The following is a 144,179-nucleotide window of genomic DNA, read 5'->3' on the forward strand; positions in this document are numbered from 1 at the left end:
AACAAAAAAAAACTCTTGAAGAAGTTGAATAAGTAATAAATAGCAGCAGTTAAGAGGCTAAAATCTCATCCTGTCTTTTTAAATCAGATTTGTGACAATGAACTCTGGAGAAATTTGAACAGACAGAAATGCTGTTAAGAGACTGGACAACAGTATGGAAAAAATCAAAGGAACACTGCAATAGATCGGATGATCTGATGTGATTACAGAATTTGACCTCTCTCTTCTTAGTTCTGAGACATTCTCATTTGGAATTCAAGATCCCTTTTGGTAAACACTTTTAGTTTTATGAAAAAGGCCTAATCATTAAAATTAGAAAAGAACTCACTAATGAGATGGAGAAGTTTAAGGGTAAAAATCAGAGGGATAAAATGTCTGAACTCAGATTGGCAGAAAAGTCAGGAAAAAGAAAATTCTATACTGTACAGTCTTTGCCCTCAGCTCCAATGGTGTTCTTAGTGTCAAGCCGGCCATTTTAGAAATTTGCTCTTGAAATGAAGCAGTATTCATTATGAAATTGTTGAAAACCAGACTTTAAAAGACAAATGGGCATTCCCCTTTGAATCAGTCCACTTCATCTGTGCTCTTAGAGATCATTAAGGAGGCAAATAGATAATCTTGATTGATTTAGACTTTAAGTTTTCTTTTAAAGAAAAGTTCCAACAATTAAGCATGTAGAATCTATCTCCAATGGTAGTTGGAGAAATATTTGTTTCCTGATAGTCCTTTAAAGATTCAAATGGCTTTCATTTTATGATTGACTGTAACTGAATAAAGAAAGACTCATGATAATTTTAATGAAATAAAATGGGATTTCTTTCTCAATTATTTTAAAGCAATGCTTTAACTTTCTTTTAAAAGTAAATTCTGTGTATTTAAATTTAGTTGAGTCTTCATAATTCCCAAAGACATCACCTTTATTAAGTCACCATTATTTGTTTTCTTCTTTACATACGAAGAAAAAAGCTTGTTGCCACTTGGGAAGTCAGGCAAAGTTACCCATATTTGGAATTGCAAATCTCCACCTTTTCCTATGAGGCACAATATGAATGCAGGGTCTTGGGAGAAGTGGCCCAAAAAAGACTGTCCTGAATAGTATAGGACATCAAACAGGACTTTCGGCACTGAACATTCTGTTGTCATCAGCAGTGCACCGGGAGCAAAAATCTTGCAGATATTAAAGAAAGAGAAGTCTCTTTCTTATAGTCTCAGAAAGGAAGTCATACACAAGAACTTACCTACGAAAGAATATGAGGGGAAAAAAAAGCCTTGGGTTATAGCACCCCATTCTACTTTCCATGCCCCACCTTCACCCAATACACTTTACTGACACTTTATTGAGAGGTACAGATCAATATCAAGGTTAAAGAGTATGGTGTAAGAGTTTCATACTTCTATTCCCGCCTCCCCCCACAACAAACCACAAATATTGTCCAGATGTGTGCTCCAAGAAAAGGTAGGATGGAAAAGCATTCTCATTTTGTTTCTTTCTTAATCATTTGACCATTTGGAAATGTAAAAAGGGAGAGGATTTTGTGAGTCGGCAAACAGGCTTTATCCATTTGGACTTATTCCATAAACTTGTACAGCTCTAGCACGGTAATTTGCCATTTGAATTGGAACTCCATTTGGGAAGGAGAGAGGTGCTGGAGCACTGGGTGTCAGAGAAACTGAAGCAGCAGAACAAGACAAAGAAGGTTCCCTGCTTATGACAGCCATGGGGAAACCACATTCATCCAACTCAAGCCTGATCACTACCAAACCTCTCCCCCAGGGAGTTTATGCTTACAGATAACGGGGAGTTCAAGCAGCTGCTTTGTTGAAATTACAGACACAAACAAAAAAGCATTTACTTATTGCATGAGCAGTTGGATGAAAATGGTTTTGAAACTCTGCTCAGGGAACTTGGCTTTAAAAATGAAAAGCAGAAAAACATATCTAAAATAAGACAGATATAGGCTTCTGCAAACAGAGAAGCCAGAAACTTATTTTCCAGGTGCGCTACTTTCTAAGTGCCCCTAGCTCTGGAATGCAGGAGATCATTACTGGGGGCAGAACAAGGAGACTGTGGGCCTTGTATCCTCTTTGTCAGGAAATTTTCTAACATTAAAGCCCTGCCATGCAGAAAAATGGTGGATTTACTAGTCTGTTTGATTCCTCATGTGTGAAGTTTTTGCTGTGCCCACAGTACAAGTTTTTTTTTTGCTTAGGAAGTCTCTATAAGAATCATCTAAAGTCTCTTCTGTGAGCTGAATAAACAGTTCCACTGCTTTCCCATCTGACAGGTTTCCCTCACTTCCAATTTTTGGTGAAGTGGCCTTTCGACTCATAAGCCTCCCCCTATCCTTTGTTCTGATCTCCCCATTACCCGGTATCTATTAACTTCCCACCCTCTTCAGGTCCTGGAGTGTTTCTAATTCTCTCATTCCTTAATCCTCCACTAGAGAGATTTCCCTGCTTTGCAGAAATCCAAATTATGTCATTCGTATTGACTCTCTCCCTGGAGAGGATAAGAGAGATTAACAGAAAACATGGAGCGTGGTATGGAGGGAACTTCTCCCCTGCTCTCCTCTGTAACACTGTCCTCGTTAGCTTCTCTGATTGTGCCCTCCCACTGCCCAGGGTGTCTATGGCTTCAAACAGGACTCCCTGCGCTGAACATTCTGCTGTCATCAGCAACGCACAAGGGAGCAAAAACTAAGATGATTTGCTATTCAAACAGAGTAAGATTCTAGAGAGAATTTGGCAGATAGTGAAGAGAGGCCTTTTTCTCACAGTCACAGAAAGGAAGTCCTACAGATGAACATACCCATGAAAGGATAGGATGGAAAAAAATCCTTTGGTTATAGCACCCCATTCTAACTTCCTGTACCCCATTTTCACCCCGGATACTTTGCCGGAAGACTACTCCATAAAACAAATGCCACGCATTCTTAATTCAGCAAAGAATGAGTGCTTGCTAAGTGCTGGGGATTGAATGATGTATCTTGTGTTAGGTAAAAATGCAAAAACACAGAGGTTCCCGTGAAGGGGTGCTTGCTGTCTCATGGCAACCTCTGCTTCCTGGTTACCAATAATCTATCAGATAGACCATTCAGAGCTGGCTCTTATGCCCTATGTTCTAACCATACATGTATTTTTTTCTTCTTCCTTTAAAATTACCCTATCAGTCTCTCTCTCTCTTTTTCTGTATTTCTCTCAGGGATCTGATGAACTAATCTGACCCAAGGTGTTAATAAATTATACTGCCAATGTTTGCCTCCACGTATTAATTTTTATATATTTTTGTAAAATAAGGTAGCCTAAAGAAGTAAGTAATGTGATTAGATGACAGTAGAGAAAGCATATTTAACTCCTGCTCTTTTGTCATAAAACTATTTGGAAGCACCATTTATACAAAATTAGAAATGGAACAGCACCACTCACCATGAGGACCTGGTTTCTCAAAACAGGTATTCATGCCTGAAAGAATTTTCTAAGACTTTCCAAACCTAAACTTGTTAAGTGCTAATAATGGAATTTTAGAACTGTCTGAAAGTGTTCACACCTTTTACAAAAGGGAAAAAAGTCAAAGCGAAATTGATTAATTATTCATGGATTACTCAACTATATAAATTGGGATTAAAGGGTTTTGGATAAATTTAAATCTAATATAGTCCAGATCCACACACACAAACACACACACACACACACACACACACACACACACACACAGGAAAACAAAACAAAATATCAGACTGGCTTTCAAAGAAAGGGCTCAAGGATGGAGTAGTTCATTTTAATGAAAGTCCTACATATGGTAAAAGCTACAAACAGATCAGTTAAATAGAACTAAGTCTGTAGAAAATAATATGATTTCATATATTAAAAAGCTTTAACTTTTCTTGGAGGGTACCTAAAGAATTACATAGCATGAAAATTTGGTACTAGGAAATATAACTTGAAATACGTGATTCTGACAGGGTGCCAACATTTCATGGTGGCTAAAAGCAACCATTTTATTCAGAAGCTCAGCTTGGTGGTGAGCAACCTAGGACTTTGAAGACTAAATAGGGAGGCTCATCCTAAGTAGACTTCTTTTCTTTTCTCCAGGATCCCAATGGGCTACTTGAAATATCTACAAGTCGTTCATCCAAACAGCAGTGCATCATTACAAGAACTAATTGCTCATTATTTTTGCAGCCCAGCTTAAAAGGAAGACATGAAAGATTTCTCAGAGGGCTTGCGTTTCAATTTTGAAGCCTGGAGTGAAAGGACTTCAACTGTGATCCATTGTGAGAGCTGACTGGCAACTAGAGCCTGTTGCAAACACCCACTGTGCCCCGTGTTCTAAAAGAATGCAAGCTTACTGTGTCAGCAGTTGTACCACGCACACATGAATGAACTTTCAGAATGACCGTTTTATTATGTGTATCTAAAAATGAGACAAACCCATATGCCTGGGGTTTGGGTCTTCAGAAATGAGGATGCATCAAGGCCGGTGGTTTGATTGAGCATGTTCCCTTATTTTAGAAGGGATGGTGCCTGTGAGATCAAACTAAGACAGGTCCCTGCTTGTTCTCTATGAATCTGACATGCCTTCATACAGAGGGGATACTAATAGGCTGCTGAGCTATTAATGAAATCCAATTTCAAACCATGTCTCATGGCCATCCATGCTGGTAGGATACAAGAACAACAATCACAGCACTTTTAACAGCCCTTTCAGGTTGACTTAAATAAGGGTGATAGAAAAATCCCATGTATAACAAAAAAGCATTGAATAATGGCATCGGGATCAGGTAGCAAGGTAGTTCATTGTCAACATCTTACAACCTTAGAATATAAGGCTCTATCATGTGTGGGCATTATGTGATTCATGAAATGATGAAAAAAATGGATTGAAATGCAGTGCATTCTTAGGATTATCTGATAAAAACGAAGAAACTGACTATTTTTGATACCATAAAATGTCTCAGTGGAATTTCACTAACGACTGATCTAAAATTTTACATCTCTGATTAACTTACTTTCTAGTAATAATCACAAACTTTTTTCTCATTTAAATTAAATGTGATAAACCTTAAGTATATGTACCATTACATTACATATCATATTTAGATCCCTTCATTTAAATTATAACACAGCAATCCCCCTTTATTTCTCTCTTTGGCACGGTTTAATACCTGCTTTCATTCCTTTCACTACTACAAATGTACATATTGTTTAGACAAATATTCTTATATTTATCCAATTAATATTTCCAAATATTTATCCACTTTTGGTTTCTTTGGGCCTATATATTTATATACTTTTTGTATATTATAAATAAAAACACCCTTTACCTCCAATCATGATTGATTAGTGGATGCATTAAAGTCTTTTTCTTAATGTGGGGACTAGTCCTTTTCAATCCCAGCTTATCTTTAACATTCACATACGTTTTGTTGTTTGAAGCTTTCTTTTCTACCTCTGTTGTTTTTGTTAGAACTCAAGCAATAGAATCCTAGAAGTGTTATGTCAAGGGGTCCTTGCAAATTATTTATCCCAAGCCACCATTCCACATAGCAGAGAAGTGGGTTCAGAGATATTCAAGGACAGGCAGTAGGGGTCAAGAGCATATTCCTAATAGAAAGTGCTGGGAAGCAAAGTTCTAACCCATTGCTATTTCTGTAATCTATAGAATAGATAGAGTTCTATAATCTACATCAAATACTGACAATGAGCAAATAATATTTTAAGATACATTAAATTGCTTGTTCTTTGTTCCGTGATCTGGTTTCAAACTGCTCACTGCTTCTCAGGTGAACACCCCTTAAAAACAGGTGTCATGGACTTCAGATACAAAAGGAGTCAGAATCAGTACATACATATCCAAGAGATCTCTCGTGATTCTGTCTCCTTTCTTAACCCAGACTGATTGATTAGTTGAATGACCTAACCCAGTAGTGAGCATTCCTGATGCCTATCTGAATCATTTCTTGTTTCGGATTACTAATTGGCCTGCTTACTATCTCTAATTGCACTTTGTGGGGACTACTTGGTGATCTGCTTTGTGAGCTCATTAATAGCTCTGTTCATCCTCAAGGAGGTGAAGACAGTCACTCAAGGTCATACACCTGTTTAATAGGGAGTCTGGTTTCAAACCCACATGTGACTGAAATCAGTTCCCCTTTGAGCTCAAAAAGCACATTGCTGCTGAAAAAAACTGAATTAACTCTCTGAGGGTCAGGACAAAAGCCTAGAATTTAGAAAAGCAGCAATGATTGAATAAGTAGATATTTTATGCTTATTTTTGCACAGGCAGATCCAGGTTAGAGAAAGAAAACATGAGATTTGGAGTCAACTAGGCAGGAGTTTCAGTCCTACCCTTGCTGACTTGTAATCATTTGGGAGTATCTGAACTCTCATAGCTTCTGTATTTTCCCCAGTTTGATATATACAAGGGTTCTTTGTACATACTGCGTTCTCTATGAAAGTTATATAAATGGCTTATTAAATTAACGAGGAATGTATTCAGTTATCTCCATAGCTTAGCAAATTCAGTACATTTAACAGTATAATAATCAACATACACAAACTAAACCTTCCTTCAGGATTTTTACTCTATTCTAGTTTAGAAACACATATTATACTTCTTCTACTTATCAAGGCTTGAAACTTAAGAATCAACTTGAATTCTTAGTTTTTCTCATTATAACATTTAGTCAGGAAACAGATTTTGATAATCATACCCTCACAGTGTCTCTCACATCCACCTGCTTCTTGCTTTCCATTCTCATGACTCTTTCCTTAGTAAGATGCAGGCTACAACTCAAAATTCTTTATCTCAGTGAGGTGAAACCAGATACCAGCCACTTCCTGAATCACATTTTTAAGCCACCTTCCTTTCAGTTGAAGCACCTGGGTTACAGTCTAACCAGACCATATCCAGTATCTGAAGATTTTTATGAATTCTGCTTCATCTTCAAATTTTATTAGTTATTTTTGTTTCTGACAAGGGTGAACAGGAGAAAGCCAAGAACAAACCTGCAGAACTTAAGTAAAACTTTTCAGTCCACCTTTAGAGTACAGATTCTGTTCTAGAGGGCCTTAAGAGAAACTTCCCTCTGTTGCGATCTTAACTGATATAGATCTATGGCGTCATAGGTTTCATAATGTAGAATTGATCAGATGCATACTTAAAAGAAGTGAGGTTTGCTTGGTACAATCTTTCTTGGTAAAACTGTATTAGTTATTGATCCTTTTAAAAAATTCAACCAAATCATAGCTTCTAAATGATTCTAGAATTTTATAAGTGACTTACGCCAATGCACTTGGTCTCAAATTCTCATATCAACAGTTAACACTACATCAGAAGAATATTCTCTACCTGCACTTTTCTAACTTTTCTTGAGTGCTTAAATTTTGGTGGCTACTGTTCTTTGAGGGAAGGGTGCATTTTTGCCATTGGTTGTTATTGGGTTTTTGTTGTTTTTAGATTCTGCCTTTAGATAATATTTGCCAGAAATTAGAAACAGTTTCATTTGGATAAGTCTTCATTGAGAGAGAACTTCTACGTTTTTAGATATTTGTTTTCCAGTTTTTATAGTTTAAGGATTATTCTATTCAAAATAGGTATTTTGAATATAGTTAAAATCATTGATTTTCCCTTAAAATTTTTGTAAAACTCGAGTCATATTTGGCCTAATCTTTATATACATTTTGTTTAGGTCATGTACATTTCTTTGCTAAATCTTCCTGTTTAAAAACATCCTCCTTTTCCTCACTAGCCTTCTAATCTGATTTATCACAGTCTTTGGGCTACAGCCATTCTTTTTACATATTTCCTTTGTCCATCTTTGATTCATTCATGATTAAGATGTCATGCATTAGCCATCAAAAGGAATGAAATCTTGCCGTTTGCAATGATGTGGATGGAACTGGAGAGTGTTATGCTGAGCGAAATAAGTCAATCAGAGAAAGACATGTATCATATGACCTCACTGATATGAGGAATTCTTAATCTCAGGAAACAAACTGAGGGTTGCTGGAGTGGTGGGGGGGTGGGAGGGATGGGGTGGCTGGGTGATAGACATTGGGGAGGGTATGTGCTATGGTGAGCACTGTGAATTGTGTAAGACTGAAGAATCACAGACCTGTACCTCTGAAACAAATAATACATTATATGTTAAAAAAAAAAAAAAAAGAAGAAGAAGAAGACAGCAGGAAGGGAAAAATGAAGAGGGGGATTTTGGAGGGGGAGACGAACCATGAAAGACTATGGACTCTGAGAAACAAATTGAGGGTTCTAGAAGGGATGGGGGTGGGGGATGGGTTAGCCTGGTGATGGGTATTAAAGAGGGCACGTACTGCATGGAGCACTGTGTGTTATACACAATGAATCATGTATCACTACATCAAAAACTAATGATGTAAGGTATGGTGATTAACATAACATAATAAAAAAAAAGATGTCATGCATTTTCTCAGCAATTTCTTAGCATACCTGAGCTAATTTTTTTTCCTTTTAAAGTCTCAGAGAACCCTAAAGATACTGTTTTCCTGTTGAATTTCTACTGCCACCTAGAAAAATAATACCCTGCTTCTTTTGTTTTTAAGATAGGTATTTATCAAAATTATTAGTAAATATGATTTTAACAAATACACATTTACACTTACTCCTTTTCTTACCTTTTCCCTATCCCATCTCAAAAATGGGCAGTTCAATCTGATTGGTCAGATTCTAGGACAAAAATAATGCCATTTTCATTATCTGGTTCCTATAAAATAATTTAATCCATGATATCTTATCTCTTTTGTACACAGGCTTCAGAATGGAAAATGGATTCATGTTCTTTTAAGGGAGAGGCAAACACCTCCCTCTTCTCTCCTGCAGTCCAGGACCCTTTCTTCTAATTTTTCTATTTATTTTGGGTGTGAGCTGTGGAGAAGAAAAAGCTAGGGAAGATTCGAGCCTAAGCCAAGTTTTCTGATTTGCTACTGTTTCCTGCACGGAGATGTAGATACAAGCATAAATTATCAAGTGTTACCTTACTTTCATTTCTGATTATTATTATTTATTTTCTTTTAGTTTTCCAAGACGATCTCTGGAGAAATTGGAGCTGTGGCCTATAATTCTTGTTATTCTTGGGTTTTTTTTTTTTCTTCCCATAATGCTATTAATTACCCTAAGTAATAAGTGTTTTTATTTTTACCAGTGCAATGGCCAGTATGATTCTAAATATTTCATTCCAAAACTATGACTTAATAGCTGTTGGACCTTAAGCAATTAATTTGGGTTTTTTTTTTTCATTCTTTGTAGAATAGGTTGATTCTATGATGATCTACCTGATAACAGAATCTGTTCAATAGATATCTGTAACCCTCAGAAATACATATCTTGGATTGTAATTTCTGAAAATACGTTGACGAACATTTAATGCTTACGTCATGGCACTACCTTTATAGATGCTCATATAGCTTTTACAGTTTCCTTTATTTTATAACATAAATTCAGTCTTCCAAATGAATCCAGGTTAACTTAGATATTTATAATTCCAGAACTAGAATTTACAACACATGCATCAGTCCCAATAGCTTCTAGTTTCTCCTGTGCATCCTCTTAGTGCAAAAAATACCAGTTCCTAAATATAAACCTTAGTGTTCCACTTCAGCCAAGTCCCGTTAGCCGAAAAAAATATTAGCTTTCACATAAGTTTTTTTTTTAAGTCTTGTTCTTCCTCACAGTGTGACAGTTTGCCTTGTCAGTGAATAGATCTTCTTCATTTAGGAATACACCACACTATGTTTTCATCCTTCAGCAGTGCTTTAAATTTAGATACAATTTATAATAACACTAAAGATGAGTCTATCCTTTAAAAGAAGAGTGGAATGCAAAACCTACATATGAAGCGAGCATCTGGGTCCCAGTTGCATTCTTTTCAAGTGTTCTTATCTGCGTTCATGGGAAAATCTAGAGCTGTATGCCTTGTTCTGCTTCACAGAGCAAAGAGAATAGCAACTTCAAAAAAATAATTCCTAATTTTACCCACAGTGTTCATTATTCACAATGATCAGAAAGGGAGTGTTCTCCACAATTACAAAACATCACACAAATATACACATGAATGCAGCACCTATTTTAGTGTTATGTTTTGTTTTACTGAGAGAGAGCACTTTCTTATGAGGTACAGAAAATATTTTCTTAGCTATAACCTTGCCCTCACACTTTCAGCATAAACAAAAGTGAGTTTTCATGTCTGCCTTCTTGGTTTTTTTTTTTGGTTTTTTTTTTGTTTTTTTTTTTAAAGATTTTATTTATTTATTTGAGAGAGAGAGAATGAGAGACAGAGAGCATGAGAGGGAGGAGGGTCAGAGGGAGAAGCAGACTCCCTGCCGAGCAGGGAGCCCGATGTGGGACTCGATCCCGGGACTCCAGGATCATGACCTGAGCCGAAGGCAGTCGCTCAACCAACTGAGCCACCCAGGCGCCCCTGCCTTCTTGGTTTTTATTTGAAAGTAGGCGAGGCTTTGGGGAAATTTAGTTCTGCTTCACCTGTTTTCCTTCTAGGACCCAGGCTGAAGAAAATGCGCTTGCAATGTGTTTTTCTCATGGTGGAGAGTGAACGTATAAAAAGGTTGGTTGAAGCTTTCCATGATTCTGAAAGCATTAGCCTGCAACACTTACTCTGCCTCTTTCTCTTCTCCATCTTATATTCCATTGGTCAAAGAAGGCCAAACCCCACGTGAAGGGATTGGGATAAATACTCAGCTAATGCTTATGGAAACCAAAGCAACATCACATGACAAAGACATTAGATGTTTACTCAATTTTCAGAAAGGGAGTAAAAGAAGAAAACAATAACACAATCTACAGTAGACGATAGATAAGGTAGAAAGGGTTGCTATGAATTTCTAACATAAAAGAAATAAAGGTCACATAAGTAGCACTCATTGCTATTTAAGGATGCTCTCATTTTTCTTGTTGGATTCTCCCTTAGCAGTGAAGCATTCTTGTACAATAATTGAGAAGTTGAAGAGGTGAAGTTATTAAATGAAAGCTATCATCGCTACCCCTTCATTAGAACATTTCTGGATCCTGAATATCTCAATACAGGTCAAAACAGCCCATCTTCACATCACACTAGGCACCCTTAAGCAAAACATGCATAGGACAGAGAATGACAAGATGCCTTCTCAGCTTCATGGTACCTTGACTAAAGGAGTCCTTGCAGAGGGCGCCTGGGGGACTCAGTTGGTTGGTTAAGCGTCTGCCTTCCGCTCAGATTATGATCCCAGGGTGCTGGGATGAAGCCCCGCATCGGGCTCCCTGCTCAGCTGGAAGCCTGCTTCCCCCTCTGCCTCCGCCTGCCACTCCCCCTGCTTGTGCTCTCTCTCTGTCAAATAAATAAATAAAATCTTTTTTAAAAAAAGGAGTCTTTGCAGAAACAAATATGTTTAATTTTTCCCTCCATGTTATGTTCCAGCATACTTTTTAACTAGTGGCAATTCATAGAAAAATTCTAGATGGGTTAAAATTAGGATTTTCTTTGTTTACATGCAAAGGGCAACTATAAAGGGGCAATGCACACATTTTCAGACATCTATACTAAGAAAGAACACGAATGAAATTGAAAATATTGAAACTAATTCTCCTAAAATCATTCAAGTCTATGTAGTCTTTGGGAAGTTTTTGAACATTTTTAAGGATTATGTGTATTCCAGTTTGAAAACCAATTAAATATGGTATAATGAGAAGTTTGAAGTTGAAAAACTATGATCCCCACAAGTAGATGCTTAACAATAGTTAGCAAATGCCAACATTCATTTGTTACTTTTAGAAAATGTAGGAAACTAGAAATAAAATGTTCTCAACTTAATGAACAACCTATATTAAAAATAACCAGTAAACCTGTCATTGAGGAATAGTGAAATCAGAAGAATATAGCCCTTTCCACCATGTCTGTTTAGCCTTGTAGTAGAGGCCCTGGCCAATGTAATAAAATCAGAAACAATAGGTCATGACTCATAAGAATAAAAACTTCTTTGCTTTTAATTGGCTAATTGACTACATAGAAAATCTAGAAACTCATATATACAAACCATTTGAATTAATAGGATAATTATGCAAGTTGGGTAGCTAAAAATTATCATACAAAAATGATTATCATTCCTTGGAGACAAAGATCCTATTCATAACTGACAACAAAATCAAAATATAGCTAGGAATATAGCTAGCAAAAGACACACAACATTTCTTAAGAAATAGTTATAGAAATAACAGAAAGACATAAAGACAGCTTGACTGTTCATGGACTAAAAGACTCAATGAAGTAATACATTCAGTCCTTCCCTAAATTGATCTACAGAGGTCACAGGACTTATTCTAGCAGAGATATTCTATCAATTTCAAAAATTAAGAGAGTGTAGTATTGGTGAGGAGTAGGGGTAATCAATACAACAGAAAAAATATTTAAATTAGACCAATCATATATAAAAATTTGATATAAGGCAACAGTTGTATTATAAATCATTGAAGGGTTAATCAATTAGAATACATTAAAATGCTTTTAAAAAAACACAATTAGCAATGTCATAAGGAGATTTTAAGAAAAAACACACTAGGAGAGAATATTAAAACACATAAAACAAATATTAATATCCAAAACTTTTACAAATCAAACTCATTTAAGCCACTCAATTTCACATATAAGAAAAAAATAATTAGCTTGAATTAGTATTGTTAAAAAGGTGACAAATTATACTTGAAAATTACAGGCTGATAACCAATGTCAGCCAAGCAGTTCCCAAATAAGAGTCAAGATAGTAAGAAACTAATGACGTACTATATGTTGGCTAATTGAACATAATAATAATTTAAAAAGTCAAAATAGTGATCAAACTTCTCTGGTACATCATTAAACAAAATAAAACAAAACAGAACATTAAAAGCTATACTTGCATTAGAAAAAGGAAATAAACATGGACCTATTTTATATTTTGTTCTGTCTCGAGTGGCATTATAAGATGGCCATTTATTGACATAAATATCTTACTGTACTTTGTATTAGAACAACTTTTGCCAAAGTGTCCACCTACTAATGAATAAAGATGTGGTACGTACACACACACACACACATACACACACACAAACATACACACACACACACACAATGCAGTATTTCTCAGCCATAAAAAAGAATGAAATCTTGCCATTTGCAATGACATGGATGGAGCTAGAGAGTACTACGCTAAGCGAAATTAGTCACAGAAAGACAAATACCATATGATTTCACTCATATGTGGAATTTAAAAAACAAAACAAATGAGCAAAGGGAAACAAAGAGAGGCAAACCAAGGAACAGACTTAAGAGAACAAACTGATGGTTACCAGAGGGGAGGTGGGGGGGGTGAAATAGGTGATGGGGATTAAGGAGGGCACTTGTGATGAGCACTGGGTGCTAAATCACTATATTGTACACCTGAAACTAATCTTACACTGTATGTTAACTAACTGGAATTTAAAACAAAAACATAGAACGTTTCATTACCAAATAAAGACACATTGTGAAATTTAAAAAGCAGTGTTTTACTAATAAAATTCTAAATTTATAAAATAGAAATAAAAAGTTCATAATTAAAAGACTTTCTTATTGGTTAATATTTAATAGCTGTTACACAAACATACTCTCCACAAGAAAACCATTATGGATTTATACAATTTAATGTATATCTAATGTTGCTACTTCTCTCTCCTAAACAGATAGAGGAGTTAAAAACACAGCACCTGCAAACTCTAAAAAAGATGATGCTATAGAATTCTCAACGTCATCCTGTGTTCCACAAGCACCATCCCCTAGAATGTTTAAATTGCCACTGGTGTCCCCCCAGTTCTGCCTGCCTCATTTCTGGCCTGCCCTGAAGCAGCTGTCTGAAAACCATTAGTTTGTGGGTTCACTTTTGTCCAGGCCTGGACCACTAAGCACGAAGCAATTCTACATATTTGGATTTGTCTCTTTCCTGGTAAGGCTTGACGATATTCTGCAGCGCCCAACCTGTAATCTGCTGCTGTCCCATTGTATAATATGCTGTAGTATCCTAAGTCCCTTCTTTCTTTTGTTCCCAACCTTATTGGACTTCTGCTTGCATATAAACCTAATTTCCCATTGTTGTCATAACCCACCTTGAGTCACTTTGTGAATTTCTACATCCATCATGGAAAGTGAACTTTGTACTCAAATGCTTGCCTCTAACATGAGCTCTGATTTAACCTCGGTTAAATTCTTGCAAAGCCACTGTTAGAAGGCAGAGGAGGATCAATAAAATATCTTCCACCCTGAGAAGCCATTTTAATACTGAATTACAAAGCAAGCCACTCCATACCACTTACAGAGTTTTATTCAGGGTAACTTACTGACAGGGAGGGGCAGCCAGACGACCCAAATCACTACGCAGCTATTCTCCACCAAGCCAAGACCTCAACCCCGAGCTTTTACAGAGCGAGGGGCATGGTGGTGAGGTCATAGGGCAGTTATCTAAAGTGGAGACTTCTGCGCACCAGTCATCCTGACTAGTTATCTAAAGTGGTGCTATCTGTGCACTAGAGGGGAGAGTAAGATAGAAGGCCAGGGATGAAGTCAGTGTTGTCAGCACTCCTACAACCAGTTTGAAAAGGATGCCTTCTGAGACTACTTACTACTCTGCTTTTTTTTTTTTATTGATGTATAGTTGACACCCAGTGTTACTTTAGTTTCCAATGTATAATAGAGTGATTAGACAAGTTCATGCTTTATGCCATGCTCACCACAAGTGTAGCTCCCATCTGTCACCATACAACACTAGAACAATACCATTGACTATATTCCCTATGGCATACTTTTTATCCTCATGACTTATTCATGCCACAACTGGAAGCCTGTATCCCACTCTGCCCTTCACTCATTTTGTCCATCCTCCCACCTCCCTCCTCTCCTGCAACTAATAGTTCTCCGTATTTATGAGTCTGTTTCTGCTTTTTGCTTATTAAGATTCCACAAAAAGTGAAATCATATGGCATTTGTCTTTCTCTGACTTATTTCACTTAGCATAATGCCCTCTAGGCCAATCCATGTTGTCACAAATGGCAAGATCTCATTCTTTTTTATGGCTGAGTAGTATTCCATTATATATGGAATATATATATTCATTATATTCAATGGATATATAATAATGGATATATATTCATAATCAATAATACTGGATATATATTCATAATGGATAATACTGGATAATTAATTGGAATATATATCCATAATTAATTGGAATATATATCCATAAAGACTATATATATATATATATAACATCCTCTTTATTAATTCATCTATTGATGGACATGTGAGTTGCTTCCATATCTTGACTATTGTAGATAATGCTGCAAAAAAACATAGTGGTGCTTATATCTTTTTGAATTAGTGTTTTCATTTTCTTTCCATAAACACTCGGAATTGTTAGATCATATGTGATTTTATGCTTTTGAAGAACTTCCACACTGTTCCATAATGGCTGTACCAAATTACATTCCCACTAACAGTGCATGAGGATTCCTTTTTCTCCACATCCTCACCAACACCTGCTGTTTCTTGTCTTTCTATTTTAGTCCTTTTGAAAGGTGTAAGGTGATATCTCACTGTGGCTTTGATTTGCATTTGCGTCAGTGATGTTGAGCATCTTTCTCAAGTGTCTGCTGGTCAGCTGTATGTCTTATTTGGAAAAATGTCTATTCAGGTTCTCTGCCCATTATTTAATCAGATTGTTCAGGGATTTTGGTGTTGAATTGGATAAGTTCTTTATATATTTTGGATATTAGCCCCTTATTTATTGGACATACCCTGTGTGAATATCTTCTCCCATTCAGTAGGTTGCCTTTTGTTTCACTGGTGGTTTCCTTTGCTGTGCAAAAACTTTTTATTTTGGTGTAATCCCAATAGTTTATTTTGCTTTTGTTTCCCTTGCCTAAGGAGATATATCTAGGTAAATGTTGCTAAGGCCAATGTCCAAGACATTACTATGTTTATTCTAGTTTTATGGTTTCAGGTCTCACGTTTAAGTCTTTAATTCATTTTGAGTTTATTTTTGTGTGTATTGTGTAAGAAAGTACTAAGACTACTGCTCTTATACTGTGAGTGGTCCCCAAACTCTTTGAGGTTAGTCCAACTTTTGGTAACCACATTTTGGAGCTAGACCTTCCTCTATAAAGTACTGTATCTCTTCCCCTCCCCATTTGGCTTATTTTCCTTTATTAGAAAACTCATCATGAAGGTTTCATCATTATTTGACAAAAAAGGTCCTTGTGAAAGCACTGAATTCATACTTTCTTGGAGCCAATAAATTAGGAAACTGTGGTCAACAGATCAAAAATGCTTTTGAAAATTAATTATTATTATCTTACTAAGCAAATTGCTTTGGAGATTATGAGAGCTTTGTTCACAAATGCAGTGGAATGAGCATCAGATTAAAACCTAGCTGCTCATGAGTTGATGATATTGTGAAAGTGACAGATTCTGAGACCCATATCCTTTTCTGTAAAATAGAAGCAATTAGGACAACAGCCTTCTTACATTGTTGCAGAGACTGATAAGAATGTTTAAAGTGTTTTGTTAAGTTCTCTGCAAATGTTATAAAAAGAAATAAGTGCCCTACTGAATTAAATATAATATTCAGTCCAAACACTTTTCCATTAAAAAATAAGTAAATCAAAATTCTAGTCAAACTTTAAACTGTACTTTGTAATAAAATTTTAAAATGAAATTATATATTTCCAAATTCTATTTAATAGTTAGAGGAACTTAGTCTACTCAGTGCATGCAACACCTTGATGCCAGTGTGCGACCAAAATGAACCAAAAGACCTGAGCTGACCAAGTTAAGAGTAAGCCAGAGCTCTAGATTTTGACTACATTTCTGATCAGTGCCAGTTAGCTTGGGAATACGAATCCTAGGAGATTCTCTTGCCTCTAGTGTATGTTGTCAGACTTTAAGCCAAAGTGGAGCAAAAGACAAAGTATTGCATTTTTTTTCATTTTAAAAATATTTATTAAGCAGCTACCACATGCCAAGCTCTGTTCTACGCAGTGGGGATAGAATAGGAACCAAACCAAATAATGGTGCTGCCTTCTAGGGGTATAGGATGTAGCTCAGGAGATAGAATAGAAACATATGGACAAATAAATATCATGGTAAATTCTTGTTTAAGGATTATCAATCCCATTTCCTTGTCCTGACTACACAGCATACAGAGATTTACATTTTCCAGCCTCCTCTTCAGTGATGGTGGGGACATATGACTGGGTGCTGGCTAATGGGAAGAACTTGATATGCCACTCTTAAACCTAGGCAGGATAAGCCCTGCATTTTTCCTTCACTCTCTCTACACTAATTCACTGACTTAATGCTGATGACCTTAGAAAAAGGCGCAGGTCCATAAAGGAAGAATCCATGACCCAAAGTGTCCAAGCTTGGAGCAGAACCTCTTGACAAGAGTCAAAAGTGTAATGTGAATAAGAAATCAATTTGTACTGAACTAAACCAGTATGTTTTTGTTGATCATTTGTTATAGAAGCTATAGAGTTTTACACTCACAAATACAAATGTATAGCTTATTGGCAGGTAATCATATATACTGTATAAAAGCATAAATATAAGAGGATATAGAGGAAGAAAGTGCTATTATTATACACAATATAATCAGAAAAGACCTTTTGGTTTTCTAAATGTTGAACAGAGAGGTGAATAAAATGAGGGACAAAATCATGTGTATATTTGGGGATGGACATTCTCTAGGTACATAACACCTACAAATACAAAGCAAAACTGTAACTGGCTTTTTTGAGGAACTGAAAAAGGGAATATAGTTGGAAATGCTGGAAAGAGAGTTAGGGGTCAGATCATTGCAGGCCACATTAGGATTTGATTTGAAACTAAGAGTAGAATTCATCACAAAGTTTCTATTAAGTTCATAATGATGGACAACAATGCTGCAGTCCAACTAAAAAGAATACTTTGCAAGTGCTAAGTCAAAGTACATATTTGATCTATAGGAACTCTGTTTTTTCACAGCATTTTCTGGTAGTATCATCTTTAACATTAACTAATTCATTGGTATTGGTTCATAATGCTGCAATATTGTATAGATCTTCGTCACTTATGTCATATCGTCCTTCTCCATAGCAGTAATGTTGCCATAGAATCTTGGTGTGTGCAAATTCTTAAAGCCCTCATGCCTGCATCATATAATACTTGTAGATCATTTTGACCAACAATCATTCGCTACTTTTCTGTTTTCTGGGGGACTGTTGTGTACCTTTATACTGGATATTCCTATACAATATAATATCAATAGCAACTAAGCAGACAATACATATAGAACTCCAAGTCCACAATATTCTTCTTTTTTAAGCAAAAATATAAGCAACAAATTATATTATTTGATTGCTTTAGAAAACCTACTAAACATTAAAAATAAAAGGAATTTTCAAGGTCCAATATATTATAAGTGACTGCATTGGTTGCAGATCCAATTTCTTCCTAGCTCCAAAGTATTCAGTTGTTTGAGGATAATTCAAATGAAGGAAATTTTAATATGTGGAAAAAATTTTCCAAGTAATGTAATTGGTCATTTTAAATTCACTATCATCTACTGATTTCTCATATATTTTCTTTTAAGCACTGAAAGATAACCAGTCCGATTTTTGCAAATAACTATATTTGTATTACTTAAAATTTGCAGTTGAGAAACAAAAGTAAATTATGTCTGTGAAAGTAGTGCTGGTCATAAATGACTAAATGACTATCTTCATTTACTGCTGTACAAGATAAAAATCATCACTATCAGAATGTTTTCATAAACAAAAGACTTTCTTAATTAAGAAATTTAAAAAGATAAAAGATACAAAGGAATATTCTAATATAACAGTTCAATTATGGGTTAGCTTTCCATAAATTGAATGTTTGATCTACAGTTAAAAGGATCATTCCTATAGGAAAGTGATTTAGTTTCTCTGCTCCACTTTTATACTAATAAAAGAAAATATGAAAAAGTATCACCTAGATAATAATATTAACAATAAAATGGTCTTAATGAGATAATGTTAGGGATCTCATTGAGACCTTCTCATAACAAACACATTACAGTACATCATATATTTTCTCTAAAATTGCAATATTTAAGTGGAAATTGATACACCAGTTTACTCTGTAAACAATTATACTGAATTGAAAAATTAAGGGAAAGGGGAAAAGTTTGAGTCTAAATTTTATAATAACTATTCACTGTTATTAGGAAATATTCTATCTGGACTCTGTCATTAATATTATAAACCTAGGGGCACCAGGGTAGCTCAGTCTGGTAAGCATCTGACTCTTGATATCTGCTCAGGCCATGATCTCAGGGTTGTGAGATGGAGCCCCATGTCAGGCTCTGCGCTGGGTGTGGAGCCTGCTTGGGATTCTCTCATTCTCTCTCTGCCGCTGCCCCTCTCCCCCCTTAAAAAAAAAAAAAAAAAAAAAAAATATATATATATATATATATATATTTTATATGTATATAGATTAATATTTTATATATATAAGCTCAGAAAAATAACTACTTCCCATAACCATTGTTAGAAATTAAGATTGCCTAGAATGCTTTTGAAATGCTTTATGAAATATTTATTAATTATTACTTTTCACTTATATTTTTGAAAAACATGATAGAAGTCTATTTACAATATTCTGGCATTTTCAATCGTGTATCAGTATGATAAAAATAATTCAATTTGTTCTGGTTGTCATCCTCCATTGTTACCATAAAATACACAAATGAATAAGTATGACTCAACAGTAAAGAGTTCAATTTGAAAACTACAGAATTTCTTACTGACTTTTTCAATATCAACGATCTTCAGTAGTTTTTGTTTATTCAACAAACCCAGAAATGTAACTGGGTTCTACTGCACTCAAACTCATCATCTGAAAGAATCACCATTAAGAAAATAGTTTCCAATCTTGTGGGTTTTATCTTATTTTCTGGTGCTATAAATAACCTAAATCAATGCCTCGCAGTGAGTAGGAAGTCGACAGCATTTTCTGAATGAACGCATATATTAACAAATGAAGCCATACTTTTGTAAGAGAGAAAATAACTTCGGCTGTGCTTTGAACAAATAAAGTTTTTGAACATGACACAACCTAACAAAGAAAGTGTTTCTTTGAGAATAAAATGCTTTTTACCTGTGAAATATATGTAATTAGCCATAACAGGATCTCATTTAATCTTAGGCTTAAAAAAGAGATATGTTTCACAAACACACAGCTAGACATTTCTAGATAAAGAATACTGACAATAGGATTTTTCTTCTGACATGAGTTAGGTATCCCTTTAAAGTAATCACTTGCTTTCATAAAGCAGCAATCCATAAAAACTGCAGCACGTTTCTTTTATATTTTCTTGACAAAGGACAGATGGGTCAACTCACACTATTACGAATTCTTAATGAAAGGCTAATAGAAACTTATCAACCAAATCAAGAAAATATGCTGTAATATTTCGCATGCTATGTTTTTAACATTGGGAATTTTTACTTGGTGATTCCATTAGCATCCAAATCTCATAGTCATGACTGAGCTGAGCAGCATATCCGAGGACCATGCCCAGTGCAACTGAGGTGGTTGCTTTAAGTACATTCCCTGCCTGCCTCCCAGTTACCAGTATTTCTCTCAAAATTGTGTCCTTAGCATAAGAGGATCAACTTCACAGGTAAAAACTGTTTTACTAAGAAAGTACCAGTGGCTGGATTCTTCGAGTATACAAACAGCATTCCAAATATGAAATCTTCTTGAAAGAAACACTTCATTAGAAAAAAAAATAACATTCCACTCAAATAACAAGTTAAATATGGAGGGAATATTTTGAAATAACAAATATATCTTGTTCAAAATAACTGATCAAGATACACTGAGATCTATTTTTCTGTCATGAGCAAAAATACTTTTCAAATTTTAGTTCTTATAGTAGCACTGTCCTATAGAATGATAATGCATGCCAAAATTGTGAGCCAAGCATGTAATTTGAAACTTTCTTATAGACACATTAAAATATCTAAAAGAAACAGATTAAAATGATTTGGATAATGTCTTATTTAACCCCATATGTCTAATATGTTATCATTTTAACATGGAGCCAACACATAATTGTTAATAAAGTATTTTACATTCTTGTTTTTATGCTGTCTTTGAAGTCAGTTTTATATTTCAAGTACATACATCTCAGTTCAGACTAGCCACATTTCAATGTCTCAATAGCCATATCTTGCCATTCTATAAATGAGAAAATTGCATCCCAGAGTTGAAGTGATAGACCAACAATTTTACAACTTGCAATGTTAGAACTATGACTGCATTAGATTTCATTTGACTTAAAATCAATTCAGTATTTCTATGCTAACGCACAAAATGATACAGTATACCTGTGATCGTTGGTAAAAATGATGTCCATATTTTTCTAAGCAGTTTTCATTTGCTATGTCTTATCTGTTAGGTTTTTTGTTTGTTTCACTTGTTTATCATGCTTAAAGTAATCAAGAGGAAGAAGGAAGGGAGACAAAAAATGCCCTGGAGAAGAAAGTGTGATGTGAAGGCAAGTTAAGGGTACTCGATCAAATAAAGAGAACTTTTTTTGCTGTTTCTACAAAGAATAAAAGAATAATAATATAAGAGATTATTATGGGGAGAACAAAGCTACTCTCCAGTAGGGCTAAAAAAATTCATAATATTAACATGATTATGATAAAAGTTTAGATTCTCCCTATTGTACACTTGAAACTAATATAACACTGTATGCTAACTATACTGGAATTAAAATTTTTTTGAAAGTTCAGATTTCTCTATTAGGCAGCCTAGCATGTCCTTTAATCAGTTCTGAGTAAATCTTGCTAATGAACACACATTGCACTTTCATTACGTGTTGTATTAGGGAAGGTGAATGATTGATTCTATCTGTATCAGATTTTTAGAATTATGGACCTGTTATATTAATCTTTGCATGCATTTTGTAGGGGGTAACTTTTTCACTAGCCACCCTTATTGTTACCAACTGCATTTGAAAGTATCAAAAGCATTAATGGAAACTCAAATCAAGTAGTATCTGACCCTGAGGTTAATGGGCACGCAGAGTTACAAATAAGCTTTGAGCTCATTCTTTGCCTTGTATTTAAAACAGTTGTTGTTCGGTAGCAGAGTTAACCGCGATTCTTTTATCTATATAGAATGAGAATTTAGGGCCCTCGGGCTGCCTTTTCTTCCAGGCCAAAGATGTTAATAATGTATCTGCCTACCAAGGTGACAAAGAAGATGTGTCTGCTGGGTTCTTTTCTTTGAAGTGAGGTGAAAACTGAACACTTTTACTTTGTCATTTGAAAATCCTTTCCATGTAAGTCTTCCATCTCATACCCCCTGTGGAGTACTACAGTCTAGGTTAACTTTGGGCATAAGAAATTCATGGACTTGCCCCTGGTTAATAGATAAAAATACACACACACACACACACACACACACACGAGACACACTCCTCTTGTGTTTATGTGGTTGAAGTAATACATGGTTGAACACTTCATAAAAATTGTATAATACATGCATTTTTTAAAATGTGAAAACCAAAGCTGAGCTAAGTAAAAAACAGTGCCAAATAAATATGAAAAACTGTTACCATTTTAGGAGAGCTTGCTTTTGGTAAAGCTGGAGGCAAACTCTAACAATTATTATGAATAGTAAATAACATTGAGCCATTTGCTTATCCACTTCCCATCTGAAAATATTCTGACATAAACTAGAATTGAACAGTTACTCAAGTTTGTACATGTATTTACTATTCATTTTGGTATAAAAACATTCAATAACACATTAAAACACTTCCATTCCTTTCCAGAACAGGATAATAGAATCCAGCGGCCATCATCTAGGTGAAAACATGAGCAGTCACACAAAAATTTGTCCTTTTGGAAGGATGAAAATAAAGTGTGTAATTGAAGCAATCTTTCATACTGCAGCAGGGACAATTTAAAAATGAAAATAATAGCCTCATTAATCGTCAATCTCCAATGCCATGAAATTTGTGTTAAAGATCTCTGTTCCTCCTACTAGTTAGCAAGGACCCAAGCCATCAGTGGTAACCATTCTGCCTAATTTACACTCTTTGTGTCAAAAGGAGAAATGAAAAATAGGGGATGACAGAGGTGAATGAAGCTGTCCTTCCCTTAATTTTATTTAACTCACCATAACCAGCTCTCTCAAAATGTGCTCTGGGAATAATTTGTTTTTTATATTATCCATCAGCACCACCAAGTGGTGAAATTTTTACTTTCTCTCTAAAGTGATCACTTGAAGACAAAATAAAAACAGTACTGGGATAATATTAGTACTAATTAAGCAGCTGAAATGTATCTCATAAAAAGTGCATCTCAGAATCCCCAGGCCGAAAAATATTTCAGCCACTGAAAATATTGTATTTCAGAAATAAATGAGATAATTTAATGAATAGATTGCTTTGGTTATGCTTATTTTTTGTGTTTTGGGTTACCTATATTTTGTTCCCCACAGAGATCTTTTTACTATTGCAATTTATTTTCATTCTAACAGCATAAGATATACAATCTTTTGGTTGCACATTATTTGATTTGGTGGCAGAATTTTGAAGAATAAAAAGTGAACTGTGAGTTTAAACATTTGTTATTTCAGTGGAATAATATATGAATGGCTACAGAATTTTTTAGCTGGTATAAGAAAATCATTCAGCTTCATGATAATATAAAAACAAAGCATAAAGAATTTTTTTACCTACTGTGAATACACAATCTTTAAAGGTATTTGTTAAAAATGACACAGTTTTAAGTGCTATCATTTTGGAGTTTTCTTTTAGCTACTTCATTTCCTAAAATGTAATACGTCATTTGTAAAAATAAGCAATAGAGAAAGCTGGATAGCAAAGAAACAGTTGTCAAATTTGCCAGGTAAAAATTGCCAGGGTCCTAGCAACAGGTTGCATTACAATTACCTAGGCAGGGGGAGCACTGAGTATTAGAGTCTGGTCTGTGTAATTTTAAGGATGGTCTTGCAAGGTAGAGATATAGTTCAATTGGCATTAGTTTATGATGTAGAGCTTTGATTGGTGGGCACAGGGAGGCAACTGTACTGATGTGCATACTGATGATTAAACTGTGAGCCTTAATAAGTAAGTTATTTTAGTTGTTTCAGTCTTATCTTTCAGCAGCAAGTATTTTGCAGAACAAAGAGCTAAACAAATTTTGCCTAACCCTAGTATTGTTTAGTGCAAACACAGATAAGTGATCTTTATCAAAAAATCATTCAGACGGGTAGGAAAGTATGTTTGGCTAAATATGGTGGGTTTAGTTGTCTATTCATTTCTGAAAACAAGAAAAACAACATCAACAAACTCATGTCAATTGCAGCTGTTGGGAGACAACTCACTATGGGTCCCTTGCATCACTACAAGTCTTGCAGTCTTTGTGCTGGACTATCTTTTCAAGGATGTTTGTATAATGAGAAGTCCGGGAAACAAAGCTTGTACCTTCACTGTCTGAATCAGGGATTCCCAAGTTTGTAATAGATGATGTTAGCAATGAGATCCATACTACCTAATATATAGCATTTGACCAAAACATAGAAAAGTTCATTTGGTTGAGTCATATCTTGTTGCCATAAAGTTCAAACAAAAAGTAAATGCCAAGCCTAGTTTAATGGCATGGAACACCTCCTTCCCTCTGTGTTCCCTCAGTATCTTCCCCTCTATTCAGAACTCGGAGACTTTATAGTAAAAGTAAATAAGGTGGGACTAAGGACAACTTGTCATCAAGGGAAATCAATGTCCATATGCTCCCGTCTGAGTATGCTGGGGAATTCTGAGGCAAGGGAATCAATCAATTACAGCTCTGTTGAATACAGAAACTAAAGCTGTTATTCTACCCACAACTGTGGAAGGAAAAGGGGCCCTTATTCAGCTACTGGTGTCTGGGCAGAATTCATAAGAGAAGGAAAGCTGACGCGACTCTGTTGACAGGGTCCTTTGAGTCACTTAGTTGTCTTATTGTTGCTCCTACATATGAATGCTTAGCAGGAATTAATGTGCTGTATGCACGTGCCTCCTTTTTTACAGTGCCAAAGACATTCTTCTAATCAGGAACATCCACCCATATAGAAATGCCAACTTGCCTCCCTACAACCTCCTGGGTGGTCCAACATAATCAATATAGAATGCCAAGAGGAGAAATGGAAAATCATGGCTTTGATCAAAGACTTAAAGGCAGCAGGAGTAGTAGGAGATGCAGTATCTCAATATAGTGGCCCTGTATGTTCGATGGTAAAGGAAGCTTACAATGGATTGTTGTTACGTGAACTCAGTTGTTGCTTCTGCAGCTCTGGCTGTTGCAGACTTTACGACTATATCCAAATCCATTACACAAACGGACAGTACTTGGTATGCAATCTTGGACATACCAGGATCAAGAAGAGTTCACATTATGACATAAAGTCTCCAATATATGTTCCTAGTACTCCCCCAGGAGCATCTAAACTACCCTGTGATTTGCCAGTCTTGGGTGGATGAGGATTTAGTGTGAATGGCTCTAACTTTTAATGTTCAAAGCTTTTACTATGTAGATGATATACTGTTGTATGACAAATAAGAATGCTAGGACCCAATGACCATGACTTCGGTGTTATCATACCTCCTCCAGAAGGTGTCAATGATGAATTCTGACGAAGGTTAGAGGCCTTTTTGGCAAGTAATGTTTCTCGGAACTATGTGAGTGGATTCACAAGGATTATCTGACAGTCGAGGAACAAAATCTCTCCTTTACTCTTTTCTACCTAAAAACAAGGCCTAGTACCTCAAGAGTACCTAGCACTCTTGAGGTATTGAAGAATGGCTGTGCCTCACTTGGGTATTCTACTTGGTCCTTTATGTATATAGGCTACACCATGCATCAGACTTTTTTGAGTGTTACCCAAACCAATAGATCCAAACCTTTAGAATCCGTCCAGTAAACTGAACAGGTTCCATATTTGGGGCACCACAACCCTAGTAATCTCTTAAAGCCACATGTCTTGGTGAATGATGATTCTGCTGACTGGAGCTTCTAGCAGAGAGAAGCAGCCTCTACTTGAAGACATCTTTTGGGTTTTGGACTCACTTATAATTACACCAATTTTTATAAAAGAAGTTATTATCTTGCTACTTGACTCCCATTGAAACTTAACTCCTGACTCATGGAGGCCTTGTTACTCATCATATTGCCATTTGGAAGTAAGTCAACTCAAATCCAAAGGTCAGCAAGTTAAAAAGTATCCAACAAGCCTTACCTATGAAATAGATATGCAATATTAAAGAATACAGACAACAGGGTCCCAGCATTATTTCACCTTTACCTGCAAAATTGGCAGCTCTCACTTTAGGGAAAATTTATCCCTAACTATGCTACTTGAAGCAAAGCTATTGAATCACCTGGACTCTCAATTCACAGATACTGCCCCAAATTCCAGGCCTACTTCAATGACGATTTAGATAAGCCAAAACCTGACAGTGTACCTTAGGCTGCTATCGTTGCTTAACCTCAGCACCAGCTAAGCAGGATCAGACATGGATATGGTTGCTTCCCTTGTTGAGCAGATATCAAAGGCATTTTCATAGCTCTGCCCAAGACTTTGCCAAATGAAATTTGTTATATTTTTACTGGCTCTTGGGCCATTGCTAATGGACTGGCTGTTTATCTGACATTTGGAAAACTACTGGCTGGCAGATTTAAAACTGACTTCGGGCTCACTGATTACAGAAAATTTCAGCCACTGAATGATACTGTCTGCGTTATTCATGTAGATAACAATTGTAAGAAAACATTCTCTGATGGGACAGACTGAAATTGAGGTACCTACCAAGCAACACCAAGATTCCCACCATTTCTGTCTGAATTCATCATCACAGCAGGCATGGAAACCCATCACCAACATAAACTGAGCTCTAAATAAACAATACTATTTCTAATGCAAAGGCTACAACTGCTTGCCAGATTTCTGACACCTGCAAAATGTTGGCGCAGTTATCTCATGTTGATAGAAGCGTTGTCCCCACCTGCTGCTGGCATATTGACTACATTGGATTTTGAGCCCCCTCTCAGGGCTGTCAGTGATGCCGCATGGTTAATGATATGTTTTCAGGTTACGATGATGCTGTTTCAGTCAATCATCTGACTTGGCTGCATCACACTGGCCCCTGAAACTACTATTTATTATCTTTTCAGTTTTTCAGATTATTTCCCATCCAACGATGGTGCAGCCATTATCCCAGAAGTCTCTGAACACTAGGTTCATATCAAATTATTTAATGGATCCTCCACATTCCCCATCATCCACTGATATCTGGTATTGCTGAGTACTAGAATAGACTCCTCAAAAAATCCACTCAAAGGTTTCTGACTCTATCTCCCTCACTTCTTTGACCTTAATAAATTAAGCAGTTCTGTCACTGAAAGTGCTATTTCCAGAAAGGGATCATTTTCTCTCAGTCTAGATAATGAAGACAAAAAGTACAGAGGATATATAGCATTTCTCAAAAATTTGTAATTCCATCCTGACTATTCCTGGGTATGATGCTTTATTCTTCCCCTGTGGCAATCCAGGCTAGTCTGGTTGACAGAATTTCCAGGTATCAGCAAGTCAAAAGAAGGCCTCAGGGATTCAACACTCATTCTGTTCCAGACACCTACATTTTTCATTTTGGATTGACACAGTCTTACACCATAAGGATAATTAGCACTTGTTGTGTATACTCCTTGCAGAGTTCCCTTTGCACCAGTAGGTCAAAGAAGACAGTGGATATCTATAAGACAATAAAAATTACCTTGTCCCTCTTGCATCTCACCTTCAAGAAGAAAGATCTTCATGAAAGGAGAGGATGATTGGGAAAAGGTAAATTTATACATTCTGGAATGTACACAAGGATTTTGTGGTGGTGGAAGGAAGGCAACAACTTAGCTCCTGGGGAGGGGCCACCTCAGAACTATAGGACACGTGGGATAGAGAAACATTAATGCCACCTCTCTCTTAGAACCATTTCTGGATCCTTCCTCATGAAGGAAAACACCCTGGTATAAGTATTACAAACTACTACAAGGATCGTGAATTTAACTCACTCTTGGGTCTGACATTTCCTGTTAGATTGCTCTGACCTATCAGAAACAACAAATGTTCTCAACTCCTGTACCTCCCACACAAACCACCTGCCAATTACTCCAGATGTCTTCTCCACTTTCTTTCCTAAAACTATCACTTGTCATGTCATGGAGTGGTTGAGTGTCACCTGACTGATGGTGTAGACATAAGGACAGGTTGGTGCAATGGCCCTCAGGAAGTCCTTGAAAAACAAAAATTCAACTTAATTATTCAAACTCAACTGTGAAACTTATGACCTACTCCTTGGCTGGCAACTTACTTTGTATGTTGGATGTACTATTACCTGTACCTAGTCATTGATGTATATCCCGTATGTGTGTGGGGGTTGATTGGGGGGGGGCAGGTCTTAACAATCTAAAAAAAATAATTTTCTTTCTGGGGGAATCAGCCTACTAAACTTTATTTCTTGCATTGAAGTCAGTCATTAAAACACCTCCCTCCTGAAAACATGGTCACATACATGTGACCTAGTTTGTAAGAGATCTTTAATCTTGAGGAACCACTCATGATAAATCATGTAACCCTCATCAATAAACATGTCTCCAAAATGAAGTATGCTTGGTTTTTTGGCAGAGCTTCCTGGAGGGATAACTGACTTAATGTTTACCAGATTTATTAGGCGAGACCAGAGCAGTGCTCCTCCAGGGATCATTACTTCTCACTACTCACACAGTACGACCACTGTGTGCTCACCCCAGTGCCCTGTGATTCTTGAAGTTTTCCACACAGGATGATAGGAGGAGACACTGAGTCCAGGTCACTGGCATTTCACCACTAATTCTTTAGATCTTTCCCTGGTCTTATTCTCACACATATGTGCTCACCAACATTCAGGTGAATACTTGGGAGGAACCCTGTGTGGAGTTCTTGATGTCTATCTCCACTTCACTACTCTGATCTATGAACTACCGTTGCCACATCAGTCTTTGTAAACCCTCAGCTCACTCTCCTCAAATCAAGAAGTCTGTTGGGCTCTGTCTGCCTTCCTCCCCTTGGACCATGGCCTGGAAACTCTATCAAGGAATTGAGGGTAGGTAATCATAGGGGTAAACTTGTTTGCTTCTCATTGCTCATAGTCACTGCCCCTTGTTGTACACTGTCTGGTGTCTTGAAATCTGTTATTTAAAATGCTTTGGCTCTTTTGTCTTTGTTTCAAACAGAAAAATAAATCAAGTCCTTGTTGGTCCACCTTGGGTGGCAACAGAAGCCCATTTTAATTTTTATTATGGATTTTAGTATTACCGAGACAACTTTTACCAACCAACCAACCAACCAACCAACCAAACTATTTGATTTTTGACTGGAGTTTCATTGAATTTGCCAATTAATCCATGGAGAATTGACATCTTTATGAAGTGACTTTGCCATTTCACTGTGATTTTATGTCTCAATTTATTAATGCCAATTTATCTATTTTAATACGACTTATCATTTTATTCCGAAAAGGTTTGCACAATATTTGTAAAATTTATTTCCATGTAGCTTACAATTTCTGTCATTTTGGAGAATAGAATTTTTGCTTTTTATTTAATTTCCAGATTGGTTATTTCTGATGTAGATCAGAATTGTTTTTAATAACTACTGATCTAATGGCTTGCATCCTTGATTAACTATATTATTAATTTAATGACTATGCTCTTCCTAAGATTTCTATTTTCTTTCAGTTTTCTTTCATTTCTGTATGATTTTGTCCTTTAGTTCTTGTTAATTATGGATATCACCTCATCATTTTATTTTGAGAGTATTTCAAAAAATTCCCATTTAAAGTATTTTATTTTATGATATTAATTCTTAAAAACATTTACTAATTATGTAGTTTATTTTGATGGCTGTCTTTCTAGTGTTAGATGTTTTTTTTCTTACATATCTAATTTAGAATTTGTGTTTACAGATCTTAGAGTGGAATGGTTTGTCTTTGGTTAATGTTCCTGGATTTCCATCTATATACATTAAAAAACACAAGAAATCCTTTGGACTGCTCACTTCCTTATAGGTCACTTCCTGTACTTTACCTTTAGGAGCCTGCTAGGACTTGAGTCCAGTTATAGGTCTAGAAGCACAGAAGCATGGTGGGGTTGAGTCTGAGGAGAATCAGCACTGCCTTGAATGGCAACTGCCTCAGGGGAGCCTATTACCTCAGCAATGCAGATTGGGATGGGGAGGCTACTACTGCTAGGGCTGGTAGGTGCCTTCCACTAGCAAAGATTCGTCAGAATTTGCAGGGTCGATGTCTCCCGTTTCATCAGGCATATCACTCATCCCCATTCCAACTTAAATTATCTCATTCTTTCCCAATCAGCGCCCTCACTTTAACCTGAAAGATTGGGAGTTGTACTTGCATTATAATTTAGCCAATCACAGAATGAGGTTCTGCATGTGCTTTTCAGCAAACTCTGCCTGTGGCTACAGAAGATAAAAATATCCTTCAGTGCACACATAGAAGCAATAAGGCCATTTCTGGGGTGATTGAGCTGGGAATTTGAATCCCTGAGCTCATCCTTTTCTTTTACCACTTTGTTGACAGACAGGAGCAACCAGCTCACCTCATAATATTCATTAGTTTTCGAAAAATGTTTTAAAATATCATACACAGTCACCAAATCCCTTGCTTCTTATAAATGCTCAATTAGGAGTATCCAAGGGGAGATATTTTGCATATCTCTAATGCCAGATCATGTATCATGCACTCTTTACTACTGGAAATAGTCACTAGCATCTTTAAATCTAAGCAAATTAGAGAGCCAATTCCAGGAACTCCAGAAGCAACTCAGAAAACTCATCCTTAAAATTCTGTTTCTCTAGAACCAGTCCTACTGGCAAAAAATCTGTATTAGTTGGTGTTTGCCAGAGAAACAGAATTGACTTATATAATTATGGAGGCTGAGAAATCCTAAGATCTGCAGTTGGCAAGCTAGAGACTCAGGACAGCTCCTGTTCAAGTCCAGAGGCCTGAAAACTAGGAGAGCAAATGGTGTAAATTCTAATCTGAGTCAAGTCCAAACACAGAAGACCGATGTCTCATCTCAAAGACAGGCAGAGAGAGATAATTCTTTCTTACTCAGCTTTTATTCTATTTAGGTCTTCAATGGACTGGATGAGGCTCACCTCCATCAGAGTGGGAAATCTGCTTTATAGGATCTACTGATTCAAATGTTAATCTCATCTAGAAACACCCTCACAGACATCCTCAAATATCGGGGCACCTTGTGGCCCAGTCAAATTGATATATAAAATCAACTATCATAGTTGTCTTTTAATATTTCAAGAAATTTCTCTTTCTGAGGTTAAGAGTAAAATGAATAATTGGGTACTTGATTCTCCCTTACAGCACATTCATTGATTACTATAGTCTTTTTCTTCATATTCTTAAGCTATTGCAAGACAACTGTTTTTAGAATATAAATTTTGTTTATAGTGTCTACAGGTATCTTTAACAAATCGATTCCTCCTCTGATGTTTGATAACTTTAGTGGGAGAATTTAATTGTTTTATCTGGGTTATCAGTTTATGCTATTATTCTACTTTTGTTCTAAGGCTCTTTCAAAACGTTCAGCAAAGATTTGGAGACTTGACAACAGGATAATTTCTTATTAGTTTCTGTTTGCAAACTAAATCTTATATTTCTTTATTTAGTCTATTTTTTAAAAAGTCAAGAGATAGTTAGGATCACATTTTCTTAAGGAACTATTTCAAAGCTATACAAAGACATTAAAAGAGTAAATTTATCCTTGAACTTCCCAGTGGATTCATCCTTTCATTACTTTAAAAAACTGCATGGGAGTCCCATATGTTTACACAGGAAAGAATTGGGGATGGTTTCCAAAGATCTTGTGTCTGAAATTCATGGACTCTAAAGTCATCATCAGGGTTTTTCCATTTTGACTTTTCTGTTCAAGGGTTTTGGGGGGTTTTTGTTTGTTTGTTTGTTTAATCTGAGGGTCCAATTTACATATTAAAGAATTGGTAGTTATTATAGAGCCTCAGATTATTTAACTATTCTAAATAATCTCTAAATGTCTCCTTATCTTGTCTAACCACTAAAAAGCTTTGACAATATTTCTCTACTCTGAAAAAGACAAGTGCCTAACATGAACTATAATGCATTCGCACTGATCTCTAACTGGCCATTAGAGAAGGCCATTCCGTAGATAAGATGGGAAGAAGCACAGGGTAAGATAGGATCATATCAGTCAGTCTAAGGGTGAATACACTGAGACTGAGTTAAAGTCGGTCTAAGCCACGAGAGTTTGGCCACAGTTGGTCACATATAACACTTGTGCATCTTGTGATTTGGGGGTCCCAAACTAGTGATAGATCATTTCCTGGAGTGGCATCAATAAATCTGTTATTCTTAGAAAAGGAAAATTTGGAGCAGAGATTTTCCTAGTGCCATACTTTTAACAGATATTATAAGACAGGTTCAAGAAAATTTTTATAAGGTATTGATAGGTGACCCAAGGCAAAGTTCATAGTATAAAGTGTCTAATCCCTGAGACCTTTTGATCTTATCATACTATGTGTGCTCTCTTCCCTGTGAATATTTGCTTAAAGACACTCTAACAAAATGGATGGGAACAGGAGAGAGACAAAGAATAGTGTTATTAATAACAACATTAAGAATGTAAGTTTCCAACTAAGATCAGTTAATTGAAGAAACACTAAAAAGGTTTTTTTTTTAATTCTTAGCAATCAACATAAGCTCAAATTTTGGGAGCAGAACAAAGAGAAATTATAGCACAAATCACTGTGAGGTTTATCTCATTGTTGCAATTGAAAGGACCGCTAAGAAGGAGGCTAAAGTGTCTCAGAGGAATGTGCTGCTTTTAAGCTAAGGTTTTGAGCCTCAACAAAGAGGGGCTTTCAATTGGATATACTTGAGGCCTCTGGGCTTCCTGACAGCAAACTTCTCCAAATGATACCCACTGATCAAATAGATCTGTTTATGAAGCATACTTCAGGTAGAGAGAACACTATCTTGACAGATTTAACAATGTCTCAGAAAGAGAAGTCAGGGTTGATAATCACAGGCTTGGAAGAGGAGCTATGCTCAAAAGATTTATGTTGGATCTTCCAATATGGATATCTGGTTGGGCTTAGGCAAGTTCTGTGATACAATGTTTAGTGCTGGTGGTCACAGAAAAGTGAATCTTGGTGATAAAAAGTTGTTGATAGTAAACTGGATGCCTGGGTAAGGAATTTATTGTCCTAAGAAAGTAGTATTTACCTGGATGTGCAACCTATTTAATTCAATAAATTAGATTTTTAAAATTTCCCAAATTGTCATAAAGGATACTTACTTAAAAACTTATCTTCCTGGAACAAAGAAAAATTCATGCTTACAGAAGTGGCCTCAATTCTCAATGGGTTAAATGAAAGAGATTCAGGATAGATTTAAAGTTTTATCACTGAAATATATTGTGGTTTCTTTCCTGCTAATATTTAAAAATTCTCAAACTTGTAAAATATTGCATGTAGCTCCCTGAAGAATTAGAATGTACGCAATGGTTTGGGTACCAGTGAATTTCATGGTAAGGTAATTTCTGGTAAAACTGCTTAAACCATTAAACTAATCTGTTGTTTCCTTCCTTTTTTAAAAAATGTCTGTTTAATATATTTTGGTGTTTTTTACCTAGAATAAAATGGCATTATTCAATAATAACCAAGAGAATTTAATATGAACAATTGGGAAAATGAATTTTGTACAATCCCATTGATACATTATATAATTTATATATTTCTGTCATTTTAACCTTTTACAAAACAAGTTTCCATTTGCATCAATAGCTAGTCCTTGGAGTACACAGATGGCTCTATCAACCATATGGTTACTAATCCCCTTTATTGAATGCAGTTGACATGGAAACAACTAGTCAACAACAATAACCAGATTATTATGTGTAAATAGCAGCCCCTCTGTGATTATAGCAAACACTTTAATTTATATTTGAAGAAAATGTCTAACAGTAACTCAACAACAATTTACAATGTCTCTTTAGGATATTTATATGTGATTTTGTATACACCAAAATACCTTAAAGGTCTTTAAATGCTTATAGGTTTTATATGTGCTTATAGGTTTTATATGTATATATATATACAGAGCGAGCGACAGAGAGAGAGAGGTTATAAATATATATATATAAGCATATATATATAGAGAGAGAGGTTTTCTATAGAGAGAGAAAGAGAGAGAGGTTTTATATATATATAGAGAGAGAGAGAGAGGAGAGAGGGAAATTTATGAAAATTTCAATGAAATGTTCTTGAAATACTAAAGCAATAATCAACCTCTGGGATCAATTAGCATTTCATGAAATTAGGCTTCAAGGTTTCAACATCATCCCCCATCTGTTTTATAGCTATGACACCTTTGACTTATTTTAGATAATTATATTTTAAAAAGTAAGGTTTGTAAATATCACAGTGCTGAAGAAGTTAAAAATAGAAGTTGAAAGTGGCATATTTAATTTCCTTTCCCTTTATTGTTGTATAATACATGCAGGTTTTGTGTCAGCTACAGCTCTTTGATGACATTATCAAAGTTAGTTTTCATTTATATCTTGAATAATTGTGAGGAGCAAAAAAGTGCATTTGCACCTATCTTATTAGAGAAAAATATAAGCAGTTTGATATTTCTTCCTAAATACCTAAATCTAAATTTTGACATGAAAGGTGGATGCTAAACACAACATGTACCACATATCATGGGGTCACAAAGAGCTGTAGCCACAATTACCAGATTTTGATGTTCAGTTCTATAAGCTAGCCTCTTGCATTAATAAATATGTATTGAGAACATATTAGTCATTGATGATGGGCCAGTGAACAAAACACACAAATTTACAGTCTTCATGAATATTTCATTCTAATGAATAGACAGTGACTGTAAAAACTTTTTATTTCAAAATTATATTCAAAATATATTTTATATTGTAGTTATTAAAGTTATATTTATTAAACAAATATTTAAGCATATTTAATTTTAAAATACATATATATATATATAAATATATAAAATTACATAATTTAAAATTAAATATATTTAAATATATATTTTGAAAATTATATTATATATTACTTTCTAACTTTCTATATATATCATATAACTTTCTATATCTATATATATAACTTTCTATATCTATGATATAGAAAGTTAGAAAGTAATATGAGCTTTAGAGGAAAAAAACTGAGGAAAAATATATGTAATGTCAATGAGCAGTAAAGTTGGGCTTGCAATTTTAATCAAGGTGGTAATCGGAGATTACAGCAGAACACTGACACATGACTCAGTATCAGGACGAAGTGTGGGAGCAAGCCATGCAAATATCTTAGAGAAGTACCTTCCTGCAAAGGGAACAGCAAGTGCAAAGACTCTGAGTTTGAGAGTATAATTAATGTTTCAAGGTACCTTGAAGAGGCCAGAGTAGGTCAAGAGAGCTTTAGTTGAAGACTGAATATTGGGATACTTGTATACTGGTGGGTGAAAAATTCACTAGATAACTAAGGAAACACAGTGATTTGGAGGAGAGAGCAGAGAGCAGTATCACTAAGGAGGTGAGAGGGCATGGGATCTGCTCTACAAGTGAAGTGTTGGTCTTTGCTAAACAGCATGAGAATCCGTCTAAAGTGCCAGGAAAGAACACAGAGCATAGAAGCAAAGAAGTAGGTAAGTTGTTCAGTGGGGTGGGAAAAGCTGCTAGCAGTTGTTATTGTTGTTTTTCCTGTTTTCTGAGAAATCTTTGAATTTTGCTGAAACCATGATTAAATAATTCATTTCATATCATAAGAGGATTTATATTGAAGAAGTATCTGCTTACTGAAAAGCTATTAATGAGAAGCTATCACAGGGATCAATTTCTACTAGGAACTGCAGACAACTCCAACAGAAATTCTCTACTGGGAGTAACAGGTATGTCAGGAGGAGGAGAAGGAAAGTTGAAACTCATTTTTATTGGACTGCATTGCTATGCTATGCTGTTTTATATAATTTATATTATTTAATATGCATATAGTGTATATTCATAAAGTATCTTATTAGAGGAGATTGAAGTCCCTGCAAAGTAATTTTCTCAAAGCTATAAAGCTAAGAGAAGGTGAAGCTTAGTTTCTAACACAAATTAGCCTGATAATAGCATGTTATTATCATGTTAGTGCTTAATATGTTCCTCTGACTCTTGAATTTCATTTAAGTTAATGGTTATAATTAGAGATTTGAACAGATTCAAACTTAGTTTTTTTGGAAGAATATTTTATACATTGTTTATGTACTTTCTAAAGCAACACATCAAGAGGCATATCCTGTATGATTGTTTCTTCCTTTATACTCTTTACTTCCTTGGTTTCTGATGTGTTAAGATATTCCGAATTTGTCTTCTGCATTTTCTGCACCTATGTTTGCCCATTAACCAAAAAATCCTGCTTCTTTTCAGTTGGAAATGCATCTACTGGGCCCACATTTGATGCTAGAAGTTTTCATTGTTTTTTGGTTGTTTTGGTAGATAGTTTCCAAAGGTGGAGGCTACAATTCCTTCTACTGTGTATGCCCTTCTGTGTGATGTCCAAACAGACCTGCAGAGGCCTTCCAGCTTCCATTGTTTGCTTCTGCGATGCCAGAAGTCTGGGCTATCTGCCTGGCAAGAAACACACCTGGAGGATAAGACTGCACGTGGTGACAGACACCATGTGGAACAGCCAAAGATCCCCACATATAAAATGGCCATGCGAACAAAGAGACCTGGCCATCTCAGACAACCCACCAGACATGTGAGCTGATCTCTGGCCTCTACCAGGTTGCTCAGCTAACACTATGGGGAACACAGATGAGGCATTTCTGCTGACACTTTTCTGAATTTCTGACTCTCACAATTGTGAGCAATTTAATGTTCATTGTTTTTGTTTTTTTTTAATTTACTTGAGAGAGGGAGAGAGATAGAGATAGGAAGAGAGAGAGCAGGAGCCGGGAGGAGAGGGAGCAGACTCCCCTCTCAGCAGGGACCCTGATACCGGGCTCCATCCCAGGACCCCAGGATCATGACCTGAGCCAAAGGCAGATGCTTAACCGACTGAGCCACCCAGGAGCCCCTAATGTTCATTGTTTAAAACCACTAATTATTTAATACATCAACAGACAACTAAAAGAGATGTCAGATGACTGAATTTGGTCATTTTAATAAACATTTTCTGGGGGCGCCTGGGTGGCTCAGTCATTAAGCGTCTGCCTTCGGCTCAGGTCATGATCCCAGAGTCCTGGGATCGAGCCCCGCATTGGGCTCCCTGCTCCGCGGGAAGCCTGCTTCTCCCTCTCCCACTCCCCCGCTTGTGTTCCCTCTCTCGCTGTGTCTCTCTCTGTCAAATAAATAAATAAAATCTTTAAAAAAAATAAAAATAAAAAAAATAAACATTTTCTGTTGACCAAAGTAGGAAATACTAGTTTTAAGAGAAAATATGTTAGGACTTCATAGGAGTTCCATTCAAATTAAAAATTGTAAGGTTTTTGCAGTTAACTTCTTTGATATTATATTTTTAATCTCTTTTACTGAAAGTCTTTATTGATACTGATGGTTATATAGACTACATTTTAATGTTTATCCCTTCTAGCTCTGTGTGTGTGTACATATGTTTGCATGTTTCTATTAGCTTCCGAATAAAAAATCTAATGTATAAGTTTTCTTTTTTTTTTTTTTTAAAGATTTTATTTATTTATTTGAGAGAGAGAATGAGAGAGAGAGAGCATGAGAGGGGGGAGGGTCAGAGGGAGAAGCAGACTCCCCGCCGAGCAGGGAGCCCGATGCGGGACTCGATCCCGGGACTCCAGGATCATGACCTGAGCTGAAGGCAGTCGCTTAACCAACTGGGCCACCCAGGCGCCCTAATGTATAAGTTTTCTGACACCGCCTTATAAACTAGTTATCCTTCTCATGGGAGTATAGGAAACTAATAGAACGATCGCACTATTCTTTTGCCAAGCACTACCAAAGTTGTTGTGTGCTGATCAAAAGATAGGTAGCAATCTCCAAAAAGGGAGACTAAATAGCAAATGTAAATCCCCATTTTATTTATTTTTCTTTAGAACTCGTGTTTTTCGACTATTAGTCACCCTTTCTACTTCTTAACTTTCCTCTTTCCTTCCACTTTCTCCTTCAATCATCTTTTACCTTACTCTTAAATAAACAAAGACAGTACTATACATGTATAGGTAGCTATGCTAATATATCTCATGAGTTTATATCCAGAGAAGGTGAAAGAAAACTTAGTTCTATTCCAGAATGGAATTGCTTTCAATCCCTTCAAGAAATAGTCACCCTGTGTCCACACAAAAATTAACTGTGAGATGTTTCCAACATTCCTTTCTCTTCTGATCTAGCCAAGTGTGTTAAAAGCCCATTTGCCAGAAACCATTTTGCTAGAAATCAATACACCAAAGGATCATTTTAGCAAATGGCCAATACAATTGATTTAGCACACATACTAATTTTAAAATTTAACAGAAATGTTTAATGCTTTGTAAATAATGTGCAGTATCGGTTACTGCTCATGACACATGGGAAAATATGTTACCTTCAAGAAAACAAATTTATACTTTCAAGAGAATCTTACAGTTTTTATAGTTTTAATAAATATACAGAATTTTTGTCTAATTATGGTATCCAGTACATTATTAAATTTAGATTTTAAAATGGTCTGACTAAATACTAATTTGTTTCCTACATTTCAACTTAATATTTTATTCTAAATTAATTATGATTAATTAATTTAATGCGAGTTTCTATTTTGTCAATATCTACTTATTTATCAGTTTACCAAATATCATAGCAAATTTTTTTACTTTTAATAATTTTTATTTAAATTTTATAATTTTGTGTAGCTGTATCTTAATTTCTTAATTTCCAAACTAACCTTGTATTCCACTATAATAATGTGTTCCATCATGCTCACTTCTAATTGACTGCTTCAAACACATTTATCCTATCCTAGTTATAATTGCTATAAAATCTCTGTTCTCCAATGGTTTCTTGGTAAAAAACAAAATGCCAATATTTTGTTATAATAGTATTATTTTAACTATTCTAGGTATTTTATGTTCTTTTAATATTTTTATTCTCCTTTCAAACTTCAATTTTTTTATTCTGCCAATTCCTAGTATAAAATATCAAATTTAATTTATATTTCTGATAACTCTGTCATAATTTTGATCCAATGATATTTTAAATATAAATTTATTTCAAAAACATTCAGTAATAGTAATAATGAACAGAAGTGGCAAAGAAGTCTTCAGATTATAATCAGGATGCATACTGGATAAAATACTCCAAAGATAAGAAAAATATCAAAGAGATGCAAGTACAGATTTGCTTTACTTTGAAGGTCTTTTGGGATGACATTTTTTTTTTCTCAAGTCTACGGCAAGCACAAGATGTTTATTGGTAAGAGAATGGCATAATTGGTTCACATAAGATTTCTCACATTTCAGAGCCTCTACCTACATACTTTACTTATATAAATAAATCAATAAATAAACCCTGAAAAATAGCTAAGTTTAATTAATTGCAAGTGACTTTTTTAAATGATTTACGTACAAGATTTTTTTTCCTTTTTCCTTGACTTTACTAAAAGCAATGTATTTTGGAACTTTGAAATGCTACTCTGTATATGAAGGAAGTGCATGTGCAAGGGTGTGTGTGTGTGTGTGTGTGTCTGTGTGTCTGTGTGTCTGTGTGTGTAGGCACCTGGGAAAGAAAGTAGCGAAGTAATGGGGCATTTACCAGCCTGGGAAGCATCAAAGAGTTAAATACTTAACTCAGAAGTCAGCTAAGTTAGTTGTTATGTAAAGGTACAGGCAGATAGGTGTGAATTTCCATGGTATAGCTTTAAACAAAACAAAACAAGACAAGACAGACAAACAACCAAAACAGTTGAAGAGGCCTCCTAAGGCAAGGAGAGATTCTGCTCAGTCAATGTGGGCTGGCAGTCTAGCAAAGCAATATTGAGAAAGAAGAGCAAAGCTGGAGGTATCACACTTCCTGATTTACAACTACATTAAGAAACTATAGTAATCAAAAGAGTATAGTATTGGCATAAAAACAGACACAGCTCAATAGAACAGAATAGAGAACCCAGAAATCCACCCACACATATATGGTCAATTAATTTATAACAAAGGAGCCAAGAATATACAATGGGGAAAGAACAGTCTCTTCAATAAACGGTATTGGGAAAACTGGACAGCCACATGCAAAAGAATGAAATTGGACTAACATCTTACACAATACACAAAAGTTAACTCAAAATGCATTAAAGGGGCACCTGGGTGGCTCAATCGGTTAAACATCTGCCTTCACCTCAGGTCATGATCCCAGGGTCCTGGGATCAATCCCCACATCAGGCTCCCTGCTCAGCGGGAAGCCTGCTTCTCCCTCTCCCACTCCCCCTGCTTGTGTTCCCTCTCTAGCTGTCTCTCTGTCAAATAAATAAAATCTTTAAAAAAATGCATTAAAGACTTGAATGTAAGACCTGAAACTATGAAACTCCTAGAAGAAGACATAGGCAGTAGGTTCTTTGTCACTGAGCTTGGTGATGATTTTTTTGGAACTGACTCCAAAAGCAAAAGCAATAAAAGCAAAAACAAACCAGTAGGACTACAACAAACTAAAAAGCTCTTCACAGCAGAGGAAAACATCAATAAAAGAAAGAACCAATCAACTAATGGGAGAAAATATTTGCAAATCATGTATCTGATAAGGGGTTAATATCTAAAATAGATAAAGAACTTATACAACTCAATAGCAAAAAATCAAATGATCTGATTAAAAAATGGGCAGAGGATCTGGATAGACACAGTTGACCAAGAGGCACATGAGAAGATGCTCAACATCACTTATCATCAGGGAAATACAAATCAAAACCATAATGAGATATCATCTCACACCTGTTAGAATGGCATTATTAAAAATATAAGAAACAACAAGTGTTGGTGAGGCTGTGGGGAAAAGGAAACCCTTGTGCACTGTTGACGGGAATGTAAATCAGTATAGCCACCATGGAAAACAGTAATGGAGGTTCAACGATGTGGATGGAACTGGAGGGTATTATGCTGAGCGAAATAAGTCAAACAGAGAAAGACATGTATCATATGACCTCACTGATACGAGAAATTCTTAATCTCAGGAAACAAACTGAGGGTTGCTGGAGTGGGGGGTGGGGTGGGAAGGATGGGGTGACTGGGTGATAGATACTGGGGAGGGTATGTGCTCTGGTAAGTGCTGTGAATTGTGCAAGACTGTTGAATCTCAGATCTGTACCTCTGAAACAAATAATGCAATATATGTTAAGAAAAAAAAAAAGAAGAAGAAGATAGCAGGAGGGGAAGAATGAAGGGGGGGGCAATCGGAGGGGGAGATGAACCATGGGAGACTATGGACTCTGAAAAACAAACTGAGGGTTCTAGAGAGGAGGGGGGTGGGAGGATGGGTTAGCCTGGTGATGGGCATTAAAGAGGGCACGTTCTGCATGGAGCACTGGGTGTTATGCACAAACAATGAATCATGGAACACTACATCTAAAACTAATGATGTAATGTATGGTGATTAACATAATAATAAAAAAATTTAAAAAAAATTAAAAGTAGAACTACCATATAATCCAGTAACTCTACTTTTGGGTATTTGTCCAAAGAAAATGAAAACACTAATTCAAAAAGATAAATGCACCTCCATATTCATTGTAGCATTATTTACAATAGCCAAGATATGTAAAGAACTTAAGTATCCATTAATGGATGAATTGACAAAGGTGTGATATATATATACACATATAGATAGATAGATACATAGATAGATAGATACACAATGGAATACTATTTAGCCATAAAAAGTAATGAAATCTTGCCATTTGGGACAACTTGGATTGACACTGAGGGCATTTATTTTAAGTAAAATGAGTCAAATAGAGAAAGACAAATACCATACAATCTTACTTATATGTGAAATCTAAAAAACAAAACAAAGAAAAGAAAAGAAAAAAACAAGCTCATAGTTACAGAAAACAGATTGGTGGTTGCCAGAAAGGGGGAGAGGAGTTGGGGAGTCTGTTAAATTGGTAAATGGGGTCAAAAGGTACAAACTACCAGTTATAAAATAGTCATGGGATGTAATGTCTAGTATGGTAACTATAATTAACAATTATGTATTGCAAGGGCGCCTGGGTGGCTCAGTCGTTAAGCGTCTGCCTTCAGCTCAGGTCATGATCCCAGGGTCCTGGGATCGAGCCCCACATCGGGCTCCCTGCTCGGCGGGAAGTCTGCTTCTCCCTCTCCCACTCCCCTTGGTTGTGTTCCCTCTCTCGCTGTCTCTCTCTGTCAAATAAATAAATAAAAGCTTTAAAAAAAAAAAAATGATGTATTGCATATTTGAAAGTTGCTAAGAGAGTAAATCTTAAACATCCTCATCATAAGAAAAAAAACATTGTAACTATGTATGGTGATGGATGATAACTAGATTTATTGTGGTGATCATTTCACAATGTATACAAATATTGAATCATTATGTTGTACACCTGAACCTAATATAATGTTATATGTCAATTACACATCAATAAAAATTACATTAAATTTTAAAAACTAGTAGAAATTCATCAGCAAAGTGTCGTGTAAGAACCTCTGAAAATCCTCTCCTTCATAAAAGCAAAGAGAACACTGGCAAAAGTGAAAATAAACTTTTCAGAAGTCTAGAAATTAATCAGACTTGCAAACTCAGAGTTGAGTTTTCCTCAAGAAAAACATCTGAATCTCAGTAAGAACATTTAGCTTTGTGGTATTTCAACTTGGCCTATCCCCATCTCCCCTACCTCAGCTTTACAGTAGTCTTGAAAAGCAACCACCTTCAAAAACAACAAAAAAGAATAGTCTAGAGGTCTCTAAAGTAAACTACTGTAAAAGAAATGAAAAGAGAATTAAAATTTATACTTGAAAATAACACAAAAGAAGGTAATAAGAGGGGATTGGAGGAATAGCAAAACATAAGACATATGGAAATTAAAGCAAAATAAAATCTTCCTTTATCAGTAATTAAAGATAATGGATTAAACACTTCAATCAAAAGGCAGGGGTGGCAGATTGGATAAAAAATGTGAACCAACCATATTGTGTTTATAGGAGACACGATTTATATTGAAAGACACAAAAAGTTGAAAATAAAAGGATGGAAAAAAATACACCATTCAAACAGTAATGGAAAGAAAATTGGAGGGGTCCATTAATATCAGACAAAATATACATTAAGACAAAGTTGCTACTAGAAACATAAAAGGTTGTCTTATAATGGCAAAAGGGGCAATACATCACAATTATAAAAGTATACTCACCTAACAAGAAAGTCCAGAAATACATGAAACAAAAAATGACAGAATTGAAGGGAGAAAAAAAATAATTCAGCAAAGTAGTTAGAGACTGTAAATACTCACCATATTAGAACAACTAGAAAGAAGATCAACAAAAAAATAAAACATCTAAAAAATACTACACATCAGTTAGAACCAAGAGAAATCTATAGATGATTCCAACAATAGTAGAATACATATTCTGCTTAACTTCAGATTATCAGCAAAGACCATATGCTAGGCCATAAAACAATTCTCAATACACTGGAACGGAAATAAATAATATAAATTTATCTGAATGCAATGGAATAAAATGACAAATTAATAATGGAAAGAAATTTGAGAAATTTAAAAATACATGAAAATTAAATAACATATTCCTAAATAAATAACTCAAAGCCTTACTACCATAGAAGTCACAAGGGAAATCAGAATATATTTTGTAATTAATAAAAACATAAAACCAATATACCAAATCCTATAGGATGAAGGTAATGCACTGTCTATATTTAAATTTATAGTTGTAAATGGCTATATTAGAAAAAGAAGAAAAACTACTTAAGCTTCCACCCTAGAAATTAGGGGAAAAAATCAAACTAAACCCAAAACAAGCAGAGGAAAGGAGGTAATAAGATTAGACCAGAAATGAGTAAAAGGTGAAACAGAAAAACAATAAAGAAATTTTTTAAAAAGTTGATTCTCTGAACAGATCAACAAACTTAACAGACTTTGCTAGAATGACTAAGCAAATAAGAGAGAAGCCTCAAATGACAAAAATCAGGTTTTTTTTTTTTTTTTAAGAGGAGACACTAATATCAACCTTAGAGAAATAAAAATAGTCTTATAAGGAATATTATGAACAACTCTATGACAATGCATTAGATAACCTAGATGAAATGGCCAAGTTCCTAGGAATGCACAAACTACGAAAACTGAATCAAGAAAAATAAAAAATATGCATGCACTTATTACAAGTAAATATAATGAATAGGTAATCAAAAACTTTCCAATAAAGAAAAGGCCAGGGACAGATGACTCCACTGGTTATTTCTTCAAACATTTAAAGACAATTAACATGAATCATCTCTAGTTCCTCCAAAATTTAAAGAGGTGGGAACAGTTTCCAATTCATTTCATAAGGCCAGTATTGCTCTTATACTAAAACCAGAGAGAGACATCATAAGAAAAAAAATTACAGATCAATATCCCACATAAATACAGATGCAAGAATTGTCAACAAGATACTTTCAAACCAAATTCAGGAAAATACAAAAATGATGTTACACCCTTCCAAAGTGTGATTTATCCCAGGTATACAAGAACAACTCAATGTAAGAAAACAAATCTGTGTAATATGTTATAGAATAAAGGGGGAAATACATACATGGTCATCTCAGCTGACACACACACATGAAACTGCATTTAACAAAAATACTATTCTTTCATGATAAATTGCTCAACAAAGTAGGAATAGAAGGGAACTTTTTCAACCTGAAAAAGGACACCTACCAAAAAACCCACAGCTAGTATCATATTGAATTTGAAAGAATGAAAGCTTTTCTCTTAAGATCAAGAACAATGCACACCATTTCTAGTCAACATTATGCTGGTAGTTCTAAACAGGGAAATTAGGCAAGAAAAGAAAAAAGACATTCAGACTAGAAAAGGAGAAAAATCTCTATTTGTAGATTCATGGTCTTGCATAAAGAAAGTCCTAAGAAATCCATACAAATAACAACAAAAACAATCACAAATTAGTAATGCTAGTAAATGAGTTCAGCAAGTTTATAGATACAAGATTCATATGCAAAAATCAGTTATATTTCTATATTCTAGCAATGAAGGATCCAAAAATAAAATTAATAAAACAATTGCATTTGCAATAGCATCAAAAAGAATAACATATTTAGAACAGTTTTAACAAAAGAAGTGCAAGGCATGTATATTCAAAACTTTAGATCATCACTGAAAAAAATTAAAAGGATCTACATAAATGGAAACATATCCCATGCTTATAAGTTTGAAGACAGTATCATTCAGATGGCAATACTTCCTAAATTGCTCTACATATTCAACAGAATCTCTATCAAGATCCACACTGGCTCTTCTTCAAGAAAGAATTTAATGAGTCTATAAAGTTCACATGAAAAGGTGAGGGATGTGGATAGCCAAAAAAATATACTAAAAAAAAAAAAAAGACTAACACTTCCTGACTTCGAAACTTAATACAAAGCTATAATAAACAAGACAGATTCACAATGGCATAGGATCAATGTATACATCAACGGGATAGAAACAAAAAAAGCAAACAAAAAAATAGAATAGAGAATCCAGAAGTAAATCCAAAAACTCATCACCAGTTGATTTTAAACAAAGGTATCAAAGATAAATTCAAGGGGAGAAATAATAGTCTTTTCAAGAATTTTGCAGGCACAATTGGATATAAACACAAAAAGGAATGAATTTGGAACCCTGTTTCATATCATATACAAAAAGTAACTTAAAATGAATGAAGACCTAAATGTAAAAACTAAAACTGAAATTCTTAAAGGAAAACACAGGTTTTTAAATTTTCATGATCTTAGAGTAGGCAATGGTTTCTGGAATATGACACCAAAAGCAAAAGCAATGAAAGAAAAAAACAAACAAACTGGCTTCATCAAAATAAAAAAAGAAAAAGTGCTTCAAATAACTGTCAGAAAGTGCGAAGATGAGCCATGGGCTTCCAGTTTCTGTTGCATTATGTAAACAGTATGGAAGTCATTACCAGTCTTAAAATAAGCAAAAAGCTGCACAAACTAAAAATCAACTCCTCTTAATTCTATCCAAGAATTAAAGTCACAGGACAAACCACCACTCTGAAAAACTGAAAAGACAAGTGAATACCAAGAATCATAGCTTACTGAAAAAGTAGCCTAGGAACTGAAACTGCTGGATTTGGTATCAAGGTAGGAAGATTTAAACTCTGGTGGATTGCTACAGGCTCAGTGTGGACAAGTCTGTAAGATAAAAATTCCACATACAGCTCAGGCTTAAGGAGCCCTCACACTTTCTTGAGTTTTACCTCCAGGAATTCTACCAGGCTCACACAGTGAAGATCAGAAAAAAAAAAAATTCCCTCCATCCTGGCAAGGAAAGGGGTAGGAGGTGAAAAGCTTTCATTCTGAAATATGTCCAAAGTATTCTGTGCTCTTTAACTAGATCTGCCTCAAGGAAACTACTCTACTAGAGCCAGACCAACCTGGGAGAAGGGTAAACCCAAATCCAGCTCCCTCTAGCCCTCCTGTGTCACCTAACAGAGAAGCTTTTGTGAAGGGTCATAGCCTAGGGGCATGGGTTCTGTGAAGGTCAAAGCCCAGGGGCATCAGGCAATGACAGACCTAATCAGTGGAACACTGAAGGGCTCCTGTCCCCTCACCCCTTACTGCCATTTCCATAGGACTGGTCTATGGTAACAGACTATTACAGCTAAGAGCAGCAAGGCTCAGATCCTATCTGAGGAGTCCCTAGAGGAGCCCAAAGCCAAAAAGGTAGACAAAACCAAGGAAACTGGTGGAAATGTTCACCTCTGACACCTACAGTCATAGCAAACAATACATACAGCATAACACCTAACCAGATAAACGTAAAAACCTCCCATTAAGGGCCCATTTACCTCAGTTCCTTTTACCCTATGTATCATGTCAGGCTTTCAACAGAAAAGTGAAAGATACACTAAGAAGCTAAACAGTTTTAAGAGACAAAGGAAGCAATAGAACTAAAGTCAGATAGGGCAAAGAGTTTGAGATTATCAGATGAGGATTTAAATTAACTATGATTAATATTTTAAGGGAGCTTATGGAAACAGTGGAAGACAACCTGGAAGAAAACATGAGTTATGTAAGCAGAGAGTCGGGAACTCAAAGAAAGAAACAAACAGAAATGCTAGAAATCAAATACATTATAATAGAAATAAAGAATGCCTTTAACAGGCTCATCAACAGCCAAAAAAAGAATCAGTGCACTTAAGATTTGCCAGTAGAAACTTCCCAAACTGAAAGGCAAAGAGAAAAAAGACTAAAATTCCTCAAATGTTATGCATGGAGTTACCATATGGTGAAGCAATTCCACTATTACATATATATCCAAGAGAAATGAAAACATATCCACCCAAAAGTTGTATGCAAACGTTCATAGCAGCATTTTTCATGATATTCGAAATCTAGGACAACCAAAATTTCCATCAACTGATGAAGGGATAAACAAAACATAGTATAGTCATACAATGGAATATTATCCAGCCATACAAAAAGAATGAAGTAGTAATAACACTATAATATAAACTTTGATGACATTAAGTGAAAGAAGCCAGATGCAAAAGTTCACCTATTATATGATCCTCTTTTTATAAATGCAAAATATAAAGCATCAGGGCCATTTAAATTTGTGCTGTCACAGATATTCATCCCTTTTATTTTCATTTTCACTTAAAAAAAAGCTCCTGTATGGGAGGGTGAATGCACTGGGGTTGTTATACACTGACATTTCCTTACCTGTTCTACTATATGAATTCTAGGATATTTTTCTCTACCACTGGAAATGGACACAAGTGGTATCTAAAGCTGATATAAATAGTTCAAAAGTTTACACACAACTGTAATTGTTTAAGTTCCTCTCTAAAGACACTCATATATTTCCTAAAAATAAACCTACTAGCCAAATTAGATTAATCTGAGAAATTAAGTAAAGACGATCAGTGTATTAAAGAAAGCATCCAAGAGGGTGGTCTTTTTTGCAATACCTGTTTTTAATAGCACTCCCTACATCGCAGCTTGATGGATAGAAAACAGGATAATTGACCTGAATGTGATGAATAAAATTTGGAGCATATGAATTGTTTCTTGACCTGGCCTTTCATCCTTTTTTTTGCAAGATTTGCAAGATGAGAAATAGTAACCTGAAGGACTGTCCATGACAGATTATCTAGATTTGAAATAAGGCTGTTTTTCCCCACCTCACCAATATTGTCTGATTCTAGAAACTGATGTTATAATTATATCACATTCCAAAAGAAGAGACAGATTAAGATATCTTTTAAAATAAGAATTTGAACGCTGTCAGAAGAAAAAAAGAAAGAAGGCTTTTCTATAAGATTATAAACATTTTAAAACATCATCAGTAATTGCTCTTTTTTTTTAAATTTTAAAGTATCTTAGAATTAAGATTTATTCCCCAATAGAATTGTTGTTCTCTGTTAACATGCAGAGGAATATTTACCTTAAAACAGAGAAAAAGTACTTTATATCTTCTCAGGAGATATACAGAATACAAATCATGGAATTCTTATAATGTTAAAAAGACTTTTATGCTGTATTAGACAATAAAACTAAAACAAAAAATACAGATGAATATAGGGCATTTGTGATTTTGCCTAGAGTCTTATTTAGATCATGTTTTGAAAGGCACAAATGTTAAATTGTTATGCTCTCTGGTGCTAAAATATAATTTTAGAAGATTTTGGCTAAATGAATTTATTTAATATTAAAATATCCTTTGGAGAAGAACCAACAGGATTGTTACTAAGCGACCCAGTAAGATCAGGTTGCCCAGCAACAGGTTGCCAGGGATCAGAAATTTTCCCTTCTCTGGTCTTAAATTACAATTTCCAAGAGATCTATGGGGTCCTGTCCTCACGGTCTCTGGGCTATTTCACATCAGGATGTCAGGTACCTTCCTAGAAAAATCTCTGTACAGTTGACCTTAATAATGCAGATTTTTTTTTAGCTTTACCCTGCCTTGTTCATCCAACACATATTTGGCAGTGTGCCCTATCCTATGTAGAGTTTTGTGTGATTATAATTAATTAGAATTATGTAAGTCAGCACAAACACTTTTTGTCACCTATGGATATAATAATAAGCATTTGGTCCTTAGTAATATAAATGATGTGTGTTGATGAATAAATTAATCCAAACAATCCCACATTCTTGGAATAACTTTATTGCCATGTTATAATTCATTTACTATGTCCTGGGGTATATTTGTTAATTCTTCAAAAATTTGCTTTCATATGCAAAGGTAGATTACTCTGTGATTGTCCTTAGTAGTTTTAAGAGGGTCTGAATTTGAGAGCTGAACCTCTGATTGACTAGCAAGAAAATATATCTTTTCTCCTGTTTATACTTAAAAAGATGCTGCTAAGAAATGGAGTACTTTCTCCAATCCCAGTAAATGGGTAAGTGTCGTCCATCTTTTTATCTACAAACAAGAACAAGGAAGTCCTAATTTTCCTGACTGCTGGTCTGTCACTGAAGAGGAATCCCAGGATTCCAAGACTTGCCAAGGAAGCTTATATCTGTGACTGAAAAAAGAATTCAACTAATGTAAATGTTAGCCTTGAAAGAGAGGAAATTGCATTGAACAATCCAAATAAATGCATCCTATTGAGATAGGACTAATAGTGAAAAGAAGAATTTACTAAGAAGAAATAAAGTAACTCACAGAAACCCAAAAATAACACAAGTTTCTAGAAATTGAGATACTTAAAACATATACACAATATTCATGTTGAAATATAATAGACAATTAAATATGCTGCCCATAAGAAATAGACTTTGTATATTAATACATAACTAGATCAAAACTAAAAGTATGGAAAAAGCTATGGGAGGCTAACAAAGGGGGGGGAGGAGCAATTGGAGTGTCAGACATTAGAGTCAGACAAAGCAGATTTCAGAGCAACGCATATATCAGAGATAAGCAAAGTTATTGAGAAAAAGAAATAACATTCAAACCATTGCTATTTTTATTGACTTATTTTTTATTATGGTAAGAACAATTAATATGAGATCTACCCTCTTAAATTTTTATTTTTATTTTTTTAAGATTTTATTTATTTATTTGCTAGAGAGAGAGAGGGGGAGAAAAACAGTGAGTGAGGGGAGGGGCAGAGGGAGAAGCAGACTCCCCGCTGAGCAGGGAGCCCGACGACTTGGGCTCAATCCCAGGACGCCAGGATCATGACCTGAACTAAAGGCAGATGCTTAATTGACTGCCACCCAGGTGCCCATACCCTCTTAAATTTTTAAGGGTATAATACACTGTTGTTAACTCTTGGCACAATGATGTACAGCAGATCTCTAGAGCTTATTCATCTTGCATAAGTGAAACGTCATACCCATTGCTCCCTGCACCAGGTAAGATATGGAAACAACCTAGATGTCCACTGATGCATAAATAAAGAGAGTATGGCATAAATGTACAATGGAATATTATTCAGCCTTTAAAAGGAAGTAAATCCCGCCACATGTGACAATGTGGATTAACCTAGAAGACACTATGCTAAAGAAATAAGCCAGTCACAGGACATATACTACATGCTGTAACTTTTTTATAGTTGAAGTAAGAAAATAATTTTTAGTCCTTATCATCTACCTGATTTTGTTTACATAGTTGGCCTTCCAAATATAAAATTAATATAAATATAAAATAAAACTAATATAAAACTAATGTGAGATTTTAAAAAGGAAAAGTCTTAATGAAAACTAATAAAATGGGAAATAATCATGTTATTAAAAGAGTAAGAAAAAAGGTAATTTTTGACATTTTCATTTATTCCTAAGCCCAACTTTTTTATATAGTGATATTAATTTTTCATGTAGTCTTACTAGCTATGCAGCAGTTATGAGATAACATTTCTTAATTTTATGTCTTATGACTTACTAATGAAAATCAGTGTTTCCATAAATTGAAATTTGGCAGTGCTGGCAAGTAAAACAAGGAACACTATAGGGTCATATAAATTATACTGAGTTATAAAAATCTAAAATTAACATCTCAAACTAGGAGTTTTCGTATTGAGACATTTATGTTCATGAATGCAACTGTAGTTCATTTAATTTAGATGCTATCTATTAAAATTGAAAACTTAATATTGATCATAAAAGATCATGGACTATGATGCTACTATCTGTTCATACATAATCTTCAAAGCCTGGGTTTAAAGGTCAAACACTTAAATATGCATGTACCAAGGAAAAATAATTAAAAACGGTCACAGCTTAAGTGGTGGTTGTGTTCCGATTTTTCTAATTGAACAGAAGTGAAACTTTCATACATTGGGAAGCAAGTCCACCTACATAATTTGTGGAGTTCAGTACAAAATTAAAATGTGGAGTCCCTTGTTCAAAAACACAGGAAAAATTGTTTTCCCTTTTCTGAGGTCCTTTCCTCACCTATCATGGTGTTTTTGTTATTTAATATTGCATTCCCAAGGGCAAAGGAATACCTGTGGCTGAGTGCAAATACTCACAGGAGCCCAGAGCCCTGCCCCATGACTTGATGCATGGGATGGTGTGCGTGGATGCGCGCATGGGTGCATGAGTGCATCAATATACAAATGTATGGCATTACCACCAATCTCTGTAAATGTGGGCAATTACATTCAGAAAAATATAGATAGATGGATCGGTAGGTAGACAGATAGAAGGATAGGTGGATGGATGGATGGGTCAATGGGTGGATGGATGGATGGATGGATGGACACTCAGACAAAGACAGGGAGATAGAAGGTAGACAGATGATAGATAAATAGGTAGATAATAGTTTAACACTAAAGTTAATACTGTTGATAAAGTATCATTCTGGTTTACTCCTACACTTCTTTATTTGACTAACATCCAAAATTTGTCTGTAGAGCTAGATGTTTGAGTTAAATGACCTGGATTATGCCTCTCTGCTCAGACTTGCCTGCAATGCAGTAATTGCAAAGTCAGAGACAGACCCAGGCAGTAAGTAAGGCCCAAAGCAAAGCATTTAATCCAACTTTGCTGCATTAGGAAAAAACTTTCTTTGAGAGGATATTTTTGAACTGAGTTCTAAAAGATGACTATCACATTATTAGATGAAGTGATCACAAAGCGTTAGAAGGAGGGAGAACAGAAGCAAACACACAGAAGTTGGAAATCACGGGATATATGCAGAAACACAGACAAGGATTAGTGTTTATGGAGTAAAAAGCTAAGAAAGAAATGATAGTAAAAGAGATGGAGTTACCATGGGCATTGACATTATGCTAAAAAACTTCAGCTTTATGCTATTGATGAGTGGTTCCCTACTGGAGGTAAGTTTGTCCTCCAGGGAGCATTTAATAGCATCTGGAGACATGTTGGATTGTTGCATTTTAAGCTGGGGGTTGCTAAGAGCATCTAGTGCAAAGAAACCAGGGATGCCGCCAAGCAGCTTTTACAAAGCACAGGACAGCTGTCACAACAATGTAATATTATAATGTGACCCAAAAATGCCAAGGTAGAGAAACCCTGCTGTAATTGAATGGGTATTGACTTAAGAGTTCATGGAGTGAACTAATCAGATGGGTTCTTTGGATAGCCTATGATGGTAGCCACATGAGATATAATTTATGAACATTCAATATGATATTTCCTAGGTTGCACTAAATTTTTAAATTTATTTATTTATTTTTAATATTTTATTTATTTATTTTACAGAGATACAGTGAAAGAGGGAACACAAGCAGGGGGAGTGGGAGAGGGAGAAGCAGGCTTCCTGCTGAGCAGGGAGCCCGATGTGGGGCTCGATCCCAGGATCCTGGGATCATGACCTGAGCCGAAGGCAGCCGCTTAACTGACTGAGCCACCCAGGTGCCCCTTAAATTTATTTTTTAATTCAAGTGTAGTTAACATACAGTGTTATATTAGTTTCAGGTGTACAATATAATGATTCAACAACTCTATACATTACTCAGTGCTCATCATGATGGATAACATAGACTTTCAATTCTTGATTGACTTTGGGAACTTGGAGAATTTCCATCAGTGAATTAGGTACTTTACAATAATGCTTCTTTAAAATTGAAGGTACAGCCCATGACTCAACAAGTGGCTAAGGATTAATTTTTATCCCCTCTGCCACCATCTGCTTTGCTGTTTAATTGCACTGCTCCACACAATATTACATTTTAATTATGAAAGGTTGAGAGAACATTAATTTGGTATTGGCTCAAGGAAAAGATCTCAATTAGATTTCCCAAGTTTTTCAGTTTGACCTCATTTATTTTCTGTCTTTACTACTGACTGTAGACAAAATATTTGAGAGACGAATTGTAATTGGTTAACAATTAAAGTGATCTGGCTTTAAATATAAGCACCCAAAATATGAAATGCTAATACATTTGGAATCTAGATGCACTACATTATTTTATCAAGCTAAAACTGTGCTTTATTGTTGGGGTGCCCAGGTGGCTCAGTTGGTTAAGCCTCTGTCTTCAGGTCAGGTCATGATCCCAGGCTCCTGGGATCTAGCCTGGCATCCCCATGGGAGTCTGCTTCTCCCTCTCCCTCTGCCCCTTGCTCCCCGCTCATGTTCTCTCTCTCCCTCTCAAATAAATAAATAAATAAACAAACAAATAAATAAATAAATAAAATCTTTTTAAAAAAAGTAACATATTGTTACTGGAAGAAAAAATCGCAATTGAATTCATGAAGTAGCTCTAAAAGTACATAGAAAAAAATAGAAGTACATAAAAACATAAAATCAGTGATTTCGCAGAATTTAACGAACTACCACCACAAAAATTTATTCTTTCCCAATTTTGATCCTCCATTATGAATGCAATTAGATTTAAAAGATGTTATATTCAAAACAAGATTAAACTTCAATTTCAAACATATAATCCAAAGCTTCAAAACCTCCTACTTGTTACCAATATACTCAATTTTCCCAAAAACTTAATTGGAAATAAAGAATATTAATATTTCAAATGTTACTTTTTACAATAAAAAAAAAATCTAGCTTTATGTGCATCACAGTGTGATAAAACCTAAAGAACAGATGGAAAGTATTGGCTCTTTTCATACACTGCTTATCATTAAAAACGTGTACAATCAGCTTTTTAGGGTCCATGAAAATTTTTTGGACAATCTGATTAGAATTGGATGATATCAGTAGAATAACTGTTGAAAAGTAATATTCTTACAAAATTAACTCTTCCAAATCATGAATATACAATATCTTCTGATGATTTCTGTCTTCTTTAACCTCTTTTCAAAAAAAAAAATTGTATAAATTCCTAATAATTGGACTTCACATTTTTGTAAGATAAGTATATTGCTCAAATAAATAGGTAAAGTTTAAAGCATGTTTTTATATTTTCATGGGTAAATAGTACATTATTACTATATGGACTTTTAAAACTGTCCTATTAAAATCTTTGTGGATTCTTTGGTATTTTCTACTACCAATAATCTAAAGATGATAGTTTTATTTCCTTTTTTAGAAATTTTATGTTTTTATTTTCTTGTTTTATTACTCTGATTATAATAGACATGGAAGGTTGATCATCATATTTCTTGCTTTTCCCCTCATTTTAGGGAATCTGTGATTCAGCTTAGATATTTTTAATGACCCATCATTCATTTCACTAATGCTAATGTCTGTGTTCAATCTGCTGTTAAACAACACAGTTATTTATTGCCTTTATAGTGTGTTCTTTCTCTTACATAGACACGTCAATTTTTATAACAAGTCGTTTTTTAATAAATGACTTCCTTTGTATTCACAAAAATCTGGAGACTCCAGATAGTATCTTCCACCAGTGAAGGTCCACTCTTTGCTAAGGAGATATAGTAGAGACAATCACATAGCTTAGCTCAACCTGGATTGCAGTTTTGGTAAGAACAAGTCTACCTATTTACTCTGTCCTTGTATCTAATATATAGCCCTCCATATTTTTTTTTTCACTGTGACCCTGGCATGTCTCAACATTGAGAGAGTGAAAGTTTTTACACTGCTTTTTAGAAGTTTTGGCTTAGACTGATACAGCTTTAAAATATGGCAAATGTGTTCAATCTGTGCTTTTGAGAATCTCCAAGTCTCCAGTTTGATATTTCTAACCCTGACAGTACCTAAAATCTTACCCAGGTTTTCTCTCCTCCAGGCCTAGTTAGCAGCCAGGCTCCAAATCCGCCAAAATAGGCAAACTCCTCGAAACAGAAAAATAAGGATTTTCATTGTCAGTCTCTCAAAGGCTTTCTTCTCACATGTAATCTCTGAGACTCCCTCTTGAATAGACACTTGCTTTCTAAACACAAGAGAAAAATCCTGATTTTCTAAGGTCTTTGGTTTTGTTCTCAAGCCCCTTCTCTGACATAGCTATGAAAATTAGCATCTGTATTGAGGGGAACACTAGCCATGTGGAGACCCCCTGATACCCAGTTTTGTCATTCCACTCCACGGTCTGACAAAAGTTCTCCATTCAAGGAGTAGCCCTTAGCCTGTGCCTCAGCTAAATTCCCAGACTCCAGCCTGAACCAGGGTTGGTAGATACCACGAGTGAGGGCTTCAAATTCTCACATGATCTGTGCAAATTTCTCCTCTTTCCAGAATTGTATGCACTCTGGTCCTGGTTGCTTCTACAGCTTTAAAGATAATGGTTTACTCTTTATGACTTATTATTTTAGTTATTTAATCTATTTGCTATTTAGCTATTTAAAATTATTATTGATTTACTATTTTTAGTCTATTTTATTCGTGGAATGTTTGCCTGTCACTGAACTGCTATATGATACTCTTAATAAAAGTATTTTTTGAATCATGAATGGCTGTTTAATTTTATGAAATAATTTATCATCAACTAAGGCTATCTTACAGCTTTTCTTCCTTAAGTTAATGAAGTAAACGCCATTTAAAGATTTTTCTAATATTTAATCCTTCTCCCATATCTAGAATAAACTCAAATGGAACAATACAAAATATATATATATATATTTATATGTCTTGTCCTTAGGATCTATATGTTGTTTTAGTGCTTTTGCCTCAAGGATACTTGTTCCTTCCTGTTGCCCGCAATTCAAATCAGCTCTAAGTATTGGCAGTGGGTGGGGAGTCACTTTCTTTCCCCCTATAAGACAGAAAGTATATAGATTGTTTCAGAGTGGAAAGATCTTGGATAGTTCCTAGTTATGCGTGATCCCCAATGCTGAAACTTTCCTCTAAGCTCAAATTACAGGGTTTGAGGAAAGAGAAGAAATCTTATTATATACACATTCTTAAATGTCTTAAACGTAATTTATCACTGATTATATGGTAACTATTTTGCAAGGGCTCCAAAACTAAGTAAGAATTTATGCTATAAAGTCTTAAAATTCTACATTCGATAGTAGTAAACAGATGTGGTCTGGAAAGACACAAATTAAAAATTTGGTGGCAATCTAGAGAATTTGGAGGCATTTTGCTGTGGTACAAATAACACAGATTTTGAAATCAGACACACTGTAGTTTGTAAAGACTGGCTGGCTCCTAATTGTCTCAGTGTTATGATTCAAATAGGCTACCTAAATCTTTTGAACTTCAGAGTATTCTTTTTTTTTTTTTTTTTTTAATGAGAATAATGAATGGCACACATTGGAGAGGATCACCTTTAAGTTAAATGAGAGGATTTATGCAACTAATCAAAACTGTGTTTGCTCCCAGGGGCGCCTGGTTGGCTCAGTCCCTAGAGCATGCAACTCCTGATGTCAGGGTTGGAAGTTCAAGCCCCATATTGGGTGTAGAGATTATTTAAAAATAAAATCTTTTAAAAAATGTGTTTGCTCCCTCCCTTTGTTTCCTTAAAAATAGTAGTAATGTTGAACATTTATGTTGGAATATGTAAACTCCTTCTAAAACACTGCATAAAAGTAGAACTTTAGGTTATTAAGGGTGGGAGAAAAATGTTGACATCTATTCTGTTCTAAATAATGTATGAGTAGTAGGGAAGAAATATTTAAAAATCACATTGCTGTGTATTTAAGATATATATTTTCTATTACACAAAGAATTTGTGAAATATAATTATTTACTTATAAAGAATTCCTTTGTAATAGAAATTATTTACAAATTCATTACCAATGAAATGAATCAATATTATATAATATATTAAATCAGAGGTTTATTTTTATTTTTTTTTAAGATTTTATTTATTTGACACAGAGAGAGAGAGAGAGCACAAGCAGGGGGAGTGGCAGGCTTCCTGCAGAGCAGGGAGCCCAATGCAGGGCTCGATCCCAGGACCCTGGAATCATGACCCGAGCTGAAGGCAGGCGCCCCTGTTTTATTATTTAGAAATAAACCTCTGGTTTAGGGGCACCTGGGTGGCTCAGTCGGTTAAGTGTCTGCCTTCCGCTCGGGTCATGATCCCAGGGTCCTGGGATCGATCCCCGCATCAGGCTCCCTGCTCTGCGGGAAGCCTGCTTCTCCCTCTCCCTCTCTATCTCCCTCTCCCCCTGCTTGTGTTCCCTCTCTCGCTGTGTCTCTCTCTGTCAAATAAATAAATAAATAAATAAATAATAAAACAAAAGTTTACCAAACTTTTAAAATAACAGACTAAACCAGCATTTAGGCAACAATCATTGCTTGATTATATGGCTAAATTAATATTGCTTGTATATCAATATTTTCTAATTATTAACTTTGCTTTTCATTATAGTTAGGTGAGAAGAAATTTTAAAAACTAGCATCAAATTCTCAAGTAGTGTTCAAGAAAAGATATAAGTAAATTTATTTTATTCTATAAAATAAACATGTCACAGTCTTAGAATTGGAGAGAGATTTTCAAAATGACATAAATAATAAAAGGAACAGAATACACTAACGCAACTAAGGATTGCTGGTTATGACAAACAAACAGCCTTTTTAGTGGCCGACCTATTTCCCACTTGTTCCACCAATTATAATGCTTTCAAAAATAAAGGGGCTATATATTTGATTAAATAAATGTATAATTCTGAACAGTAAAGTCAAATGCCAAAGAAATGTCCAAAATACCATTATAGAGCAGTCTGATATATCAGATCAAAGATTTAAAGTTGGTTATTTGGAAAATAAATAATATTCAAATAGTGTCAAAATGTAGCTCTCCAGCTAATATTAAAATATATATATTTAAAGTAATTTTTTTCTTTAGACCATTTTATGGTGAAATATTCTACTTTCAGAAATATTTATAGGTTAATTTGTTATTTTGGAAGATTTAGAAAACTGTAAAATAAAATATGTAATTCAAAAACAAAACCTCTATTTTCAGGGGATGCATTAAATTTTTAATGCTAAAACAAATTAGAAAAATTGCATAATGATTAAATTATCAAATGCTTTATCTCACAGATTCTGTAGGTCAGAGGCCTCACAAAACTGAAATAAAGGTATTGGCCCTGCAGGACTCTTAATCTAGATGCTCAAGAGAAAATTCTATTTCCAAGCTCATACAGATGGCTGGCAGGATTCAGTTTCTTGTGGTTGTGGGACTGAGGTTCCTGGGCTCTTCCATCTTTAACCAGCAAAAGTGTATCAGATCTTCATGCTTTCAATGTCTGACTTCCCCTTCTATCACATTTTCCTGTCTCCAGCCAGAGCAAGTTCTACACTTTAAGAGTGCATATGATTATATTAGGCCTACCTTTATATAATCCAAGATAATGCCCTTATCTTAAAGTCAACTGATCGGTGAACTTAACTGTATCTGCGAAGTCCCTTTGCCTATAACATAACATATTTATAGACATGATACCAGGTAGTGAAGACCATGGAGCTAAAATTCTGCCTGCTAGAGGTGAGATCCTTTATGTTTAAATAATATAGGGACCATTTAGACATATATATATCGTATATATTTGAGTAATTTTTTCTCCTTGATATTAATACTACAATTAATTACAATTTGTGATTTTTGTGTTAGGAAAATTTTTGGATTGGTTTTAACAAAATAAAGTATGACAAAATATTTTCTACATATGGAGAGGCATAGCAGATTAACATATTTTACTTATAAATACTACTCTAGTAGTTGATAGAAATTTAATAAAGTATCCAGATTTCAGCAAAACTTTGTCAGGAAGTTCATGATAATATTTGTGGATACAAAGGTACTGAACCTAATGTTACAATATAATGCAAGTAGGTAAATATGTAATCAGTTAACTTAGAAACATTTTGAGAATATGGCATAGTATCTTGTCTTCAGTCTTATTTCCCTTAATATTTTAATCTAAGACATGAAGACATTTGCAACAAATTATTAGAATGTTAAATACAGAGAAGAATAACATCACCTTACATGACAAAAACCCAAAGACTACAAACTAGGATGATGAGCTGATTTTAAATAAATTTAATATGGATAAATATCTGTCCTTGCACTTTGGTCCAAAATATTAACTGTTTATTTTAAATTGAGAGGAACTTATCTAAACAAGTGCACATATAAAGATAATTTACAAGTGGTAGCTCATGATCAGTCAATACAAATGAATAATGCAATATGCTTCCAGTAAATCTAATGCAAGAAAGATTTCATTAGTAGAAATATTGCATCTAAAAAAGAAATATGGAATTTTTCATTCTGCTCTGAACTTTGTCATAATTTATCTGGGTGTTAAAAATTTTTAAAAAATCTAAACAAAAGGCAACATTCAAACCTTCAAAAATGCAAACTCAGAGGTCACTGTAGCCGTCTTTAGGAACTATTACGGCATTTTGCTATAAATAATTGATTAAATTTTGCCTGATAATAAGGGCGCATGGGTGGCTCAGTCGGTTAAGCATCTGCCTTTGGCTCAGGTCATGATCCCAGAGTCCCAGATTGAGCCCCATGTCCTTGGGCTCCCTGCTCAGTGGGGAGTCTTCTTCTCTCTCTCCCTCTGCCCCTCCCCCAGTTCCTTCTCTCTCTCTCTCTCACTCTCTCTCTCAAATAAATAAAATCTTTAAAAAATAAATAAACTTTGCCTGATAATAATAATGATAACAATAATAATAAAGCTAGTAGTACAGGCTATCATTTTTGTTTTACTAGAGAAGAAGATGGAGAAGAAGGAAGGCTCACAGAAACAATTTATTGTTCTTACTGAAATAGAAGTTTCAGAGATTTTCTTGTTACCAAGAAGCAGCTACTGCGCAGTAAGGTGGCCCTATTTTTATTCATGTCATCTCTGAAGATGATCAGGAAGACACCCAATCAGTATTGTGCACAGTAATGGTTCCTATTGACTCCAGAGCAAGGAAGAAATTGCAATTGCTAATTATAAGGCTATTGAAGTATTATTTGTAATTTAAAGATTTAGTAAGTCTTAACCACCCGAAGAATCATTTTCTCTGTGAGATGTGCTTTTATGTTTTTTTTTTTAATCTAAGAAATGAAATAGCTAATGAAAAGACTGACAGCATGTGATGGTAAAATCACTTCACCGGACACTTGACTGACAGACCATCTTGGGCTGTAGAGGTTTAGCTGGTTCCCTTCTCTACCGCCATCACCTGCTGTTCTGAAGGATTTCCTAACCCTCTATAATTACTCAGAATTTTGTATAAGTTTGAGGGTAGGAGGTGAGATCCAAGCTCAAGAATTGTATGTAGAAATGGTAACTCCTTTTTTTTCTTTTTAAATTGTAGTTGACATACAATTGTACAACACAATGATTCAACAATTCTATACATTATACCAAAAAAGAAAGAAATCTTACATTTGTGGCAACATGGATAGACATAGAGGGTGTTACGCTATGAAACAAAGACAGAAAAAGACAAATACTACATGATTTCACTTATATGTGGAATTTAGAAATGGTAATTCTTTTTTTTCTTTTTTCTTTTTTTCTTTTAGAGAAAGAGAGTGAGTGCAGGGAGGGGAAGATGGAAAGGGGAGAGAGTATATTAGCAGACTCTTCCCTCAGCGTGGAACCTGATGCAGGGCTAGATCCAATGACCCTGAATCACGACCTGAGCTGAAACCAAGAGTAGGATGCTTAACCAGTTGTGCCACCCAGGCACCCCAGGAATGATAATTCTTGATGAATAAGTGGTAGTTTATGCAAGGAAAGAAAAACTAATTTAGGCAAGAAAAGAATTAATCTGAGGAAAGGGAAGACTTCCTTAATGTATGTTCTGAATGTGAAAGACTTTTGAAAGAATAACTAAAGGATTTGACTTTCAGGTTGGGATTAAGTTAGGAAGAATTGATATTTTAACAATATTGACCTTTCTAATCCATGAGGAAGGAATAGCTTTCCATTAATTCAGATATGCTTTGATTTTTTTCATCAGTATTTTGTAGTTCTCTAGATAAAAACCCTGAAAATATTTTGTTAGTTCTAATAGCTAAGTATTTAATTTTTCTGAGAGCAATGGTAAATAATAATCGTTTAATTTCAAATTCTAATAGTTTATTGCTACTATATATGACAGCAACAAACCTTTGTATCTTGCCTTGTGTTTTACAATCTTTGTGTAGTAACTTTTCAGTGTGAGGAATTTTTTGTTGATTCTTTGGGGTTTTCTGCATGGAGAGTTTTATTTTTCTTCATAATCTGAATACATGTTACTTCCTTTTTATCTTATTGCACTAGCCACAGCTTCCAGGACGATATTGAGTAGGAGTGGGGAGAGAGTAAATCCTTGCTATTTTCCCCATCTTGGTCAAGTATTCAATTTCTCACAATTAAATATGTTAGCTGTATATTTTATAATGTTTTTTTTGTTTTGTTTTGTTTTGTTTTGTTTGACCAAATAAGGATATTCCCCTCTATTCTTAGCTTGCTGGGAGTTTTTATCTTGGATTATTGTTGAATATTATAAAATGCTTTTCTTTCATCCATTAATGTTATCATATGACTTTTCTTTAGTCTGCTGATGTGGCAGATTACACTGACTGATTCTCAAATATCGAACCACCCTTATTTACGTGGAATAAATCCCACTGGTCATGGTGTATGAAGTTTACATATATTGGTGGATTTTATTTACTAATACTTTGTTGAGAATTTTTATAAATTATTCATGAAAGATATTGATCTGTCATTTTCCTTTCTTATACTGTGTTTTCTGATTTTGGTGTTGGGGTAATTCTGGCCTTTTTGAAAGACTTAGGAAGTTTCCCTCTGTTTCTATTTTCTGGAAGTGATTGTTAGAATTGGTATCATTTCTTCCTTAAATACTTGGTAGAATTCAAGAGCAAAACCATTCTGGGCCCTACAAGTTCTCTTTCAGATGGTTATTAATTATTGATTTAATTTCTTTAAGAGATATAGGTACATTAGTAGTATCTATTTCCCATTCTGTGAGTTTTGCTAGTTTGTCTCTTCTAAAAATTGGTCCACTGCATCTAAAATATCAAATTTGTGGGCATAATATTGTTTGTAATACTCCTTTATTATTCTTTTAATGTCCTGTTACAACACTGATAATACTCTATTTCATTAATGATATTGGTAATTTATTTCTTTTCTCTTTTTCTCTTAGTTAGCCCGGCTAGAGGCTTACAAAATTTATTGGTCTTTTCAAAGAATCATGTGTTGACTTTGTTTCTTTTTTTCTGTTTTTTCCTGTTTTCAGTATCATTGATTTTGCCTTAATTTTTATTAGTTGCTTCCTTCTACCAGTTTTAGGCTTCTGTTTCTTTTTTTTTTCTATAATCTCCTTAGGTAAAATTTTGGTTAGTAGAATATTAACTTTTCATATCAATTTTAACTCTTTAGAAAGTTAGTATTTCATTAGGAAATTCTTAATTTATCTGCAAAAATTAATATCATGTTTTTGGTGAAACTGAAGAAAAAAAGGTTGTTGTCCCATCCTACTTTTCTTGCTAATGCCTCTAGGGGGGGATTACCTTGCTCTTATAAGGGAAATGGAAATGAAGTTGAGCTTGAGAATTATTTTAATAATAATAATAATAATAACAAATGAACCACAAATACTATTCAGTAGACAAGCAGAATTTAACTTTTGAAATTTTTATAATTTTCTTCTTTTAAATTACAAGTTATGTATAATTACACTTTAAAAATGAGAAGGTAATGGTAGAGAGTTCATAAAGGCTTAAAAACTTTCTAACACCATAGATTTAGTAAATTAGTATTAAATTCCAAGTATTTGTATACTAATGCATGTACTCTCAACCACTCTCTTATGATGGACATAATCTCCCAGCAGATATGTTTTAGCTCATTACAAACTTATTGGTGGAATTATTCAAGCGTAAGATATGCAATCAGTTGGGAAGGGTATTAAAGTGGAGACCATATTGTCAAGTGTCCATTTAACCATATGATATATGGTCACTTCTATTCTTGAGTAATCCTATTATATGAATATATGTATGTATATCCTAACAGAATCAGAGTTCCTTTTCTACTATGTCTTTTACGTAACATTTAAGACCATAATGTGGTAGTCTGAATAATGGCTTCCTAAAGATATTCATGCCCTAAGCCCCAGAACCTGTGAATATGTTACCCTATATGGTAAATAGGATACTGCAGATGTGATCAAGTTAAGGATCTTGAGATGGAGAGATTATCCTGAATTTTCCAGGTAAATGCAGTGTAATTACAAGGGTCCTTACAAAAGAGAAACAGGAGTATCAGAGTTAGAAGTTTTGCATAATATGAAAGAAGGGCCACAAGCCAATTCAGACAGTCTATACAAACTCTATGAAGGGCTAGGAAACAGATTCTCCCTGAAGCCCCCAGCAGGCAGGCAGCTCTGCTGTGTCCTTGATTTTAGACTTCTGACCTCCAGAACTACAAGACAAAGTGTTTGTGTTCTTCAAGACACTAAATTCATGGTAAGTTTTTACATCAGCCATCAGAATCTAATTCACAAGTCCAGGTGGGAGACAACTTCCTTTGCCAATATCTTAGGTGATACATATGATTTACACTATTTATAGAACCAAAGTATACAGAATGAAATGTGAAATGCAGTCATGTGCATTATGAATTGAAGACGACTGAACTCTTCTTGATGCTAATTTTCTTACCACTGCCACTATAGCAATTCACTATATCCATCAGTAGCTTAAAATCTACTTCTGGAGGAATGTAGAAGGTAGTCTAGAGTTGAGAGGAGAGAGAGAGAGATGAGAGAAAGAGACAGACAGAAAGAAAGAGAGCCAGAAGGGTCAGTGGTTTTTATTCTCAATTAGTTAGCTGTTTCTATGAATAATTGCAGGTTTTGACTCTTCCTTCTCCATCTTCAGCATTTTGATACAACCTTCCCACTCTATTAGAAACAGAAGACCAAGACCTAGTGGAGGTCTAAGAGTAAATGATGCATTTGCACTTCTCACTTAATTCAAGTAATTGGTTACCATTGCTTAATTTGCAGATCTCTGATTGAATTCTGACACTTTGCAATGTTAAATAGCTTGAACAGCAGACGGCTAACTTTTTTTCTTTAATATCAAGTAGTTTGAACTACAGAAATTGGTAAAAGGTAAATATAAAATCCAAATATAATGAAAAATAAAGTATGTTTACTAGCAGAGTATTTTCAGATCAAGAGCACTCATGAAATAAAGTATTTCAAGTGCCCTAAAATATTAACTAAATGATTGGAAAAATCATCAGTTTATTTTTTTTATTTTTTTTTTTTTTAAGATTTTATTTATTTATTTGAGAGAGAGAGAATGAGAGACAGAGAGCATGAGAGGGAGGAGGGTCAGAGGGAGAAGCAGACTCCCTGCCGAGCAGGGAGCCCGATGCGGGACTCGATCCCGGGACTCCAGGATCATGACCTGAGCCGAAGGCAGTCGCTTAACCAACTGAGCCACCCAGGCGCCCCATCAGTTTATTTTTTATATTTAATAGAAAACTTTCCTAAATAATTCTATTCTTTCATGAATTATCTACTTAGTAAACATATTAATAAAATTATGTACCAGTCAAAATTACTGACTTTTCTAGTTACTAAAGATAAAAAGATATAAGAGGACATAGCCCTTACTCAAGAATCTTATATCCAAGTGGGGAAGACAGACAAAGTAAAATAGGATTGGTATAATTATAGAAGTGAACACAAGTTACTCTTTTTTTTTTTTTTTAAGATTTTATTTATTTATTTGACAGAGAGAGAGACAGTGAGAGAAGGAACACAAGCAAGGGGAGTGGGAGAGGGAGAAGCAGGCCTCCCGCGGAGCAGGGAGCCCGATGCGGGGCTCAATCCCAGGACCCTGGGATCATGACCTCAGCCGAAGGTAGACACTTAACGCCTGAGCCACCCAGGCGCCCCAACACAAGTTACTCTTACACCTGATAGTTGGGAAAAGGAAGAAAGTGGATCTCAGGTAGAGATAACTGAATTTATAGTAAAGTTTTCTAACTTTAAAACATCAATATTACCCTTACCCCATAAATAATAGTAGTGATATTAAGACATTACAAAATGTGAAAACAAAAACTATAATTTATCTATATACTAAATATGCAATATGCACAAAGCTTAAACAGTATAATATTTGTGATTAAAAAGCCTTGTGTAAGACTGTTGAATCAGACCTGTACCTCTGAAACAAATAATACATGTTTAAAAAAAAAAAAGGAAGAAGAAGATAGCAGGAAGGGAAAAATGAAGGGGGGGGATTCGGAGGGGGAGACGAACCATGAGAGACTATGGACTCTGAGAAACAAACTGAGGGTTCTAGAGGGGAGGGGGTGGGGGGATGGGTTGGCCTGGTGATGGGTATTAAAGAGGGCACGAACTGAATGGAGCACTGGGTGTTATACGCAAACAATGAATCATGGAACACTACATCAAAAACTAATGATGTAATGTATGGTGATTAACATAACATAAAAATAAATAAATAAATAAATAAATAAATAAATAAATAAATAAATAAAAAATTTTTTAAAAAGCCTTTAAACCCATGTAATATTCCAAGCATACCATTTGTATCTATTGAGCAAATTCCACAATTCTCATTTATCTAGATGCAGGCTACTAATTGTAACATCCAATTGTAAAAATAACCCTAAGGTTTCCTCATCCATCTGATTCTCCAAACTTCACAGATTCTCATGAAGCTTTATTTTCTTATTTTGTTGAGGTTTCTAGAATAAGAGCTGCAGAAAACAGAGGAGAAAATAGAAAGCTTCATCTGCTGGTTGGAGGGTAAGTCTGAGAGACCACCCTCTCTTTTTTGGTAATTAGAAGGTTTGTATGAAATAGGCACTCAGTTTGGTCATGAGGAAGATGGTAATAAGAAAGAGGAATGTGAGGTGGGCTCTGGGCCAATCCAGAGATCAGTTCATAGTTCCCAGTTCCCAGAAGCAGATGGTCTAAAAGCAGTCTGGCCTGGGAAAGTACCTTTGTACCTTTGAACTTATCAAGGGAAATTGACAGTTTACGCAAATTCAGAAGAGTACAGTTTAACAAGATAAGCAAGTATTATAAGGGTGCCTGGGTGGCTCAGTTGGTTAAGCGACTGCCTTCGGCTCAGGTCATGATCCTGGAGTCCCGGGATCGAGTCCCACATCGGCGGGGAGTCTGCTTCTCCCTCTGACCCTCCTCCCTCTCATGCTCTCTGTCTCTCATTCTCACTCTCGCAAATAAATAAAATCTTGAAAAAAAAAAAAAAAAACAAGATAAGCAAGTATTATGGACTCAAAGCCTGCAATTTTTGTTATGCAAAGTTGCTTCAGATCTTATCTCTTCACACATTCTCAACCAAAAATTATTTATGAAATAATTTCATATTGATACTTTTGAACATAGGAATGTCACAACTACTTGAAATCAAACAAGATCTCTGTTCATTTTTGTTTTGTGGTTGTTAGCTAGATAGCTAAAGAAAGCTTTTCCTAGTTAACCAAAATCATACAAAAATACTAGCTAGTTAAAAAACATTGAAAAACATTTTTGAAAACACATTTATGTAAGATAAATGCAAGCATTCTAAGAAACTATGTTACATTTTGTTAAAAATAAACAACATCTAGGACTTCTAATACTATGTTGAATAGCAGTGGTGATAGTGGACTTCCCTGCCATGTTCCTGACCTTAGGGTGAAACCTCTGTTTTTCCCCATTGAGAATGATATTCACTGTGGATTTTTCATAGATGGCTTTTATGATATTGAGGTATGTACCCTCTATCCCTATACTCTGAAGAGTTTTGATCAAGAAAGGATGCTATACTTTGTCAAATGCTTTTTCTGCATCTATTGAGAGGATCATATGGTTCTTGTTCTTTCTTTTATTAATGTATTGTATCACATTGATTGATTTGTGGATGTTGAATCAACCTTGCAGCCCAGGAATAAATCTCACTTGGTCGTGGTGAATAATCCTTTTAATGTACTGTTGGATCCTATTGGCTAGTATTTTGGTGAGAATTTTTGCATCCGTGTTCATCAAGGATATTGGTCTGTAATTCTCCTTTTTGATGGGGTCTTTGTCTGGTTTTGGGATCAAGGTAATGGTACCTCATAAAACAAGTTTGGAAGTTTTCCTTCCATTTCTATTTTTTGGAACAGTTTCAGAAGAAGAGGTATTAATCAATGCACAGAAATCTGTGGCATTCCTATACACCAACAACAAGACAGAAGAAAGAGAAATTAAGGAGTCAATCCCATTTACAATTGCACCCAAAACCATAAGATACCTAGGAATAAATCTAACCAAAGAGGCAAAGAATCTGTATTCAGAAAACTATAAAATACTCATTAAAGAAATTGAGGAGGACACAAAGAAATGGAAAAATCCATGCTCATGGATTGGAAGAACAAATATTGTGAAGATGTCAATGCTACCTAGAGCAATCTACACATTTAATGCAATCCCTATCAAAATACCATCCACTTTTTTCAAAGAAATGGAACAAATAATCCTAACATTTGTATGGAACCAGAAAAGACCCCAAATAGCCAGAGGAATGTTGAAAAAGAAAAGCAGAGCTGGTGGCATCACAATTCCAGACTTCCAGCTCTATTACAAAGCTGTCATCATCAAGACAGTAGGTGCTGGCACAAAAACAGACACATAGATCAATGGAACAGAACAGAGAGCCCAGAAATGGACCCTCAACTCTATGGTCAACTCATCATCGACAGAGGAGGGAAGAATGTCAATGGAAAAAAGACAGTCTCTTCAACAAATGGTCTTGGGAAAATTGGACAGCCACATGCAGAAGACTGAAACTGGACCATTTCCTTACACCACACAAAAATAGACTCAAAATGGTTGAAAGACCTAAATGTGAGACAGGAGTCCATCAAAATCCTAAAGGAGAACACAGGCAGCAACCTCTTCGACCTCAGCCGCAGTACCTTCTTCCTAGAAACTTCACCAAAGGCAAGGGAAGCAAGGGCAAAAATGAACTATTGGGACTTCATCAAGATAAAAAGCTTTTGCACAGCAAAAGAAACAGTCAACAAAACCAAAAGACAACCGACAGAATGGGAGAAGATATTTGCAAATGACATATCAGATAAAGGGCTAGTATCCAAGATCTATAAAGAACTTATCAAACTCAACACCCAAAGAACAAATGATCCAATCAAGAAATGGGCAGAAGACATGAACAGATATTTTTCCAAAGAAGACATCCAAATGGCCAACAGACACATGAAAAAGCGCTCAACGTCGCTCAGCATCAGGGAAATCCAAATCAAAACCTCAGTGAGACACCACCTCACACCAGTCAGAATGGCTAAAATTAACACGTCCGGAAATGACAGATGTTGGCGGGGATGCGGAGAAAGGGGAACCCTCCTACACTGTTGGTGGGAATGCAAGCTGGTGCAGCCACTCTGGAAAATAGCATGGAGGTTCCTCAAAAAGTTGAAAATAGAGCTACTATACGACCCAACAATTGCACTACTGGGTATTTACCCCAAAGATACAAATGTAGGGATCCGAAGGGGTACGTGCAGCCCGATGTTTATAGCAGCAGTGTCCACAATAGCCAAACTATGGAAAGAGCCAAGATGTCCATCGACAGATGAATGGATAAAGAAGAGGTGGTATATATATATACAATGGAATATTATGCAGCCATCAAAAGGAATGAAATCTTGCCATTTGCAACGACATGGATGGAACCTGGAGGGTATGCTGAGCGAAATAAGTCAATCAGAGAAAGACATGTATCATATGGCCTCACTAATATGAGGAATTCTTAATCTCAGGAAACAAACTGAGGGTTGCTGGAGTGGTGGAGGTGGGAGGGAGGGAGTGGCTGGGTGATAGACACTGGAGAGCGTATGTGCTATGGTGAGCACTGTGAATTGTGTAAGACTGTTGAATCACAGACCTGTACCTCTGAAACAAATAATACATTATATGTTAAAATAAAAATAAAAAAAGAAGAAGAAGATAGTAGGAAGGGAAAAATGAAGGGGGGGAATTTGGAGGGGGAGATGAACCATGAGAGACTACGGACTTTGAGAAACAAACTGACGGTTCTAGAGGGGAGGGGACTGGGGGGATGGGTTAGCCTGGTGATGGGTATTAAAGAGGGCAGGTACTGCATGGAGCACTGGGTGTTATATGCAAACAATGAATCATGGAACACTACATCCAAAATTAATGATGTAATGTATGGTGATTAATATAACATAATAAAATTTAAAAATTAATTAATTAATTAATTAAAAAATAAAAAAAATAAAGAACATCTAAGTGAACATCAATGAAGAGAACAATTGCATTGATAACACTTCATTGTTTTAAACACATGTTAAACATATTCTTCAATTTCCAATATCCTGATTCCAGAAGTGTACCGCATTATGGACTGAGAAATGAGAGGAATGTCTGTGCTAATGGAATGTTTTCCCTGGCCCTTGTACTCTCCCCAGCCCACTACCAGGATCATGAAGTGACCCTTTCTCTGAAACACATGTTAGAGCTAGTTTAGAGGCCTTCTGACATGAGTGCATGCAGTCTGAATCTGTAAGCCTCCAAGTTTTGAAGAGTTTGACAATTAGTTACCTCCAGCAGGAGTTAAGAATGCTGGTTTTAAAATCAACTCACTCAAGAAGTCATCCCACTCTTGTGAGAAAACCACCCCTTTAAAGGGACCATAGATTTAAAAATACAGAACCAGCCAATTTTCTTCTAGCAGTAGCTTTGATGTTAGAGACATCAAGCAAACACATCTGGAGCTGACTTTGACATATGTTGAGTATTCTTTGTAGGTCAACCAAAACAAACAAACAAACAACAAACCACAAAACTCAAAAGATTATTTGACATCACAATAGATTTCATTAGTTTCCATTTAAAAATAATCTTTGGACATGAATATTACCTGCAAAGATTCATTTTAATCTCCTTTATCCTTTCTTCTTCCTCCTTGACTAAATGGGCCAGCATTCTCATTGCACTGTCCCCAAGGAGTTGTACCTACAAGGAAAGCAATGTGAATCATGCCACCACAGAGCTACGGAGCTCTCTATAGGCTCTGTCTCCTATTGAACACTCGCTCTCTGAAATGGGGAAAATTAAGTATGGTGGACAAATGGGAGAAAGGAAGGAACTGGATAACATTTTTTACTATCCACTATACGAAGGACACCATACTTGGAAATTTTCATATATTGATTGCATGAAACAATTTAATCTTTTCAACAGCTTTAAGAGACAAATATTGTTACAATTTTACAAACAGGAAGAGGCATTGAATCTCAGAAAGGCTAAGTAATGACCAAGGTTACACAGCTAGTTAGTAAAAAAAAAAAAAAAATCTGTGTAAGATTAATCGCAAACACCCCCTACCACATGAAGCTGACCAATTCGTTTCTGTCAAATTTAATTGACTGTGGATCTATTATACCATATCTTCTTCAAAAAAATTGATTTTCTTATGACCTATGCCTTGGGATTTTGCACAAATTCTATGTATTTTCTCCACGTCCACGCTTAATCCTCCAGAGAATAAAATCAAACATTTTTATTCAGTTATTTTATTCAATTATTTACCATGTATATAGTTGCCATTTTATTAAACTAGAATATAAATGAAGATTAATGATTTGGTTCCTTTTTGTTTTAGCAAGTAGAGGCATTGTTGCTGGTATTCTTTAATCATTACTAAACTTGATTTTCAGCCTGTTACCACAAAGACTATTTTATTCTCCTAACTGAACTGGCATTATTCCTGATTAAAAACATTTTAATAAGTTATACTAAGTACTTGAAATATTGTCTCAAGTGTAAATTATTCTTTTCTATGTAAGGCAATTAATTATCTGAGGTTCTTCAGTATGATATTAAGTATAAGAACTATTTTCAATAAACATTAATTTAACCCTCTTAATTTAAAAAAAAATGGTTATTTTAAATTGACTACTGCTACCAAGCAGATTACAATTTCCTGAAATATTGCCAATAACCTCATACTAATGAACCGTTGATCTCTCGCGGTGCTTTTAACATGCCCACTTGCTTTCAGGCTCCACTTGGCTCCTCCTTTGCAAGGACCATATGAGTAACACTTACCAGTAATATTCTCCTTGTGCTATTGATTTCTGTATTTTATCCATGCCAATTAAAAATTTATATCACTTCAATGGGCACCTGGGTGGTTCAGTCAGTTAAGTGTCTGCCTTCACTCAGGTCATGATCCCGGGGTCCTGGGATGGAGCCCCATGTCAGGCTCCCTGCTCCGAGGCAAGTCTGCTTCTCCCTCTGCCCCTCCCCCACTCATGTTATCTCTTGCTCTCTCTCTCTCAAATAAATAAATAAAATGTTTAAAAAAAATCTATATCACTTCAAAATTCACCTTGTCAGCTTCTGCATGTTGAAACTTCAAGAAAGGCACTATTCTGACTGGAGAGCCTTAGAAACCAGTATTATTTTGGTATTTTTTATCACCCCACCACATTTTCAGTGTTTCCATGATTTTATTCCCCAAGCCTCAAACACGTCAACACTTCCAGATCCTTTACTGTCAACAGAGGTCCTCGTCTAATGCTATTCTGAGGACACTTTGACTACTATATGAAAGCACCTTCACTTACCAAGTTCCTGTTCACTTTGGCTTTTAACAAACAAAACAAAAATCATCTATGAAAAGAAAAGGTTCTACACACTGTTTCTAGACTCTTTTCTTAAAGGGATGCCTTTCGTTCATCATGCCAAATGTAAATTGTATAGCTGCAATTTTGATTCTTTTATCCTGACCCAGAGATGTTCAATTATCTTCCTCTTTTCTTGCATTATCACTCTTTACTGATTGCCCTTCTTTGCTTTAAAGAATATTCTCTTTTTAAAAAAAAAGTTTATTTATTTTTAAGGAATCTCTATACCCAATGTGAGGCTCAAACTCACGACCCCGAGATTAAGAGTCGCAACAGAGCCAGCCAGGCACCCCTAATAAATATTCTTTTTTTTTTTTTTAAGATTTTTTTAATTTATTTATCAACAGAGAGATAGCGAGAGAGGTAACACAAGAAGGGGGAGCGGGAGAGGGAGAAGCAGGCTTCCCGGCGAGCAGGGAGCCCGATACAGAGCTCGATCCCAGGACCCTGGGATCATGACCTGAGCTGAAGGCAGACGCTCAACGACTGAGCCACCCAGGCGCCCTCCCCTAATAAATATTCTTGCATGTATTAACTAAGAACATCTAGTCAAAGATGTAGTACTTGGCTTCAGTAAACCACCTCTCCATCAGTGACCACGTTATCTCTTCTACCTCACCACCAGTTTATTCCACCTCTAATAAAATCATGGACTCAGGATCAGAAAGGAGCTTCATAAAATCCAGTCCGGAAACTTTACCACAGGCAGCAATGTTCATTTAAAATTTCTGTTAGAGAACAAACTTTCTAATAAAGCACCTCGTTTTCTTTCAACATATCCCTAAGTACTGTTCTATTTTTACTATAAGGATTTATATACTTTACCTTCTGGGATATATTACCATTTGTTGAAGTCCTATACCATATGGAATAACTTTGTGTTCTCAGTTGCCTCACATTCTCTCCTCTAAAACCTAACTATAGATATTCAAAGCTCCACATTTATATTTCTTGTCTTCCTATACAATCCCCTGTAGTGAATCCATTCCCTTCTTAAAATAGTCTGATATTTCCCCAGAGCATTATATCGCATTTCTAACTCCTTCATCATATCCCCACATGAATATTCCACCAGCCCACCATCACATAATAGTGAAAAACAGATCTCATCATTAACCTTCTTTGCCTCAAATTCCAGTCTTAACCCTTTAAATTTCCATTTGGTATATGAGTCATCGGTTCTTTTCTCCTTTTCTCTTTCTGCTTTCAATCAGCTTAGAAGTGTTGATGATTCTCTAATCTACTATTTTTTTAGTCATGTAACAGCAACAAAGAGCAAAGTAGTCCCAGCCACTGGGAGCTGACCTTTCACTATCAACTGGCCTTCCTGTTGCTAGAAGCCAGCCCATCCCCCTCCTGGCTAGGCCACAGTGTTCTCCTGCTGAGCATAGTAATCATAGAGAACAAGGCCACTCTGAGGCTGGGACAGAACAAAACAAAACAAAACAAAAAAAAAAACAAGACCACTCCATCATGTATACACTGAGAAACAAAACCATAAACATTGTGCAAACCATAAAAATGACCCAACACCCCTGGTCCCCCTCTCCCAATCCTGGCTAATATGAATGACTTCTACTTCTTTCCTAAATTGCCACTTTAACCTCACTTCATTCCTTCTAGATAACAATTATCAGAATACTGTTAGAGGTTGAATTGTGGCCCAAAAGATATGTTGAAATCCTATCCTCCAGTACCCCAGAAAGTGATCTTAGCGGCAAATAGGGTCATCACAGGTATAATTCGTTCAATCACAATGACGTCATACTGAGGTAGGTTGGGCTCTTGTTGGAAAAGAAAATGCTGGGTTAATACTATGTGAGGGCAGAGGCAGAGAACTACCGTGACACAGCTGCAAGACAAGGAAGGACAAGGACTGACAGCCACCAGCAGAGGCTAAGGGGCAACGAAGGATTTTACCTAGAGGCTCAAGGGTTAATGGCCTTGTTGACACCTTGATTTTCAACTTCTAGCCTTCAGAACTGTGAAAGCATACATTTATGTTGTTTTGAATCTCCCAGTTTGTTGAACTTTGTTAAGGCAGCCCTAGGGAGCTAATACAGATATAAATCCTAGAACTACCCTGGCTCCTGACATCGAATCCATACTTAAACAGTCCCCCAAAATCACATTATAGAAGGCCAAATCCTACAGTCTTTCCTAAGATTCTCTTACTGAAATGCTGCATGATTCCTCATTAAGTACATTCCTCCTGTTGCAAAAAGTCAATACACCCAACTTTGTTCAACTACCTGATGGCCTCTAACTGAAGGGCAATGAAATCTTCCTCCTCATTCTTGATACTTTTTACCTCACAATTAAAAAGTTGTAACACGTTCCTAATTATCATTATGCCTTAAGTTTTGACTATATTAATTTCTGATCTACTACTTAATATACCAGTTGATCTTTCTAAGTATGTCCTGAGAGGTTTTAGTGATGTCCAATGAACCATGACTCATGGATTAGTGTAATCCCTTCTAATCAGTGCTGGCCTGTGACCTGCTGGAATCAATAGGAGATGACAGAAGTTATGCTGTGTCAGTTTCCAGGCTAAGCCTTATGAAGGTTTGACATCTTCCAATTTTGCACTCTGAGGGAAATCAGCCCCCATGTATGAAGTCTGAATACTCTGAGGTCTTCATTTGTATGGGTGAGATGTACAACTGAGAATAAATGAAGGCTCACGCTCTATATTTCTAAACATTTAAAAATTATTAATCAAGATAAAAAAATGATTTAAGAAAGTCTGTCCTCCCTAATGTAGAAATACAGCTTAGTCATGACCTGGTAGGTCAAGTCTGAATATTCAAATTCTCAGAATCCTTGGAATTCTGTGCTGGGGTTGAATGATGTGGGCATAGTAGGCCTAGGCTGCTGGTCCCCATTTCCCTGGCTCCATGTGCTTTGTCATCCCTCTGCTCTTCTCTTTTCCAGTCTATTCTGCACTACAAAGGGCCTCACACACATACCCAAGATCCATCCCTATCCCTACAACAGTTGCCTTTGAGCTAATGACTCTCAACATAGCAGGCCTTCAAGAGGACAGAAGCAAGGGTCAGGCCTGTGCAGGCTTTGAATTAGGCTCAGGATTATTTGGTTGGGAAATTCAATGTTCCAGTTAGCTCTACTTGCTTGGAGCTGTAGGAACAGGGGCAGGATCTGAATTGCAGTTTACCTTGGCCTATTAGTGCCTCATCATTGGACTGGAAGAAGACAAGAGCAACTTCATAACCTGCAGGCTTCAGGGCAAGACTCTCATAATGGGTCTACGGTTAGTACTGAGTACTGCTCTCACATCTTACGAACTGTGCCTCATATCACACCATGATAGAAACCATTATTTTAGTGATTATGAGTGAAATTTCTTCTGTATAATAGAATATTAAGACTAATTCTAGATCCAAATGTGGCAAGTGAAATTCTCCCATTTTTTATAGTCCCTACTTATAGTCCCTATTCCAGCATGTGGACTTATCTTTGTAGCCATATTTCTTCAGGATAATGGGATGCATGCTTTAAAGCTAAATCAGTATCTTAAAGAAAAAAATATAATTTAATTTATCATAAAGCATCTTCATTTCTCAGCGAGTTGCTAAAGTGCCCTATCATATTTGTATTTCAAGTAATTTTCTTGATTAGATACCCACACTGTTTCTTATAATTTTAACATTTCGATAATAGTCAAAAGTTAGTGTACATTCAGATAATCAATTTTAGGTGTTTTTAAGTGATTTGCAATATTAACAGTAAATATAAAAGAACATATATTAAAATTATTCAAATTGTCTTTGAACATGCAAAAAATGATATTGTGTCAGATATTCTCCATGATATGTACACTCAGTAAGAGACTGCTTAAAGCATAGGATCTATAATCACATCTTTATTGATCTGTTAACATGTCAGAAATCTTACCTCAAAATTATATGTTGTCAAGAATGGTAAGCAGCATGTCATTTGTGGCTCTACCAGACTTCCTTATTTTGGGGGGGTCAATCTGTATCCAGGAATCATGGATAAAATTCTCACTAAAGACTACTTTCAGCTCTAATTTCAGATGCTAATTTAAAAAGCATGTCATTAGCTATAAATAGACTTTGGAGATACTGGAAAATTGATTTAAAGTGTATATTTTCATTAGCTTCACACTTTGAAAGTTCTTCCAATTTTTTTTATTCTAGGCTTGGATGTACACTTTCAATATGTCCTCGTTGTCATTTCCTTCGCAGGTATGTGAAGAAAATCATCAGTTGCTGGGGAGAAGTTAAATTCAGAGACTGACACATTGGCCTTTTGGTCATAATAAAAAAATCCTGAAGTCTTAAAGGTCTTATTTTATATTAAAAGTCATTACATTTTGGCTGCGATTCTTAGTCAGCTCAAGCCACAGAACATGTGGTGGTAAACACTGGCTATAGGAAGCCCACTAAAGTGTTAGTTTTTCTTTACCATGTTATTAATATCATGAGAAAATATTTGCAGTTTTATCCACTGATTCAGACATTCTTGAGAACACATGTCCCATTAACCATGAACGCATCCCACAATTGAAAAAATACTTTTTGATGCATCCATTTATTCAAACAGGTATCGAAGAACATATAAGTGGTCATGATATGTTAACTAGTGATTTTCACCATTCTCTTTAACACAGAATGACTCCAAATCAAAGGAGTATTTTTGACCGACAATTATTATTTTTTTTTAAGATTTTATTTATTTGAGAGAGAGAATGAGAGAGAGAGCACAAGAGAGGGGAGGGCAGAGGGAGAAGCAGACTCCCCGCTGAGCAGGGAGCCCGATGTGGGACCCGATCCCAGGACTCCAAGATCATGACCCGAGCGAAGGCAGTCGCCCAACCAACTGAGCCACCCAGGCGCCCGACAATTAATTTTTGAATAGTGCAGTTTAGGGGTTGATATTCAGACGCAAAATCTGGGGCACCTGGGTTGCTCAGTGGGGTAAGCCTCTGCCTTTGGCTCAGGTCATGATCTCCAGGTCCTGGGATGGAGCCCCACATCGGGCTCCCTGCTCAGCGGGGAGTCTGCATCTCCCTCTCCCTCTACTCCTCCCCCCTGCTCTGTGCTCACTCTCTATCTAGCTTCCTCTCTCAAATAAATTAAAAAAAAAAAAAAAAGATTTCTGCTGCACATATAGTGGTTCTGTGAACACTGACCAAAAAGTATTAGGAATTAAGGAAAATATCCCTGTCCCTGTAGCATACATCCTCAATGGTGAATGAAACAAAAAGTCATTAAGCACTTTTGCCCCCTGTGTCAAAACACATTTGCAAAAGATGGCATATTCTTGCCATACTAGTGTGTTTGTCCCATTGTTAGCTAAAATATCAGATAGCCCAATTGCTATCTTGATAGTAATTGCTCTTGCACATTATATGTCACTACTTTGAATAGTCAAGCATGTAATTTGGCAAGGTTATTTTCCAGAACCTCATTTTTTCCCCAAATGTATTATGTGTTATTAACTTCGTAGGTGGCTTGGAACCTTCTTAGCAATTACCTTAATCTTATATTTCAAATTTGTGAAATGTATATGAGAATAATTATTTCATCCCTTTTTTCCCTGGGGACGAACAAATGAGCTGTAGACTAATTAATGGTGTACCGAGGATCACAGTTTTCAAAACACTGCCTTGACTTCAAGACGTAAATACAAAGTAATAATACTTGTAGTACATTGGAGTGTGAGTGTGCTATGTACTTTAGATACTTTTCTGGAGGAATTACAATCTAAAATATATGGGTAAAACTACACTTTTACATTTTATGCATTTGTATTTAATATGAAACTTAAAAATAATAATTTTTACTGAAATAATTTTAATATAGACCCTTCAAACATATGCATTTTAGTCTCACTTATTGTCAAAGCGGTGCTATAGTACAAAATCAAATCCACAATATCTAGCAAGCTTGCTAGTTTGCTAAGGTACAAATATGTGGATCTCTAGCATTAATAGAAAAAATTTAAAAATCTGCCTCATAAAATATGGAAAAAGGCATTATACTTTCCTTATACTAAAGACTTATTCTAAATCAGTGTTTACCAAAATTCTCAGATAATAAGAAAAATTGTTATATATACATAATCTTAGTGTTGGATTGGTGTCAGGAATTGGATTTATTTATTTATTACTGCCCCACTTGATTTTTGACAGGCAGGAGAGTGTTAGGGTGAAGAGCACAGTTTCTACATAGTGGTTTGATAATCATTTACTTTTATGAACTTAGGTACAATAATTTACCTTCCTATACCTGATTCTCCTCAATTAAAAAATTGGGATATTAATAGTATGGATTCTAAATATATATTTAGTATATATACTAATATATATTTATACTTTATACTTATTATATATATTATACTAATATATATGTTAATATATACTAACTCATATATGAAAGTATTTGAAATGACTGGCTCATAATAATTGCTCTAAAATCAACAGGTTTTACCACTACTACTATCACTGTAAATCAATTATTTACAAAACGAACGTAGACAATGTGTTTTACGATGGTCTGAGAAAGTATAAAATGACATTTTCTCATCCCTTTTTCCAAAACTCCTCTGGTCAGAATACACAGAGCTTTTTTGGTGACAAATGTATGCATCCATCCACCTTCTCATTCATTGTGAGAATCCTGAGAAAATAATACTGATCAGATAACATACGCCAGGGTCTCACAGAGTTTACATTTGAGTGTATCTATACTGTGAATCAGTGAAAGTTTTTATTTCTTACATGCTGCTTATTATAAAAAGATTCTTTCCCCTACAAAGCAGAGATGTACTTAAATATTTATGAAATATCTAGTTGACTATACAAAATAGTTAAGAAAAAATATTTTTTCAGAGGTTAAAATTATCTTTTACAAACTGACATTGCAGAGACATTAGGAAAAAATATTTTTTTAAAAATTTACTGGGTCAGGGACAGATGAAATGACTCTAATAACTTAGACTAGATCATATAGCTGGATTTTTAAACAGATTATAGCAGAAACAGAAGTGAAGTCTACCCTGAAACATGGAAAGTTTGATAACTGTAAATTGGCTTTGGAAATAAAATAGTATCAACGTAGTATCAGATGCCACACCCATTGACATTTAACATGTTATCCATAAATATGTAAGTGGAGGTAAGTATAGTATGCCTTACAGGGTGGTTACAATATATTGACAGACCCGAATTCTACTTCTGAGATGTATCTTTCCACAAGCTGTACTACATTCCCAATATATGTGTAAGTCATCTTAGATGAAGATGATTATGTCAGCTCACTGGATCAGAGGTTAGAAGCTATAATTATGAGAAGAGCATTCTTCTTGATTATGTGCATCCTAAACATCAAACCTAAAGTGGCCAAAATAAACATGATTTATCAAGACTAACATGACAGAGGAACATAAGATTCTAAGAATAGAGATTCTCATCAAAGCCTATGAAAGAATGGAGTAATGTTTAAAGAGAGCAGATATTGTTATAAAGGCACATCATGAAAACTAGACAAAAGGAGGCAAAAAATCTAAAATTGTCCCCAAACTTATAGGCAAGGTTACTGTAACTAGAATCCGTCCTTACTGATGGTCCCATAGAAAATGGCCTAATTTTGACCAAACTGATTCTGAGCTGACTTTTTATAGTTGGCCTTGTTATATCCTGACATACAATATAACATATGGTACTATTAGAAAATATATGCAATATTATTTTAAACACTCCATCATATTGTAATAGATGAGACAATCTGATAAAGTCGGTTCAGAAATCCCCCCACTGTTTTCTTTGTTGTTGGCTGTTATAGAAAAGGAACGTAGATGGAATGAATGCACTATATATTCATGTGGGACAAAGCTAAGATCTGTGAAACATTTTACAGTATACAGCAATCCCATCGGTTTTTCTCTTCACAAGACTCAACAGTGTTATGATAATTTCTTTGACACTCATAAGGAAATAGGAAATCAGAAGCTGAGCACTTCGTGTATGATCTCTCAGGTACTGAGTGCTGGAAGAAGTTAGGAGAACATCTGCAAGGTGCCTTTTATAGGCCGGTTCCTGTATCAGGTTCTTTTATAAGCATTACCTCTTTTAACATTTCCTATCCTGTGAGAAAGATGCAAAATGTAGAAACAAACAGATCAGAAAAAAATACATTCCTATCTGGGTGCCAGAGTTCACTGTATTGAATCAGGCTGACTCACACTAACTAAACTCACAAAAAATTAAAATATATACCAGCAGATAAATTAATATACTAATTCACAGTGAGCAATATGCCTGTCACACAAACCGATACTTGCTTGTGTGGCCAAACAACCAATTTGGCAAACCAAATCACGGTCAGAAGTTTTACTGTAAGTATGCACATCACAATAAGGAAGGTGATTTTGCATGCTTCAAATATTAGACGGCATTAGGCTCTGATAGCTTTATTTATAGATTTCCATTGTTGAAAGCTGCCATAAGCACCAAGACAGTTGAATTTTATGTCAGAACTCTATTCTCCCTGCACGGTGCGGAAAGACAAACTGCCAACCTTGCTCCCCTGTTACTCAATTTTCTTATTCCATTTCTGACTCCTTCTCTTCCTCTTTCTCCTCTTTGACCTACTCCTCCTTCTATTTGATCTATTCTTTTATTTCTTTAGGTCTGTTAAAGCTATCTAATTAATTTAAAGTCTCACACTTTCCTGGGGGTCAGTCTCTATTTCTGTTATTCATAGAAAAATCTTATTTATGATCTTATTTTTTATCATTTATTACCTATTATTTATTATTTATGTTCATTATTATCCATTGCAGTTTAACTTTTATGGGGTGTATAAAGTCAGACTAATTTCAGTTTTATATAATCTAACATGAAAACTCAAAATAATAGTGATATTACCACCATATAACTTTCGGGAGATAAGTAGTCCAAGGCAGGCATGGTGGCTCTTTGGGGACATGAGGAAACAATCTATTTCTGTCTTATCCTCTTTGGTAATGGTTTCCATCATCCTCATGGTGCAAGATGACTATCAGAGCTAACTACCCAGAACAGTACTTTCAAAACTACATCAGGTACATCATTAATGTGATCTTTGCATAGAAAACGTGGTTTCCTTTACTGACCTCGTACTAACTAGTAAGAGCATGGAGTGCTAACATATGCTTGGCAGAATCCAGAGCGTTTATCAGGAAACCTGAAACTGACTTCCCTCTCTTCCACTTACTGGCTATATCATACTAACCTTCCAGAGCCTTAAAACCTTCAGTTTCCTCTTATCTATTATGGATATAATCTACCTATTTAATGAGGAACAGTGAGACAGAAAATGAAACTATTTTTAAAAGTATATAGTGCATTACTATCTATATGATTATTTATTTTGTTCATTAATTAGCTGCTCCCATGTTGGGGGCATAGGGTTACAGAAGGGAGGGGGGGATGGGGTAGCTGGGTGATGGGTATTAAGGAGCGCACGTGTTGGGATGAGCACTGGGTGTTATACGCAACTAATGAATCGTTGAGCGCTACAACAAAAACTTATGAGGTACTATGTGCTGGCTAACTGAACATAATGAAAAATAAAAATAAATTAAATTAAAAAGTATATTTTGTAGTAAAAAAAAGTATATAGTGCAAAACAAGTCAACTGAATACATTTTTAAGTCATGCAGTAAGTGTTAAAAAATGTAATTTTATTTTTCCAAGTCTAAGTTACTCTTTATTCAGAACCCATTCCATCTGGGGAAGAAAGACACACACTCTTCGTAAATTCAGGATATACTTGGTCAATTTCACTACTGAAACAAGTCACTTCAGAATGTTCCCATCTCTTGTTTCACCCTGCAGTGAGGAGTAAGCTGAGGCCTTCCAACACTATGGATTTGCTCATGTTGATCAGCATTTGTCCATTCTGCTTTTTCAGGCCTCCAAGCTTGGTGAGATGTTCTATTGCTCTTCAACTTTGGAATTGCCACTGCTGAAGACTCACCTCCAGAATTATTCCCACATACAATCCTTTGCCCCTTCATCCATTTCTTCTTTCTCAAAACCTTTTATTGGCTGTGTGATCTTTATGTAGGCTGGACAAATTGGAATACTTATTCTAACTGATCACAAATATTTATATAATTTGGATCAGGATGTTGGATTGCATTTGTAACTCAAAAAGATGTTATCTTTCAAAGCTATTGTCTACCTTCCAAAGTATTTTTTTTTATTTTTTTAAAGATTTTTTTAATTTATTTATTTGAGAGAGAGAGAGAGAGAGAGCATGAGAGGGGAGAGGGCCAGAGGGAGAAGTAGGGTCCCCGCTGAGCCAGGAGCCCGATGTGGGACTCGATCCTGGGACTCCAGGATCATGACCCGAGCCTAAGGCAGTCGCTTAATGAACTGAGCTACCCAGGTGCCCCTCAAAGTATTTTTCAAAAGATTTTATGTATTTATTTATTTATTTATTTATTTAAGAGAGAGAGTGAGCAAGAGAGAGCACAAGCGGGGGGCGGGGGCACAGGGAGAGAGAGAGAAGCAGACTCCCCGCTAGGCAGGTAGCCCAATTCAGGGCTCAGTCCCAAGACCCTGGGATCATGATCTGAGCCAAAGGCAGATGCATAACCAACTGAGCCACCCAGGCACCCCCTAAGTATTTTTTTTAAAATAAGGAGTGCACTCTCTATTTCTATTTGATTTCTTAACACACACACACACACACACACACACACACACACACACACACGTTCTAGAATTAAAAGGAAATAAAATTTTCTGAGAAACAATAAATATGAGGAAAGAGCAGAACTTTTACCCAATTACATCTCTATGGCAACTCATTACATCTATTAAGGTCTAAATTTTCCATAACTCACAAAAAATAGCCCCACTGAGCAGAGAGATAGAGAATCAGAAACTCTGTGCATGCTAACAATGTACGTATTATGTATTATGGAGTTATATAAACATCTTGTTGTCAATTAAGAAAGTGGAGAATTTTCATGAACTTGGCATAAATACAAGTAGAAATTATGGGTTAACTATAAATTTTGGTGAAAACTGATATTTTAAAAGCCTTTAAGTTTAACTTACATTTTTCATCCTGTAATTCAAGTGTGCATGATCCAAAAACACCTTAGTTCTATGATAGCCCTGTTATTTATCACCACAAAAATAGCTGACATTGTCCAGTTAGTCCAAATGTTAGGACAGAAAAAGAGTAATGGATAAAATTAATGGAATTGTTTTCATCCTTAATACTCATCATACCCAGTGGAATCAATTTTCTCATGCCATGTTATGGTCTGTGATATATGAGCAACTCAGAGAAAGCCAGTAAGAGTAAAGATATATTTTCTCTGTTCCCCATTCAACTCAAAAAAAATGAAAAGGTTTTTTTCTATGAAGGCAACATTCCCAATTTCCAAAATCTATCAGATTTTTTTTAAGATCTGATCAATCTATCTTTTCCCACTGTCTATCCTATTTTGAAAAATAATTAAGACACAAAATTAGAAATATGTATCTCACATAGGTAAGAACTAATACTGTCATTGTAATGAATTATTATTAGTCACACAAGGTTGGCCAGCCAGCAATGCTTTCCTTTTCCCTCACACTTTCTTCTACCCACTAAGAAAAACATTAATATATACATCAACGTTTGCAGATACCTTCTCACTAAATGTATCAATAGCAAGCAAACAAAACATTTCTTATGCAAAATGTGGAAGTTGTTTCCTAAAATAACTTTTTAAATTATATTTACAAATATTAGGTCTGCATTATAGGGTTTCTACAACCCACATAGGATTATGTGTAACATGGTATGTATACTACGCACTTAAATTTTTAAGAGTGTCTTGGAGGGCGCCTGGGTGGCTCAGTCAGTTAAGTGTCTGACTCTTGGTTTCAGCTCAGGTCATAATCTCAGGGTCATGAGATTGAGCCCCGAGTTGGGCTCCGCACTCAGCACAGAGTCTGCTTAAGATTCTCTCGCTGTCTCTCTCTCTGTCAAATAAATAAATAAAATCTTAAAAAAATAAAAAAATATTTAAAAAAATAAAAAATAATAAAAAAAAAGATTATCTCTCTCCCTCTGCCCCTCTCACCCCCTGCTTGCACTCTCTCTCTCTCTCTCAAAAAAAAAAAAAAAAAAAGCAGGAACACTGCTTGTAAGCTACTTCTTTTAAATAAGAAAAACGAATAAAAATTTCCAGGCATTATAATTAAGACACCAGCAAGTTGTATATGAAGAAATCAAATCCAAAAATTTCTTTTAGAGGGTGATATTTTGCTATTAGTGACAAATGGATGGACCCAGAAGGTATTATGCTGAGCGAAATAAGTCAGACTGAGAAAGACAAATACAGTATGATTTCACTCTTATGTAGATTCTGAAAAACAAAACAAATGAATAAACAAAAATAAGCAAAGAGCAGAACCAGACCTATAAGCACAGAAAACAAGCTAATGGCTGCCAGAGGGAAGGGGGCAGGTAGAGGTAGGGGTGAAGGGGAGTGGGAGACACAGGATTCCAGTTGTGGAATGAACAAATCATGGGAATAAAAGGCACAGCATAGGGAATACAGTCAGTGATATTGTAGTAACGTTGTATGGTGACAGATTGTAGCTACACTTGGGGTGAGCAAAACCTAACATATAAAGAAGTTGAATCACTATGTCATACATCTGAAAATCACGTACCATTGTGTGTCAACTATACTCAAATAAAAAAAAAAAATTTTAGGGGTGCCTGGGTGGCTCAGTCGTTAAGCGTCTGCCTTCGGCTCAGGTGATGATCCCAGGGTCCTGGGATCGAGCCCCGCATCAGGCTCCCTGCTCAGTGGGAAGCCTGCTTCTCCCTCTCCCACTCCTCCTGCTTGTGTTCCCTCTCTCGCTATCTCTCTCTCTGTCAAATAAATAAAAAAATAAAATCTTTAAAAAAAAAAAAATTTTAAAAGAGAAATGAAAAACAAAAAACAAACCCCCCAAGGGAAAAAAAAAAACAAAACTCCACAAAAATCTCTTTTGGAAAGCCAAAGAAAGAAAACTTTACATTTTAAAATAAAAAGCTATTTTCATGTAGTGGTATTAGGTAAATTTAAATTAGCACAATATGAAAATTACATAAAAACACATTATATAATGGGTGCCTGGGTGGCTCAGTTGCTTAAGCATCCAATTTTTGGTTTCAGCTCAGGTCATGGTCTCATGGTTGTGAGACTGAGCCCCGCATCAGGCTTCGCACTCAGTGTGGAGACTGCTCAAGATTCTCTCTCTCTCTCTCCCTCTCCCTCTGCCCCTTCCCCGACTCATGCACACACACGCTCTCCCAAATAAATAAATAAGTAAATAAATAAGATCTTTTAAAAAACCGCATTATTTAGTATAACTTGACTATTAATGATTCAAATAAATAACAGTTGTATTTAGGAATTCTTACTATATATAGGGTGTTACTTATTAATGGCTTGTTAAAGAATCCTACAAAAACAATATATATTCCATTATTTTCCCTATTAGTATCTCAGAGATATGCTAACTTGGGTGTTCTGGAATGGATATGTGCTGTATCAGGCTAGCACCTGTAAATACTGGCCTAAATGGAACGCTGCCTGGGATGCCTGTGGAATCTGAACCCTCTTTACTGAGGCCTTATTCGTCTGAGCTGACAGTGATGAGAAATCCGCCCAAAGCTGAAGATCCTGACATTCACACTCACTGAGTAACAGAAGGACTAATGGGCCACCAGGGTATAAGGGGATCAAATTTCCACTTTTCTTTGCATTTATGTACTGGGGCGTGTGTGTATATATATAATATATATACCCAATATATATATTATATATATATATTTTTTCAAACTTATATATATTTATATATATATACTTATATAAGCATATATATATGTTTCCAAACTTATGCATATATATATACTTATATAAGTTTTCCAAACTATATATATATGTGTGTGTGTGTGTATATATATATATATATATATATATAGCTATTTTTTCTTTAGTATTGGAGCTTTTTTTTTTAAAGATATTATTTATTTATTTTAGAGAGACAGAGAGAGAGAGAGAGAGCACATGTGAGGAGGGGGAGGGGCAGAGGGAGAGGGAGAAAGAGAATCTCAGGGAGATTTCACGTAGAGCATGGAGCCTGACCCAGGGCTCGATCCCAGGACCCTGAGATCATGAACTGAGCTGAAACCAAGAGTCGGACACTTAACTGACTGAGCCACCCATGCGCCTCTAGCATTGGAGCTTTGATCAATGTATGAGAGAATCATCAATAATGCTATGGAAAAGAAACAAAAAACATAATATACTTCACTGGAAAAGAAAAATACTTGTTAAACATGTAAGGAGATACTCAGAATAAAACCTAGAATATGAAAAATGATATTATTTTACCTATAACATATATAATTTTTTAAAATCTTATAATATTAGCATTTGCAGGGTGGAATAATACATAATAATTAATATTTAAGTGAAACTGCCCATAGAAATGGCATGGCATTGACATTATTTTTCACATTTGCAGTAAAATATTCTAAAAATTATGTGGTCAACTGAAAAAATGAGCCTGATTCTCCACTCCCCCTTCTTCCACAATCTTTGGGATATGTTTTTGCAACATTTCACATTAAGGGGTGGATTCATTTTCCCACCCTGAGCCTAGATTTAAGGAAAACTTGCTTGCTTCTGCTCTCTCTCAGACTCCTACACGTTTCCTGGGGAATCAGCCTAGGACAACTTTCTGAAGGATAAGAGACCGTAAGAAACAAAACCAAGGCAGCCTACTTGTTCAAGCTGAACCTCAGTCATGTGAGAGAGATCAGCCAGTATCAGTCAGTGCTAAAGAACGAACGTTTAAATTCCCCTAAAATCCATATGTTGAAATCCTAACCTCCATTACGATAGTACTGGAAGGTGGGGACTTTGGGAGATAATTAGATTGTGAGGGTGCAGCCCTCAAGAATGGTATTTGTGCCCTTATTAAGGAGACCCTAGGGAGCTCCCTTGCCCCTTCTGCCATGTGAGGTCATAGCCAGAAGATGACTATAAGCCTGCAAGCAAACCTTCACCAGACACTGAATCTGCCAGCACCTTGACCTTGGAGTTCCCAGCCTCCAGAACTGTGAGAAATAAATTTCTCTTGTTTATTAGCCATCTAGTTTACGGTATTTTCATTATAGCAGCCCAAACAGATTAAAACAGTAAGTCATCTTAGCTATTCTACAACTGGCCATAGACATGAAATTGAGTCCAGCTGTGTGAAGCCAAGAATTTTGGAGCAATTAGTTACACCATATTATTTTGGCTATATGTAACTAAAACAGAATCACGTATTTGTTGTAACTCCACCATGTCTCTGAAGACCCTTCAGGCTTATTACATACATTCTTTCCCTAGACATGCAATCAGCATGATACTGAATATGAAAAACTCTTCAAAATTAATCCCTTTATTCAACAAATAAATTATTAAGTAAAAGGAAAACATTGTGAAGGAAAACCTACAACCTTACAGATTTAAGGCACAACTGAATGAAATGCAATATGCGGCTGTGTTTGGATCCTAATTTTATTTATTTATTTTTAAAGATTTTATTTATTTATTTGAGAGAGAGAGAGCACAGCTGAGAGAGAACATGAGCAGGGGGAGGGGCAGAAGGAGAAACAGACTCCCGCTGAACAGGGAGCCCTACACAGGGGGGCTCAATCCAAGGATCACGACCTGAGCAACCTAGGGACCCCCTGGATCCTAATTTTAATAAACAAGCCATAAATGAAAGCATTCATGACTTAAATAGGAAGATTTAAAACTGAAAACTATTAATAATGGTTTAGTATATTAATAGTATAATAATGGGATTGTGATTATGTTTTTAAAAAAGAATCCTAATCTTCGTGAGCCACCTACTGAAATATTTTCAAGGATCTGTTGATATCTCTGGAATTTCCTTCAAAATAATCCAGTGTGATAGAGGTAGAGAAGTGGGCCATACTGAAGACCAATGCTTCTCAAGCTTTAATGCATAAGAATCATTTGGGAATCTGGTTAAAATGCAGACTTGGATTCAGTACTTCTGCGGTGGCACAGTGTGTCTAAGGAGCTCCTAGGGAATGGGAATGCTACTGGTCCCCGGAACACACTTTGAGCAATTAGGTTATAGACAAAATGAATTAATAATTGTGTACCTGAGTAATGGCTACACGAGGATTCATAGAAACATTCTTCCTACTTTCATATATGTTTAAATTTTTATTTAAATTTAAAATTTAAATTTAAATTTAAATTTTTCATAATACAAGAAAAACTGTTTAAAATAATAATTCAATTGAGCAGATAACTATCATATTGCCACTGGAATAGTGAGGTCCTAGGTTGTATTTTTCTCACTGACTTTAGGTATAATAACTATTCCAAGAAATGAACCATTGAGACATAGAAGAGTTCATGAAGGTTTTGTGAAGGAGGCGTTATTTTCACAGTGGTCGTGGTGAGGAGATAAGTAAGAGTCGAATATGCGGGATGAGGGAATAAAAGAATGCTGCATTTCCGGAGACAGAAACTGCTTTTGTAAATGCATAAAAGCAAGAATGAACATGGAATGATTATGTACAAGATGTCTAGCTTGCATGCTAATTGAAAGATATTTACTAATGTCCTAGGTTGCCATGGAATTTAAGAATTCAAGATATATATTTTTGCTTTCATTGTGGGATATAGCGATCAACTGGGAAAGAAAACAAACCAGGACCATAATTTAATTAACCGCAAGATGGCGCCAAAGCCCCTTCTGACCACTCACAGCTTGAAATTTTCTTCCCCCGTGGAAGAAATCTGGAGTAGAATCAGAGCATAAAATAGAAACTCTGTGTTTTAAGCAAGTAGTTAAAATAATTAAAATTTGAACCTAGCTATTACCAAGAATGATTTAATCATGAGGGAACTCATGCATTTTAATCACAGATATTAAATGCATTTATTAGTTCACATTAAGTGATAGAAAAAGTACATATTCATATTTGGTAAGTTTATTTTTCCTTAAACACCTTGGGCAAACTGCAGATAAAGTTTTATTGGCAGCACTAATAATAATACCACTAAAATAAATTCTGCATCTTTATTTATTATATCCATTATTATAAATGGTTTTTTAATACCTTTTCAAAACTGATGAGTCAGATTTAAAAAAAGAAAAAAAATAGTGATTTCCTAAAATTTTCATAAAAGAATGACCTTAATTGTTAATATAAAAGAACATGTGATTTAAGTAACAAAATATATTTTGAAAAAATATAACAAATTTTAATATTAGATTTATTGGATTATGTTTTGACCATAAAAAGATTACTCTAGGCCTATGTTTAGGTGCTTAATTTTTCCATGCTGAATTTTCAATACATTAGAAAACAGGAGATTAGCAATCCTACTAAGCCATTGCTTTTAATGAGCTACATGTGTAACTTGTCCAAAAATTTCAGTACCAACAAATACATGTAAAAATTATTTACTGTGAATTTACTATGTACTATACAATGTGTGACTTGAATGATATTCAGTGAAATAAAAATAAATAAGGCATAACTTGAAAGGATGTATGATGAACAGTGTTAAATGCAGGAGAACATTCCAGCTAAGCCTAAGATTCTTTATTGGAAATTATGGTTGGGAGTTCATTAGTTAATTAGTAGTTGGAAATTTCATTACCAATGACAATAAAATAAGAAGCTGGAATAACATGGGGTTGGGAGTAAATTTAAGGTAAAAACTGAGACAGCTTTTGGATACAATTTTTTCAAGAAGCAGGGTACTAAAGAGAAAGATAAAACTAGGAAATTCAAGAAAAAGAAAAATGTAGAATAAAATATTGGATTTGCAATGCAGGTAAAACGAGAGTATTAAAGTGACATGCTTTCCAAGTTGGGGCTTTATTCACATACTGTGGCTTAATAACAAAAAGAGCAAAAAGAGCTTTTAACATAGGAAATAATATATAGTTGAGTTTTTAGTGTCTTATATATCTATGATTTCATAGAGAAAACATATACCATTTATTCCTCAGGGATGAGTCAACAATATAATTAAAAATGTATATTACTAGAAAGCAAATATTATGTTACTCAAAATGATATGAGAAATTTTATCATGAAACACCAATCAGAACTGAATTTGGAACTTTCAAAAGGAAATACTGTTTATAATTTAATGTTTTATGGAGGAAAAGACAAACTATTGCACAGTAAAGATTTTTAGAGCCATGTGTTTAACAAACATTATACGTGATTAGTAATCACAATAAAAACTGCAAGGCAATTGGATGTTTGAATTAATAATGATAATTTTTAAGTAACTTACATATTTTATTTACTTAATAAATAAGCAATTTACTAAATTGTTTAGCAAACATGTTTCATTAAAAAAATATCAGGGTAATCAACTTGTGCCTCCAGTCCTAAATCTAAATAGAGGAGACTAATTAGTAAGTTTATTTCTCACAGAAATTCATGCATCTTACTTCTTCTGTGAGCAGTAGGCCTCTGGATAGCAAAGACATTTCACCATTAAATGTGATAAAATAAATTAAAACATGATAAAACAGATGAATATAAAAAATGAAATTATTGTTGTACATAAACGCTTATTGAATTAATTGCACTCTTAAAACAGCGTTTAAGGTTTTTTTAACCTACTGGGATAGAATGTTTATGTTTTTATTTCTCCAAAGTCTTTTGATTTTTTCTTATCCATTGCTCAAAAACAAATCATAATGTCTTTGATGTCAAGATAATATTGTTTAAATATGCCCAAGTTCTACCTTGGTCGACATAAAGCACTCTGACTACTTAGGGGAGATTTGGTGGCAAATGATCCCTTAAATAGAATGAGATGCTTAGCATTTATTATTTTATGATTGGTTAGAAAAGAATGTAGGAGTCCTTTATAGTGAGAATACTTCATAAAGAACTTGTACATAATGAGAAGTGCATTGTATGGAGGGAGCAAAATCAGTACAGAACATTTGAGTTGCAGGAATTTCATTTTACTTATTTTGTTAAAACAAGGTATCATGGCAGACATGGTATTTGGCGAAACTAAATATTCAGTGGTATTTGCCCCCAAATTACAAAACTCATTTATATTTGGTTTAACAATTGGTGAGATGCATTGCTGTGAGCACATTGCCCTGTAACCACCACATTTTTGTAATACATCATTTTTGATGATCAAGAGTTGAATTTTGTTCTTAAGCTGGTACTCGGACATGTGGTATCCTTTGTTACCATTCAACAGACATTATTGCTTGGAGGAGGGGTTGGGTGGGGATTTCCATACTCAATAAGTTACCTATTTTTTAAAGCACTGTTCAGAAGACATTGTCTTGTAACATTTGTTTATGCTTTCCCCCTTAAAGCTAGGGACTTAATTTTGTTTCTTGAGCCTTTCATTATGGTTATACGATAGTTACACAATTATTTTTCTTTATGTCTATTAAGTTCCATATGGGTCAAATTAATTTATACTGTTAGACTTTCATCCTTGCAATTCCTGATAATATTTTAAATCTTATTTGAAAAAAACATAGGTCATAAGTAAAAGAAAAGGATCTCCTTTAGTATCTAGAAAGTAAACTAGTTCAAAAGTATAAGCCACGGCAAAAATCTTCTCCTATTGTGCTGGTGAGTTGGAGACAATAAAACGACATATAAAATTCAATCCATGAGAGCCTGACAGATACGGAGTTTAATCTACTCAATTAATTACATGTGTGTGTCTCTGTGTGGGGCGGGGGGGGGGGCAGTTTAAGGGAACAGACCAGAGTAATCACTTGCTATTCAGAACACTAGTTTACAATCCTTTTAGAAATATAAAGATCTATGTAAAAGGGGAAAAAGTCCAATTTTCATCTAATTTTGCTTTCTACCCTGTAATTTTAAACCTGTAATATAGACAGGGAAGCAGAAAGATGAAAATATCCAAAGCTGTTCACATCCATCCTCTTCAGCACTACTGACATCATTTAATTACACGTTTTTTCCTATCAGCTACTGCATCTTCTGTTTTTAGTTTTAGAAAGAAAAATTTATTTGCATTGATTAACAGTTCACTTAAACTATGTAATGCTTTTATTAAAACTTTCAATTTCCTTTTAAAAATGTACATAAAGGTAATTTAATGTGTATTTAATTTTTCAGAGTTAAAAGGAAAATGCATTGCTAGATGCCATGCAGATCAAAATCCTGAGGTTTACTTGAATCATTTAAAATAAATCCATAGGGGCACCTGGGTGGCTCAGTCTGCCTTCAGCTCAGGCCATGATCCTGGAGTTCTGGGATTCGAGCCCCATGTGGGGATCCTTGCTCAGCTGGGAGCTTACTTCTCCCTTCCCCTCTGTATCTCCCCCCTGGCTCGTGCTCTCTCTCTCTCTCTCTGTCTCACTCACTTACTCTCTCTCTCAAATAAATAAAATCTTTCTAAAAATAAAATAAAATAAATCATAGATTTCATCTTAGAAATAATATACCCATTAATATCACTTAAATATTAAAAAGTAATGAAGAAATAAAGTTCAAAGTAATCATTCTAATTAATTGTCCATGATTATCTTTCTGATAAATATTTTACAATGGTTACCTTTCTTAAAATGAGATATGAATTAGAGATGTGCAGCTCTCCTCAAAATGCACTCACATCTTTAAATAAACTAGACAGATTTCCTTATGCTATGAGAATTGTTTGAACTTTAAATGTTTAGAAATGAAGTCTTGAAAGAAGCATGATCCTTATAGTATGATGCTCCTCAGGAAAAAAACAAATGAAATGACTTTCTTATCACTGCCATTAGACTTTTACAAAATGATGAATGAACGAACAAATGCTTACCTCTTATGCTAGAAAATACTCTTAGTAATGACAATCAAAACTTTCACTTAACACTAGGTTTTATGCCTTTTATGCCCACATCATTATCATTCTCCTACTAATGTTTCTCCCTGGTTTTTACCCAGAGAAAACCCATTTTTTTTTAATCAATTCTTTTTGTTTAAACTATAAACCCACAAAACTAATCACCAATATTTTAAACCAATAATATTAGTTATGGGGTGAATTTCTATTGCTACTTGCTTTGTTCTTGCATAGGAAACGTGAAGAGGTTTTTTGTTTTGTTTTGTTTTGTTTTTGTACTAATGGCTAAATATATATGCTCCATAAATCAACACACTGGGATTATACTTAATGAATCAGGCTTTTAATGAATCTGTCTTTCTAGACTGTCAGAGTTCAATGACTATTAATTCAGTCACTATTTATTGAGTATATACTATACCCCAAGCATTCATAGAAGTGCTGAGAATATAATAATAAATTAATGAAAAATATTGAAAAAACAAAACCAAAATCAGAAACAAAATGTGCCATGTGGATATGCATTTTGATATTTTGTCTTTAAATAAAGAATAACAAGGAGAAAATTATCACGTATCATATTATCATAAATTATCACATTATCATATGCTCCACTATTTTCTGTTTGGATTCTGCCACTGCCTATGGAGAAGGCACTCACCGAACTCACCGAATAACCAATGATCAAGATCTAGATGTTAAAAAAAAAAAAAAAAAAAAAAAGCTGTGAAAGCCTACAGGAAAGTATGACACTACAGCTTGTTCAGAGAAACATGATAATCAGTGATCTCTTCTGTAAGATAACACTGGTGCTCCTGTATTACTCATAATAGGCTCTTCTCCATATATTAGATTATTCTACACTTTGAGAATCGAATTCATAATGAATCACTAATTTAAAGACAACATCCTTCTGCAAATAGTTATTATAAGCTCTCAAGGCTACAGTTACATAGAAACAAAGTGTTAAATTACAAAAGGCAAATGCCGAATTCCCAATTATGCATGTAGTTACCTGAAACACTGGACTTAGGAACTCATTTGTACCTTTGTCTCCTTAATATTTCCTGATACAGAATAAGTATACTTTTCATTTTTCAAAATTAATTCTATCTTGATTGCCTAATCAATATATATCAATATATTCAAACCTTAATATTTCCTCAAGATTCAGTATCCAAAAATCACTGATTAGTCTGTCTGCAGCAATCAAGGTTGGAGTTATTTCTCTGGAGTACCACAAAAGACAATCCAAGATGTAAAGTTGCAGGGCCCTAAACTGGCAAATTCTCTAGGCAAATACCTGGAAATCAAACAGTAATCTTTATGTATTTTTATTATAGGGGGATTATCAGAGACTTTAGAAAGGTTCACATGACTATATTTCCATCTTCATCAGGACTAGGTGTCCCATCTTAATCTTTTCCTATTAGAATGAAAATTGTGTCTTTTTTAAAATAAATTTGACAGCCAGGTACAAGAATTGGGGGGATATTATTTTTCTATTACCTGTTAACATCACCATTCTTACACTTACCTTTGTTACCCTTAATAATCAAAAGTTAATCATTGGTTTTAATGTTTACACTAATTACTGATTTTTTTAATAATAAAGTAAACAAGAAATAGCATATCTCTAAATTTAGTTACCAAGGGTGGATCTTTCCACATTGCAATCCACATCAATACGAATTAATCATAACACTTTAAAATATAGATTGTCTCTTTTTAGATATTTTTTGGGTAATAACTTCACAAAGCCCATTTCCTCAAATGCGTTAAGTATACTGTCTTCTTGAGTATCTTGAAATGGTAATTGTTCAGTGACCTATATAAGTATGTTGGTCTTTAATATCTTTGCAATAAGATTTTGGAAATGAATGAATAATAAGTAGAAAATGTGAGGTGATTATTCTTCTATGCCACGGTACTTAAGGTTTATTGTAATACTGTGTTTTATCCTGGTCTCACATTTATAGTGATACAAGGTAAACCTCAAAAGAACTTGTAGAAAAACAAGAGAGATCTTTAGAATGTAGAAAGTATATTAAGGTAATATATTGCTTGAATTGGGATGATGGGGTGGGAAAAATAGTAATCTATGTTATTTCTATATTTATTTACCAGATTAACTGTGTTATTAATAGGAAGTGAAGGAGTGCTCAGTGATACAACCTTTCTCCTTTTCCTTCATCCCATAATCACAACCCGTAATTGTTGCCAGATGTACAAGGAGATTAGGAGAGTTCATTTGTTCCTAGTACTCTTTTTCTTCCTTTTCAATTTATTTCTTTTGTTTTGTTTCATAGTAATACTTCACAGAGCCATTTTTCTATGTTAATAAATTTCTACCTTATCTCTAAAATCATAATAAAATACTACATTCATGTACAACTTAGATAGCCATGAAGGTTATATACTAAGTGCATTAATCGACACAGAAATAAGTTCTTCAAATTTCTTCATTCCTGAGAATGCGATCAACTGCAAACTATAAGAATGAAGTAGAAAGAAAACCATTAATATTTCTATTGAATTGGCTAAGTGTTTAGATTGCTTAAGTGTTTGAAAAAGACATACATTCCTTTAGTTAAGTTCCTGAGAAAATATTATATGCAGTTCTCTCAAAAATAGAGAGAGAGAGAAAACATGGAGAGAGAAAAAGAGGGTGAGGTAGGGAGAAGAGAAGACAATCAATTAGTTAATGCCTCACTTCAAAGGATTATAATTTCACTGTGGACATAATTAGAAACCAAAAAAACAATCACATTACATTGTGGACCCTCTGTTTTCCTAAGAGGATAATAATCAAGGGAGCAATCAGAGCATGGTGAAAATGCGGAAAAGATGTTGGCGAAAGACCACAGAAATAATGCATCAAACATGTCACGGACGAAGAAAGCAAACCAGGACGACATTTTAGGCAGGGCAAGGAGATCGAGCAAGCACACCTAAAATGGTATCAGGGAAGGTTCGACTAGATTGTATTGGGTAAGTCATGCTGTGAGATAATGCTATTACCTAAGTGGGGAGATGGTTAGTGGAGTAGAACTTGCTATTTATGAAAGAATTTTAATTGAATTAAACAGAATATGTGAATCCATACAAACACCTTGAAAATGGAGTGAAATGGTGAATAATGGAGTGGGGAAATTATTCAGTTTTGGAATGTGGCAAAGAGATCACAAGGGGATAAAATAAATATGTATATGACTGAAATTAAATGTTTAGTTTGACCCATTTGAATTAGCGTTGAAAAATGTGCAATATCTAAAACTAAATGACCAAATAGGATGGTGGCTTCACCAGTTGGTGACTAGTTTTTATAAGGTTAAGTATCATTCTAAGTTGATTGATTCATATTAGGGAATTTAATAAGTCTATTTGAATTCTGACTATGAAATTCTATAGGCTTATCCTACAGTAATTCCCACCCTCCGCCCCCCCCCCCCCCCCCCCCCCGCTGCCCGGGGTGGGTGTTTAATGGTCTTAGTGTACTTTAGATTGGGTGGCTTTCTCTGAAAACAACTACTCTTTTTGCAGAAAAAAAAAAAATATATGTATATGTATGAGAATATGCAGACTAATTCACTTAGAAATGTTATTTTAGAACATTTCTAAATATCAAATATATGGGATATGTGTAAAAAATATAATGCTTTCAACTAAATAATTTCCCAAATATATGTATAAATGAGATAAACAAAATATAACATATATAAATGATAACTGATATATAATTATATATATAAATAACGCATATAATGCATTTTATATTGTTAAATGAAGTTATTACATATAAACTGTATTATACATATGCACTTAAATACTTACTAGAGTTTTTAAATCACCTTAAGGGGGCTCTCGCCACTTTTATGATTATTAATATTCAGTAATATAAAAACATACGAATACTTTAATTTTAAGATATTTTGCATATAGTCCTCTACATAAAGACATGCTTTAAAAGCATTTATGGGATCTACATATGTATAATCCTTAAAAAGATTTATAAAGAAATTATTTCCAAATTTACTTCTGTGGTACAATCATATTTATGTTACAGATGTTCATTTTGTAAAGTTAACTTTAGATTCACATATTATCCTGAGCAGACTGTACTTATTTAGTAATAATGAAAACAGATAAGACATTTGGGTAAGGTTTTCATCCATCAGTTTTCCCACTGCTTCAATTGCAGAGAGTATTATTTCTAAATAATACAAAGTGATGCAAAAATATATGAAAATATGCTACTAGACTTGGATTTTAAGGAGAGTTTGAATAAAGCATTAATTATCCTGATTTGTTGATGCCTGCCATTTATAACACTATTTACAAGCACAATAAGCATATTTAAACTAATGTTGATTTTTCCCATCTGCATCTGAGCAGTGTTTGGTCCTCCCAAATGCTAATTATTGCGAGACATAAAGATGTTTATGGTTATAATAAAGCCATTAGTATAATTCACAAGGTTTTCTATAGTAGATTGTCTACAAATAATATTGACTCTATTAATTTCCAGGGCCATTGAATACAAGTGATTATGGAGGAATTGCCCTGTCATGGCCATGAATAAATCATGCTTTATGCTCCACTGGACAACACCTCTTAAAATTATATTGGAATCTATAAATATGATCTGAACAAAGGATGGAAGCATTTATGGTAGGGTAATGAGAGTGTGATAGTAAAGAAAAAATAACTGAACTGGAAGTTAAGAGATCTGTGGCCTAACTCTGAATTTTGCCTAGCTGTATGTTTGTGGAGATACACCAACTACTTTTCCTCTTTTGTAATGCTAAGGGATATATTAGATTTTCTAATGGCTTTTCCAGTTTAATTTGTGGTTTTAAAATTATATATTGTATGAAAATATAAGATTATTGATTAGCTCAATTAATTGTACATTAATTTGCTGAAGGCCTACTCATTTTAAACCGTGAAAGTTAATTTTGTGGAAAAAAATAATCTAGTAGTTTATTCAGGAATTACACTGGGGTTCTTAATATTTATCTTTGAGTTTTCAGTTTTACTTACATGATATTATATGCCCTGGTTTGGTTGGTTTCTGACCAAGCTAGTTATTAATATGCTTGATCTTGTGACTATTTAACTCCTGCATGAAAGCAGACTTGCTGAAAGGTTAAATAAAATTTGGTTACATGAAACCAGTACGTGGAATGTGGTCATCATGAATATTTATGACAGTGTGATTGGGATATATAGTCCTTGCAGAAAGATTTTATTTTAAAATATTATGTACAGAAAGAGTAGAGATAATGCACAAAAGACTAAAAATTTCTTACATTTTTTTGGAATATGATAATAGGGATTTTTTTGTTGTTGCTTAAAATTGCATTGAAAGATTAAAATAAATGCCATTCTTCTTTAAATTTAATTTTGATCTTCTATTTTGTAAACACATATATAAAAATTGATATTGCTACTTGTCTATCTATCATGTATCTATTATAAACATATATACATACCTGTGAATGTATAAGCTATTTATACAAGTATCATTTTAGTTTGAGGTTTTCTTTTTTTTTAATTCAAGACCCTGAGATCAAGACTTGAGCTGAGATCAAGAGTCCAACACTCAATCGACTGAGCTACCCAGGCGTCCCAGTTTGAATTTTTCTTAATTAATGATTCTTAGGTCTTTACTTTCCCTGCACAATAATTACTTCCCCATATATATGTAATACTTGTGAGAATTTCTCACATAAAGCTTTAAAATATATACTAAAACCCATATCCTATTAGGCAGTATATAATTATTGAGTTAAAAAAATCTTTTTTTTTTTTTTTTTTTTTTTAAAGATTTTATTTATTTATTTGAGACAGAGAGAATGAGAGAGAGAGAGAGCACATGAGATGGGGGAGGGTCAGAGGGAGAAGCAGACTCCCTGCCGAGCAGGGAGCCTGATGCGGGACTCGATCCAGGGACTCCAGGATCATGACCTGAGCCGAAGGCAGTCGCTCAACCAACTGAGCCACCCAGGCGCCCCGAGTTAAAAAATTCTTAAAGCTCCTGAGTCTAAATTTTAATCTGACTATTACCACTTCTTAACTATATGACCAAAGACACGTCTCTGAACTGCCAAATTTCAAGCATCTCAACAACAGCATATAGATTATAAGAATATAAAATGCATACAGTTTTTGTGAGGACAACAAATTCATAGTAAGTACTTAATGTTATCTTGGGTCATGAACATGCTGAGAGACCGAATATACAAATAGGCAGTGGCCAAAACATATATAGGCAATGGGCCAGAACTCTGACCCATGACCTGCAGCAACCTGCCCAGGAGACCAACCCCGTTATCTACAATAACCAGTCCAGAAGCCGGCCTGCTGTAAATCAGAACAGCAGAAAGCCCAATTGCTAGCCCTGTAACAATCTAGTAAGCTAAGCAATAACTTCTATAACAATTGGCCTAAAATGGCCAGGACTTGATTAATAACCGACAGCTTTCTTGATTTTTCTTCCCCTTTCCAACTTAGACTCAACCAGAGAAAACCAAATATGCACCCCTCACCGATCACATAGGATACCTTGCTTCTAGTGAGCCTGCCTCCAGCTTCACCATGCCAACGGCCTCTAATCAGGACACACCTGAAGTCTTCCCTTTGTTCCACTATAAAGACTTCCCATTTCCCTGCCTGCCTTTGAGTTTCTGCCGAAATCCAAGGGACACGGCGGATCCCCTTGCTATAGCAAGCTGTAAGTAAATCTCCTATTCTCTTCTCATTTAATCATTGTTCTTGCTTTGTATAAGAGACAATATTAAAAATCTTAACATCATTGTGCATTACACAGTATATAACAATATATACATTGAATATACTGTTAGACAGCATTATCATATGCACATAATCTCATAATTTTGCACCCACTTGCTTCTACAATAACAAATAGCTTATATAATTAACTGGATCAAAGAGTGGAGGGACTCATCTAATATATGAAAACACAGTACTCCAATTAATCACCCAGATTGTACTCCAGTTTTTACCTAGGTTATACTCAGCAGCTCTGGTTAGTGCTCTTGCCAGCATAATACAATTAACACGTGACCTTCAATGCTATCATACAGTTTACCCAAGATGAGAGGGATACAGATACCAAACAACAATAATAAAAGCAATTTAAAAATTATATACTAGAGCATATGGGCTATGTTCTACAGATAAGAAAGTACTTCAGAAAGTACTTGAGGGAGTAGATTATCCTTGGGAAAGGAGCCAACACACTTAACCTAGAGCACTCAGGGTAGGTTTCATGTAGAAGATGGTGCTTCAGCAACTACTGGAAGACGTGACAGGGCTAAGCAGGTATCTGGTGGAAAAGTGCTTCAGAAAGAGGAGGCAGTGACTGCAGAGGAGATGGGGGCTGGCCGAAAGTGGGCAAAAGAGAATAATGGGGCCCAGTGTGGCTGGGCTGGGGTGAGTAGAGTAGACCCGGACATCAGAAGAGGAAGAATAAGGTGGCGAAGGTAGAACGTGCAGGGTTTGTGGGGCACTGTAATCTGCAGCTTTCATTCTGAAGGACATGGGAAGCCACTGCAAGATTTTGAACAGAGGAGTAATACAATGAGATTTACATTTTAAAATGATCATTGGGATATAAAAAGAACATGTGAAAATAGATGTTTGGGGTCAAATTTAGAAACAAAGATTCAAGACAGAAATCCACTGTACTAATCCCGGCTGGAGAGGGAGGTGGCTAGGACCAGGGTGCTAGCGTTGAAGGTGATAAAAGCAGTTAGATTCTCATAAAAGCTTGAAGACAGCCAGCAGTATTTGCTAACAGATGAGATGTGTGTGAGAGAGAAAATAAGGAATCAAAGATAAGACCAAGAATTTTTGCCTGACAAACTGGAAGGAACTTCAGATAAAGAAAAAAAAAAAATGCTACTACCTGAATGTTTGAGGAGAGAAAAAGATCAGGAATTCTTGTTCTTATACTCTCAGTGATTTTTGTTTCTGGACAATCTCCCTCTTTTATCCCTGACTTTTATTATCAGTATGCTGTTTAAGTAACTTTAAGATGTCTGTAAACATAAAACAAGTGTTGCTTTGGAAAAACTTGTAAGCTTTGGCTAAATATAATTTGAATTTCTACTATGACTCCAAATTCTTCATCTTATATTAAAAAAAAAAAAAATTGAAACCAAAACAAGACTAGGTTCTTTTGTCCTTGGTACACCAGCCTATATAATTCTATACAATCCTCCCTTCAGCATGGGAAGTGGGTGTGATTTGGAGGGGGCTAAATTTCTCCTCCAATTTCTCTCTCTGAATTCTGCTGGGGTGCAGTGCTCACGCTAGCCTCAGAATCAAGAGAGTGAGGGAACTTCTATCAGGTACGAGAAGACTAATAAGAGGGAGCCACAGAATTAACTACTATGGCTACTAACCAGTAGAAAGGCTCTATTAAGCATCCCTGAAAGGTCAGCATAAAAACTCTCTCATATAATGTACTATGAAAATGTGTTTTCAGAAAGAAGTGGAGTTTTCAACTTAAACTTCATATCTGAGATTTCAACTCAGCCTCCTAAACCTGCTTCTCCTTCAGTTTTTCCTACCCACTCAGTTTGGTTCAAGTCATCATCTTAAGAGTCATTGGGATCCCTCCCTAATTTTCACACCGCATATAGAATCATTAACTAATGTTAATACCAGCAATAAATAGTAATGATATTAATTACTTACTGAGTTCTATGTGTCAGGCAGTGTGTTAATAGCTTTAAATTCACAATCTCATTTAATTATCTCAACAACGCTATGAGGTAATTACCATTAGTACTGTGAAGACACTAAAGCTTCTTGCATAATTAATTTGCCCAAGAAGATGGAATTTAGAAAACAGAAAATGTCAGAATATCTGACTTTGCTACATGATAAGGTCTTCCTACACTGTGTCAATCCTCTCACCTACATTTTTTTTTTTTTTTTAACGTTGTCTACTTGTCTCTGTCCCCACTGCCACAACCGTAATTCATATCTTTCTTTCTTAGGCTAATGCAGTGGTCTTATCAGCTGTCTCCCTCCACTGTTCTTGCTCTGTCATCCATTTTCCACACAGCAGCGGTAGGTATCTTTCAAAATGGAAAATAAAATCATGTTTATCCTCCTGCATTAAAGTCACGTGTTCTCTCATGTTACCCTTAGTCCTGACGTAAAGGTATAAACCCCTTTGGGACAGCCCATGTTCGGTCCTTACCTTACACCTGTACACTAGCTGTGCCCGTCTTGTAGCTCAGATTCTTAGCATCCTCAGAGGTAATGAAGGATCTAGCTCATCTGAAAAAAAAAGTACGAGATTAAAATTTAGGAAAGGTCTTTTAATAATTTAAAATTGAAGTATCTGCCAAGTAGAGTGCTTTCAACAATCTCTTTGTTTTCTACCAGTAGTTAAATATGTGAGGAAAGCAAAATTGTCATGAGAACACTGTTTTGTAAAAATAGAATCAGTGAATGAGATTTCTGCTGCATTATATCAAGGGTAATTTCAGGAGACCATATTAACCTGTTGAGCAAATATATACTCACCACCAGGTCAGCAAATTGTCCTTCCCTGTAGAAAACCAGACACCTTTGAAGGATTTTCACTCTTTTACACTTCCATTTCTTACCTCCACACTGGCTATCATAATTATGTTAACACTCTAAAATTTAGGTGGAAAAATACAATGCACCGGAGTTTATTTTTATAATTTATAATAATTTAATGGGTCTCAATCTCTAATTTGATCCTCAAGTCACCAAGATTTGAATGTGATTTTCACTGAAATTCCTTAAATACCTATTTACAGATTATTATTTGGGGTAGCTCACCTGAATCTATTTTGATTTCTTTCTTGCATTTAATTATTAAATAAATACACACATACCAAACAAAACCTCCTGTCTTTGTAGGGTTTGCATTCTATTGGAGGAAGACAAATATTAAACAATAAACAATAATTAAAAGAAGTAAATTTTGACAGTGTTAAGAACATGAAAATGGGAAAAGAATTTTTTTAAATAGAATAAAGTAAGGAGGAGTAAGAATATTTGACAATTTTGCCATTCTAAACAGAGTGGTGAGAGTAAGCCTAATTGACAATATGACATTTGGAGGTGGTAAAAAATTTAGATATGTGGAAATCTGGGTGAATAGCATTTTAGGCTGAGGAACCAGGCATTGCAAAATCTCTCTGGCAAGAGTAGCTCATGTAGGGAGGGCGAAGGGGGTGAAAGAGAGGATAGGAGAATTAATGACAAGGATAGGAAAGTCTTGTAAGCCATTGTAAGGACTTAGACTTTTGTTCTGAATGAAATGGGGAGCCACGGCAGAATTCATCATGGAGAAATGACTTGATCTGGCTTACATTTCTTCAGTATCACTCTGGCTACTATGTTGAATATAACCTATGGGGGTGACTGTGGAAGGAGGAGATCATTGAGAAAGCCATTGCTATAATGCAGAAAAGACATAATATTGACTTGATCTGAAAGGGTTGTAGAGGTGATGAGAAGGAGATAGACTCTATATATTTTAAGACAGACCCAATAATAATTAATGACAGACTGGATAAAGAGCAAGAGCTAAAGATGGTTATTGAAGATTACTTTAATATTTTTTCTTGTACAATGGAAGAATGGGTTGTCATCAATTGAGATAGGAAAATATTAGATGAACCGATTCTTGGTGGGGGGAGTGTTGGGAGTTCAGTTACGGGCATGCTAAGGTAGAGCTATCGATCAGACCTTCAAGTATGGATGTGCAACAAACAGTTGAATATGTGACTCAGGAGGTCAGGGAGACATTTTTTTTTTTCTTTCCTTTGCATACTGGAGATATTAACAGGCATGAGAGTGGAAGAAATCACTAAGGAACTGAACGGAAGTAGAAGAGAATAGGCCCAAGAACTAAACCTTGAAATACTCCCAAATTAAGAGGTTATGGGGAAAACAAAAGAGAGAAAAGGGAACTGGGAGACAGGTGCCAAGAAAGACAGATAAAAACCGAATTGACCCATTAACATGGAAACGTAGGCATTATTGCTAACTTTGACAAGTGGAGTAATTTTTATGAAGTGGCTTCTCTTTAGATAGAATTAATTTTAGCATTTTCCTTTTCCTTTTTCTATATATTTATTTATTTTTATTTTAAAGAGAGAGAGAGAATGCAAGGTGGGAGAGGGGCAGAGGAAGAGGATCCCAAGCAGATGTCCTGCTGAGTGCAGAGCCTGCCACCACTGGATCCCAGGACCCCGAAATCATGACCTGAGCTGAAACCAAGAGTCCATGCTTAACTGACTGAGCCACCGAGGCACCCCTTCATTTTCCTTTTTCCATCTAACCACATATTTAATAATAGTTTTATCACTAGGCATCAAGAGTATGATAAATTTGGATGGAGTTTCTATACTATAGCATATTTCAATTGGGCAATTGGTCACCAAGAATATACACTTCAAAGCCTCGCTTTCGGGGGTATAGCTCAATGGTAGAGCATTTGACTGCAAAGCCTCGCTTTCACCATATTAGACTCTGTAGCTAAAGGTATTTATGACTCAGATGTAAGTAGAAGAGTTTTGTGTAATGTTTATCTTTTTGCTTCTCTGCTATCTCTGCCCTGGTGGTTGAAATACGGATATGATGGCGAAAGTTACCCCTCATGGACCATGACTCAAGATCATTCACAGAGAGAATAAGAAGGAAGGAGGAATAAGAGGGATTACCCAACACCATTAACATCAAAAATGGCCCTGTCACCTACTCATATTTTTGCATGAGGAAGATAAATTCCATGTCATTTAAATCATTGTTTTTATCCTAATTATCGTTTTCTTCACTCAAAACTTAAGGAATATAGGGATCAAGCCAAAAACCCTCTCCTTTATACTACATGGAAGCAAAGGAAAGGGAAAAAAACAAATAAATTATAGAAAGAAAATTCATATTATCAGTGAAGCAGAGCGTTGTCTTACTATAGTCAGAGCAGTGGCTGGAAGAAGTAGAACAAAACAAAATGGAAAAGAAGCTGAAAAAAAAAAAGAAAAGAAGCTGAGACTTTGGATTAGAACACAAACATTTTATTTCAAGTGAATTTCAAATGTCCCCTTGAAAGCAATGCTTAGTGAGGATGCTATAAATATGGGTATTATGCCTTCCTATCCCCGAATATACTCCCAGATTGAATTAATTAGCCTAGTGCTTCTCAAAACATGTTCTCAAGATAATCTTCAAAAAGAGAGTCTAAGAAGTCTTGCATCTTTTTATTCCCTTTTGAGGACAATGTTTACATTAAGAGAGCTAACTTAATCATACATTAAGAACACTGAAGATACTCCTTGATTTTTTTCAACCAAAATTTTTCAAGGACTGCCTCCCACAGCCCTTTCACATTGTTAATGACACCAAACAATTTGGCAAACTATAGCTTTAGATAAAGTTATCTTAATAAGAAAACTTCATGTTATAAAAGAAATTTGAGTATTGGTTTTATTGATGCAGTAGCCAAAACATCTTTGCAAAAATTGCAGTGGTAAATAAGAGTTCATGTTTTCAATTCAGTTTAAGTCTTGCTTTCTAATCACCTCCTGGGTTTCTATCTTCTATCTTTCCTCTTTGTTAAAATAATAATAATAATGATAATCAAAACATGTGCTTCCCTGCCTGGAAGATTCCTGACAACCTATGTAAAAAGGTAATTCACTCCTAAGCAGCAAATCCATTTAAAACATTCCAAAAAAAAATCACCAACCAAGCATTAAAATTACATTTCAACCATGATCAAACAAATGTAGCATAATCAATTAGGTGTTAAAGCATCTAAACACAATTACCCAAACTCATAATTGAATCCAGAAAGTAGTCTCTAAACTTAAAGAACAGAAGGTAACACTTTCATTTTTTTTTTAAAGATTTTATTTATTTATTTAACAGAGAGAGACACAGCAAGAGAGGGAACACAAGCAGGGGGAGTGGGAGACGGAGAAGCAGGCTTCCTGCGGAGCAGGGAGCCCCATGCGGGGCTCGATCCCAGGACCCTGGGATTGTGACCTGAGCCGAAGGCAGACCCTTAACAACTGAGCCACCCAGGCGCCCCAACACTTTCATGTTTAAACATACATCCACAGAGCACTCACAAATACAGGCAAAATTAGAGAATTCTAAAGACAGATATTTACTCTTAAAATCTTTACATCTGTCATTTAACTACATGTTAACTAAACTTATAGTTATGCAACTTTAGATAATGATTTTAAAAGCTACAAATATGTCCTGGGTACATAAAATGTCACAGAATTTTTCTCAAATCTCTATTTGTACTTTAAAAATATGTTGAATAAAACATTTACGTTAGCAATTAGTCACAAAAGTTCATTACGCTAATTTTTATTATTTTATCCATGAATCATACTGATTTCTAATAGGAAACAAGTCATTTGGCTATCAATACAAAAGCTTGAGTAAACTGCTTATATAGTACAATTAAATTTAAACTTCCAAAATATTTATTTATTGAGACTTAGCTATTAGTGAAGAACTTTTTCCAGGTACTAGGAATAAATGAATGAATAAAATAAAATTGTTTCTGCCATGTTAGCTGTCCCTTTAAATAATGAATTCCTACTCTAACTCAAAACAGATCGCTCACAGTTTATTGTATTAAATGAGTTAATAATGCCTGAAATAAACACCATTCAAGGTTATAATCATCATTATCTCTTATCATAATTATTTCTTTATTGTCTGTCTTCCCTTTCATTATGAAAGCAAGTATCAGTGTCTATCACAGTTCATGACATTTAATAAGCATTTAAGAATATTGAAGGAGTAAATGCTATTTAACTTACCTTTGTGGGAAAGGTATAATCTTTGATGTAAAATATTCTTTCCAGATTAGTTTTTGGAATATCAAGTATGTTAAAAATTACATAGTTCCACATATGCTATGTTAGAAGAGCTATGTATTAGTGGAAAAATAGCTGATTTATTCATAACTGACCATAAACAATGCTTTAAAGACATGCTATTTCCATGTCAATGTTTATAAAATAAAATAATAATGTAACCTATATGTCAAAGTTAAGAGATGATGGAATTATTTTTAAGGAAGATAATTAGTAAATGCATATTAGTCCCTTTTATTAAGCTGTAATTATAGAGTTCCAAGCTCTAATGAAAAATAAAATGGCTATAAATTAGTAGTTAGAATTAGATGATATCATCAGAGGATGAAAATGTAACATATGTAACTAGGCTTAATCCCTGTACAAGATAAGATAATGAACCAAGTTGTATTTGATATATCATACCAGTACTAATTGGTTTAGGTAACTAATAAATTGCTATGTATGGAGCAGTTGCTAGGAGCTGAGAACACAAATATTATAAAAAATATAATGAAAGGAGACCTACGTATCTCAATATATAATATTGATATATATATAATATCAATATATGAAACATCATGTGAAATATTTCAATAACTGTGGGTACAAAATCCTCCTGACACAACAGAAGATGAATAAATGAAATCCATTACACTCCTAGATGAGAAGAGGGCATTTAGGCTAGATCTTGAAAAGTGGGTAGGAGCACAGGAATCCGAAAAGAAAGAAACAGAATTTTTCAAAAGCATTGAGACAACAGAGCATGCAGCACATCTAAAAACAGTCAAGGGTTCTGTTTAACTGGAATGTAGCTACTTAAAGTCACCTATGAGGGGTGGAATTTCTTCCAAACTCCTGTTCACATTGATATTTTGACCTCTTCTCATGAATCAAGAATGTTCTCAAAGCATCTAGAATGGTGAATCCTTTCCAGAAGGTTTTCCATTTTCTGTGCCCAGATCAGATCTGTCACAGGAATCGCTATCTACAGCAGCTGTAGCCTTACAAAATGTATTTCTTAAATAATAAGAATTTAAGTCAAAATTAGTTCTTGATCCACATGGGCTAGACCATGGATGTTGGTGTTAGCAGGCAAGGAAACACCTCACTGTACATCTTCATCAGAGCTCTTGAGTGATCAAGTGCATTGTCAATGAGCAGTAATATTTTCAAAGGAATTTTTTTTTTTTTTTTCTGAGTAGTTCTCAATAGTGGGCTTAAAATATTCAGTAATCATGTCAACAGATATGCTGTCATCCAGGCTTTGTTGTTCCATTTACAGAGCACAAGCATAGTAGATTTAGCTAATTCGTAAGGGCACTCGGATTTTGGGGATGGTAAGTGAGCACTGGCTTCAACTTAAAGTCACCAGCTGCATTAGCTGCTGTCCTTTGAAGCTAGGCATTGACTTCTCCTCTCTAGCTATGAAATCTCTAAATGGCATCTTCTTCCAATAAAAGGCCACTTTATTTATATTGACCATCTGTTGTTGACTGCCGCCACCTTCATTAATGATCTTGGCTAGATGTGGGTAACTTCCTGCAGTCCCTACACTAGCACCTACTGCTTCACCTTGCATTTTTAGTTATAGAGATGGCTTCTTTCTATCTATCTCATGAACCAACCTCTGTTAGCTTCAAACTCTTCTGCAGCTGCCTCACCTCTCTCAGCCTTCACAGAAATAAAGAGACTTAGGACCTTGTTCTGGATTAGGCTTTGGTTTTAGGAAATGTTGTGACTGCTTTGACCTTCTCTCCAGATCACTAAAACTTTGTCCACATCAGCAGTAAGGCTGTCTCATGCTCATCATTTGTGTGTTCAGTGCAGAAGCACTTTTAATTTCCTATAAGAACTATTTCTTTGCATTTGCAACTTTGGCTAACTGTTGCAAGAAGCCTAGCTCTTGGCCTTTCTCACATTTGGCATGACTTCTTTGCTAAACTTAATCATTTCTATAATTTCAATATTTTTAAAAATGTTTTATTTATTTATTTATTTGAGAGAGAGATGGAGAGACAGTGGGGAGAGGGGCAGAGGAAGAGGAAAAGGGAGAGAATCTCAGATAGACTCCATGCTGAGTATGAGCCCCATGCAGGGATTGATCCCACAACCCTGAGATCATGGCCTGAGCCTAAACCTAGAGTCGAATGCTTAACCAACTGAGCCACCCAGGTGCCCCTAATTTCAATATTGTGAGGAATAAGGAGGCCTGAGGAGAGGGAAAGAGATGAGGGAATGCTTGGTTGGGGGAAGAGTCAGAACCCACACAACATTTGCCTAAGTTGCTGTCTTACATGGGTACAGCTTGTGGAGTCCCAAGCACTCGGAAAAATGGCACTGATAGACTTGCTTGATGGAGGATTGCCACAAACCTTCAATTTGTAAAAAATGCAGTATCGGCAAAGTGCAATAAAGTGAGGCACACGACAAAGGTATGCCTGTAATTACCATTATACCCAGCAATCCTGCTAACAGTTATTTATCCCCAATAAATGCAAACTTTCATTAATACAAAAGTCTGTAGATGAATACATAACTAATTAGTAAGAAATGAAATACATCCCATTGTCTTGTATATTATCATTATTCTTTAATCATTTAGTATGTTTTTTGCTCTCTTTCACATGAGAGAGGGGATCATCTCCACTCTTTAAATTCTTAAATGTTCCAGAAATATGATTGTCTTACTATTGTCTTCAGTAACATGTAATAGAACAGTGACCCATCTAGTTGTTGGCAATAGAGGTCAGAATTATCTTACAACGTTAGAAATAACAAAAAGACTTAGTTTAGGATCAATTAGACAGCGTATTTTTAAAAATCTTATAAAAAGTGTCAGGAAAACTAACCATTTAGATGCTTATTGATTAACAGAGTCTCACTATTTAATTTGATAACTGATGATGTGCCAGGTGATGTTTAAAATGACAGAATATTTCCTGCATATCTTCTTGGACTGTAAGTTATACTCCAAGATTTCTGTGCAATATTTTGAATTTTAAACTTTTGAATTTAAAACTTTAAAAATTATTTCATATAAATATAAAACAAGGATGCACTATTAATAGAATATGGTATTTACATGTATTTTTCAACTTCAGTAATAGAATTTAAAGAAATCTCAAGTATACAGGAAGACATTTGGCTACATGCCTAGATACATTTCTCAGGCAACAGAGTACCCTTCCTATTGTAATTCAGAAAATTACCATATCCCAGTATTTTAGAGACATGTTTATCACCATCATAAAATTGTAGACAAAGAAAGAAATTCACAAAATTAAATTTGACCTCTACCTTAATTCATGAGCCTGAGAGAACTTAGGGATATTTCTGGGATCACTAGACAATGTGGTAGAGAGATCTTGAATTGTCTAGCCAGTATAAATTGTGTTTATACTATTTTGATTATTAGCACATAACACTCACATGTGCTTCATGCCTTAACCTGCCATTCATGATCCTCAAGATCTGGAACTAGATAAAAATGTAAACCTAATAGCTCAGAGAAGTAAAAATTAAAAATTGTTTTCAACATCAATGCATCTACTTTTATTTAGCATGATTAATCATCTGCCATATACTTACCACATCACCAAGATGTCTGAGAATAATTTGCATCAAAATTGATGGCATATTTTACCGAGGTTTCCTGAATACTTACACTGAAAGATTGTTGTCAAAGTCATCTACAGTTTAAGACAAAATGTGATAACTTGTTTCTATTCTCTTTGCATCCTATAATTTACTGAAAACTCAAAGTTTAAATTGTCAGGATCACTCATTTTGACAATAAAATTTTTAGCCTTCTAGAAGGCTAACATGATTCAAGTTTACAAATAACCAAAAGAGAATAACTAGAAATGGGTAAAGCAGCATTTATGGGATTATGCTGAGAAAAAAAGTGTAATAACCTATATTCAAGTTTAATCTAGTATACTGTAAACCTACTATATTTTTATTATCATTTATTTAATATAATATAGTAAATGACTCAAGAAATAACTCTCTACTTAAACACAACAGAAGTATCCCATCAGTAAAGATTATCTAGGTAATTTAGATACATGTAAGAGTTTAAAATATCAATTTTGCTTATAGTTTTCTCCTTTTCAATACCCTGCTTCTTTATTATTGCCAATCCAGCTCATAGAAAAAAGTCAACCTCAATAATATAAAGCATGTACAATGATATCCCCTAAAAGGTGCTTTTCTCACAGGATTAAAAAAAAAAAATCCAGTAAAAAATACAGACATTTCCAAAAGTAGTTATGTTAAAACAAATTTTTATTCAGGTTCATATATATGCATATGTGTGCATGCTGTGTGTATAAATAGTAACTGTATGTATGTGAACATATAAGACAGAGACAGGGACAGAGAGACAGACAAAGATAAATGAAGATTTTTTTCCATTGAAACTGTTTTATTAGGACTTAAGAGCAGAAGACAAAGCTTAAAATCCCATAAGAACTAAAAGAAACATAGCAAAAACAAAATACATTCCTTTTTTTAAACAAATACATTTAGCTAGATTCCAATTAGAATCCTGTATTTAACAAATAACTAAATGCCATATAATTTTGTTGGCATATAATTATTTTTAAACAGATCTTAATGTTTGTTGGCTTTAATTATAACATGGACCATATGTTCATACTGAAAATCATCTAGAATAATCAGCAATAAAATATCTTAGTAAGAAAAGAATTAAGATGATACATGGTAAATAGAATGGTTTGAAGTTATTAGTTTAGTCCAGTAGTTTTCAACAATTACCTGATTTCTGAATCTTAACTACTGTTATTTTCTTAATTAGATTTTTTTCCCCTATAGCTGATAATGTCTTTACTAAAAGTAGCAATTCCTTCATGCTTCTTTCTTCTTTCATTTTGGATATTTTAGTAATTATATCTATGCCAGTATCTGTGTTCATTTCTCTATTGTTTAAAAATAGGAGAGATACTATTTTAAAACAGAAGAGCTTGACTCTAAGCCATGTGACAAATCAAGGCATACCCTGATAAAGGATGAGAACACCCAGGAGCTCAGGATATGGTTCGTCTGTATGAATGCTACCCAAGGCTGGTGATGGGCAGCCTAAATTACGGTTTTCCAGTGGGCGTGGTAGTGAACACAAATTTCAAGATACACTTATTTGTTCTACATTTACTTTTAATGGGAGTAATATTTGTTGAAAGAATCCATGTTAAGTATTTGAGGTACGATTTGAAAACAGGAAAGAGGACTGTTTGGTATAAGCAGAATAGGCATGATAACTATTATTATACCCAGGCAAAAGATTTTCAGAGAGATTTAGGGTAAGATAGAAAAAGCAAATGCCAAATAGTGTGTGAAAAAGATCAGAAGTTCATTTACAAACTTTATTAACTCAAAAGTTTAAGAAAATTATGTAGGTTTTATTGTAAAAATATGAATATTTTGACTAGGTTAAAAGAAACAGGAAACATGCAGAATATGATTATAACCAGTTGCATTTGTCCACACATATATTTATAGATACAGAAATAGAAGCAATAAAAATACATGGAGGGCCAAATGGATGTACTTAGTTATTTCTCATATCTAGGAATAAATTGTATTTTAGGTGTTAATGGTGTGAATAAAAAATGTGTGTGAATAAAGAGATATTCTCAACATGTAAACATTAACTTTCCCTAGGAATAAGTTAAAACAGTATGGAATTTTATTGAACTCTCTCAATCAATAGAATTTAATCTAGCAACCATTCCTGCAGTGGTCTTTCCTGTATCCTGAAATGGTTAATTTCCAAAGTTTCAAATTTGCAATATTAATTCTATTTCACTAGCACTGAGACAGAATGTACTCAAGACTGTTCATAATGCTAGAGCTATAGATGAACACTCAGAGGAGTATATCTATCATATTCTGCCAAGGCTTACTTTCAATTATCCTATCACTTTTAGAGAACAGGCTTTGGAAGTATGGTTTCTTTAGAGATTGGGATATGGACATCTGTAGCAGTCCTTTATTCTAATCGTAAGTAGTCTAGAATGTCTATAGTATATTTGACACAAGAGATGATATTTGGCTTCTGGGTAAAAAATGGGGAATTTCTGAAGCCTTAAGAGTTTTATCTTAGACCTAGCCCCAAGACACATTTGAGATACTCTGAAAGAGATTTCTGCAATTCTGAAATCCATAGAAACTCACTTCATAGAAAATCCTTAATTTGGAATACAGACATTATTCTTTCATACAAGGGCATCACAGAGAGGAAGGAATTCCTCTTTGAGAACATCACAAATCAGCATTTCTTACTTCTTTGAGGGTATGCAGAGCACTTTAATTTCCTTTTCTTAAAGTAAGCTGGAAAGTTCAATATTCCTGCTATAATGGTTAGCTGGAATATTTTATGTAGCTGGAATATTTTGTATTCCTGGACTCTCCCTGGATAGTCACTTTCTTCTGCTAAGAATAGATGCCTGGTTATTAAAATTAGCAGACCAAAGATATATAGATGACCACAAAGCCCTCAAATGAGTTTATTGTTGGTAGTATACCCAAATGTGGATCTCTGCTGAGCTAGCACTATTTTTAGAAAACAGGAGGTAGGACCAAAGTTATAAGATGTTCCTCCAGAGACTTGATTTAGGTCTCAAAGTTCCCTCTTATAGTTAAAATAACTACACCCTGATGTAGCCATACCTTGTAATGAGTATACAATGTTTAATTTTCCAAGAACTTCAAATAACTAGTATAGATAATTCAACTTCTTTCTATATAATAAACACTCAACGCTTAACTAAGAAAAAGTGTGGTAGAAATAAAACTTGTAATTTGGTATTAAATAAAATAGGACTTGAGGAATTATGAGAACTCCTTTTATAATGTTTTATTACTTCTTTGCAATAGCTAATTTACTCTATGTTACAAATATAATCAAAAGCATCTCATAGGAGAAAACATAATACCAGCCTCATTATAAGAGATTATCCTAGTACAAGATTTCTAAAGCCCACTACTTCACTCTGCATTGGGCCTTTAATATTTTAATTAGTGTACACATCAAAGTCTTTCTGAAGGATGCTTAAATTACATAGTGTCTTGAAAGAGAACACGGTCTAAAGCCAAAATGCCTTATTTTAAACCCTGGCTCCATTACTTAATGCTCTTGTGATCCTAAGCACGTCACTTAGATTTGTTTCCTTATTTGTAAAATGGGGTATGAGATAATAATGATACTAAAGAGAGTGATCAGTATATAGGAAAAAAAAAACCCATATAAATGAAATTTAAAGTTACACAACTGCAAGCCAAAATAGGAGGCTATTATAATCTTTACCCACTCAGTAGCAAAAACAATCAAAGCCATCCAAACATACCCTTACTCCATGTTTAGTAACCATTCTTCCCACTCCTCCACAAACTTAAAAACTCAAAAGGTAGTTATTTGCTTTATCAGAACAGGAAAGTCACAAATGTGCAATGTGATTAAACGGTTAAGTAATTCTTGTGCTCTATGCCTGATCTGTTTGCAGGCTCCAGGTTTATTATGTTCTTAGTCTGGAAGCTCCTTTCTTGTGAATGTTTACTCTGACATTTTATAACATTTCCTTTAACATTTTTTTGCTCAGAAGAGGAAAATGCAGTTATATCTGTTTAAATATGCTTAAGACAACAAATTCTTTTTCTTGTTTATATGATAAAAATGCCAAACTAACAAAGGCCTGTTTGTCCGTTTGTTTAATTAGACATCCAGGTTACCCAGACATGGTAAAAAATGGTCTTTCTAGTCATTCTGAAGTGCTCAAAGGTACGCTGGATTCTTCCACCTGCCTCAATGAAGCTGATTCCTACATACTTATGAGGAAAGAAACAGGAAAAAAAAAAAGTCCCTTGATAAAAGAATATAAAATTTATTTAGGAGCACATCTCTGTCTTCTTAATTTTTTGTTCATATTAGAATGAAATCGTTTGAAAGAGCATGTTAAATCTCCATCTCTTCTTGGCATTTAAAGTGGAGCTAATAGTTATGTTTATGATAGTGGGATTTTAAACGTGTAACTGCATTTGCATTATAAAAAATTTTAAACTAAATTTGAAGCTTTGGATGGGACAAGCATTCAAGCATTGTGAAACATTAATATTCAAAAGAACTAAATCATGTCATAATTGTCTAGCACTATTTAAATGTAAATGGCAATAGTGAATGTCATTAACAAATGTGCTTTTAAGTATTATTTTAACCTGGTTAGGCATTTATGAAAACAAGGCTGGCAGAAAGGAAGTCTCATTGAACTATAAGCCAGAAAGATGATGGAACTTTTTCACTAATTGAGTACATAAGTAAGCCTTTTAGAAAGAATTCCCAATAGCTCAGATAATCCTTTGTAAGAAACTCAAATTAAAAGCTTGTTTAAGAAGCTTATGACCTAAAGTAAGTAAAAGAAATTCACTTCCCTCAACCTTGACAGTATAAACTTGACGTTTTCCCCTTCTAACAGGATGAACATTTATGAACTTACCATGCTCAGGTAGAATATCAAGCATTCTGCAAAAAAGAATTATATAACTACTTCTCCAATAAGCCAGGGAACATATCAGCTCGTTCTTCTTAAACTTCAAATTTCAGGGTTTTAAAAATATGTGAATAATATGTCTGTCTTTATCCCTACTTAACCTCATAGTCATGAACGAAGGGAACAGATATTAAACCATTTTGTAAAATGAATTTATCCTGAGAAAGCCATTGATGATACTCTTAATAAATCCACAGATTTAAAAAAGGAAGAAAGGAAATAAGATACTTTTTCCATTAGCAGAATTAACCATTTCAGACCAGTAGGCATGTGTTTGTAAGTTGAAGCAGTTCTGTTAAATGAAAGCCATGCAAAGGTTTTGTTTTGGTTTTCTCCTGTTGTTTTATCTTCTATCACAGCCACAGTTTTTTATACCAAAATTGCTCAGTGGAAATAGTACCAATTTAGAACTATGAATTTCATACCTACCAGTCAGTCATCTGTGATCCTACTTGAGAAACAAATATTGTGATTTAGGGAAGGAGCAATACTTTAAATCATGATAAAACTCATTCTTGTTACCTTATTTCTTTTGTGAATTGATTCTAATACTTCAGGTCACCAACCTCCGTCACTCCTTTATGGCTGTTTTACCCAATGGATCAGATATGTTAGTCTAAGTATATACTTATTTCTTGTGAAACAGATAGAGATTGTCTAAGTATATACTTATTTCTTGTGAAACAGATAGAGATTAAATAGCACAACTCATATTGCCATGCAAAAAAAGAAAACAGGTGAATTTTTCCGGAGAGATTTTTAACTGCAATAGGAGACATGTATGTACACTTTGATTTAAATAAGTGAGGGGACTTGCACAGACAGGATGCATTTAATAGTAAAGTATTGAAAGATGTGGCCTGAAGTACTAAATTTAGTTTCTCAGTTAGTTTGGTATGAGGATCAGAATTATAGGAAAAAGGAAATCTAGGAGGGATGACTAAACATTGGAAGCATGTTTGACCCTTGTAAGACAGCAAGTGCTAAAGGAGGGCTGGCACTGATCTACCACCTTCCCTTCGGGGCCAAAGAAAGTCTCAGTGCATTACTTCCAATTTTACTGTGGGATCCACACTGGGTCACAGCTATCATGTATATCTAAACAGGACAGTCTCTCCAAGTATCAACTTTAATAAGCTTTTCATATTAGAATATGAATTACCAATAACTTTTTTGGGGGGTCGATAATGAAAACACTGGCATCTAGAAAATAGTCTTATTTTCAATATTTAAAGGAAAATAAAGGCAATACTTCAAAGTTAACCAAGAATCAGGTTAAGATGACATGGCATATGGAAACTAATCAACTACTTTGTATCATCTTCTTTGAAGTGAGATATTGTCCAGTGTTGTTCTGGTTTCAATTTCAAAAATTCACAGCAGTCAATCTTAACCTGAAGTGTTCATCAGAATCCCTTAGGAGGGTGTAAACAAAACACATGGTCCCTGGCCCTTCCTCTGAAATTCTGATGGATTAGGCTCAACAATCTTAAAACAGAACAAAAGAAAGCAAAATCTCTATACATAATTTTATTTATTTATTTATATTCAGTTAGCCAAGGCACAGTACATCATTGGTTTTTGATGTAATGTTCAATGATTCATCAGTTCAGTATAATATAATTTTAAATACAAACTCTGTTGTATGTTTTTTAAGGGATTTATTTATTTATTTTACCGGGGGGAAGGGCAGAGGGAAAGAGAGAGTCCTAAGCAGCCTCTGTGCTGAGGGCAGAGTGGATTTGGGGCTCGACCTCATGACCTCATGACTCTGAGATTATCATCTGAGCGGAAACCAAGAGTCTGACTCTTAACCGACTGCACCACCCAGGTGCCCATCTGTTGTCTGTTTTACTAACATATAATCATAATGCAGACTAAGAAACAGTGAATGCCTCAGTAGTCTCAATTCAACCTTTGGTTACATTCTTTCAAATATATTGGAATAAAATCTTAGGCATCTAGAAAAACCTTCAAGCCACACATTTGGCTTTATGATTTTTGAAAATTTTTGAATATAACTAACTTCTCAATAGACTTTAAGAATAACAGGCATTGAAACTTTTCTGCCCTCACTGTCACTATATTCCTTCAACTGGAAGAATACGTGGTACCAAAAAGATTCTCTACAATTATTTGTTCATTATTACTCAACACTGGAAACAACCTAAATTGTCTTCAGTGGGAGAAAAAATAAACAGTGACAAATCCCTTCAAAGCAATTCTTCTCAGCAATAAAAAGAGTGAATTATTGATTCAGGCAACAATTTGTATGCATCATAGACTCCGATGGTCACATATTCTATGATTCCATTTATGTGGAATAATAAAAAAGACAAAACTCCAGTCACATATCAGTGTGACTATAAGTGGACAGCATGAAAGAGTATTTTGGATGATGGAATATTCTCCATACTGATTATAATGGTAGTTAAATGAATATATATGTGTGTTAAATTCATAGACCTATACACTAAAAGTAGTCAATTTTACTGTATGTTAATTTAAAAATAAACTACTTTTTGGAGATATATTCTGACATAAAAATGCATGTCAGTATGTAGACTGTCTACAATGTCCAAAAAAAGTCACAAAACAATTTTTTTCATTTTAATCTAAAGAGTGGGGACCTCTAGAAATATAGAATTGCCGTGACCCTGCAAATCCATCAACACCCTTCTCCTATGTTGGATGTTCAAACTGGGAAATCTGTTAGTATCCTTCTGAAGTTTTGAGGTGACACAGGAAAGGAATGAGAATTGTCCAGAACCCTCTCTATATGTACACTCTCAAGCTATTTTCTTGCAGCGTTATGCTCTGGTTCCATTACATTCATGACTACAACTAACACATTGTGTGATCCACATGAAAACATTTAGTAGCTTTCTGATCTTTTGCCTGAGTAGCCTAGAGATTATTCAATTCAATTTAACAAAAAAAATGAGTGTGTTCTGAGTATTATTTCAGTCACTTGTGTATATCAGGCATAATCTGAACTATGGGTCTTTTTTCCATCATTCATTTAACAACTTTTTATCACTTAACTATGTCATGCACTATGTTAGCCCTTAAGTAACAGGCAACACATAATGTCTCTGCTGTCCCGGAGTTGATACCCTATTGAGGAGTAAATGATATGTAAGAATTTATGAGATAAAAAAAAATTTACGAAAGGAGAAAAAAAAACTACTATGATGATACATACAAGAGGACTAAACCAGGTTTTCCGATCATAGAAGGTCCTGGAAGGTAACATCGGACACTCTCTAGAGTATTAATTTTTAAAATTAATTTAACAAACACATGAGTCTCTCACTTGTGACAAAGAGTGATTGTAAATGTTAAACCCATCATCCTCATAGTCACCCTATGAGACAAGAACAAATACTTTTATTTCAGTTTGGGGGCTAAGGAAAATAAGGTACAAATTTACCTGCCGCACCACAGCCTGGGTGACCCAGATGGGCATTCATCTCAGGAAGTCTAGCTTCTGTCTGTTCTTGTTACGATTATACTACGCTGCCACGGCATCCAGCTATTCTTACATTATGCAAGGAATAGGATCATGTTCAGAGGCTTTAAATGTGTGTCGTTACGCTTCTCAGAATCTGCAGCACAGAAGTGCGGTGCTCAATTCGGTCAATAATACAACGTTAGAGATTGACTTTGGTTAAGTGAGAAGTACACAGAGCACAAGACCCATGAGAGAGCCATGCGAATCCTCAGAGTACTGTACTTCGGGGAAACGAGATCAATCTTATCCTGAATTCCTCAAATACATATTCGATCTTCTTTTCGCCTTCAGTGTGACATAGACCTGACCTCACACACCCCTGCACATATGCAACTTTGCTCCAAGTTGGAATCAGTTGAGGACCATGCTGCATTCACAGCAGTGAGAAAGATGCACAGAAGACAGAAACGAGGCCACTGACTATCCACGTTGCCTGCTGTACTTTCTCCATGAGTTTCTGCCTCTTTGGCACTTTGGATGTTTGTTCAACTTTTCTGCATTAACAGGTGGACCATTTCCCTCTGCAAAACACTTAACATGGATTTTGCCCCCTGCACTCTCCATTAACACTAGGGTATCATATTGTGCAAATGTGCCAGCATGGATCAAGAAACCAATGTAAGAAAACCTGTTATATTGCTAAAGATTTAGTCACTGAACCTTATGGCATCGGTACCTAAACAGGGAGAATGATGTTTCCAGGAAATTACCCTGATTCAAAATGTAAGCCCATTTTCCAGTGACTTCCCACCAGGGTTGGTTTATTTGTTTGTTTTTGTTCCTTAATGCACTTTACCACTTATTTTGTCTTGCTTCTGGCCTTTGTAATAGGTTCCCTCTGATGAGATTGCCATCATATTCGTGAGCAAGTTCTATCCTTAGCATTTTCTTCAGTAACCATATAATTTTTTTGAAGCTTAGTGGCTCAAAGGAGTAATATACCTAAATAAAAAGCACAGCACAAACCCATTCACATTCAGAATAGGAGTGTGTGTGTGTGTGTGTGTGTGTGCATATGCATGCACATGTCTGGGTATTCTCCCTCACTTTTCCAACCCTTTATGATCTGTTTTAAAATGCTTTACATTATTTGTATTTTAACTTGCAGTCTTTGCCATAAAAACATGTTGGAGTTTCTGAAGAAAGCCCAGTAAATGGCACTCTTCCCTGTTCATGTCTGAATAAGCTGATAGATAAAACAAAGAGTTAAAATGGAGGCTGATATATCACCTTTATAGAAAAAGAGACCAGGTTGGGAAGAGTTTTTTATGCCTGTAGGCTACTTTGCAGAATTAGAACTGATGTGGAGAGGTACCCCGGTAAGACTTCATAGATGGACAAAGAAGAAAACCGTGCGTGGGCTTTCTCTCAAAAGGAAGAAAAAATAGCTCAGCTTTGAATACCCAGTTATTTTTGCCAATCTATCAGTCAGTAAGTCAATGATTTTCTGCAGCCATTCAGGAGCCTGTTTCCCAAAGATCTTCCTGGGAATTCTGGTGGATGCTCCACACTTTGTTTCCAGCACATTCTACCATGGATCAGAACTCTATTCTATTTAAGTCCGTGCCAAGGCCAAGTTGTCCTCAAACCTGGGAGTATTCCCTTCCGTCTCTTCCTTCCCTCGCTGCCCAACATAGTAGAATAAACACAGTACATAATGGGCTACCTACACATATTATGAAAAGAAATGAAAGTTTCACTAAATCCACTTAAAAAAAGAAAAAAGAAAACTGTTTTAGAGAGTGTATAACTTCATAATAACATACGCAGGCCTGTGAATTGTCAAATCAGTCTACATTGTCTGAACTCACAAAAGAAATTATTAAATTATCATGTGAACGATGAAGACCTCCAGAAATAGAGAAATGCAAATCCACCCGAGTTTGTCTTCTGATATGGTGCACAATTTGAGGCAGTAGTCTCCACCTTTTCCAAGTTAGCCTAGTTCACAGGGCGGATTATAGGCCTCACCCAGAATTCTATCAGTATATTCTCAAGCTGTTTTTCTTGCAGTTTTAAGGAAAGCCTTATATAAAACTGAAAATAAAAGGCCAAATTAAGATGAAACATAGATACTCCAACAATAACGTGCAAATGACATAGAGATGAACCAAATTTAAATGTAAGTCCCCTCTTATTATGAAGTTCTGAAGGAGAAAAATAAAATAATAAATCTCTTTGAAAATTAAAATTGAAAGATCAAAGGAATTGATGTTCAAGACCATTTGCTTTAAACTTTGAGTATCAAAAGCCATGTATCCAAAGTCCTAAATCACATAAAATCCAAAATATTATGCAATTTCTTATCTAGCTTAGAGTCTGCCAGGGGTTTCTTGATTCCTGAATGGAACTAGGACTCACATTAGTTGCACTCTGCCTGGGCTTTCTCTCCTACTGAATAGGTATGGTTCCTTTGGGGTCCTGGGAGTGGTATTAATTTAATTGCAAATTCCTCAGTAGCCTCACTTTTAAAGAGTCTAAAGCCTTAAAAGAACATACTAGATCTTCATAGCAGTGACCCAAGACCTGTGCAATTTAGAAAAACAATTCAATCTGTAGTTCTTAAGATAATGAGCTCAGAGAAAACTATGTTTGCAAAACCCAGTATTCAGTATTTTCAGAGACCATAGCAGAGACTGAGTGATATTAGTTTCACCAGCAGGCCAAATGTCTACACCTGCTACCCAGAGTCAAAGGCTTATGAACTAAAAATGAATTGGGATAATTTTCAAGCAAGATGTTAATTTTGGTATTTGAACGTACTTACTGGATTCCTCTTGTTGCTATAACCAATTATCACAAACTTAGAAGCCTAATACAATATAAATGTATCACTTACAATTCTGGAGATCAGTGGTCTGAAATGGGTTTTATGGGCCAAAAGTCAAGGTCTCTGCAGGGCTGCATTCCTTCTAGACCTTCTACAGGAAAACCTGTTTACTTATCTTTTTCAGTTCTAGAGACTGCCTACATTTCTTGGCTCATGACCCTCTTCCATCTTCAAAGCCAGTAATCCTATCACTCCCACTTCTGTTTCTGCTGTTACACTTCCTTTTTTGACTCAGACTCTCCAGCCTCCCTCTTTTGCTTAGAAAATTCCTGGCAACTAAGAGTCTCCTTTATGGTTTATCTCTCTCTCTCTCTCTCTTTTATAGAAAACAAACCGAGGGTTGCTGGAGTGGAGGTGGGAGGAGGAGAAGGGCTAAATGGGGGATGGGGATTAAGGAGGGCACTTGTGATGAGACCTGGGTGTTATATGTAAGTGATGAATCACTAAATTCTACTCCTGAAACAAATATTACACTATATGTCAATTAACTAGAATTTAAATAAAAACTTGAAACACTAAAAAAAAAAAAAAAAATCTTTGCAATTACACTGGGCTACCCAGATAATCCAGGATAATATTCCTGCATGAAGAGACTAATAAAAGTACATCTGTAAAGTCCCTTTTGTCATATAAGGTTATATACTCATATGTTCCAGGGTTTAGAATGTGGATATCTTTGGAAGCCATTTTTCTGTCCACCTCAATGGTTCATATCTGTTGGAAAACATATCTATGATTAATGTCTCCTCCCAAAGAATGTCATTTGAGACACTGTTGCTTTTCTGGAAACTTTAAACTTTTCAGTGGAAGCAACTCCATTTGGTAGGTCTTGTTTGAGATGTTTTCAAGTCAACATTTTTTTCCACATTTAATTTGATGCTGATGATTCTGGAAACAATTATAGTGGAAAAAACATCAATGTTGGTGTCAAGCTCCCAAGGATTTAAATTGAGACATAGTAGTAAATAATCCTCACACTTAGTATGGGCAAACAACACTTTGTCCTTCATTTTCTTGTCCACATATATGAGTTTGAAATAAGCTAATGCTTATAAAATACCTAGAGTAGTGCTTAGATCATAGAAAGATCAGTAAGATAAAAAAAATTATCAAAAGCATTATTATTGATTTGACTCTATCTCTGATGATTACAATAGGGGTGGAAGACCTTAATTAAACACCACAGAAAAATTCCCCTTCTACTAATTGCCTCCTAGTCTTCCCACTATTTCCCACTCATTACTCCCACTCCTGCCTACTGAAATTCATCTATTTCAAGTTTCCCTAAACTTTAATGTCATGGCTAGAAATCCATCTGCTATTGTACTTCCTTTAGATATCGCGTGTTATCTGTCATATTAAACCTCATCTCAGAACTGACACCTGTTTTTCTTTTCTCTCATTAGGTCCCTTCCTCCACAAGCCGGGCTAAGTCTAAGTCACCTCTCAATCTGATTCACTTAGCATAAATATACAGGCGAAGTCAATTGTGTCTTTTTTTTTTTTTTTGAAATTTTATTTGTTTGACAGAGAGAGAGAGAGTGAGTACAAGCAGGGGGAGTGGCAGGCAGAGGGAGAGGGAGAAACAGGCTCCCCGCTGAGCAGGGAGCCCACCATGGGGCTCGATCCCAGAACCCCAGGATCATGACCTGAGCTGAAGGCAGACGCTTAACCCACTGAGCCACCCAGGCGCTCCTCAATTGTGTCTGAAGGCATGAGAGAAAACTCAAAATCCACTGTGACTATAACTATGTCCTGGCATAGATGGGATGTCCCTGATTGGGTCCAGCTGTGTGTGAATGTGTGCAAAGGGTTGAGAAGAATTTTGTTGAGAAAATTACCACAAAATCATGTTGTTGTTGTTTTTTAAGATTTTTTATTTACTTATTTGAGAGAGAGAGAGCAAGAACAGGGGGAAGAGGGAGAAGCAGGTTTGCCCCTGAGCCGGGAGCCCGACGTGGGGCTCAATCCCAGGACCCTGGGATCACAAACTGAGCCAAAGGCAGGCTTTGACCACCTGAGCCACCCAGGCACCCCACAAAATCATGTTAAGTAATATATTATTCCAACCTCCACTGTTTCTTAGAAGAACCAAATAATAGTTTCAGCATCCTTTTGTTTAGGTTTGAATATTGCTAATATTCAATTGAATATAGTTATTTAAATAGTGTTTACATTCAGTAACCAATAATCTAGCAGTAAGTACTACACTTTGGGATGCAATATTTATTTAAAGTTCCTTCCATAAAAAGAGTCACATTTCTGATGATACTCTTCCTTTAAACTGACTTATACTTTCACAATTCTACAAATTCTTAATACATTGCTCCAGGGTGACACTTCAAATCTGAGCATTTCACAGTAGTACTTTAGTAACCTTCCACTCTCAGAGCACCATGGGGAACCATTAGCATCATTCCCATTTTATAGAGAAGGATATTAAAGCAAATGGTGCCAAGCCCTGGTCATACTCACTTGTCCTTGGAAGGGAAGATAGAATTTACAATCCCCAACTGTCAAGTCTGCCCACTAACAGCCAGTGAATGGTTCTTCTAAAACACTTGCTCTTGCTTATATCTTCCTTATTGAATCTTAGAGGGAAGATAGACCAATGTGAGGAATGGTTAACACTAATAGATATTATGTAGTAGAAAATTTGTAATTTAAATACCCAAAAGGCACAGGTGTTGTAGCTAACACACAGCTCATTTTGGCTCCAAATAAAACTGGAAATAAAATGTTTAAGTCTCACTTTTTATAATGAATGATAATTTTTTACTTAATGCATTTTGATGGAACTGAAGAATCCATAAATGTATCAATCTTAAGCAATTATTCTCATATAAGGGATTACTGTGAATATTATGATTACAACGGAAAACAAAAAAAATAGTAGTATAAAAAAAGCACTGATTCTGTACTAAATACATTTTACCAGCAATGCTACTAAATGCATATTACTGTTATTTTATGACAGCACTTGTCAAAAACTTTGGTCTCATAACCACTTTATACTCTTAGAAATCACTGAGGACCCAAAGAGATATTGTATATGCAGGTTATATCTATTATCCATAACTGTATAAAAAATTAAAACTAAAAAAGCTAAAAAAAATAATTTCATTTAAAATAACAATAAGCGGGAGGAGCAAGATGGCAGAGGAGTAGGAGACCTGGATTTCGTCTGGTCCCAGGAATTCAGCTGGATAGGGATCAAACCATTTTGAACACCTACGAACTCAACAGGAGATCGAAGAAAAGAATAGCAACAAATCTCTGAAAAGAAAAGTGACCACTTTCTGGAAGGTAGGACGTGCGGAGAAGTGAATCCGAGGTGATATTCGGGAGGATAGACGGCAGGGGAGGGGCCTCCATCAGCCGCTACCGGCAAGTGATAGAGCCTCAGAGCACTAAATCGGAACTTTTAGAAGTCTGCTCCACTGAGGGACGTCACTCCAGTGGCTAAGCGGGGGGTGGAACCCTCGTGGGACAGTGTGGTCTCAGGACCCTTGGGGTCACAGAAAGACCGGGGGTGCCTGAGTGCGGCAGAGCTCCCAGGTATCAGAGCGGGGAAGCCGGCTGCAGAGACAGAGCCGAGGCGCGGGCTCTCAGCTCAGGGTGGCCATAAACCATGATCCGCAGCACAGTCGGGCCACTGCTCCTCCAGCAGGGACCCAACAAGCGGCAGATCCGGGGAGACTCCCCTTCCTCCCCCAGGAGGAGAGGCGCGGGAGCGCACCGCAGAGATCTGCTGGGTTTGGAGACTCCACATGGGGTCAGGTGCCAGAGATAGAAACGCTCGGTCACAGGCCGGCTGAGCACGGACTGCGGCCAGAGACTGGGGAGATGGGAGTGACTGACTGCTTTTCTCTGGGGGCGCACTGAGGAGCGGGGCCCCGAATTCTCGGCTCCTCAGGGCGGAGATTGGGAGGCCGCCATTTTCACTCTCATCCTCCAAAGCTGTACGGAAAGCTTGCAGGGAACAAAAGCTCCCGAGAGCAAACCCGAGCAGATTACTTAGCCCGGACCGGGCAAGGGCGGGGCAATTCCGCCCCTGGCAAAGACATTTGGGAACCACGGCAACAGGCCCCTCCCCCAGAAGATCAGCAAGAACAGCCAGCCTCGACCAAGTTTACCGATCAATGAGAACGGCAGAACGCCAGCGCTAGGGGAATACTGCACATAGAATTCATGGCTTTTTTCCCATGATTCTTTAGTCTTTTAAAGTTTTTTTTTTTTAACTGTATTTTTTTCTTTTTTTTTGAATTTTTCTTTTTCCCTTTTTCAACCAACATCTTAACAATCCCTTTTTTAAAAAAATCTTTTTTATTTTTCATTTTTAGAGTCATATTCTATCCCTTCATAGTAGTTACCCTTATTTTTGGTGTGTGTGTATGTATATATATATATATATATATATATATATGCTGTTCTCTCTTTAAAATTTTGGGATACAGTTTCTTCTAAGAGATCAAAATATACCCTAACTCTCTAGTGTATGGCTTTGTTCTAGTCTCCTGACTAAACACATTCTCTCCCTTGCTTTTTTTAAATCCTATTCTTTCTTTTTTCAACCAACTTCTTATCTTATCAATTCCTTTTATAAAAACTTTTATAATTTTCATCTTTACAGTCATATTCCATCCCTTCATCGTATTAACCCTTATTTTTTACATATATAAGTTTTTCTTTTTTTTAAATTTTGGGAGGCACTTTCCTCTAACAGACCAAAATATGCCCAAAATCTAGTGTGTGGCACTGAACTATGCACCAGCCTGATCATATTTGATCATATTCTGTTTTCTTTGTTTTGTTTTGTTTTTGTTTCTTTGTTTTTATCTTTTCTTTTTCTTTTTTTTTTCTTTCTTTTTTCTTTCTTTACCTTTCTTTTACCCCAGTTTCAGGTCTTTTCTGATTCATTTAGAGTATATTTTCTGGGGACGTTGTTACCCTGTTAGCATTTTGTTCTCTCATTCATTGATTCTCCCCTGGACAAAATGACAAGATGGAAAAAATTACCTCAACAAAATGAACAAGAGGCAGTACCGACTGCCAGGAACCTAATCAATATGGACATTAGTAAGATGTAGGAACTAGAGTCCAGAATGATGATTTTAAAGATACTAGCTAGGCTTGAAAAAGGCATGGAAGTTATTAGAGAAACGCTTTCTGTAGAAATAAAAGAACTATAGTCTAACCAAGTTGAAATCCAAAAGGCTATTAATGAGGTGCAATCAAAAATGGAGGCTCTAACTGCTAGGATAAATGAGGCAGAAGAAAAAATTAGTGATATAGAAGACCAAATGATGGAAAATAAAGAAGCTGAGAAAAAGAGAGAGAAACAACTACTGGATCACGAGGGCAGAATTCGAGAGATAAATGATACCATAAGATGAAACAATATTAGAATAACTGGAATCCCAGAAGAAGAAGAGAGAGAGGGGCAGAAGGTATATTGGAGCAAATTATAGCAGAGAACTTCCCTAATTTGGGGAAGGAAACAGGCATCAAAATCCAGGAGGGACAGAGAACCCCCCTCAAATTCAATAAAAATAGGTCAACACCCCAACATCTATACTAAAACTTACGAGTCTCAGAGACAAAGACAAAATCCTGAAAGCAGCTCGGGACAAGAGATCTGTAACCTACAATGTAGGAACATTAGATTGACAACAGACCTATCCACAGAGACGTGGCAGGCTAGAAAGGACTGGCATGATATATTCAGAGCACTAAATGAGAAAAATATGCAGCCAAGAATACTATATCCAGCTAGGCTGTCATTGAAAACAGAAGGAGAGATAAAAAGCTTCCAGGACAAACAGAAACTAAAGGAATTTGCAAACACCAAACCAGCCCTACAAGAAATATTGAAAGGGGTCCTCTAAGCAAAGAGAGAGCCTAAAAGTAACATAGACCAGAAAGGAACACAGACAATATACAGTAACAGTCACCTTACAGGCAATATGATGGCACTAAATTCATATCTTTCAATAGTTACCAGGAATGTAAATGGGTTAAATGTCCCAATCCAAAGACACAGGCTATCAGATTGGATAAAAAAACAAGACCCATCGATATGCTGTCTGCAAGAGGCTCATTTTAGGCCCAAAGACACCCCCAGATTGAAAGTGAGGGGGTGGAAAACCATTTACCATGCTAATGGACACCAAAAGAAAGCTGGGGTGGCAATCCTTATATCAGACAAATTAGATTTTAAACCAAAGACTGTAATAAGAGATGAGGAAGGACACTATATCATACTTAAAGGGTCTATCCAACGAAAATATCTAACAATTATAAATATCTATGCCCCTAAGATGGGAGCAGCCAATTATATAAGGCAATTAATAACAAAAGCAAAGAAACACATAGACAACAATACAATAATAGTAGGGGACTTTAACACCTCCCTCACTGAAACGGACAGATCATCTAAGCAAAAGATCAACAAGGAAATAAAGACTTTAAGTGAGACACTGGACCAAATGGATTTCCCAGATCTATTCAGAACATTCCATCCCAAAGCAACAGAATACACATTCTTCTCTAGTGCCCATGGAACATTCTCCAGAATAGATCACATCCTAGGTCACAAATCAGGTCTCAACCGGTACCAAAAGACTGGGATTATTCCCTGCCTATTTTCAGACCACAATGCTTTTAAACTAGAACTCAATCACAAGAGGAGAGTCAGAAAGAACTCAAATACATGGAGGCTAAAGAGCATCCTACTAAAGAATGAATGGGTCAACCAGGAAATTAAAGAAGAATTAAAAATAATTCATGGAAACAAATGAAAATGAAAACACAACTGTTCAAAATCTTTCGGATGCAGCAAAGGCTGTCCTAAGAGGAAAGTATATAGCAATACAAGCCTTTCTCAAGAAACAAGAAAGGTCTCAAATACACAACCTAACCCTACACCTAAAGGAGCTGGAGAAAAAACAGCAAATAAAGCCTAACCCCAGCAGGAGAAGAGAAATAATAAAGATCAGGCAGAAATCAATGAAATAGAAACCGAAAGAACAGTAGAACAGATCAACGAAACTAGAAGCTGGTTCTCTGAAAGAATTAACAAGATTGATAAACCCCTGGCCAGACTTATCAAAAAGAAAAGAGAAATGACCCAAATAAATAAAATCATGAATGAAAGAGGAGAGATCGCAACCAACACCAAAGAAATATAAACAATTATAAGAACATATTATGAGCAACTCTATGCCAGCAAATTAGATAACCTGGAAGAAATGCATGCATTCCTAGAGATGTATCAACTACCAAAACTGAACCAGGAAGAAACAGAAAACCTGAACAGACCTATAACCACTAAGGAAATTGAAGCAGTAATCAAAAATCTCCCAAAAAACAAAAGCCCAGGGCCAGATGGTTTCCCAGGAGAATTCTACCAAACATTTAAAAAAGAATTAATACCTATTCTTTTGAAACTGTTCCAAAAAATACAAATGGAAGGAAAACTTCCAAACTCCTTTTATGAGGCCAGCATTACCTTGATCCCAAAACCAGACAAAGACCCCATCAAAAAGGAGAACTACAGACCAATATCCTTGATGAACATGGATGCAAAAATTCTCACCAAAATACTAGCCAATAGGATCCAACAGTACATTAAAAGGATTATTCACCACGACCAAGTGAGATTTATCCCTGGGCTGCAAGGTTGGTTCAACATCCGCAAATCAATCAACGTGATACAATACATTAATAAAAGAAAGAACAAGAACCATATGATCCTCTCAATAGATGCAGAAAAGCATTTGACAAAGTACAGCATCCTTTCTTGATCAAAACTCTTCAGAGTATAGGGATAGAGGGGACATACCTAAAGATTATAAAAGCCATCTATGAAAAACCCACAGCGAGTATCATTCTCAATGGAAAAGAACTGAGAGCTTTCCCCCTAAGGTCAGGAACATGGCATGGATGTCCACTATCACCACTGCTATTCAACATAGTATTAGAAGTCCTAGCCATAGCAATCAGAAAACAAAAAGAAATAAAAGGCATCCAAATTGGCAAAGAAGAAGTCAAACTCTCACTCTTTGCAGATGATATGATACTTTATGTGGAAATCCTAAAGACCCCACCCCAAAACTGCTAGAACTCATACAGGAATACGGTAAAGTGGCAGGATATAAAAGCAATGCACAGAAATCAGTGGCATTCCTATATACCAACAAACAAGACAGAAGAAAGAGAAATTAAGGAGTCGATCCCATTACAATTGCACCCAACCATAAGATACCTAGGAATAAATCTAACCGAAAAGGCAAAGAATCTGTATTCAGAAAACTATAAAATACTCATGAAAGAAATTGAGGAGGACACAAAGAAATGGAAAAACGTCTCATGCTCATGGATTGGAAGAACAAATATTGTGAAGTTGTCAATGATACCTAGACCAATCTACACATTCAATGCAATCCCTATCAAAATACCATCCACTTTTTTTTAAAGAAATGGAACAAATAATCCTAAAATTTGTATGGAACCAGAAAAGACCCCAAATAGCCAGAGGAATGTTGAAAAAGAAAAGCAAAGCTGGTGGCATCACAATTCCGGACTTCAAGCTCTATTACAAAGCTGTCATCATCAAGACAGTATGGCACTGGCACAAAAACAGACACATAGATCAATGGAACAGAATAGAGAGCCCAGAAATGGACCGTCAACTCTATGGTCAACTAATCTTCGACAAAGCAGGAAAGAATATCCAGTGGAAAAAAGACAGTCTCTTCAACAAATGGTCTTGGGAAAATTGGACAGCCACATGCAGAAGAATGAAACTGGACCATTTCCTTACACCACACACAAAAATAGACTCCAAATGGTTGAAAGACCTCAATGTGAGACAGGAGTCCATCAAAATCCTAAAGGAGAACACAGGCAGCAACCTCTTCGACCTCAGCCGCAGCAACTTCTTCCTAGAAACATCGCCAAAGGCAAGGGAAGCAAGGGCAACAATGAACTATTTGGTCTTTATCAAGATAAAAAGCTTTTGCACAGCAAAAGAAAGAGTCAACAAAACCAAAAGACAACCAACAGAATGGGAGAAGATATTTGCAAATGACATATCAGATAAAGGGTTAGTATCCAAAATCTATAAAGAACTTCTTAAACTCAACACCCAAAGAACAAATGATCCAATCAAGAAATGGGCAGAAAACATGAACATTTTTCCAAAGAAGACATCCAAATGGCCGACAGACACAGGAAAAAGTGCTCAACATTGCTCGGCATCAGGGAAATCCAAATCAAAACCTCAGTGAGATACCACCTCACACCAGTCAGAATGGCTAAAATTAACAAGTCAGGAAATGACAGATGTTGGCGAGGATGCGGAGAAAGGGGAACCCTTTCCACTGTTGGTGGGAATGCAAGCTGGTGCAGCCACTCTGGAAAACAGTATGGAGGTTCCTCAAAAAGTTGAAAATAGAGCTACCCTACAACCCAGCAATTGCAGTACTGGGTATTTACCCCAAAGATACAAATGTAGGGATCCGAAGGGGTACGTGCCCCCCAGTGTTTATAATAGCAATGTCCACAATAGCCAAACTGTGGAAAGAGCCAAGATGTCCATTGACAGATGAATGGACAAAGAAGATGTGGTATATATATACAATAGAATATTAAGCAGCCATCAAAAGGAATGAAATCTTGCCATTTGCAATGACGTGGATAGAACTGGAGGGTATTATGCTGAGTGAAATAAGTCAATCAGAGAAAGACATGTGTCATACATATGACCTCAGTGATATGAGGAATTCCTAATCTCAGGAAACAAACTGAGGGTTGCTGGAGTGGTGGGGGTGGGAGGGATGGGGTGGCTGGGTGATAGACATTGGGGGGGGTATGTGCTATGGTGAGCGCTGTGAATTGTGTAAGACTGTTGAATCACAGACCTGTACCTCCGAAACAAATAATACATTATATGTTAAAAAAAAAAAAAGAAGAAGATAGCAGGAGGGGAAGAATGAAGGGGGGTAAATCAGAGGGGGAGACGAACCATGGGAGACTATGGACTCTGAAAAACAAACTGAGAGTTCTAGAGGGGAGGGGGTGGGGGGATGGGTTAGCCTGGTGATGGGTATTAAAGAGTGCACGTTCTGCATGGAGCACTGGGTGTTATAGGCAAACAATGAATCATGGAACACTACAGCAAAAACTAATGATGTAATGTATGGTGATTAACATAACAATAAAAAAAATAAAATAAAATAACAATAAGCACAAATGAATACAAATAACATATTTATATGGATAATAAATATATTTAAAAAACAAAAATAAATTAGTGAGAACAGCATTGTCCATAATATCTGAATCAATGAAAAACTCCTAAATTTGCACATTTGCTTTTGTACTCAAACTATTGTGATATGTTGCTTTCTTTTCAGTATGTACAAGTTCTAGCCTAACTTGGATATACATGTGGAAAAGAAGGAAGAAAGAATATATTTTTTAGGTAGTTGTAGATATTCTTCTCTGACACTACACCACTAATCCACAAGTAGTCTAAACAGAAATCAGTAAACTTTTTGTACGTTCATTAAAGTCCATTGGTCTGTCTTGCACTTTGAATGAATTTATATTGGTTCATTTAATAATGAAGATCTTTCAAATACTGACATTTTTATTACACAATGTCAAAAAATTACATTTGCTATATACTTTATATAGTATTTTATAGTATTTTGTATACTTTTGGCAATTGTCTAGGCAGACATTCAAATAATCTACAATAGTAATAATTGTGATACATTTTACTAAACTATATCTCATTTCTTTAATAATGGCACTAGAAAGTATATCTGTCATATTCCAGATTTTAATTAAAGGGCCTAATAGTTCCATTCTAAGTGGTTATAATAAGAATAAATATCATGGTGAAGGAAAAGAAAATGCAGTGCTTGATTCATATATATACACAAGTGAAGGTCAGTTTTCTAGTTTTCTGAGACTGCACTGTATCATGAAAGGATAATCTTTTTTTGAAAGATTTATTTATTCATTTTAGGGAGAGAGAAAGAGAGAGCCTGGGGGAAGGAGAGAGGGAGCAGAAGGAGAGGGAGAGAGAAAATCCTCAAGGAGACTCCCTACTGAGTGTCGAGCCCCGATGGACTCATTCCCAGGACCCTGAGATCATGACCTGAGCCAAAATCCAGAGTGAGACACTTAACCGACTAAGCCACACAGGCACCCCCATGAAAGGATAATTTTTATTATTAAGTTATAATAGCTAGGGTACAGACATACCAGACTTGTATTAATCCCTAATTTGAAATACTCTTTCTAAAGTATGAGATTCAAACATTGGAAATGATGGAAATAACATCTAATTATTTCTGATTTATGAAGAATAAAATATAGATGTAACATAGCAGCACTTCTCATCAATAATCTTTACAGCTGATCTAAACAAGAAAACAGAAATTTCCACTTCGGGATTAACAGGAACAGATTTAACATCCTCTGTAGAAAGAAAGAAAGAAAGAGAGGGGAGGGGAGGGGAGAGGAGAGGAGAAGAGAGGAGAGGGGAGGGGAGGGGAGGGAAGCGAAGGGGAGGGGAGGGGAGGGGAGGGAAGCGAAGGGGAGGGGAGGGGAGGGGAGGGAAGCGAAGGGGAGGGGAGGGGAGGGGAAGGAAGCGAAGGGGAGGGGAGGGGAGGGAAGCGAAGGGGAGGGGAGGGGAGGGGAGGGAAGCGAAGGGGAGGGGAGGGGAGGGGAGGGGAGGGAAGGGAAGGGAAGGAAAGGAAAGGAAAGGAAAAGGGGGGAAAAAAGGAAGAAAAATCTAAAAGAGATAATATATATTAACACAGATGAAACAATATTTTTCAGATATTAGTTATCAAGTGGCAAAAATCATGATCTCTGAGAGGAAGGAAAGTGAACCTACAATTACCCCAGCTTACTGCCTGAAGACAGTTTACAGGACATTGTGTTATAAAGTGGAAACCAAACAAGAGTGGGCAGAATTTCAAGGTTGAGGAGGAAGAAAGCAGAATTCAGGGAGGCCTAGGTAGGTACATGTGTAAGACAGAATACCAGATAGAAGGCTATAAGACAAAGAGAGAATTTCAAAGATTTGCAGAGCAACCTCAAGTTTTTGGCTGTGTATTAATCGTGTATTTTTGAGATGAATTGCCCAAGTTCAAGGAAAGAGCCAAGGGAAAGGAGTAGACCAAACAATTCAAACAGGCATCACATAGAGTCCTTAGATAGGTATTGCCTGGTTGGGAGGCAGGGTCTTCTTTGGGTTTCCTGTGGGACTTAGCATTTTCTTGGATGTTCCAGTCAAGGCCCTGACCACTCTTTTATCTGGGCCATTTCTCAGAGTTGTTTATACAGTGAGTTACTTGGAGAGATAAAGGGAACATCATCAGGTCCAAGAGCAGAATTGCTTTCTGCTTGTATGCAAAAGCTCAGTACTTTGTAGCTGCTACACAAACCCACGGTGTGTGTCACAATTCATTTGGGCACACCATGTAACTGCGTAGGACAGAGGGCTAGCCCAGGACTACCCAGATACATATGCTGATGTTCATGCTTGCTGTGTCGTAAGAAATCATGCAGTTCCTCTACCACTTAAGCAGGAACAGCTGGATGCCACCACACCCAATGACTAAGAAGCACCGTCTGAGTTCGGGATCCATTATTTAACACTGGATATGGCTGACTACTTCTGAGCTTCAGTATTAATAAAACCACTCGGCCAACCGATGTAAAACCCTATCATTAAATAAGGTCTTTTTAGTCATAGAGGTGTTATTTTTACACCTCTCCTACTTTTTTATATATCCAGTTGTTCAGGAACCCCCCTCCATGATAGTGGTGGTGGTGGGGGGGGGGGGGCTGCAATATGCTGTTATTACTGGAGACGCCTTCACATTTTCCCAACAAAGTGAATTTTATGGGAAATAGGTAATCACTTATATTCCTCATAGATTAGAATTTATTATCAAAAATTTTATTTAGCCTTGAAAATTAAATCTGGGTGGCTTTGGTCAGTACAACTCCAAGAATTTTACCTTTCTTGAAAAGTGCATTACTGGGTTACTCCTTATTTCTTTGATTCATATAAATGTTATTTAAGGATTAAAATATATATTTAACTGATAATAAAATACATCTGCATTTCCAGACACTGTCCTAAGGGTTTTTAGACTATTAGCCCATGTAGCCCTCACATATGGGCTGGTACAATAGTGTATCCACTGTGCAGTTCAGAAAAATAAGACACAAAAGGGTGCATGATATTTTATATCTGTACAAGGATCTATAAATTGCAATGACAAAATTTTTGTAGAAAATAATTTTAAAACAAAATGGCAATGTAATTTGCATTTCACATATTAATATATATTTAATGGGTATTAAAGTTAAATGTAATTTTTACTTAAAAATTTAATCCCTATAGATACTAAATAAAAATAAAAATAGAAGCATAATCCCCCCCCCATTTCTCTTCTAGATCAAATTCAGTTCCATTAAAGCCTTTATTTAGTTATGTGGTGAAGTAGGATTTTCTAGGGTTTATTTAAATTTAGAAGAGCTTATAAGGTAATTTAAGATATACATGATACTTTGAGTCATGGTAAAATGTATAATGATTTGAATAACTAATAGTATTCGTGCAGAAATTAGGTGTGCAAGAGTGAAGTGTGGTTCAGGTTGTAGAGCAAGGCAATTTAATATGAAATATATATATGTATCAATAATACAGTTCACAATCTAACTTGTTTTTTGCAAGCTTAAGGCCTAAGGCGACCTATTTAATATTCATTTTATTCTGATAATGTGCCTAAACTAGACAGGAATGAAAATTAACATGCTTTCCCATTGTCTGATTGTATCTTTTCTCCTTGTTAAGTAATTTGGCAAGGTTGAAGTCTTTACAAGAAACATTATGCTTTTCTCATGGAGGTATCTTTTGTTTTCAAGTTTAACTTGAGACAGCAAATCTGCTCTTGCTATATACACATATTAGATGGATAAGGAGTTGAATTAGCTTATTTTGGTCCAATCTTTCACTTCCTTAATATTTTCTAACTTAAAATGTTTGATGGCATTAAGAATAAAAGTTGACTTTCAGATGAACAAAGAGATGAAAGCAGTATGTGTAATATGATGATACACAATTTTTTTTTAAGCAAACCAGGATTTTGCAGTGTGTGTGTGTGTGTGTGTGTGTGTGTGTGTGTGTGTGTGTGTGTGTTTCTCTGTATAATCTTATCTTAGGATCCCATCAGACCCTGAGACAAAGTCATGGGGGCAGGTAGTTTATTCGGCACATGACCTCAGGAAATACAACTGAAGGAGTGAAAAAAGTGAGACACAGAAGGGTGAAAAGCCAATAAAAATTGCATTAATGGACATATTACTGCTGGGACTACAGGGACTTAATCTTTCTCAAACCTTCCACAACACCATAGGGAGCATTCTTCAGAATTGTCTAAAAAAAAAAAAAAATCAAGGAAGCTAGGGAATTAAAAAAAAAAATTATTTTAAACAAATCCCTTATTCATTGGTTGAGAGATTCCCCATAGGGATTAACTCCTGAAAGTTTCCATTCTGCACGCTTAAAATGGCTGAGGAAGCACCTAGGAGATGCAAGGGGAGAACTAACAGGCTGGAAATATCTTCAAGAGCAGGTGGAGTGAAGGGATACGGGGCAGTGTATGAAAAGAGTTAGCTGGAGTCTGAAATCCAGATCTGCTCATAATCTGCACTGAATCCACTCTCTTGGTGACACTTGTGGACAAAGGCTGCCTATAATCTTTTTAAAAAGAATCCTTAAGATGGAAGACTCAGGGAACAAGTAATTATACCTCCTTATTCATCATTTTCCTTCTATACCACTCATTTTAGATTCTGTTCACCCTCATACAGCACTTTCCTTTGTCTGTAGTGCCTGCCCAGAGAAGTGACACAAATCTTCATTAACATGGCATCTGAATCCTTTCCCTTTTCAGAGCATAGTTTTTGTAATTGCCTTCTTACTTTTATTTCTGAGAATGGAAACACCCAAAGATGGCCCAGTGAATCCCTCAAGTTCCAGATAATTTCCTGCCCACCCCCATTATACAGCAGTATCTAGTGTTTCCTTTTAAGCAGGGTCTATTACCCTGGACATACAGTAATCCCTTACCTTGTTTGCTAGTCTGATAACACTAGTAGTACCAAATGATCAGAGGAGGGACATAGCTTTAAATTTAGTGCAACCCCTACTGTGCGCTCCCTTCAAATGGGGCTTCCAATCATGATGTGGTTTAACTTCCAGGAATAAAGGAAACAAATTCCCCAAGTGAATCACTGTATATGTGTGTGGCAGGGTCCAAGCTTCTCCTCCTCAGTTCTGGTACCCACAGACTGAGAACACAGCATCATCTAGTGGCCATTTGTGCAACATGGATACTATTCTAGAAGATACTGCCCTACCCGCATGAGTTTTATTACAAGGTGCTGCATTAAAGAGGTCATTTCAATATTCCACATGACCGACAGCTTGGATGATATGTAATATTGTGGCACTGATAGTTCCTATGATTATGAATCTATCATAACTATATGATCAGAGCAGTATTGATATATGAAATAAATGCTGCCTCATAAATCCAAAATGGCTCGCCAATACCATGCCTATTTCTTTCGGATGGAAAGTGCAAAGTTCAGTAAGTTTGTTACCTTAAGATGAATGTCCAGACATTGGGGAGGGTATGTGCTTTGGTAAGCGCTGTGAATTGTGTAAGACTGTTGAATCACAGACCTGTACCTCTGAAACAAATAATACATTATATGTTAAAAAAAAAAGAAGAAGAAGAAGAAGAAGAAGATAGCAGGAAGGGAAGAATGAAGGGGGGAAAATCAGAGGGGGAGATGAACCATGAGAGACTATGGACTGTGAGAAACAAACTGAGGGTTCTAGAGGGGAGAGGGGTGGGGGGATGGGTTAGCCTGGTGATGGATATTAAAGAGGGCATGTACTGCATGGAGCACTGGGTGTTATACACAAACAATGAATCATGGAACACTACATCAAAAACTAATGATGTAATGTATGGTGATTAACATAACATAATAAAAAAAATGAATGTCCAGAAAATATCCAAACCCCTGGACATCTAAAATCTTCATTAATTGGCAAGGGAAAATGGTGACAGAGTAGGAGGACCCTAGGCTTGCCTCATCCCTCAAATACAGGTAGGAAACTATCAAATCATCCTAAATACCCTAGAAATTGACCTGACAACTGGCAAAACAAACTCCACAACTAAAGGTAGAGAAGAGGCCACATCAAAGAAGGTAGGAAGTTAGGAACCACAGTTTGGGAGAGAAAGGGATCATGGCCGCTATAGTAGGGAGGGAGCTGCGGTTGCCAAGAAGGAGGGGAGCACATAGGGAAAACAAATCCACATAACAGTTGGCATGGAGAGCAGAGGGGCCAAATTCTGTAAGTTCTTGCAACCAGTGGGGCTTAAAGCCTGGAGTTCTAAAGGTCAGCAGGCTTGGCTGGGATAGAGCCTGCAGGGCATTATGCTGCTCTTAGAGAGAAGGCAAGCAAACTACCTGTGGACATACAGTGTGGATATAGCAATCCGAAGAGCACCTGGAGCACACAGTGGGCAGGTTGTTTGCTCATCTTGGAGAGGCAACATTCATGGAGAGAGCCCTTGGGAACAAAGGAATAGGCAGGTGCCCCTCAGCATAGATAAGCACAGAGCCCCCTGTCCGAACCACAGGGTCAACATTCCCTACCTAACTTGCTTACACTGCCCACCCTCCACACGCCTCCTGACCCCTCCTTGTTCCTGTTCCGTGGAACTGCCCTTCCCAGTCATGCTTGCCTCAGTCCCAGAGCAGTGGAGACCCTCCCACACCATGACTCCCAACCTGGGAGTTTTGTGGGGCCTTGGTTCCAGCAGTGGTGCCAACAGGTCTCATTTCACAGGCAGACCACAGCACACCTAGCTAAAACTGCTCATAACAGGGCACCTGGTTGGCTCAGTTAGTTAAGCACATCTGCCTTCAGCTCAGGTCATGATCCTGGGGTCTTGGGATGGAGCTCCCTGTTCAGCCATTTGTATGTCTTCTAAGAGGCAAGCCACAGAATGGGAGAAGATATTTGCAAATGACATATCAGATAAAGGGCTGGTACCCAAGGTCTATAAAGAACTTCTCAAACTCAACACCCCAAAACAAATAATCAAGTCAAGAAATGGGCAGAAGACATGAACAGACACTTCTCCAAAGAAGACATATGAATGGCTAACAAACACATGAAAAAATGTTCATCATCATTAGCCATCAGGGAAATTCAAATCAAAACCACATTGAGATACCACCTTACACAAGTTAGAATGGCAAAAATTAACAAGACAGGAAACAACAAATGTTGCAGAGGATGTGGAGAAAGGGGAACCCTCTTACACTGTTGGTGGGAATGCATGTGGGTACAGCCACTTTGGAAAACAGTGTGGAGGTGCCTCAAAAAGTTAAAAATAGAGCTACCCTATGATCCAGCAATTGCACTATGGGTATTTACCCCAAGGATACAGATGTAGTGAAAAGAAAGGGCACATGCACCCCAATGTTCATAGCAGCAACGTCTACAATAGTCAAATTGTGGAAGGAGCTGAGATGCCCTTCAACAGATGAATGGATAAAGATGTGGTTCATATATACAATGGAATATAACTCAGCCATCAGAAAGGATGAATACCCACCATTTGTATTGACATGGATGGAACTGGAGGGGATTATGCTAAGTGAAATAAGTCAAGCAGAGAAAGACAATTATCCGTGGTTTCATTTATTTGTGGAACATAAGGAATAGCATGGAGGACATTAGGAGAAGGAAGGGAAGAATGAAGGGGGCGGAAATCAGAGTGGGACACCATGGACTATGGGAAACAAACTGAGGGTTTCAGAGGGGTGGGGGGTGGGGGGATGGGTGAAATAGGTGATGCGGATTAAGGAGGGCACTTGTCATGATGAGTACCTGATGATGTATGGAATTGCTGAATCACTAGAGTATATACCTAAAACTAATATAACACTGTATATTAACTACTGGAATTAAAATTCAACAAAATATATAATTGTTCCTTAAAAATAAAAATGTTATGTCATTGTTAAATGATTTCCTGTTAGTCAAATACTAACAGTGATTCTTACAGAATAGACTATCATTAATTCATTTGTGCTTTGAGTAAAAATGTTTTTCTAGAACAAAGAACTTTCCACACAAGGGAAGAGAACGTAAGGCAGAATAAAACTCTGAATAAGAAAAAAATAGAAAAAAATAAAAGCTCCACTAATCTTTTCCTATCAGCTCTGGATCATAGAGGACAGGGAGTGTTGATCTCACTACACTCAGTAGTGTATTTCTTATTATCTTAATGAAAAAAGTCAATTCAATATCCTTCTGGTTTTTGCCTGACATGGTAAATTCATTCTAATATTCACAGTTTCCTGTGCCTTCCTTACCCTTTCCACATTTATTTGCTAAGGGAATTCTATCATTATTTACAAGCTTAAGAAAAAATTCCAAAAATTGCTGGGACCTGTGGTTTTTTGTTTTTTTGTTTTTTTGATAAGCAATGCCACCTATAAAAGAAATCAATTTCACTTCTCAGGTTATGTTGAGACTTGCCCATAGTTACTTATCAAAGATGACCAGCAGAGCTAGCTGCAGATTTTTAGGAGGGCAAGATTCATCTTGTAAGACTTCCATTTCATGTGAGGTATTTTGTGCTCTCTAAGTAACTTAAGCAAGAAGGGGGAGATCAATTCTGCCTCCCTGGAGGTTTTGGGAGAAGCTAAAGTTTCACTGTCCTTATGCAACTCCATCTAAATTTTGCACATAGAGAAAAGCATGCATATTAAAAACAAAAAAGGTAAAAAATAAGAGTTAAAATGATGGATAAAGAAGGTAAAATACCTGTTAACAAAGTATGAATTAAATGTGTAAACCAATAAAGAATAACATATTTTGGGAAAAATGTTTATCACTAGATGAGAGTAGAGTAATACCTACATAACTATAGTGTTCTTGGAGAAAGAAAATGTGATAGAGATATGATGTCAGCTCTTTTAAAGTTCAAATAATAGATATCTGTTAACATGCTTTAAAACAAGAAACAGATTTTTTTAAGTGTCAATCAAGAATTGAAAGTAGAACTTCTGCTAAAAGCACTGAAGTTTGAATCCATTTAAATGGAGAAATAAGGCTAAATACTGGACTTTAATGACAAAAATTAAGGATTTAAATATTTAGAATTAGGAAAAGCTGAAGACACAAGTTATAAAGATCAAAATGCATTATTTAAATAGAAATATTATAACTGCTTTCATTTCCAACCAGGGCCCAGGGGATTGGCTCCCGCAATGAAGGATGGTAATGAGAGCCATTCTGCCATCACGGTAGTGACCAGAGAATGAACACACCATCAACATTCACAAGTGCATCCATGATGGGTTTCAAGAAGTGTGCCCCACGGGCATTCTGAGACATCTGGAAATTCACCATGAAGGAGATGGGAACTCCAGATGTGCACATGGATGCCAGGTTCAACACAGCTGTCTGGGCCAAAGGAATAAGGAATGTTCCATATCGTATCCATGTTGTCCAGAAAACATAATAAGGAGGAAGATTCACCAAACAAGCTCTATACATTCGTTCCCTATGTACCTGTCACCACTTCGAAAAATCTACAGTTAATGTGGATGAGAGGTGATCGCTGATTGTCAAATTAAGGTGTAAAACTAAAAAAAAAGAAAAGAAAAGAAACAAAAAAGAAACACTATAATGAAAAGAAATAAAAATATCCAAGTATTGGGGTGCCTGGTTGGCTCAGTCTGCTAAGCATCTGTCTTCAGCTCAGGTCACGATCCCAGGATCCTGGGATAGTGCCCCGCATCAGGCTCCCTGCTCAGCGGGGAGTCTGCTTCTCTCTCTGCCCCTCACCCCACTCTTGTGCTCCTTCTCTTTCTCTCTCAATAAATAAAATCTTTAAAAAAATATCAAAGTATCAAAGTAATCAACCAGAATCGAGAACTGATCAGCAGAGTAGTGATAAGGAAGATGTTTTGTTTTGTTTTTAAGATTTTTTATTTATTTATTTGAGAGACAGAGATAGAGATGACAAGAGAGCAGGAGCAAGGAGGAGAGGGAAAGGCAGGCTCCCCACTGAGCAAGAAGCCTGATGCAGGACTTGATCCCAGGATCCTGGGATCATGACCTGAGCTGAAGGCAGATGCTTAACCAACTGAGCCACCCAGGCACCCCCAAGGAAAATATTTTAAGTGTACTTATTCTTCGCCTCTCAGTACAGAGAGTCATTAGACAGTCATTAAAGTTGCTGTATTAAGAATACATTTATTTAAATTAATATTTTAATATCTTAGTGTAATATAAATTGTCTAAAAAGTCAAACACTACAAGTAAAACAGATTATAAACTTTCTTAATTATAGAAAGAAAATGAACCTTCAAAACTTCCAAAAATCAGTAATAGTACACATATCAAATATTTTAGAGGAAACAAAAAAGGGAAAATGCATCCTAAAATATTATGGTAAGGCTAAATCCAAACACATCTGACTTAGCAATATGTACAACAAATAATTCATCTATCAAAATAAAAAAAAAAAAAAGCTTTAGGAATGGATCAGAAAGCAAAGTTGGATCCATACCTAGAACAAAGATAAATTTGAAACATTATGTATTAGCCTGTATCCAAGATGGGATCAATTCCTTCTGTCCGTACGTTGAATCCATTCCTCACTGAAAAGTATAGTTCATACCTGCCCAACCTTTGTCTGTGCATATTCTGATGAATAAAATTCAGCAGATGCGATGCTGGAAGACTCCTGATACTAGATCATAAAAAAACTGGCATCTACTATATAAATCGTTTGGAATATGCACTCTGAGGAAAACAGTCACCACATAAAATGTCTTTATATCCTGAGGCCTCCATTCAGTAAGAAAGCCTAAGCTGGCTACATGGGGAAGACAAGTGGAGAAAGAGATTGATGTGGGACCAACACTGGACCCATTCAGCCATTCCAGACCTAACAGCAGACATGTGAGTGATGGACCCTTCAGTTGTTTCCTGCCCCAATTATCATCAGTTTTGGTCACTTCTCTTTACCTAATGTCTCAAATTACCACATAGAGAGGCACTCAACTGTCATTATTTAATGAATTAATTGTAGAAATTGTAATTACTCAGTTATAGAAATTGTAATTGAAGAATTTTTAATATAGATGATCAAGAAGACAAAACGATTCATCCACAATCAGAAACAATGTTAACAGTTTTCTATGGATAAACATATGTTATATGTGTATACATATTGATTTACATTATTAATCTTACACTTTTTACTTAATATTTAAGTTATGAGCACATTTCATGTTAGTATATATTCTACAACTCATTTTAATAGTTACATAATATTTCAACTATGCAGGCAATATTTCCTGAGAGTCTACCAGGTACCACCCACTGTTCTGGGGCTGATTATACACTGCTAAATGAAACAAAAATAATCCCTGCCGTTGGAGAGTTTTAATTTAGAGTGGCAAAAAATCAATAAACGTTGCTGCTTGGGTTCCCAGCTTCTGAGATAGACTTTATTGTGCACTAAGCTTATTAAGGAGTGCCCTTGGTACTCACACCTCTAGAAAAGAGGGGAAGGGAGCAGAGAGAAATCAAGTTCTGATGGAGTTCTTACCGTAGTTTTGGCCAACCCCACAGGGAACTAAAGCTAATATATCATCAGTTTGTCTCAAATTGAGCAGAGATGACCAGACCCATTAAAGACCCACAAGCATTATATTAGAAATTCTTCTAAATATCGAAATTGTTTCTTTTTGGTTGTTTGGTGGGGTTTAATTCTTAGTGGAAGAAATTTGATCACACTAAAAGCAAAATAAACTGATATATAAGAAACAGATGCTGATAAATTATATGTCTGAAGCAAGTTGTATCAAC

At 35.7% G+C, this 144,179-nt stretch overlaps 1 long non-coding RNA gene across 1 annotated transcript; it reads left to right on the forward strand.

Annotated features, from left to right (window-relative positions):
* Nucleotides 1–35,802: 35,802 nt before the first annotated feature.
* On the forward strand, nucleotides 35,803–102,460 carry LOC118552043 (uncharacterized). The gene is made up of 3 exons (XR_013446721.1): nucleotides 35,803–35,880; nucleotides 99,866–100,085; nucleotides 102,382–102,460. It is a non-coding gene; the product is annotated as an uncharacterized LOC118552043 (long non-coding RNA).
* The last annotated feature ends 41,719 nt before the right edge of the window (nucleotides 102,461–144,179 follow it).

The sequence above is a fragment of the Halichoerus grypus genome, chromosome 4, assembly GCF_964656455.1.
Source record: "Halichoerus grypus chromosome 4, mHalGry1.hap1.1, whole genome shotgun sequence".
Taxonomy (NCBI): Eukaryota; Metazoa; Chordata; class Mammalia; order Carnivora; family Phocidae; genus Halichoerus; species Halichoerus grypus.